We start from the raw sequence: 141,446 nt of genomic DNA, 5'->3' as shown, positions 1-141,446 counted from the left end.
CTCAAAAAAGAAAAAGAGTATGTCTGGCATCTTTTAGCTGTACCTTTTCATCTGCTTCTCCAATAAACATTATTATCTGTCTCAAAAAAATTAAAGTGCATAAATGTTATTTTAAATTCACAGTAACATGGTGTCTTAACACAACCTGTGAGATTGTGTTATCCTGAAATGAGGTGCCTGACTATAATTATCCTACCAGCTTTATTAGAGCAAATGCAAACATAACAGTGGTCAAAAGTCCAGTTCATTCGGCAAGTTGAGCTGCCCTCTGGCGGGTCCCAGGGGAAGTGTTGTGAGAGGCCGTGTGGCTTGGGGTTCTTTAGGACGCACGCCGGTAAGAAAGCCAGCTCTGCTGCCTCAGGCCCAGGGGTTCGGATAAGCGCTGACTGTCTCACAGAGTATTCTGGAAAAAGCGCTGGGGAGAAGTGTGGTGGGCGGAGGGGGGAGCCGGGCCTGCTCTACTCCAGACGCTCCCAGGGAGCCGGTCAAAGCAGGTGTCACAGATCAGTAGGCCTGATCCTGGCCAGGTGAGGTTGAGGGACTCAGCTGGCAGTGGCGCTCTCCCACCCTTCGCCCTATGGAACCAAGGGCGTCTGGGCGGGTCCCCCAGACAGGTGGGAGGTGGAGGTGAGCAGGCAAACTGCCCCTTGCGTTGCAGCTCCCTGGGAGGACAAGTGGGTGCGCTGGGTAGACCTCATTGGAGTACCCCTCATGACTTCTCCCAGGCAGCCCTTCACTTCTCTTTACCTGTCCATTCTCTCCATTTTCCTGATTTGAATGTTCAGCTTTGTTTGCCCTGAGCTCTACACTAGCCCTCAGTAGGTCTATGGCCTGGCTATCCCTGGGTCACCCTTTCCAGTTTGGATTCCCAAGAAAGGGAATTGGATCTGTTGACTCCTTGCCACCAGAGGTGTCTGCTGGGGCTTTGTGGCCCCAGGTCCTCTCCCAGCTTGCAGGCCAGCCCGCCCCATGACTGCTAGCTGGGCGGTCTAGCCAGGGGTGAGAGGGGCCCTGCAGGAACCCATGGAAGGAGGGAGCATGAGGGAGTGCTGTGGCCAGGGCAGTTCCCCTTACACTGACTTGCCCAGTCAGCAAGCACCTACCTCAAGACTGAATTTTCCACTGGAAAACTGTACACTGTTTTTAAAGACACTTAGCTCAGAAAATGTATCATCTTTCATAGTTCAGCAGTTTCCACAAGAGCACTTAATCAAAAAGCTAGGAGTTGGCTGTATCAGATGCAATGTTATACTCTGGCCACTAAGATGAACAATTTCTTTTTTAATCGACTAAAAAGAAACCCTGTGATTCCTCTTCCAACTTTCCTTTTAATTTTGGGGGAAGAACAACTTGGGCGGCGGGGGGCACTTTAAAATTTTCTTGTTGCCAGATTTGGGTGCAGACATGCAGAACTGATAGGATTGCCACATTTCCATGGGCCTGACAAGTCCCCTGGGGGTGGGGTGGGGGTGCAGCAGAGGGGAGAGCACAAGTTTCTCGGATGGCCCTGACTCCTAGGAGGCTTGCTAGGCCACATCATCTTTTCCTCCAGTCGAGAACACCTGTTGCTTTGTTCCAGCCTCTTCTTAGGAGAACAGAAGCCCTACTTCTTTTTGGCCACTGCCCCTCCCTGCACTCCAGTGGAGAGAGGCTGTAGTTACTGCAGGTCTCCTGGACACCAGCTTATTAGTCCAGGGTGGCTCCTGATGCAAGAGGGCGGATCAGAGGCCCTTCCCGGCATTCTTTGAACTGGAACTTGGAAGGAAAGTATGCCCTTCCCATGGCCTGGACATTAAGACACGAAAATTAATGTATGGTGTCAGGTGTGTACTGGAAATATCGGAGGGCACTTTGTAAAGTATATGATTGTCCAACCACTATACTGTACACCTGAAACGAATACAAAATAATGCTGAATGTAAACTGTAATTGAAAAATAAAATTTAAAATATATACAAAAATTCAGAGCTACTGACAACATCATACGGCTATATGGCGGAAGTCAGTGCAGAACGAGAGGTAATAATGCTGATCTACAGAGAGTAGCGGATAGGAGACGCAGAGGCCTGGTGGCGTCACTGTTCCTGACATTTAGCTGTACCCCTGTCCTTTCTGCAGCTTGGCCCTTCAACTCTTACTTCAGTATGTGAAACGCCCCAGTGCCCCCCCTGAAGCACCAGTGTGTCACTTTCCTATCACTGCCAGAATCAATGCACCATTGCCTCCACTTCTTGGCGTCACTTCTCCAGGTGCTAAGCCCAGGGCAGATCCGTGTGATTGGCTGAGATTAGATCATCTCTGCCTGTGCCTTACTTTCAAGGGAGCTAGGAAAGCAAGGCTTTTCAGCTTCTGTTGGGGGGAGGTGGGCCCCGCCTCCCACCAAGGTGGGGGATCTTCAAACACAGGAGAAAGACCATGCTCCAGGCAGCCCCAAATCCTCAGACCATTCCAGGGAGTAAGAAACCAAGGGTACAACACCATTCTGGTAAGAAGTGTGGCGAGGAAAGGAAAGACAGTGATAAACTGTGGGAACAGAAAAACCAAAGGATCCTTTCTTTCCTTTTCGGGAGGATTAAGGGGCCTGAGCAGTTTCACAGATGAGAAACAGGGAAGTCTCATGACAAGACACAAGCAGCTGGCACTCCGTTCCTCCTGCGCAGCAGCAGAACACACTGTCCAAGGATGAGACCACTTGGGACAAAAGGACATCACTTCTGAAATAAAGGAACTAGAAGTGTCACTAATGACTCTTCAAAAGACTCAGATATCTGTTGCCTTTAATTAACGTCTAAATAGATAACATACTCTTCTATAATTATATATGGAAATGTCTATGAACATAATACATTTTTTGGCAAATGCCTAGGAGAGATTGGTCAAGTTCATCCAAGGTTGTAAGCAGCAGTGTCTCTGCAGCCCAGGCGTGGTCAGCGTTTGGGGACAGAGGTAAATATCCGCAATCCGTGCATTCCTTTGATTTCTTCTTTCAGGGCCTAGACACGTAAAAGAGCATCATCATTTCTTTTGTACTGGACACCGACTGTAACAAGCCCCTCTGAGGGCTTCTTCATACAGCCCTGTATCTGTGGAAGACTCTGCACACACGTTTTATTCAAGCAGGTTTTCCTTTTTTGGAAAACAATATATTTACATTTTTTCTTGAATCAGCATCTAACCTGGCTCAAAAATAAAAAAGGCACAAAAAGACACAGCGACACCTCCCCCCACACCTGTCCTCCACCCCCCGTTCTACCTCCATCCCCAGACAGAGAACTGCTGCTAGTTTCTGTGTCTTTGCAAGGGTTTAAAAACGCATATTCAAGCTCATACGAATGCACATTCCACCTCACACTACCTTTTTAAAATAAAAAGGCAGCACTTTAAACATGGTGTTCCACCCTTTGCACCCCCCCGCCCCCCCAGCCACCGGAGACCTTCCTGTATCCAGCATAAAGAACGCCGTCCTCGTTGCGTCAGCATAGTGTTCCATTGTGCGGGTCTATCCTAACCTTTCAGTCCGTCCCCTAATGATGAACTCTGAGGCTGTTTTTTTGTATTTTGCTATTTTGAACAACAAACAGCTATTCTTTAAAACCGGACTATTTAGCACAAATGATCCAATTTTACTTTAAAAAATGATGTTGGAAAATAATTATGAGACTTGTTTAAGGCTACAAACAGGGTCAGGGCACAAACCTGAATGAGCACCACAGTCAGATGGATATCATTTCTCTGCAGCACCAAGGGAGGAGCTACAGGACCCGAGGGAGGCACGGACCACTGGAGTTTGTAATCAGTGCAGAGGGAGAGACTCAAAGCCCTTTATCTTAGGTCCAAATCTGATCATCACAGTGGGGTGGACGTTTTTCTTCTATTCTGTCTGCAATCTCTTTTCTCCTGGGGAACAGTTCCTTTAACTGTGTACTGCTGGTCGGACTACCAACTGGCCGGGTATTGAGGGAGCCTGCACCCTTGGTCCAGCCTGATTGGTTCAGGTGTGGCACATGATCCAAAATGGGCCAATCAGAATCTTCCCTGGGATTTTTTTTAGAATAGCACCTTCTCTCTTGGGTCACTATATTGGAATAATGTCAGTTGGAGGCAGCTGGGGGCCATGTTGCCCACCAAGAAGCAAAAGTCCATCTCCAGTAGGAGAAAACGAGGCTGACACACAGAAGGTGAAAGTTCAGAGAAGATAGGAAAAAGAGCAAGCAAATGAACTTTTTTAAGACTCTGAGTCTAGATATGCTAGAAACCAGATAACAAAGGGGCCAATTCATTCCCTTTGTTTGCTTATGTTAGTTTTAACCTGCTCTCTGTCGCTTACAAATGAAAGAATGCAAATACATGTGGTCAGGTTTATCAAGTAAGGAGAGATAGCCTAGTCCTATCCCCTTCTTAGCTAAAAAAGAAACAGAGCGTTTACCCTTTGTCCAAAGTCAGCAAGTGACTAACAGATAAGACCTGAACCTGGATTTCCTGATGTCCTGGCCACTTGTCTCCTTTGGGTTCCTGTCCAGCCCTGATGCTGGGAGCTGCTGTTGGGTTTGGAGCCAGTGAGCTGCCCCACAATCTCCACCCTCACATTCACATACAAGCCTCCTCAACTCTACAGACAAGCAGAAATGCCTCCAGAGAGAACCTCATGTCATCTCTGGGGGAAAGGCACACAGCCCCCTGGGCCACATGCTCTCTGCTTTCTGCAGGCACAGAATGCTTCCGAGAGGCTGTCCCTGTGTTTATGTCAAGGCTGCAATCCCTAAAGCCTGCATGGCTAGGCGAGGGTGCAGTCACACCTTCACACGAAAGCCTCGACCCCTTGTGCCCTAAGTGGCGCCTTCTCCCAGCTCTCTGGCAGCCCTCTGAGGGCTCCCTAGCACAATTCACAGGTCTTACAGCTACAGCAGGCCCCTGGGTCAGTTTAAAGTTGAGGAAACTGAGGCCCTGGAGGGAAAATGAATCTTCCACAGTTTATAAGATGGAGCTTGGGTAAACATTTTTCAGCATCTGCTATGCCCACGACATTATTCTGGGAGCTGGGGGCACAGATAAAAAGTCTTGGGAAAATGATGAGAAAGGGAAGGGAAGTAATACAAGTGCACCAGAAATGGTGGTGACAGGAGCTGCCAGACCCCCAGCCAGCTCAGGACTGCGGTGGCTGTTCCCAGGAGGGAGTGTCTGCTATTGCACTGGCCATCTGCAGAGGAGGCAGCCCAGGAACTGATAGCTGGGAGTGGAATGGACAGACAGGGACAGGGCATCAGGCCCAGGAGTACAAGGTGAAAAAAGGACAGGAACACACTGCGATTCACCAGGAAAAGCCAGGCTTCAAGTCAGGTGCACGAGGGGGCAGACTAAGACAGGCCACTCAGGGGATTGGGAATCCCAGGTCAGAAGAGTGGGAGTGGACTCTGTGAGTAACCAGAGCGCACACTGAAAAGCTCTGAGCTGGGGAGACACAGACAGAGGCACCCTTGGGGGAGGGAGGGACGTGATGGGCACCAGAAAGGAAAGAGGCCAAGAAGGGGAGAGGGCAACTGCTATTTATCAAGTGCCTTCCACATGCCAGCATGAGGCTGGGCACGTGTGGTCAACACCTCATGCGATCTTTGCCAAAGAGGAAACTGAGGCTCAGGTCCTGCTGGGGAGCAGAGGGCTGAGTCGATGCTCACTCCTCTCCCTATAGCTGCTCCTCAGGGTGGGAATAGGATGGATGGGGAACAAACACTGGCAATCCTGGCATCCCTGGGGCCTGGCGAAAGCAAATGCCAGTGACTATTTCAGAAGAGAAGGCTGATGAACCGTGGGAGCTGGGAGAGGCTGGGCCACAAATCGGCGGGTTCCCAGAGGGACAGTGAGCTCACTACTGAGGGTGGCAGGGCCTGCCCCCGACCCCCGCCCCCCCTCCACAGGCCATCAAGCAGGGACCAGTCTGGAGGAGAGAAGTGGCTGCTGTTCCACCCCAGACCGCCCTGACTACCAGCACACCTTCGGACTGTCAGTGCCCACAGGCGAAGTGAAGGGTTGGGCTCCGCAACGATCCAAACAGAGATCCAGAAGGGGCCATCCCACACAGGGCTGACAGGGCCAAGGGAAGGAAATGTCCAGGATTCGAGGCAGAAAATGCTGGAGTCAGAGGGTGGAAGGCATTTATGCCTGCCGGGCAGGTAGGGAGGCGGCATTTGAGCTGGGCAGAGAAGGAAGGGCACCCTGCAGGAGGTCTGATCTGGGCAAGGACCCAGAGGCACAGAGACCAGCGGGCAGGGGCTGAGGGAGGGTGCGTGCCAAGACAGGCGGGGAAGGCATCAACAGCAATCTGGTACACCTGAACGTGGTGCATAGGGGTCACAGAGGGAATCTCATGACCAAAACTGTGCTTTAAAAAGTTAAACTAGTTCACAATGTTCAAAACCTTCCAGAATGATGTCAAGACTGCTATTAATTCCAAGTAAAATAAGCATAGATAATAAATAAACTTGGCTTTGTGTGGTTAAATCTGATGTTTCCGACCCCTACTGTCTGTCACTGGGTCTGGGGCAGCTGGAACAATTCTCAACTATGCTGTGCCTCAATTTACCCATCTGTAAAGCAGTCCTAAAGAGAGGCTAAAAAAAAATCCTCAAATCTACAAAAATACAACTTTTAGTACTCTTACACTTGTTTTCAATTTTGAATAAAAGTCATGTCATATTTGCCCATGATCAGATTCCAGAGTATGTTTTTCTCGGGTCCTAAGTCCTGCTTGCACGGCTGCGGTACTACGTCATTCTCTCCCAGGACTGCCAGTAAAATGGCACTGCCACTCGCCAGGCCCTTTCGGACGGCGGAGGCAGAGGAGCATTTTTGCCTCTACTGACCTGGTTTACCATCTGGTGCTGCTGGACGGTCCTCTTCTCCTTAAATTCTTCTGACTCAATATGAATTTCATACATTGCCCCACAGCCTCCTGAAATAAACGCAATTTGAAAGCATTTCAATTATTAAGTTAGGGCAGCCACAGCCCCACATGTCCTTGAAGTCCCGTATCACCTCAAGAAGCTCTAAATACTACTGATTAGCAGAAAGTTGTTAGGACTGTTGGGAAAAGGTCATGGCTAACAATCCGGCCACACATTCCCCCTGGCAGGCTGCCTCCATCCAGAGCGTGTTCCCCCTGGTGCAAGGCAGCTGCACCTCCCAGGATTATTACTCGTGAGATAGGAAAGATAAGGCACAAAGTATGGAAAACATAGGAAATGTAGGTTTTCCTAGTATTTCCTTTCATTGAGCCAACAAATGCCATGGAGGAGGGTGGGAGGGACTGAATTTCAGTGTTCCACCTTCAAAAAATACTAGCAATCTTTTAAAGTACAAAAATACATGAGCAATGGCTGGTGTGGTTCAGTGGATTCAGTGCCAGCCTGTGAACCAAAGGGTTGCTGGTTCGATTCCCAGTTAGAGCACATGCCTGGGTTGTGGGCCAGGTCCCTAGTAAGGAGCGCACAAGAGGCAACCACACATTGATGTTTCTCTCCCTCTCTTTCTCCCTCCCTTCCCTTCTCTAAAAATAAGTAAATAAAATCTTTTTTTAAAATACACGAAAACTCGGTCTGAAAATTGTGTAATATTATCAGAAAGCAAAGAAAGAAACAAGGAAGTGTGAGAGAGACGGGGACATAGTGTTACAATAAAAACTGCAGACACGTGGGTCCCGGAGCTGCTGGGATCTCCCAGCACCTCCTGCTCTGTAAGCTGCACTGCATGCTTCATCCAGGGCTTCTGCAGGGAGACAGAGCTTGGGGTGGACTCATCCGCCCCCTGACCAAGCTTTGTCTCCACACGGCGGGAGAGCTGGTGCAGATGACTGATGAGAAAACATGCTGCTCTGGTGTGACACGACCTGGGCTAGAAAGAGAATATCCCCTGTGCTGTTAACCCCAGGCCACTGCTCTGTTATGTTCCTCTTATGAGCTCCAGGGGGCCAAGCTTTGGTTAAACCAGGTTCCCAGCCTCAGTTCCCTTTCTGTACTCAGTCCACGACTGGGAAGAGTCAGACAGGAGGCCAAGTTCCAGCTCTGCCAGACTTGGGCCCAGAGGCAGGTACAGGCTTAGTAACATCAAGGCCTCAGCATTGCTCTGAGTGCTCCCCCCTCCTACCATTCCAAAGGATCTTTAGATTGACTAATTTCTTCTAGTTTTCAGAATAAAAACTTTTTTTTTTAATCCTCATCCAAGGACATTTTTTTCATGGCTTTTTATTTTATTTTAAAATATATTTTATTGATTATGCTTTTAGAGTTGACCCAGTTTTCCCCCTTTTGTCCCCCTCCACCATATACCCCCACTCCCTCCAACAATCCCCACACCCCTTAGTTCATGTCCATGGGTCGTGCATATAAGTTCTTTGGCTTCTCCATTTCCTATACTGTTCTTAACCTCCCCCTGCCTATTTTGTACCTACCATTTATGCTTCTTAATCCCTGCACCTTTTCCCCCATTGTCCTCCTTCCCCTGCCCACATGATAACCCTTTGAAAGATCTCCATGTCTATGCTTCTGTTCCTGTTCTGTTCATTTGCATAGTTTGTTATTTGGATGCAACTGTTGATAGTTGTGAATTTATTGCCATTTTAATGTTCACAGTTTTGATCTTCTTTTTGTTCTATAATTTCCTTTAGCATTCCATATAATAAGGGCTCGGTGATGATGAACTCCTTTAACTTGACTTTGTCTGGGAAACACTTTATCTGCCCCTCCATTCTAAATGATAGCTTTGCTGGATAGAGTAATCTTGGATGTAGGTCTTTGCCTTTCATGACTTGGAATACTTCTTTCCAGCCCCTTCTTGCCTGCAAGGTTTCTTTTGAGAAATCAGCTGGTAGCCTATGGGAAGTCCTTTGTAGGTAACTGTCTCTTCTTGTAGTTTTTAAGATTCTCTTCTTATCTTTAATCTTGCCTAATGTAATTATGATGTGCCTTGGTGTGTTCCTCCTTGGGTCCAACTTCCTTGGGACTCTCTGAGCTTCCTGGACTTCCTGGAAATCTACTTCCTTTGCCAGATTAGGGAAGTTCTCCTTCATTATTTGTTCAAATAAGTTTTCAATTTGTTGCTCTTCTTCTTCTCCTTCTGGTACCCCTATGATTCCGATGTTGGAATGTTTCAAGATGTCCCAGATGTTCCTAAGCCTCTCCTCATTTTTTTCAATTCTTGTTTCTTCATTCTGTTCTGGTTGAATGTTCCTTTCTTCCTTCTGGTCCACACCGTTGATTTGAGTCCCAGTTTCCTTCCCGTCACTGTTGTTTCCATGTACATTTTCCTTTATCTCTCTTTTCATAGCCTTCATTTTTTCATCTAATTTGTGACCATATTCAACCAATTCTGTGAGCATCCTGATTACCAGTGTTTTGAACTGTGCATCTGATAGGTTGGCTATCTCTTCGTCACTTAGTTGTATTTTTTTCTGGAGCTTTGGTCTATTCTTTCATTTGGGCCTTTTTTTTTTTTTTTTTTTTTTTTTGGTCTCAGTGTGCCTGTTATGTAGTAAGGGGCGGAGCCTTAGGTGTTCACCAGGGCAAGGCAACTCACGTGGCTGTGTTGTGATACTATATGTGGGGGAGGGGTCCAAGAGGGAACAGTGCCACTTGCTCAGCTTTCTGCCAGTTTTCAGTCACTTCCCTCACTACCCATAATCAAATTGGACCCTTCTGGTGCTGATTCACAAGTGTGTGGGTTTGTGTACGTTCCAGGACCCTGTAGGTCTCCCCAATGAACTCTTCTGTGAGGCTGGGAGTTTCTCCCACTGCTGCCTCAACTCCCACAGGTGTTTTCAATCCGAGGTTTGAGGCTTTATTTCCCTGCGCTGGAACCCCGGGTTGCTCAGTCTGTCTCATTTCCCCAGTTGTTCTTCCTGGTTTATCTGCACTCATGTGGGACCAACTGGTCCGCAATCCGCCACCTCGCTGGGTCCGCCAGCCTCCACCTTGCCCACCAGCTGCAGCCTTGCCACAAGTCCTCTCCACCTGGCTGCCCGTCTCTGCCCCTCCTACCAGTCTGGATGAATGTTTCTTCTTTAACTCTCTGGTTGTCAGACTTCCATACAGTTCAGTTTTCTGTCAGTTCTGGTTGTTTTTTGTTTTTGAATTTGTTGTTGTCCTTCTCTTGGTTGTGCGAGGAGGCACAGTGTGTCTGCCTACATGTCCACCTTTGCCGGAAGTCAGTAGATCTGCTTTGACTCCCTGTCTTAGTGTAGCCTATTGTAGAAAAGTGCACCTGTAAGTTGTATGGGGCAACTTACCAAAGCCTTAGGTAATCACCAGGGCAAGGCAACATGTGTCACAGCTCTGTGGCTGTGTGGGGGAGGGCTCACAAGGGGACAATGCTGCTGCCTGGCCTCTGGAGTTTCACCCAGGAAGAAGCTGTCTCCCGGCACTTGCCCTGTTGCCAGTCACTTTGCTTTCTCCCCGTATGCCACTGGTGCCCTTCCAGTGGTTGCCCTGGTGCTGAATCCCAGAGAGGGTAGGTCTGCAAGAGTCCTAAGTCCGTTGAGGGCCCTTTAAGAAGAGTCTCTTGAGAATCCACTGCCCAAATCCCACTGGTTTTTACAGCCAGTAGTTATGGGGTCTTATCTTCCTGGCGCTGGAACCCTGGGCTGGGTGGTCTCGTCTAGAGTTGGGATCCCTCACTGTGAGGTATCCCCCCCAATTTTTATCTACCACACGTGGATGGGGGACCACCCGACTATGTCTCTGCACCTCTCTGCGCCACTCCATGTATCCACGCCTCCCCATCTCCACCCCTCCTACCCGTCCGGATGAATGCAGCTTCCTTAATTCCTTGGTTGTCGGACTTCCATACAGCTCAATTTTCTGACAATTCTTGGTGATATTTGTTTTTTAGTCTAGTTGTAATTTCTGCTATAGCTGTGCAAGAAGGCGAGATGTATTTACCTATGCCTCCATCTTGACTGGTTCCGGAAAGCTTTTTTTAAAACATGAAGTACAAAGAACAAAAAGGTAGTGGTGCTAGGGGACCACACCAAAGCGATCCTACTTCATTACTTTTTAGGGAGAGAGGAAAGGAGAAAGGGAGAGAGAGAGACATCGATTCCAGAGAGGAGCACTGAAAGTTGCCTCCCACACGCGCTTAAACCGGGGATGGAATCTGCAACCCAGGTTGTGCCCTGACAGGGAATTGAACCTGCAACCTTTTGGTTATGGGATGACGCTTCAACCAACTGAGCCACACCAACAAGGGTATCCTTTTTTATTATTATTGATTTTTAAGAGAGGAAGAGGGGAAGTGGGGGGAGAGAGAGAGGAAAATCGATTTGTTGTTCCACTTATTTACATGTTCATTGGTTGATTCTTGTTATGTGCCCTGACCAGGGATTGAACCCACGACCTTGGCATATCAGGATATTTAACTGAGCCACCCAGCCAGGGCAAAAAACTACTTTCTTCCAATCCTTATAAATGTTATGTCCTCAGAAAAACCTGTGAGCCGGCATTGTGGCAAAGCAGAGTGGCAAAGCCAAGTCTGGGTGTGGGCAGTCAAGGGCACACCCACTGCCAGGCTGCCCCATGGGTGTGTCTGGAAAAAGGCCCTATCTTCCCCGTCCTGTGGGTACAGAAGGGGTTGCCCAGCCTGCTCCTAACACACAGCCAGCCTGAGCTGCGAGGTGCCAGTGGCCATCTGAGAAAGGCAGGGTCTGGCTGGGGCAGGAAACTGGGCTCAGGCCAGAGTCTGCCCTGGGTCCTGGTTCTGGTTCCCGTTCCAGGTCTGTCGCCTCCTCCATGTGAGGGACCGGGTAGGTTCCTTGGCCTCCCTGGGCTCATCTTGTGGAAAAAGTGAGGCAGTTACTTTTCCCAAAGGGACAAACTCCTCCTGGGGTCCACTCCAGCTCTGACATTCAAGGGTATCAGAAGAATGTGGGGAAATTTTTGCAAAGCCCACGTCACATTCAAATGAAAGACCGTAGACCAGAGCCCAAGGGTGACTGAGAGGGACCTCGTCCCCACAGTTTCCCCCGATGTTTCTGTATCCCCACAGGTGTATCTACATCTGCCTAAAAGCCACACATACCGAGAAGTGATCAAATTCCCTCTGCTAAGCTGCCCCCCCCACCCCGTCCTCTGCCCTTCCAGAGGGCAAAATCCTACCACACTCTGTGAGATGAAAGAAAAGCTTACCTGAAATGTCAGTGACTTTGATAGTTGTAGCTTGAGGAAAGTTTTCTTTGAGAATTTGGGTTACTTTGAGCTCCCCCTCAGTCTGCGAGGCAAACATCCGCTGGGCACAGTGAAGAAGAGGAATCTGCCCCAGAAGAGAGGAGTCATGGCTGAGCAAGATGATGCTGCCCCCGGTGTCATTTTGCCACCTGCTGGGCCGCTGTGCGGGACCCACCTGCCATTTTCCTACTAGGCTGGGCCAGCCCGGCCATGGGCTATGTCAGAGGAGCTGTGTGGTGTCAGAAGCCCCTTTAAGCTCCACAGGATGCAGAATAAACTTTCTTGGGGTGCAGGTAGGAGTGATTGTAAGTAACTCACTATGACTCTAGAGACAAGGCTCCAAACCCAGTTCAATAGATGTTTAACCTGTCATAGTAATGCCGTGAGATACTATCATGATGCCGGTTGTATAGGTGAGGAAACAGGCATTAAGTAGCATGCCCAAGGCCGGATCCATTAGTGAAATGCCGAGCAGGGAGAGGCCAGGCAGCTGTGCCCAGCTAACCCTCGGTGTAACTGGCCATGCATTCACTGATGGGGCCAATACCCCCACGCTTTAGGCCCGATTAACATTCCAGTCTCTGCAGTGGGACATGACCTTGTAACCTACTGCTCAACAAGCCAGCAACCCTTTGCTACATGAACAAATTCTCACTGAGGAGAAGCAGCAGAATTCTACTAAACGACATGAAGGAGAAACATTTTTAGATTGTTTACCATTGGCAAACACTCTGCACACACACACACACACACCCCTAATGGCTACCACAGGGAGCAAATGCTTCTGAGGGGAACGTATCTCAACCCTTAGGGGGTGAAGGGCAGAAATCAGGTCAGCAGCCTCTTGGCTGGGTTGGCACTGAAAAGGGAGACTGAAAAGAGCATGGCAGGCCCTGAAGGTCAGGCTAAAGATTTTGGACATGGGCATCTTGGTGCCAAAGTAACCTGCACCAAGCGGTGCCCTTTGAAGCTAGTGAGGAAAGATGCCTGACTGGGAGTAGCACCAGCTTGGGTCCCTGACTGGAGGAGGATAGCAGGTAGGAAAACACCAGCACTGTTTATCAAGGGCTGGTGCTAAAGGCACCTCCCCTCCATCAGTCCTGCCCATCCTCCAGCCTCGCCTGATGCAGGGTCCTGCGTTTCAGAATCTCAGAGCACCTTCTTTAAAATGACCTGGGCACTGGCTCTTTCACCAGCAGCTCTCAAAGGCCAAGACTGAGGCTGTCCTGTTACTGCTGCCTTCCAGAGCTGCGCCCAGGGCAGGCCCTCAGGGGACGTGGGTGACAAATGGATGGATGGATGGATGAATGAATGAGCAGGGAAAGAGCCACACAATTCAGGACATGCCTACTCGGTGGCCGCAAATAAGCATGGGAGGCAGCTGATTTGGACTCAGACTGTGTGAAAGGAGACAAACTTGATGTTGTAGACCTGGTTAAAAATGGGGTGTGGGGTGCAGTGGAACCTCTTCTGAGGAAAGTGGCTTGAGGGGCTGATGGATAGAATAATCAGGTGGCAGGCAGAGGGGTAGTAACTAAGGAGGGGGGTTAGTTAGCACTGCAGATTTCTTGGGAGAAGCCTTTCCTTCATCTTAGCAGATGTGTGGGCAGCGGCCTCTAATCAGGCAATCCCCAGACGTCGCCGGTCCACTCTAGAAGCCACCTGTTGAACTTCTTCCAGGAGGCAGGTCTAAGACCAGCAGGAGAGAAGGAAGAATAAGAGAGGAAAGGGAAAGAAGTGGATGAAGTGAGCAAAGGGTGAATCAGAAAGGGGAGAGAGAAAGGGAGAGAAAGGGGAGCGCGTAGTGAGTGCCCTCTGCTGGGCTTCCACTCCGGGTGCCTGGGATTTTCAGCGGGCCAAGGTCAACGAGACCGGGGGACAGTTCCCACAGTCCAGACCCCGCCACCATGCCTGGCACCCACGCTGTGACCCTAGGATGGCTAGGATCCCTATGTCTTCGGCTCGAAAGATCACCACTGCCTGCCCATGACAGCTGTATTATGGCTGTTTAGGTGTCTGTTTCCCTTGGCCGACCTCCACCCAGCTCGGGAGGACCCCTAGCGCACCAGGGCCTGACACTTCTCCCAATCCTGTTGCCCGGCCCACTGAATGAACGAACCAACGAAGGAATGAATGACAGAAAGGACTCAGAGCCCTCTGCCCCGGCCGTGCGGGCCCTCAGCAGCTCCCGCCCTGGGGCGTGCTCACCCCGCGAATCCGGTGGAGCAAAAGCGCTGCCGCTGCCGGGCTCCACGCTGCCATGCCCGGCCCACGCGACCCGCTGCCCGAGGTCGCCGTGTCTCCCGAAAGGCGCGGAGCCCGTGACCGAAAGCCGCCGCGGTGGGCAAGGCCGCCCCCTGCTGCCCGGAGGCCGCGGGCCACCGGTCCCACCCCAGCGCTCGGCCAGATCAGTGCCCTGGGGACATGCCACTTGGAACGTGCAGCACCGCTGGCTCGCGGCCCCGCCTTCCCACCCCAGCGCTCGCACCGAGCTTCGACACCCTCCCCCCAGCCTCGTTCCACCAGCGGGTCCCTACCCCTCAGCCTAGAAACACTACTCAGGTGCCCTCGGTTCTAACTTACCTTCGTCCCAGTTCCCTTCGCGCCCCAGGCGGAACTTCACTAACCCCGCCCCCCCATCCCTCCCCCGCTCCGCAACCTGGCTTCTCTATTGAGGAGCCTGGGCTTCTTCCTCCAGAAAAGGGGAGCCGGAGGAGGACTTTAAGCAGGGATGTCGTTTTCAGGTTTGCCTTTAGAAAGGTCACGGTGGCTCCTGCGAGGGACTGTTAGGGGCAGGAATTGGAGCTGAGGACGGAGGCTCTCAATCCAGGTGAGACTTGAGGCTGAACTAGAGTAGCGGCAGCAGGGATGGGAGGAGTGGATTGAGATATTTGAGAGGTGAAGGGAATGCAGTGACTAGGTTGGGGGTGAGGAAGGCGTCTGGGATGACTCCCAAATGTCTGGCTTGAACAACGAAATGGGTAGAGGAGAGACAGGTTGGGCATGCAGGGGGGCGACAAACTCAGCTTTGGACTTGCCTGGGTTTACAGTGCCTGCGCGACACGGCCCACCAGAGACTTAGGCTCCACAGGCCGTGGAGTCCCAAGAATGTAGTGGAAGCTGACGCCAGGAGGTGCGATTGTCAGCAAAAACTGCCCGGCCTCTGGAGTACACTCTTGGCGAAAATTCTACCAAGCCCTTTCTTTCTCTAGCTGTATTTGTTTGCAGCACGTGGTCTGTTATATCTTGTAGCCTTTACCAGCTCTTTTTGCTATTTAATTCCGCCTATCCAAGCAATAACCTTCAGCTTTTCAAATGGATGGTTGCTCAGACCTACAGTTGTTGTGTTAGGTTTTGGGGTTTTTTTTTTTTTAAGATTTTATTTATTTTTAGAGAGGAAGGGAGGGAGTCAAAGAGAGGGACAGACACAAACATCGATGTGCGAGAGAAACATCGGATGGGTTACTTCTCTGGCGCCCCAAACTGAGGACCGACCCACAACCCAGGCATGAGCCCTGACCCGGAATCAACTGGCACCCTTTCGGTTTGCAGGAGGACGCCTAACCCACTGAGCCACACCAGTCAGAGCTACAGTTCTTTGAAGTGCTCGGCTAAATGTACCCATTCATTCCAGTATTGAATGACTCCTTTGAGGAATTAAAGAGGGTTTTTTTTTTTTTCACTGATGTCAATGATATAATTAAAACCGCCAAAAACATTATCCGTTAGTGTAGTGGTGAACCACCCCTTTGCCACTCAAACTGCATGTTTCAGATGAGGAGTGATCACTGGATCCAGGTCAGGCCAGCACGACACAGGGACTGGTGTAGTGTTGGTCCCAATGAGATGGTCTAGGGAATTTTGCAGAACTGAAGAAAGGATCGTTTCCGACTGGATTGCTAAACTGGGAGAAAGCCTGCTGCTGGTGGCAGTCTTTACAACCCCTTGGGCAGAGAGAGCCACTTTGGACATGAAGCAGACCCAGGAGAAAGCAGAGCTGAGAGGAGACAAGTTTCACGTGGCTTGTGCAACTGGAAGCCAGCAGTGCCAGATATGAGTACTAGTCATGTTAGTTGGTTAACTTAAAAATAAAAAAACTTTTCAACGTGAGAGGCAAACAAGTGTTTATTTGAGATCAGTAAGAATAGGTATTCGGGAACCATTAATTTGGGCAGAAGCCTACAAATAATGTTCTGATTAGGCAACAAAGGCAGTGGGTATGAGAAAGGAGAAGAACAATTACATCATTAGAAGGAAAGCACTTCTATTGGTGCAGATATCATAGTGATGTTACTTTTAAAGTGTTTTTAATTTTCAGTCCTGTGGTCATAATAACTTTTGGTTATCTTTGCAAACAGTGCTTTGGGAAACACAGTTGCTTAGGCCCAATCCAAAAGTTATACTCCAAGGTTTGAGTTACAAGCCACCCAAGGCAGTTCCTCTGGTGTGCCAGATCCGGCTCCATTTTAAAGTGTCTCTGTTTATATTACTGTTTACATTTGCTTTGTCACTTGTAACTAAGAGACCCATGTTGAGTTCGCTGATTTGTATTTGCAGAATTCCTCCTTCTTTATTGAAAATCAGCACTTTTACTTATCTCTGATGTTCCTGTTCCCAGTAATTTAGCAATTGCTCCCATTATGTCATCTTGGACTATTGATCCTCTGCCCCAGTATCCTCCCTTGCCCTGTTCCCACACTGCTGTCAGAGCCATCTGAGATGAAAATCTATTCATTATTTGCTTAAAATCCTTCTGACTCCCCATCACCCAGAGGCAAAAACCTACTTCATATGACTTATCCCCTATCCACCTTTCAAACTGAAATCCATCCTTCACTAATGACTTCCCTGTACAAGCTATGCTGCAAGTTTGGTCATGCACTTACCCATCTTTTAAGCCAGCCCAAGCCTTCTCTTCTGAGGGAGCCACCTCCGACTGCCCCTCAGTAAACTAAGGGCCCACAACTTGTGTGGAACTTTTATTGCACATACGGCCCTTTAGTACTGTGTGTGTTTCTCCCACTGGCCCACAGGCTCCATGACAGGATCTCGTTTTATTCATCTACTGTCTGACCAATGGCCCAGGATGGTGTGAGACAGAAAGTGCACGCACTCTAATTACTGAACAGAGCTGATAGTGGTTTAAAGTTCTAGTCCCACTGTGAATCGGAACCTTTTCAGAAAAGGATTTGCAGAACAATCTCACCAATCTTGCTTGGGGTTCCAGATTAATTCCAATTTAACAGTTCAAGTATGTTTTTTTTTTAAATGCCAGAAGTAAATTAAAAGCTATTTTACTCTAACTATGGTGCTTTTAGTCTCAGGTCTATCTCTTCTGGATTTTATTTTGCCCTGAACTTGAGATTCTCTTATCTTTACTTGTGTGGGTCCATGACCTCGTCCAGCTTTCACAGCTACATTCACACCTGAGCTAGCTGCAGAAAACTCCTTAGGTGGGATCTATTTGAATACACCTTTCATACCTTATCAGTAAAAAATTAATTGCAGCCACTTTATAGAGCCTCCTAGCATTCTTGAACACACAGAATTTTTAAAAATGCAACTTAGAGGAACAGACCTACCTTACTATGAACTAGCTATTTGAAGCCTGAGTTTTCGTGACACTGAAAGTCCTAACATACATCTCAATTGCCAACCTCTTCCCCAGGTTGCTGTAAGGATTAAATGAGATAGCCTGCTAAAGAACTCCCCTAAAACAGGTAGGTTGCTTTAAGGAAGGGATATTCAAAGTGCTGGTCAGCCATGAGACAAGGAGCTTGACATGAGAATCTGAATCTATAATCTATGTCCTTCATTTAGCAAACATGCTACAAAAAAACGTCAGCTGAGCTGAACAGTGTGCTTGGATACGTACATTCTGGTGAAAACCCGTTATCTTTTCACAGAACAGGAACAAAAAGCTCACAGAGCAGCAGTCAGTCCTAGCTTTTGGACCATCCAGATCTTTTAAACAATTTTACTATAAACTCTGAACCCTTAAGTAAACCCCAGAAACTTTTCCCTGGTCTCTCTTGCAGCCAGGACTGAGGTATGGGATCTAGGAACTGTCAATCAAAGGCAGCCGTGTTGAAGCAGGGTGCAGCCAAGAGGAGGGCCCCAAGAAGGGATTTGTAATGGGGTCCAGGACTTGGGGTGTCCAGGAAATATTAGAAAATTGTATATAGGATGTCCTCATCCCCACAGGCCTGAGCCAAGGGGGATGGGACACATGGAACAGGGCCATTCAGAGCTGTTTTGGGTAGCAAGAGCTTTGCAGCTAACCCCTGGCACAGTCATTTAACATATCTATAACCTTTAACTGGTTTCATGGATGTGTTAAGTAGCTGTGGCCATGCTTTGAGCCAGGGGGATGGGACCAAATTCCACCCAGGATGGGACTGGGAAGTAACTCCCCCTGGTTACAGGGCCTGTCTCAGAGCGTGGAGATGATTGGCTCCATGCCATGGGGCCACACCTGCCCAGACTTACTATGGCAGCCCAGTAAAGCTGAAAGAATACAGGGATGCTGGCAGGTGTAACTGACTGTAGGAGGAGTCAGAAATGGGGCTGCAAAGGAAGATGGGCGCTGGGATTTAAACCTAGGCCCGGCAGCCATAGAGAAGAAGAGACCACGCAGCTCCAAAGTAAATGGGGAGGACCACAAGGTTTTGGGGGAGAAGGAAGAGACCACGCGGCTCTGAAGTAAATGGGGGAACCACGAGGTTCTGAAGCAAGTAGATAGATAGAGGTCCATGTGGTTCTGAAGTGGGGAAAAGGACCACGCGGTTCTGAGGGAAAGGAAGAGGACCATGAGGTTTTGGAGTGCTTCTTCTTGCCACGCGCCTTAGGCAGCAGGAGAGACTTTGCAGCCATAGAGAAAGGGGAGAGAGGACTCTTGCTGGTGGGCCATGAGAAGGTGCCACATGGCTTTGGATTAACTGGAGATTGCAGCAGCCACACAGCTGATGGTGCCGGGAGCCTGAATCACGGACTTCTACTTCCTTTCCTGAGACACGGTACCCCGGACTGGGCACAGGGAGAGGGAAGGACTGTGCATCTGTGGGTATTCTAAAGGACTTTAGTATCTTATTGAAGACATTAGGCCATTACTCTAAGTCTGTGTAACTTTTAAATAAACAATTCCTTTCCTTTTCACCAGTCTCTGGCATTGAGAGACGTCTTTCCTCTGGCGGCGGGCATTTCAAACCTAGCAGGTGGGCGTGGGGGGAAGGAACCTCCAGAGACAGAAAGGCGGAATCCTTTCTGTAATAATTTATCGTGAACCACCCCCCCCCCCCTGCTCTGTAACAGTGTAAGTTTTTGATTAAGACATACAAAAGAAGGAGCTAGGTAAAATCCTTCATCCTGGTCAGGACTCACATGGAGCTCTTGGGAGGAGCCCACAGACTGACATCTAGTGGTCAGCCATAGGGGTGCAGGCTGTAGTGTCCATAGCAACCAGTCCGCTGCTAGAGGAGGCCCAAGACATGGTTTAGAACATCACTTCTGGTTGTGAAGCTTTGAAGCCCAACTCTGGCCCTTCCAAAGATTATTTGGGTTTCTCTACTACTCATTTATAAAGTCTGAAATAGTGATCAAATTTAGCCATTAGACACCCATACAAACAATATTTTTGTGGTCAATTTTAGGCCTATTATAAAAGAACTATCCCCCAAAATCCAAACCTGACTGTAGCTTACACTCAGTTGTAAGATTGCCTTTAAGATGTAATATTCATCTTAAAGGCAGTGAGTGTTAACCCCTATTATTTAGACACATTAAGTTGTTAATTTTAACTTCACTCAAAAAAGGTCAAAACAATTCTAGCACTACTCTGAATAGACCTAAAATCAGTTCTAATATTTCTCCAATAATGAAAAATGACTCTCTGCGGGGAGGGAGCTATCTTTCCGATAGTGCTGAGTACTCAGTTCCAACGTCCGCAAATGAAGGAGCCCAGTCTCTCCTTCCCTTTTCTCAGTCTCACAGCCAGGGCAGTGCACGGGGTCAAGAGCTGGGAGACTATGTTTCTCCCTGGGATGGGTTTTAGCCACCGCACCCTTTCTTCTAAGAGTTAAGAAAACATTTTACCTACTAAATGAAAAGCAAAGACAACCTTGTAAAGAAGCTGCAAAATTATCAAGTTTCACAAAGAAGCATATTCAGACACATACTTTAGTCATTTCTTTCAATATATTTTATTCTGATGAAGTTACAAAAGTAGATACAAAATACCTTTTTGTAAAGTAGTTAACTGACTTAGAAAAATAGATAAAGCCCCTAAAGGTTTAAAAATACAACATAAATTTTCATGTAAAGAACATTAAAAAATATCTTAGATGGTAACCAAGACTAACTTAAGCAAGCTACTTTTCTATGTAGACCAAACACAGAATGCTCTATAATCATAGCACGCTGGCAATCCATTCGGATTTACAGAATACTTGTTTGGAATAGAATCTGATGAGAGAAAACCCAAGTGAACTTCAATGCAGTTGCTTCAATAAAATTACGGCGATCACATATAATATCCCCCCAAAGTCTTTTAAAAGTCTGAAATATCAAAATAATGCAAAAACACAGGAGACTGAGGGACTACTATTTCCCCAGAATTCTACAATAGTAAATCCACTTAATGAGCAGGTATCAGGAGGCAGTAATGTCCCTGTTGAAGGCGCTCAGTGTGATGGCCCAGCCAGCATTTTTTAGCTACAGACAAGAGGCAGCCTCCTGTAACCAGGCAGGTGTAACACCAGTGCCAAGACTGGGGCTGCTTGGAAACAAATTTCTAGGACTTACATTCTTTGGGCCTGGTTTATTTATGCTTCTGAGGTAATAATGTTAAGTTTAGAAGCTCCACTTCTAGCATAACCTCACTGCTCTGAGAAAAGGCCAACAGTATAATCGGGAAACCTCAGCAATATTTGCAAAGGGTAAAATCACCACCAGACCGGCTCCTCTGGCCTCACTACTAGGCAGTTTCCTGGTGGTGTTACCAGTCACGTGACCATTGATTTGCAGTTCTTGGGCAAGCAGCCACGTGAGCTAGAGCTCTCCAAGTCTATGAAAGGAAATACTGTGTTAGCTTGTGGCCCTCTAAAATCACTTTATCGGTCTGGAGAAGAATAAAAGATACATCTGGAAGTCAATGCAAAAAACTAGTATGCACGTATTGTCCAAAAGTCTTTTTAAAGGCCTGGAAAGAGAAGCACCAAAGGATTGACTACATAATTTACAAAGCACGCTCCGCCCCCTGACTTATCAGGCAGGAGGAGCAGAGCAGACACTGAGAGATGACTAGGGATGAGGAGGGTCAGGGTAGGGTGTGTTGTCAAACAGGCAAACCCTGGGCACAGGGAGATAAATCAGGAGAGAAGTCAAAGACAGGCTGATTTCTTCCAGCTTTCATCCAAAGTCGGCCCTCAAGTCACAAAGGGGCCATCCTCTCCCCATTCCTCCAGCTCTCCTGCCCTTGCCTCTCTGGCCTTGGATGTAAACAAATAATGCTAACACTGAAGTTCAGATGCATTGGTGGTGAAGCCAGATTAGCATGGGAACCTGGCAATGTTTTTATTTTTTTTTTAAAGGACTTTCTGAGTCTCAAATTACCAACAATTTTATTTGTGTTGTTAGTAAGCTGCCTTTATACTATGCTAACGTGACCATCTTTGGTTTATTTGGGGGCTGGGTCATGAAGAGAGGGAGGATTTCTATCAGTGAAAACAAATGGAGAAAAGTGAGAGCCCTTTTGTTTGAGAATATTAGAGATGATAATGAAAGCATTACCCTGGTTGAGAAATCTAACTTCATTCCTTGCAGGCTTAATAATTAAAGCGGATGAGAGAGGAACCTGCTTTCTTGGTCGTAAATGATCCACACAAACATACAGACCACCTGACAGGGACCTTTGAATCAACTTAGAACGTGGACTGTGGAATGTCTCACAGAGGGCTTTTCTCCTTTTTTGTAAGTGATTATCCCACTTTTTAATTCCTGAAACGAAGTATGATTTCAGTCTAATAAGATGAAGTGTTTTGTTTCCTTTAAAATTCTGCATATATTTGATAATTTATTGAAAATGAGTTATTACAAAAGTGGGGTTTCTAAGGAACTCTCTCCTTTATACTCTAGTCTGGAATAATAAAAATAAACAACAAAAACCCTATCAAAACTAACCTTTGCCAAATCCATCGAGACGTTGGTGAGCACTTTGCGAAAGTCACAACTCTGAGACAGGGTGATAAGCTTAAAGTGATGGCACTCCGGTGAGCCTTTAGTGTGCCTGTGCCGCAGGACATTTAAACAGTCAGTGTTCACCAAACCCTACTACCTAACGAACACCCTTATCTGTTCCTCATCACCAGGGAAGATTCTTTGTATCTGAATAGAAATGGAGTGATTTCGAGTTTTGATACAAAAACAATGAACACAGGATAAAACCCCTATGGAGGCTCAATTCATCCTTTGATATTAACAGAATGAAGACTTTTTTACTTATTCCTCCCATGTTGTCTCATCGAAATGCGTGCGCACACACACGCAAGAACACACCAAACTTTAAGCTGTGTTATAAAGTGTGTACACCTTTCAAGGTTTTTTTATTGTGGTTTTCCTTAAATTTAATTCTTATTGGGATAAAGTTGGTGCATTTCTACAGTACTCTTCACTAAGTCTCAAGCCACAATAAAAACATACAAAAGTAATTATTTAAAAAAGGAAACTCCAAACAAAGCAATGGAGTGCTTTCGTCCATTCTCCTAGTCAGATTTTCAAGGCCTCTGAAAGACAACATGAATGAAAATAGTGGTTTGAGACCTAAATTTGTCATAATTTTTTGGAAGTTTGCTTTTTTCGGCCAAAAGATACATTCAAATTAATCTGAATGTTTTTTAAAAATCTACAAGACCACCCTTAGATGCTTTAAAAAATTATTTCTGATACACACTCCTAAACATTTAGATAGGTTCAAGTGAACAAAATCCCCAACACAGATTAAAAAATAAAGTGATTTTAGAAATAACTGTGGTTACTCCCATACGTGTCACAACGATCTAAATCGCAATCACGGACTTTGAGAAAATATACATATATGCATGGTCTAAAAAATGCCAGTATACAGTTTCAAACTACGATGTCATCCAAAGGGACACAAATGTTCTAAATCTTAAGGAAAAATACTTCTATTTGTAAAATAAAAGCAGAATAAAACTGATCTGAGTTTTGAGGAAGTTGTTTGTGGAAACTTGCTAATAAATTACTGGTGGAAATTCTTAGTATCCATTATGCTGTAACCTGAAACAGACTAAATCATTTTCTTTAGCAAAATAATAATAAGTAAACAGATAAACTACAGATTAATCATCACATATTAAAACCAAGTGTGACTACTCAGTGACAATAACAGGAATGACCGGTCACACAGAGCCTCTGGTTTGGCTGTGTCTTGAATTTCTCATTCTGAAGGTATGAGGCCAAGGTACCTTTGGGACGATTTTATCAGTAGACACAGAAATAGGTCTTTTTATCCTGTTTTCGCGCAGTTTGTATCACTAGTCTCTAACAGACAGCAATGAGATAGCTCTAGCAGTAGGTGAAGCAAGAGGGTAACTGTGCTCTAGAAGAAACATTTATCTGTCTTTTGATCCAAGCTTCTCAATTAATTCCTGAAGAGGTGCCAACTCACGCCTATCAATCAGATTAAACTCCTAAAAAGAGAAGAAAAAGAAAAATTTTAAATAGATCCAAAATTAAAACTATGTAAATGTCATTCAGAGAAGATATTCCCAACCCTAGTTTTCTGAAATCCAAGAGAATGATGAGATGGTCTCTGTGAACACTTTAAAATGAAATCATTTTTTACTGCCTTTTCAAATGTAGGGGACTTACTACATAAGCACCTGTACATCACAGCATGGTGTCCCCTGTGTAAAACACTAACGTCAAAACTGAGTATGTCCGCGTTTACACAGAAATTATCCGAAAACTGTACACCGAGCCCCCGGCAGCGGCCACCTCTGGGGCTGCGGCCGCACTGTAGGCCTATGCCCGCAACGCTCTCAGGAGGGAGCAGAGAAGAGCGCACGGGGCAATCTCCGCTGTGTGACTCACAGAATTGTGATACTCGGTATCTACTGTAAAGTTGATGGTTTTTCCACAAAAAATAAAATCTAGACATATTTACAGTTTGCATGTACTGGGTTAGCCAAAAAATCCACTACATTTTTTCCGTATAACGGCTCTAGTAGCCCTCAGCTGTCTTTAACTTCATTCAAAACAGTTGTTAGATTGTATTGTGACAGCTGTCATATCAGGGTACATTAAAAAAAGCAACTTAGCAAAATTGGTGAATTTTTGTTCAGCCATTTAAATATTGAAGATGGAAGAAGATACACATGTTCAGTGTATTACCCTTTATTATTTCAAGAAAGGCAAAAATACAACTGAAACTGAAGAAAAGATTTGTGCAGTGTATGGAAAAGGTGCTGTGACTGATCCAACACGTCAAGAGTGGTTTGCAAAGCTTCTTGGTACTGGTGACATTCTGGCCAAATAATTCTTTGCTGTGGGGCTGTCTTATGCACTGGGAGACTAGTTTAGCAGCACCCTGGCCTCTGCCCACTAGAAGCCAATGGCAGAAGATGGGCAACATACTCAAAACATCCCAATCAATACTGGTGAAAACGAAAAATGTGTCTTTTATTTTACAGAATAAATGTAACAGACTTTTTGGCCAACCCAATAGAATTATATATCTCTAAAGTGAGACTAAAGAAGCACCAATTCTTGATATCTTTTTCAAACAATGTAAATTACAGTGATATTTAAAAAGTTTCAATCCCAACTAAGAGCCGATAAGGAAATGAGCCACATTTCTGAAGGCAGTAGGCTTTTTAAAAGTTTCTAGCTGCTGACTTCCTAAGATGTGGCCTTAGTGGGGACTTTTGAAAACTGAACCCAAGACAGCAGGTAACCAGTTCTTCCAAAAGTTTCTCTTCCAGGCATAAGCATCTCACGAAACAATCCAACTTCAGACACTTTTCATAGTGTGCCTTCACCCAGCAGGGGCGTAAAGAAGGGTATGGACAAGCTTTCCTGAATTTCCGGTGCTCTTTGTCACACCCTCGCCAGAGACCTGAGCAGTCAGAGGCAGAACGCCCAAAGTGGAGGTGATGCTTTCTATGCTGCTATGCACATCAACGAAATAAACAATGTGGCAAAGAGAAAAGAGAACCCTGCTTAAACTTAGCTTTCTATCTGTAAAAAGACTCTATAAACTGCTCTTTATTAAAGTTATCAAGCCAAGTGTGTCCAAGTCAAAGGACACAGAAATCAACACGGTTCAACTTACCTGAACAAAGAAAATAAAGTGCTTAAAGGAGGTGTTGAGGTGGGCCTCCTCTTGCAGCTGCATCACAGAGTCAAAGTGCTGGTGATAAATGTGGGCGTACACCCTGAATAGGCGCTTTAGAATGGTCTTCGCCACAGACATAAAGTTTTTGGGAAATGGGACACCTGCAACAGAAATATATGATGTCAAGCATACGTATATATTCATTAGTGTTCATCTAACTGGACAGCAGAAAGGTTAGATACAGCCATGAGCAACTCCAACAAACATACACACTCACAAATACAAGTCTACTGCCATGTATTTTTTAAAGACAAGGGAAAAAAGAATCCCAAACCTAAGTATAAGATATATATTCATATACCACACTTTTTCTGACTGCCTTAGAATAGCAGGCACAGGCACCGGAAGTCATATATAAGATGCCACTGAATTCAAAGTTAAAATAAAACTAATTTTAGTTTAATACTGTTTAAAAATATTAGTTTTATAATAATAATAATATAATATTAATAATAGTTTTAGTTTAATTTTGTTTAATATTGAAGAGTTTCTTCCTAAGATTAAATGCAAGAATAAGCATTTTGACTGTAAACAGAAAATTTTTACTTTGTGTAACCTGTAACTCTTAAAGAAAGCTTTTTTACACACTCAACCAGGGCCGGAGACTCTCCTAACCAAAAGAAAAAAAAGGCACTCTTCACTTCAAATCATCATAATCTACTGTTCACAGTATTTTATCTTCTGAATTACTCTGAAAAGACAGTTTTCTTAAACTAGAAGTTACAAACTTTTTATTTCATTTTTTAAAGTGCTATTTTCATTTTCCTGTAGTTTAAGGAGGGGACAGACTTCCTGAAAAAGGGAGGAAGAGCATCTCCTTATTTTTCAAAGAAAACAAACCCCTCCTTAGAAAGAGCTGGGTCTGGTAATGTCTCTCCAAGCAGTGCAGGTACCGACGCGACTGGTGACTTCCTGAGAACCTCGGCTGACCAGACCAAAGTCTCTCAGAAGGGAGGGAGAAGAGGAAAACAATACAATTGGCACTAACTACAGTAAACAAACACATAAGAATGTATTTGCCTCCAAAATAACCTAGATTAGCTGCCCTTAAAGGTCATTACTCTCAAAACATTTTCTTTCTTTGACCTTTCAGAGGACAAAAGCTAAAACACTTTCTCTATTCCTGAATTTTACTTTTCAATTAGTCCTTTACAGCTTAAATTTAGTATATTTTGCTTTCATAAACTGATTTTTGTGGGAGATCCCCTCCTCCCCAGTCTTGGTTAACAATTTGCTCTTTCAAACATTATTCTGGAGCTCATGGCATGTTTTTGTGAAATGGGGCTTGTATTTGTGCAGTGAAAAGATGGATTGTTATGTCCAACTCCCTTTCTCTCAGAATTTACAAATGGGCATCTTGCTAATAAAAGGTACAGTAATAACTTGGATATTTAGTTTAAAAATGAACACTAAATTTCATCTAATATGAGTATATAATTGGCATAAATAAGATGTAGACAGCAGCTTAATGAAAGCAGAAAGAATTCTAGAACATGAGGATACGTCATTGATGAATGGGAAGCTGAGAAAAGAGAATTAAGTCAAAAGTACTCTTTATCTTCCATAAGAGAAAAACTTTAATGAATAAGGAAATATAATTTGTTTTAATCTAAGTACCTTCCAAGCTGAATTTAATAGAAAACATTCAATCATAGTAAATATACAACACCGAATCTATGAAAAAGGAAATAAAATGCTTAATAATAGAATGGTGAAACTGACCAACAGCAAACAGACCAAGTGTAACATGATACAACTTTTTCTCCTGAAAAAAATAATCTTTAGTTAGACTTCAAACAGGGAATCTAGTATGGTCTGAATATTTGTGTCAGCAACGGGCGCGCACTGCCCACCGCCCCCGCCCCCAATCCATATGTGGAAGTCCTAACCCCTGTGTGGTGTCATTAGTATGTAGAGCTTTTGAGAGGTGATTAGGTCAAAAAGGGAGACCGCTCATGAATGGGATTAATGCCCTCATAGGAGGTCCCAAAGGGCTACCCTTCCACTATGTGAGGACTAGGTGAGAGGCTGGCAACCTGCAGCCCAGAACCCAAACATGCTGGCACCCCGACTGCAGACTTGCACCCTTTAGAACCTTGAGAAATAAATTCTCTTGTTTATATGCCATCCACGTTGGCATTTTTGTTACAGCACACAAGAGAGAATCCAACAATATGTTGTTCATAAGACACCCTTACACTAAAAATGACCAGGATCAATCCCATCAATAAATACCAATTCCAAAATCTTATTCAAAATATCAGCAAATAAAAAATACTCTTCCAAGGGAACAGAAAAAAAGTAATGGAGAAAACTTTATGGCTATCAACAACACATACCAGAAAAGTATCTCATAAAACTCTACAACCATACACCTGACAAAAAAACTGATACACCTCTAACCCAATGCAAGACTCCTGCTTAGTGCGAAATACTGGAAGCACTCAGGAAAGGAAACAAGAAAAGGATGTCTGCCCTTATCGCCATTAGTCAGCACTGTTCTGGAAGTACTAGTTGGTAAGGACAATTAGGTAAGAGTTACACAAGAAGTATACATCAGCAGAAAGAGGCAAAATTACTATTATCTTAATGCAACGGAAATGTGTATTTTAAAAATGCAAGAAAACCAACCCAAAACAACAGAAACATTCAAAATCTCATGGTCAATCATAAAATTTATATAAAAATCCACAGCTTTTCTATACATTAAACGCTAACCAGCTAGAAACCAAATGTCTATAAAAAAACATTAAATGTGTAGGAATAAACTTAAGAAACTTGAAGGACTAGCATGAAGTATAGAAGTTTTACAAGAGGAAATAAGAGACGTGAAAAAATGAAGACATACACTTTGCTCTTACATAGGCAAATTCACTATTGTCAAGAGAACAAGAATCCCTATATTAATCTACAAATTGAATGATATTGTAATAAAAATCTCACAAAGATTTGGGTTTTCTTTTTTTTCCTTGAACAAATGATTCTAAGTTCTTTGGAAGAACAAATATCCCAAAATAGTCGTGAATGTTCTGAAAAAGAGGAACAAGGAAGAGAGCCCTACCAGATGCTCACAGTTATGTGGCCGTGGCTAATGGACACAGTGTGGCATTTCTGTGGGCACAGATGGAGATTAAAAGACTCCAAAAATGTGACAACTTGATAATCAGGGGAGAAAACACACGTGTTTGATAAACAGCACTCAGCAAACTGACTAGCATTTATAATTGGGAAAAAAATGAAGGGAATAGTGAGAAAAAAAATTCCTTACAGAACAAAGATTTAAATGTGAAAACAAAAACACGAAAGTACTAAATGAAAACACAAATATTTTCGTGTTTTTCCAAACACGAAACCTTTCCAATCATTGATTAAAATCCAGATGTAAAGCCCTGGCTGGTATAGCTCAGTGGATTGAGCATGGGCCTGCGAACCAAAGGGTCATCAGTTCAATTCCTAGTCAGGGCACATGCCTGGGTTGCAGGCCAGGTCCCCAGTAGGGGGCATGTGAGAGACAACCACACATTGATGTTTCCCTCTCTTTCTCCTTCCGTTATCCTCTCTCTAAAATCCAGATGTCATTAAAGAAAAGACCAATAAGACAAAACAAGTTATATATACAATAGCAAAAACTCTTCATGAATACAATAAGACAAAAGGCAACCTGGGGAAAAATACATTTATGATAAAAGCTACTATCATTAACATACAAAGGAATGAAGAAAGGATAGAAAAAGAAAATACACAATGATCAGTAAAACAATAAAATATTCAATCTCATCAATCTTAAAAATGTAGCTCAAAACAAATTTACTTACCCAAATTATAAAAATTTAAAAATGATTAACAATCAGTACTGGTAAAGAGAGGCAGACACAAACATGTCTAGAAGGAATATACATTTATAATCTTTTTAGAGAGAAATGTGGTAGTCCCTGTTACATTTTTTTTTTAAAGTAATGGGAGTGTTCAAAAGCACATATCTATCATTTAAAAAGTAAAATAGTTCTACATTAACTCACCAATCTTAGAAGGAAAAAGTGTTTCATCATCAAGTTGATCTTGAACCCAAGTCATCAAGTAGTCAATGTATTTTGGTGCAGAACATTTGATTGGCTTTTTAATATTAGTACCATCTGCCCAATGATATTCATATCTGAAGAGAAAAAGGTGTTACTGATAAAGTTTTCACATTAACAAATGTACAAATTATAATCAAAGTAGGTTTATACTTTGTCAACAGAAGTTATACATATCTTTTTTTAAAGACTATTTATTTTTAGAGAGAGGGGAAGGGAGGAAGAAAGAGGGGGAGAGAAACATCAATGTGTGGTTGCCTCTTGTGCACCCCCTAGTGGGGACCCGGCCTGCAACCCAGGCATGTGCCCTGACTGGGAATCAAACTAGCGACCTTTTGATTTGCAGGACAGCACTCAACCACTGAGCCACACCCCAGCTAGGGCAGAAGTTATATATATCTTTAGTAAATTACAAAAATTTCTACTGAAGATTATGAGCGTTTCCTATAGAATTATTTTGAAATGTGATGGCTATGACTGGAGAAAAAAGAGAAGTTAATGTGGTAGCTGGCAGTGCCAGAATATAGAACAGCCCTGGGAAAAATACAAGAATTTCATTCCTGTCTGTTAGGCAGAGGGTACTGAGGACTGGGGAAGGAGCTGATGAATCACCACATTCTGAGATCCTTGGCCACCAGGTTATCACCAACAGGTCAAGATTATAAAACCCCGTTTCTTGGAGAGGGTGTTAAAGAAACATCCCTGAGCATGCATTTTTTTGCACCCTCACCTTCGCAGAGCTAGACTGATTAACAAGGCTTACACAAAACTTCACTGTGTAAAGCATTTAAGCCATAGATAAGTTTAATTTTCCTATTTATTTTATTTACATTTCTTTCAAGGAAGTTTGAGAACTAAAACTTAAAACAACACAAAATCAAAACATTCCTCCTAAAATACTGTAATAAAAATACGACTATGAACTCACTGAGGACCTATTTATCCTTTATACCTGTAGCAAATTTAGAAAAGACAATTTTTCCCAAGAGATAAATATCTTGATACCATCTATCATCACTTAAAATCATTTACTATAGTGAAAAAACTGGAAGGGAACACCTAAATCATACACCATCACACCTTGAAACATTATGAGCCACAAAGAGTCCCATCTTTGTCAATATTTCTTGAAATTTATTATAGGTAATTTTAAATCTAGCATCTTTAAGCCAGATAACTAAAGCAGCACAATTTGAAAGTAATTAACACCAAATAAGCACAAGAAAAAAGAATCGAATATGAAAGAGTCAACTAAAAACTTGCTTTTGCCTTGGCTAGTGTGGCTCAGTGGATTGAGCGCTGGCCTGCGTACCAAAGGGTTGCAGGTTCAATTCCCAGTCAAAGCACATGCCTGAGTTGCAGGCCAGGTCCCCAATAGGGGGCATGCGAGAGGCAACCACACATTGATGTTTCTCTTTTCTTTCTCCCTCCCTTCTCTCTTGAAAAATAAATAAAATCTTAAAAAATAAAAATTAAAAACCTGATTTCAAGAAATTAATTTAAAAACCAGAAACAGAACCATAATGTTAATAAAATTCTAATTTTTTTCTTTTATTCCTCCAATTCAACATTCACCTTCCTATAATGCAATTACAAAATCAAACACTAAGTACCAAATGGCAAAGTATTTAATAACAACTAAAAGCTTATAGGTATTTAAGAACTCATAAAACTGAACTGCTTTAACACCAGCAGACAAGAAAAACAAAAAAATATTATTTAATTTCTATCAATTAGGGATTAGCTTTATTTAATAATCCGCACACCTATATAAAAAGGGGTAATATGTACCTTGGACCTGCAGACATGACTGGACAGCTTGCTTCAGTGCAGAATTCCGTGATAGTTCCGTATAACATGTTGATTTGGTTGAAGAAATCCACAGCTGGCAAGATAATAGCACAATTGTGTTAAAATATACATGTAAACACAAAAAAAACATCAGACCTCTCAGTTGAAAAAAATAGACAATGTGCTCCAATTCTTGGGAAATGCAACAATCCAGGGTACTGTAAATTCTCTTTGTAAGTTGTCACATCCAAGTAAACTTTTAACATACATTCATTTTTAATGTACTAAGCTTTTAACCAGCATATGACAGCAAAAAAATAAAAATCAGGCACAATTCTAACTTAATGGTGACTATTAGGTCATCAGCATACACAATTTAATTACATCCAAAAGCCATAGTTTCTATTCATGTGGAGCAGACTATCACTTGTTAGAAGAGTGTTGTGGAATATATTGTGAGGCGGAAGGCACATTGGTTGTTATCAACAAGCATTTAAAAATTCATCATTAAAAAAAACTGAGGCTATGCACATTGAGGACATAAAAAAAGACACAGGATAATGTCTCTTCACCTGGATTCTCCAGCTAACGGAAGGGACAAATTACAAGAGATGAAGAGTACAACATGTAAGAAGGTAGTTATACAAAGGCCAACAACTAAGAGTGCCAGAGTTCAGAGCAAAGGCAACACATTAAACAGGTGAGCTTGTCGGGGAGTACTTTCTAAAGGAGCTTCAGCTACATCTGCAAAATAATGGAAGAGGCATGGGGTGAGCGAAACAGCTTAACTGACTGAAACATACTCTGTACAAGGAGAACCCCATGGGCCTTAAAACCACACGAGTTTTTAAAATGTTTTAGTTCCCTGTCTGAAGGAGTACCTAAAAATCCACTAGGGCTTTTCCAAGTTTCTTAAAAAACATATTAAAGGAACTTTGTACAAAACTCCCTCACAGACATATCTTCCTCCTAATTAGTCATGTTTCTAACAAAGCAATACTTAGGCACTCAATATTCTTTCAAAACAAAGAGCATGCCCAGATGGTATGCCGGTCTAAAGCAGCGACCTTCAGCCAGTGTGTGCCACAAACATTTTTCAAATGTGTAATACTTGACTATTTAGTTGAGGCACTGACCTCTTTTCCCTTAGATTATCATATTAAAAAATGACAACAGCCAACACAACAATAGCCATCTGGTGTGAACCAATCAAAATTACACCAATTCTTTATTTTGTCAGGGCAGCAAGAAATATTTTTGGTGCACTGCAGAATTTTAGTAATTAGTTTGTGTGCCATGAGATGAAAAAGGTTAAAAAAATCACTGATCTAAAGCAGGCACTCTCCAAACGTGGTCCAGGGATTCCCCGTCTCAGGGGGATGTGTGAGGCTGGAACCACTTTAGCTGCCCTTCTCACTCGCACTCTCAGGAGGCCCTAGAGTTACCCAGTGGCGCCACAGCCTGAAGGCAGAAGCAGACTTGAGAATCCAGCTGTCTCCTATTATGCTGGACATTATATAACGCTTGCAAAGATACAAAACAATGCCAGACTTCTCACTAAAATTTATTTTGAAAAATAGTCATTTTTTATTAAAAAATATATATTAACATGCAATGGGTTTACTACTGTTATTTTTACATGAATCTAAAAATGAGCAATATTTAAAATTTCTAACCCAGTATCACTAGCTACAAAATGAAAAGCTTTTTAGGGTTTTCAATAATTTTTTCAAAGATTTTATTTATTTTTAGAGAGATGGGAAGGGAAGGAGAAAGACAGGGAGAAAAATATCAACCAGCTGCCTCTTGCACACCCCCAACTAGGAACTGGGCAGCAACGCAGGCGTGTGAACCCACCCAGTGACTCCTGGGTTGGCAGGCTGGTGTTCAACCCACTGAGCAACAGCAGCCAGGGCTGGGGTTCTCAGTAATTTCTAAAAGAATAAGGGGATCCTGAGACCAAGAGGATTGCAAACAGCTCATCTAGAGCACTGAGGCACAGAGAAAAATCTAAGGCTGAAGAAGGCCAACAAATGCCTTTAAAGTAACAGATGATAATGTGAATAAGGTTTTAAAAAGGGGGGATCTTTTCTAATATGTAATACTTCACATGGCTCACATATCAAAAAATAAAGAAATATACAGTGAAAAATATCTAAGTTCCAACCACTACAAATCCCCCCCCACACAAGGTGACTATATTAATTGTTTTCTGTACCCTGCCCCCTAAGTTTCTTTGTCCTGTCTTACACAAAAAGTAATATATTACACAGTTCTGCACTTTGTGTTTTTCTTAGTGATATGAATAATGGCTTTTTAATGAGTTGAGAAAATAAATTTTCCTTAATGTGGCTACTGGAAAATTTTAAATTACACTTGTACCTTACTTTTTTAAAAAAGATTTTTAAAGATTTTATGTATTTACTTTTAGAAAGAGGGGAAGGGAGGGGGAGAAACATCAGTGTGCGAGAGATACGTTGATCTGTTGCCTCTCACATGCCCCCAACTGGGGACCTGAACCACAACCCAGACATATATCCTGATTGGGAATCAAACCAGCAACCTTTTGGTTTGCAGGCTGGCGCTCAATCCACTGAGCCATACCAGCCAGGGCTTCTTTTTTTAAGATTAAAAAAAAAATTTCTTTATTGGCTTTAGAGAAAGGCAGAAGGAGGGGGTGAGAGAAGGAGGCAATGAGATGAGGAGGGGGACTGAGGGGGGAAGGTAGAGAGAGAGAGAAACATCAATTTGTTTGCTGTTCTGCTTATTTATGCATTCATTGGTTGCTTCTTGTACGTGCCCTACCTGAGACTGAACCACAACCTTGGCGTGTATCTGATGACGATGACGCTCTAAGCAACTGAGCTATTAGGCCAGGCCCAGAAATGATACACTCTGAACATTCAATCTCTAGCCTCGGCATATTCTTCTATGCCTTGCCCTCCTCACTTTCTTGAACTCGAGTGTCTTTCAGCTCACGGTTCCCCCCATTTTCTCCCAATCTCTCAATTTCCCATGACAACTCTTAAATCACAGCAAATAAGTGACTGAAGGTATGACCTGTGGTGTACTTTTCTTTGTACACGGTAGGCAGATTGAGAGCTTCTGGGAGTGGAAGCACAACTATACAGATGGATTCCCTACAAACTCACGTTCCACCACAGGTAGATTCTTTGCATTTATCAATCTTTTATTTGACCTTACTCAGCTCATTCTCCCCAGAAATTACCCCAAAACACTCATTATTTCTCCTCAGGTCTCTCTGCTCAACCACAAAAGCTACGGCCAAGTACTTAGTGTTTCTCTATAGATAATCTATTATATTACAACCCTTACATACCTGCAAAATAAAACTCATTGAGAAAAAGATTTTAGCAAACCCTTCCAATAAATCAGAAAGGTTGAATGTTATTAAAAACTTACTGTTAACGGCAATCCATTCATTGAGATCCTCTCCCTCTGGCAACATAACAGCTTGTCTCAGATTTCCACTTCCTAGAGTTGCTTCTGCATGTTTTAAGAGTTCATACTGATGAGACCCTTCAGGGATATTCTTCTTTGGTTTGAATGTTTTAGAAGAGCGGCTGCTGCTGTTAGGTTAAAAGAAAAAGCATATCGATTTTAGGACTGAAGCAGAATGGCATAATTAATGGCATAATATAAACTGCTCTGTAAAATAAAACATATTCCCTGAAAAGTGCCAGGATTTGGGGGGGAGTGGGGACTGATGATCGCAATAAAAAGAACGCTTTAAATTTCTTTCCTCACGTACAAACAGGATTAGTAGCACAATTTCACACATAAGACAATTTAACTATGCCTCATGAAGCAGTCTGGTGTAATAAAAAGGGCCCTTGAACCAAAAGAAAAAAACCCTAGATTTTAGTCCTTGATCTGCCACTATCTCTGTGATTGCTTGAGAAACCTAACCTTCTGGCCTCAATTTCCACCTACACAAAATGGTGCTGGAAGGCAAGTAGCCCTAAGTAGCCCAAAATAGCTCAAAAAAACAGCTTCTGTATCAAAATATCTAGGATGCTATCAAAGCAAACCACAGCAAAAGTAACACATTTTTTTGAAGTTTTTAGCAGGAAAAATAAATGATACAGAGATAACTGTCTCTGTCTCTTTACAACTGGGGGAAAAAAATCTTCATTCCTGTCTTTATACACCATCCACAAGGAAGGTCTTCTTAACATGTCACAAAACCCAGAAACCTTAAACAGATGGACTTCAAATCATAGCAATTAAAATTTCAGTAACAGCCCTCGCTGGTGTGGCTCAGTGGATTAACTACCAGCCTGCAAACCTAAAGGTCATCGGTTTAATTCCCAGTCAGGGCACGTGCCTGGGTTGCTGGCCAGGTCCCCAGTTGGAGGTGTGCAACAGGCAACCGATTGATGTACCTCTTGCACACTGCTGTTTCTCTCCCTCTCTTTCTCCTTCCCTTCCCCCTCTCTAAAAGTAAAATAAATAAAATCTTTTTTAAAAAAAAGAAACCTTCGGTAACAGAACAAAAAGACAAGTAATGAAAAATGTACTTGCAACATATATTACAGAGGATAAACTGGATAACGATGGGCTTCTATAATCTGTGAAGAAAAACGGGCTAAGGAGATAAATAGGGAATACAGAAGGAAAATACAATGATTAATGAACATCTGAAAAGCTGTTAAATTAAAGTAAGGTTTATTTTTCCTTAAACAGAGTGTCAAAAGTTAAAACAATTGACATTAAGTGTGGTGAAAGAGAAAAGTGTTTCTGGGAGGGCGATATGGTAGTATGTGTTACCACTGAAATGCTCCTCCATCTACCCTCGCCACTTCTAAGCATCTCTCGTAGCTATGGGTAAGGATGTGTTTTCCACGATTATTCTTAATAATGACAAATCCAGAAACAATCCTAAGGCTTATTGGAAGAATGATTAAATAAACTACAACACATCCACACCATGGGGTGGTGTGGTTAAGATGAACAAGATACAAGAACAAGACAGAGCTACAGGTGTTTACATGAAAAGATCTCAAGACATGGTTAAAACAAAACCAAATGGACAGCAGGAGCTCATTTTTGCCTTTTCTTTTTAATTGTACTTTGTTTATGCTATTATAGTTATTTTAATTTTCCCCCCTTTCCCCCACTCCACCCAGTCCCCCCTCCCTCAGGCAATCCCCTCACCCCTCAGTCCATGTCTGTGGGTCGTGCATGTATGTTCTTTGGCTATGCTATTCCCTATGCTTTACATCCCCATGATTATTCTGTAACTACAACTGCACTTCTTAATCCCTTCACCCTTAGGAGCCCATTTTGTGAACACACAAAATATCAGAAAGGATACACATCAAATTGATACTGGTGATTACTTCTAAGAAGGGGGAAAGAATAGAACTGCAGGCTTTTACTTTACCTGAGTAATTTGAATTTTAAATAAGACTGGTTAAAAAGTAAAATCAAATATGGACAGTTTGACATGGCAAATTCCTACATTTAAATGAGAAGTACTAAATAACAAAGAATGGCCCTTTACAGATAGAAAACTGTGAACAACGGGAAGTTAAATATGGAAAAGATGAAATGATGGCTCAATTATTCAAATATGATCTTTGTCTAAATTAAGACTTGTGTTCAAATGACACCACCAAGATTGTGAAAACAATCCACAAAATGGGAGGACATATTTGTAAATCATAGATGTGACAGTGACTTGTATCAGGGATAAAGAATTATTACCACTCAAAAACGTAAAGAGAAATAATCCAAATTAAAAATGGCCAAAGGTTGTCAACTATAATTAAAAACCCATTTTAAGTGGTCAGAAGATTTAAATAGACATTACTCCAAAAAATACATATATACAAATGGCCAATAAGTACCCAAAAGGATGCTCCACCTTCTTAGTTATTAGGGAAATGCAAATGGACATCACAATGAGAAACTACCATTTTACATCCACTTAGGATGGTTACAATCCAAAAGACAACAAGAGCTAGTGAGAGTGTGGGGAAAATGAAATTCATACCACGCTGGTGGCTGGTGGGAAAGCAAAATGGTCCAGTGCTTTGAAAAAGTTTGGCAGTTCCCTCAAAAGATTAAACACGGTTACCATGTAACTGAGCAATTCCACTCCTAGGTATAATACCCAAGAGAAGTGAACACATACATCCAACACAAAAAATCTGTCGTACATAAAAGTTCATAGCAGCATTATTCATAAAACCAAAAAGTGGAAACTCAAATATCCATCAACAAAACAAAGTTCAGAAGAAACACACTGCCTCTCACATTCACCTTCAAAGACCAACTAAGCAACGTGCATACACAAACCGCTAAACAAACATTAACTCATAAAAACACTTTAAGGACGGGAGAGACTGTTCTAGTAAAATAGACATTTGCAATTAAAACATAAATCATACAGACTTTTTGACATGGTAATCATACTTTGGAGCCTATACCCTTAAAAAAAAAGAAAAGGAAGGAAAAAGCGATTTGGACAAAGATGTTCTCAGTAGTACTAATTTGTAAGCAGCGAAAGAATTCAGATTTCTCACAATAAGGAACTAGGTAGATTAACTGTAGTTATGAAACACTATGTAATTTTAAAGTGTAATAAAAATGTCAAGTGTGTGGGTAATGTCCGTAACCAAAAGTTGATATTTAATCACACAACATATATTTAAGTAGTACACTCCGTAGACAGCGCTACCCGAGAATAACAAATAAGGTGCTGGAGCAATGCTTCTCAAATTGCAGCACTCCACGTTTTCCTGGGGCGGCATTTTTCCGCGGGGGTAACAATACTGACGATAATTAAAACTTTTCAAACGGTGGAGTAAAGAGCTAAGTCAGCAGGAATCGTTACTAGAAGGCTCCAGACTGGAGAGAAACTGGGGGCCCCTGGCCGCGCCCCCAGATCGTCTCTGCGCGCTTCGGGGCGTTGGGGCGGAAAGTTTGGAGGCGCTACTGCCCTCGGGGCCTTCTCGCTCCGTTTCCTTTAGGTCGACTTCTCGCTCTATTTCCTTTGCGTCGACTTTCCATCTCCCTCTACCTCCGCCCACGTCCTATCCTCCCCCGTAGCCGCAAACCGGGGCCAGAAAGGAGCCAGCCAATTCAACCCCGGGGCCGGTCCGAGCCTCAGCCGTCGGCTCGCCCCTCCCCGGCAGCCACCCTCAGCGCCGAGCCCAGGACCCCTCGGCCCGACTGCACTCACAAGAGGAAGCTCATCTTGTATCCTTAGACAGGAGGGAAGGGGCCGCTGGCCCCTGCCGCAGTCAGGTTTCGGAGCCCACGCGGGACCTGAGAGGCAGCGCACAGTCCTCAACCTGCCAACAGCCAAAGTACTTGCCGCCGTGGCTCCGAGCCGGGTCGAGCAGCTGTGACCCGATGCAAGTCGCTGAGCCCACCTTGTCCGCCTCCCCCAGCCTAGCAGAACCGAAATGCGGAACCAGCATAATCTCGCGAGAGAAGGGTTAGCTTTGCCCTACCCCGCCCCCAGCCTAAGGATATTCGGCCTACCCCTTTTCGCCCCACCCTCTTTTACAGCTCACCCAATCACCACCCCCCAGGCCGGGACTTCCTTCTTCGGGAGGCGGGGTGGGATTGCGGTTCTAGGCTCCGAGGTGTCTGGCCGAGGGTTTTGTCCCAGCGTGCTGCTTTAGGTGTACGTTTCCTGGGTAGCGTGGGACCCTTATGGATGCTGCAATTTTAAAAAATTTAATTTGATTTTTAAATTGAGACATAATTCATATGGCATAAAAATCACCCTTTTAAAATGTACCCTCCAGTGGTGTTTTTCGTATATTCACAGAGCTGTGCAGCCATCATAACTATTTAATTTTAGAGTATTTTCATTACCACAAAAAGAAAGCGGTACCCTTTAGCAGTCCTCCCTCAACACCTGGTAGCGACTAGTCTACCTTCTTTTTATATGCATTTGCCTAACCTGGGCATTTGATATAAGTGGAATTACATGTAATGTTTCCAAGATTCATCTATGTTGTAGCATATGTCAGTACTTAATGCCTCTTTATAGATGAACAATTTTTCACCGTATGAATATACCTCACTTTGTTTATCCATCCCTCTACTTTTGGACATTTCCTTTCCTACTTTTTAACTATTATGAATAATGCTACTAGGAACATTCCTGTACGAGTTTTTATGTGAACAAATGTGTTCATTTCTCTTGAGTATACTTGTATATCTAAGAGTGGCTAGTTCATGAGGGGAAGCAGAGTTTGCCACCCCAAAATATTTCTTTGGGGATACTGATTTCTTTAGCTGGTTATTTTCAAGAAACAAAAGACTCAGAAAGAACCTTTAACCTTCACCCTAATTGCCCCTAAAAGAATTTAGATAGAGGACCTGCTCCAGAAAGGGAGCTGTTACTGAAACCAGGAAAAAAAAACAAAACAAACCTGTGTTCGTGCTGTCACATGCCAAACCCAATAAGCAGAGACAGGGATTGAATCTTTATGGGCACTTTATTCAGATGGCTGGCGATCTGAGAAGATGGTGGGTTCATACCCTAACGGGCAGCTAAATTCCAATTTAAAATGGCCCTTTTTGTAAGGAGAACAAAGTGTGGGTAAGGAGTTTGGAATTCAGGGAGAAGTTAATTGGGTTAAGAAAACTGCAGTATTCTTGCCCTGGGCAGTGGTCATCGCACCCTGGAGCACAATGACTCAGATACCATCTTGAATTGCTTGCAGTCCTCCTGAGGCACAGAGGTGGAACTGCCTATGGTCTCCTGGAGTCAGGGTGGGTCATACTTTCAGTTTCTGGAACAAATGCTTTAACATATGCATTACCTACTAGGCTTGTAACTATTTACCTTAAACTAAAACTTTCCAACTCGAGTCCCCTATCATTACCATTACCACACATAACTATAGTTTAATATGAATTAAGTATGACAGGGAGGAACGTAGTAAGACCCTCTGATTAAATTCCTCTGTGTCCCATTGTTGCATTTGTTTACCACACATTTGCTTTTTAATCACACCCCCCCCCCTTTATCCTTAGCTCAAGAGGGCCCTAAGTGCCCTATATTCTTTTTTTTAAGATTTTATTTATTCATTACCAGACAGAGGGGAGGGAAAGAGACAGAGAGGGAGAGAAACTTAATGTGTGGTTGCCTTTTGTGCACCCCAGCCAGGGACCCAGCGCGGGCCTGCAACCCAGGCGTGTGCCCTGACTGGGAACTGAACCAACGACCCTTTGGTTCGCAGTCCAGCACTCAACCCACTGAGCCACACCAGCCAGGGCCCAATTCCTAAGGAACCCCCATATGTGCATGTGTAATAAATTTGACCATTTTCTCCTGTTACTGTGTCTCATGTTAATTAGATTATTAGTCCTGTCAGAGAAGAATTTAGAAAGGTAAAAGCAAAATATTTTTCCCTCAACACACTTATATTGTAACTATGGTTAACTTTTTGAGGAACTGTCAGACTATTTTCCAAATCAGCTGTACCATTTTATGTTCCCACTGGCAAATGTCTGAGGATTTTAACGTTTTCACGTTGTCAATAACAGTTGCTATTGTCTATCTTTTTGATTATAGCCATCTTAGTGGGTATGAAGTGGTTTCTCATCGTGATTCCAATTTGCATTTCCTTGTTGACTGATGCTGATAATCTTTGCATGTGTTTATTGGCCATTTGAAACGAGTTTATTTATTTTATCATACTTTCAAGTTAGCTGAGGCCTGCAAAAGAACCATCCAATAAGTCAAAAGGGCTTCTGGTCCAATAACAGGTTTTATTCAGTCTCCATAATATCACTGTTCCTTTGTTCTTCAACACCCGTAAGTCCAGATTCTGCACCCTGCTCACCCTCCCACAAAATCTTTTCTTACCAGCTCTCTAGTCTTAGTTTATAAATCCCATGAGCATTTTTTAGTCATTATCTTACTTACCACTTAGTTCTCTCTGGCCCATCCTACCGGATTCCTCATTTGATCACAGTGATTTTATTTTTTCAAGAGCTTATTGTTACTCCCTGTCATCTGGCTTCTATATGGTGGCAGTGGGGGTACAGAGCAGAGGAGACCCTGGCTGAACCTGTGGTAATAGTCTACTTCAGCTAGATATTTTTGGTGGCAAGTGACAGAAATCTACACTGTTCACATTCCCATCAGACCTATCTTACATTTTCTTTCCCACTAGACTGTAAATGTCTTTGTGGGGCAGAGCTAGAGATTGTTCCTTTGTCATGCCCGGTGCTCAGCACAGTGCCTGGTACACACAGACTACTCAATAAATACTCATTGAATGAATGGCGGTATAGACTGGAGGTCTGAGTCTAACAGAGGAAACTGATACAGAAATAAGTGGTAATTAGTACAGCATTACCAGTACTGATAGGATAAAAGGTGGAGCAATCCTTGACATTTTACGACTTGACCTTTAGTTTGTGGATTTCTAGCTTCGTTGCTCCAGGCAGGATTCTGGCCAAACAACTCCTTGCTGTTTACCCGGACCTTCCTGAGTCCACACTCCGGTTCTTGCAACTCCTTCGGCCTGGAATGCCCCAACGTCCACATCATCTGCTGTCCTTCGAGATCCAGCCAGAAATCCTCTTTCCTTTTTCCTGACCTCCTGTAGCCCCTTTTCTATATCCTTCTTACAATATATAATTATAGTTCATTTTTTTTAAAAAGTAGTACTTATATATTAAACAGCTGTTGTGTTAGGAGATAGGAATTTGAGTGTTTATGTTCTACTTTTCTAAATATTCAATTTTTTCTCTAGTAAGCAAATACTCATATTATTTTCAAACTTTTTTTAAAAGAGAAGCAAGATAGAATAGTGACTAAAAAGCTTATATGTTCGAGGTGACGGTCTGGACTGAACCCTGCTAGTGCTACTCAATATCCATATGACCTCGATTATTTTCATAACCTTTTACTTCAGTTTTCTCCTCTGTGAAGTGGGAGTGGGCAATGTCATAGGGTTGCGAGGATTAAGTGAAAGGTAGAGAACTCACTTAGACAGTTCCTGGAACATAGAGACACTCAATCAACATTTGCTGTTTGAAAAGGAAGACATTTTGGCATGTATGACCACCTCTAGTAGATGACCAACGTCCTGGAAGAAATGACTGTTTATCTCTGTGCGTCACATGTGCCTGCTATGCTGTCTTATATAAGAGCAGGTATTCAGCAAATATTTGCTAAATGATTGCAATTGGATATTTGGCTAAATATTATTTTAGACCAACTTTTTAAACTGGTGCAGTCTCTTAATTTCAGAAGTTTCATGTAGCTTGGGAAGTAGTTGAATCCATTTCCCCAGAGAGTACTTTCCCTCCCTCTCTCTCTCCCCCCCCCCCCGCTCCCCCACCTCTACCCCTTGGGTTTCCATAGGAGAAAACGACCTGTCATCGCAGTGAAATGACCAGACAGAGCAGAACATATTTTCTGGGAGGGACGGAAGTGCCTGGATACTTCCCCAAAGACTTTTACAAGGAAGCCATGTGGGAAAACCATGTGGGAAATATAGAGATATATCACTAGGATACTGCAGTGAGAGCCACAGGGAAAGTCCTATGTTGGTTTGGCACCCTTGGCTTACAAGAAAGAATGTCGCCATTACATGCTAGAGCAGTGGTTTACACTAGAAACCAAATCTATGTGTCTTAGATGCCCAGGTGTTTTCTATGAGAATTTTTTATATGGTGTTTTCAGTTTGTAACACATAATTTCTCTCACACACAATTATTTCAGACTGTGTGGTCTGATAGAAACAGAATGTATAATTGAAATTTTTCTAGTGCATATGTTTTTCAAAAGCAAAAATAAACAAAACCAAAAAATCCCCAATGAAGTTAATCTTGATAATATATTTTATTTAGTCTAATACTGTATATCCAGAATAATGTGATTTTTAACAAGGAATCAGTTTAAAATTTTTAAATGAGATATTTTACTTTTTTCATTCTGAGTCATCAAAATATGACGTGAAGGTATTTTAAATCTACAGCTCAATTTGGACTAGTCACGTTTCGAGTATTCAGTAGCCACAGGCAGCTCGTGGCTCCCCTATTGGAAGGTGCAGCTCTGGATCATCTATCTGTGTGATCTTATAAACACAATTTCAGTGTCATGGGTCCATTAACGAATGCTCTTGTTGGTACCAAAGTGCCAAGTCGTTGCTATCCAATGAAACATTAACAGAAGCATACGATGTAAAAATGATGCAGTATCACCAAGTGGCAGTCACATGACATCATGCTGGAATGCAGAAACCAAAGGAAAAGGAAAATTGTGGGAGAATCAAGTCACAGGTCAGCAAACGGTGATACACGATGCCCAGCACAAAAGAAAATCATGCTGCAAGTGATTTTATTTCATCCAAAAATCACCTGTCTTATTAAATAATGACCTTATTCTGATTTTAACTGTTATAGGTTTGATGGTGTTTAATTTATAACTATGTGTGATTTGATAGTGGTGTAAAAGCTATAAACAAGGATATTAATAGATTTGTACTTTTATAATCATTTATATTACTTAAATAATGTAATTATCATACAAATATTTCCAGACAGCAGGTGGAGAAAGGAACTCATGAGAGTCCCCTCCCTTCTCAATGGCATTGTTCTTCAAGTTGGAGAATCAGCAAGGATATGAAAGTTCGGCTATGTGTTAGGAAAACCTTTCAGGATAGCTAGATTTGGGGAAAATCCTAGGTCAATATCTGAACAAGATATTAATAAAGATAAAATGAGAGAGAGAGAGAGAGGGAGAGAAAGAGAACGCTCGTGATAACTGCTGCAGGGAAATTTGATCCCTCCCAGATGCGGTCTATAGTTTACAAAGACTGGGAAGATTTCACAGCTTGAATCAGATGGTCGGAAAGCTGTCTACGCACCATCTGGTCACAGCACTTGCTTAAAAGCAGAAGCTAAGCAGCAAATTATAAAGCCACCAGTACTGACTTCCCTGAACCACTGCCACCCTCCACCTCGTTCCCCCCACACCCATTCATCACACAGTTCCTCTTTCCAGCTCCCTGAGCAGCATTTGCAACCCTGCATTTTCATTCTGTGTAAGTGACTTATCTCATCGTTTGCAAAGCTCCAACTCTGCCCTAATAACCATGGCCAGGCAGGGCCTCTTCCCTCTGTGGTCACAGAAAGGGTTTTGCCCGTCCCAGCTAGTTAGTTGGTGCTCTCTGGGGCAGCTTGTGTTTTAGACTTTATCACAAGTGGGTGAAAAAAAGATAGTAAAGTTGTTAAACTGTCCTTTCTGTTATCTCAGGACTCAGGTCAAAGATTGTGAAGCAGAAACCCCAATTTATCAGACATTGAAAACTCCCTCAGCGAAGAAGCCATATGAAAGTTTCCACTTTGGTCTAAAGTCAGACCTCTTGTCAGTCATATACGTTGGTGAATAAAATACATGGCCCTCCTGGGGCTTACATTCAGTTGGAGAAGATAGATATTAATCAGTTACACCTAAGTACTAGGAGAAAAAACTCAGAAGGCATTAAGAATATCCAGAGAGTATAACGGGCAGGAGAGACCCAAGAGCCTGGGGAGTCTTAGGAAATGTTATTCAGGCCAAGACCCCCGAAGATGAGTTAACGAATGAAGAAAGAGGGAAGATTTTCTGCTCAGAGTCAACGCCATGTGCAAAGGCTTTGAAGCAGGTAAGAGTTTACTACGATGGAGGAACTGAAAAAAGCCAGTGTGATGAGAATGTGATAGGCCAGGGGAAGGGAAGGGGGCTGAAACCAGCCACCAAGAATCTTGGCGCTTATTTGAAGCAAGGTGGCCAGCCACGGAAAGGTTTTCAGGAGAAGGACGATGCCGTCTACACTCCAAACGCTGAATCAGTTAAGATGCCACTACATCTATTGTAGTCGTCTGGTCAGGAGAAGGAGTTGATCTGGACTAGATCAGTGGAGAGACATGGATGGAATTGCCATCCATTCTGGAAAAAGAATATACAGGTCTCAATGATGAGCTGGATCCTGTGTTTTGGGGGCAATCATCTAACTGGGAGCTGGTTGTTTCCAATTACTGAGACAGAAAAGCAGCTTTGGGGGTAGATCAGTTCTGCTTTAAGTGCATTCGCTCTGAGATGTCAATAATGCAGATATATACAGCTCTGGAGCTCAGAGAAGAGACCAGGACGGGCATAAATTTTAGAGCCATCGGCGTACGGGTATGTGCAGGCATGGCAGTGGATGGAATAGCTGAGGTGAGGGAAGAGAGTAAGAGGTGCCAGGGGAGAGCCTTGATGAGCCCTGATATTTAAAGGCCACATACAGGAGAATATTCTGGCAAAGGAGGTTGAGAAAGAACAGTCAGAGAAGTAGGAGGGGTTGTGACAAAAACAAGAGCAGAGCACTGAAGGGTAAGAGAGACGTCAGCTCTATGGAATGATCTTCAGAGTTCCAGTAAGCTGAGGCCTGAAGGGAAAGTTCCAAGAGTGGTGACATGGGGAAATCTTCCCACAGCTTTCTCATCTTCATCCTCCAACGCAGTGATTCAAAGACAGAAGCCTTGGAAGTGCCTGGGTGTGGGGGAAGGGGTTCAGGCGGGGACGAGATGTACTGATGAAAATCTTTGTCACCCAGGCATGTCATGCGGCCTCCTCTGAAATTGTCCTCTAGAGTGAGACACGGTGACAAAAGATTAGGTCATATTGCCTTCAGCCATGGTGTGACCCCAACAACCTGGGAGTTTTTAATGCCTTTCTCTTCTTCTTCTTTTTTTTTTTTTTTTGCTATTTTCCTTTGCTATCTTACCTCTGTGAACTTACTGTGTACCCAGAACAAGTTATTTAACCTCTTTGTGCCTCAGTCTCCTCATCTGTAAAGCAGGGGTACTAACAGAACAGGTCAGAGGATTGAATAATACATGTAAAACACTCAAAACAGTGCCTGGTATATTTGGCTATTATTTAAGACTCAGAAAATAAAGTTGGTGCTATTGACTTCTTTTCGCTTAAAATTCAAGAACTATTGTGTGTGTGTGTGTGTGTCTTTAAAAAAGGCAGGGGAGAAATGGGTGTGAAAATTAGACCAGCCATTTACCAGCTGTAGGATCTTGAGAAAGTTACTAACCTCTCAAGGCCGCAGGTTCCTCGCCTATGAAATGGGGATGACCGTATGCTGCTTTAAAGGGCTACTGTGAGGTGGAGATGAGTTATCCCGCACACGCATTTAGAACAGTGCCCGGCACGTGGTAAGGGCTGCCTGTCAGCTGTGTTTTTCTCTGCAGCAAATCATTTCTCTCAACATTACTACCATCTTTGATCTTGAATGTATTGATAATAAAAGCAGGTCAAATAGAGAGTGTATAGAAACATTTTCATGATAAAACACAAGTTACCATTTATTTTTAATTACTTATAAGGAGATAGGCAAAAAACACAATGAATTGGCATCTAACTTCTGAAGCTTGGAAGACAAACAATATTTTCAATAACAGTTTTTAACGCTGTGTGAATAATGGGTTTTTTGGGGGGGTTTTTGGACTGGTTTTATTTTTTCCCCTAGATTTTTTAACCATTTGGTAAAACATCATCTCTATTTTTTTTTTAAGATTTTACTTATTTTTAGAGAGAGAGGAAGGGAGGCAGTAAAAGAGGAAGAGCAACATCAATGTGTGGTTGCCGCTCACGCACCCCCGCTGAGGACCTGGCCCACAACCCAGGCATGTGCCCTGACTGGGAATTGAACCAGTGACCCTTTGGTTCACAAGTTGGCACCCAATCCACTGAGCCACACCAGCCAGGGCTCATCTCTATTCTTTTAAAAAATCATACAAAATTTTGTAAATGGTTAAAATTTAATGAGTTGCTTGTAGCAGGCTAAAATTAATAAAATGGAGGAAGAAGAAAGAGGAAGCGAGGAAAGAAGGAAGATAGGAAGAAAAAAGCAAGGAAGGCAGGGAAAGAAAGGAAGGCTTATCAGAGTATAACCTTCAGGAAGAATCATTTCCTTAAATGTGCTGTCATCTTGTCGGGGCTACTTGCCCTCATCCTGCCCCCTGCATGCTGCCGAAGTCCTGTCTCCCATCTGAAGTAACACAGCAGCGATAGGCATGTTTCATGGTAGAGCATGGGTTTGGATGAAGAAAAACCCGTGTTTAGTCCTGGTACTAACAATACCAGCTGGTGACCATGGGCAAAGTACTTTAACCTTGTGAATTTGTCTCTTATTCTACAATACAGAGATAATAATATAATGACCTCAGAGGAAAGCTACAATTATATGAGTAAATGTAGGGAAGTGCCTAGCACAGTTGCTGGCACAGGGTTAATGGTCTATGAATTTAGTTCCTTCTTCCTGATGACTTTCTGTCCCCTTTCCTATCTTGTTAAATAAGTAAGGTCCCCTTACTTCTTGAAATTAGAAGAAAACTAATTTGCATCTCTTCCATAAATACTGCCCCCCACCCCAGATCCGGAGGAGTTTTCTCTGACAAGAAAGAGAAAAATTAAAGAAAGAACCTAAATCCTGAAAATGCTGAGGCTGGTATTCTCCATCCACAGGATCCTTAACCAGTTGCCCCTTCCTGCCCCACCAATGGTTCATAAAGGAGATATGCAAAGGGCCCCTGTAGATCACTGAAGGTTTTTGTACAATCTTCTCCACGAAGTTAGTCGTTTTTTATGAGCTGGGCTGCACTGTGTGAACCTCTAAGTTCCCTTTTCCTTGTCTGCCTTAAGACTCCACCAAAAAGGCTGAACACACCCCTCAGCCTTCTTTCCCAGCCTATACTTTCACGATGGCCGTAAAGGTGATGCAGGCTACGGGCAAGGAGAGGACTTTGCCAGGAATCAGTGGCCCTTCCTGTAAGCTCCCAGAACCCTCTGGGCATACCTCTGTCACCTACCCACTGAACCACTAATGCGGTTTGTCTTCCATCCCGCTAGGCTACAAACCTGATTAAGACAAGTTTGCATCTTATTTAACTTTTTTATGTCCTTACTTCCAAGTACAATGCCATTTATCTAATCCTGGGTGTCTCGGATTGGGGACACAGTGTATGTCGTCTCTGCTTCTTAGTCCTTTTTGTAATTTCCAGTGTGTGTGTGTGTGTGTGTGTGTGTGTGTGTTTTAAACAAAGCACATGAATTGCTTTTACAGTAAGAAAAAGAGGCATGGCCCTCTCTGGCTGGATGGTTTGGAGACTGGGCTGTCCTGCCTTACTGCTGTCTGCTTTAGTGGCATTGAAATAGAAGGCAAGTTGGCCAAGAATTAGACTGTTCTGAGATGAGAGAAGTTCAGGGAATATGGAATGGAGGGGCATGCCTCGGGCAGGCCTGGGTGAAAGCAGGGTCATGGTCCAGGTGTCAATATTAATTTCCCTAGGGAGGGATCCTAGGGTATGATGATGGGGGCTTGGGAGAAGAGGTTTTATCAATCAGAAAAGAAATACTTCAATGTTTTCACAACTATAATGGCTATCTTGTTGCACGAAGACTAATCATAAGCTCCAGGTTATGAGGGGTGAAACTTCAGTGCCAGGCATAATCCTTGCTTCGAAAGTGCTCTGAGATGATAAATGTTCCTAGATTTCTTCAGGTCAGTCAGTTAAAATGGAAGTTTGACCAGTGGTGGAACGGGCTGGAGTTCATAAACTCTGTGGTTCCTCCCAGACATGGAACATTGTCGTAGCTGACCTGCCAACTCTGTGGGTTCCACCACCATTGCCTCTGCTACCCAACTGTTTTTTCTCACCCATTCGTGGAGATTTAAGTGATTTTGTCTATGTGTGGTCTGGATTCCTCCCCATCAGTCTATAAAACAGGCAAGCCCACATCAAGTAGAGGGCTAGAGGCAAGCCTTTCAATTCCCGCCCACCTGGGGGTGGAGCCTGCCTTACCTTGTTGGGTGAGTGACTTCAGGCACTTGGCCAAGTCTCTCTGAGTCTCAGTTCTTTCAACTCAAGTGGGGAACAAGTACCTACCTCACATGGTTGGTGGGATGAAAGAAGACAGTGTTGAACCCAGTGCCTGCAACAGAATAAGTGCTCAATAAATGGTAACTAATATTAAAAGCATGGGCTCAGGAGCCAGCCTGTCTGGGTTCAATCCCTGCTCCTCCCCTTACTAGCTTTGTGACCTCTGAGACGTTTCTTAAACAGCTTGTGCCTCATTTCCCCCATTTGTCAGATGAGTATAATAATAGCATTTACTTCATGGGCTTATTGTGAGAATTAAATAGGATTATATACACAAAGTGCCTAAAAGAATGACACATTGTAAATGTTCAATAAAGCTTAACTATTATTAAAAAGATAATAAATAGAAGTTTGGTCACTCATGCGCTTTGTGCCCGCGTGACTGAAGAGTTACGCAACATGAACTGTGTCGGTTGAATAAGCCCACATCATATTGGGAGAGAGAAACAGCTGCACAAATAATATTAAGACATATTTCTGAGGGCTGAAATAGGAGTATTCCTACATGCTGTGACAGCCCAGAGGCAAGGGCAATTCATTCTGCCTATTCGTATAGTGTTGGGACAAAAATGCCATTTTGCCAGTGTGTGGTCCTGATCCTCCTTTGTGTGTCAATGAAACATTGGGCCAGTTCATGTGGAGGCTGAGAGGCAAAACTTTTAAGTCAGAAAGTCTGCAGGTACAGGTTAAGGGATGAGTAGCAGTGGCTCTGGAGAAAAGAGAGAGGTGGGCGCCCAAGCACTGGGCAGGTACAGGATGGGCTCAGTGGAGGCAGAGTGAGGGAGAGTAGGCGGCAGTCTAGTTGGCCCTGGGCATCTTCACCCTACAGAATTTGCGCTAAAAATTGCACCATAAAGTATTGTTGTTAAACAAATGGTTTTTCAATATAATACTGTGAGAGCATAGAAGCAAATCCTTTTGTTAAGCATATGAAAAATATATATAACAATGTTCTCATGGTTTCATTCTTGAGAGTTCACATGTTGTGAAAACAGAATTTCCAGAATTTTGTGAAGTGGTAAGAGGGTTAGGCTTCTTAAAATCCGATCCGGTCTGGTTGCTTTCCCTCTGTAGGACATGTTCTGACTCTATCCAGCCTTTCATATATGCTTCTTGAGGGTTTCTTTTCCTCAGTTTATTTTCTTGTTCACTGTATGTCTACCTTATTCCCAAGCATCATGAAGGCAGAAATCTTACTGATCTGTTTTTTAAATTTTTGATATAATTTCAGACATACAGAAAAATTACAGGGAAAGGTCAGAGGACGCTTGTATATTCTTCCCTCAACCAGTTGTTAATGTGTTACATTTGCCATATGCTTTATCAGTTTCTCTTTATGTATATACATTGTTATGGATTAAATCATGTCCCCAGTTCATATGTTGAAGCTCTACCTTCGTACCTTAGAATGTGCCCGTATTTGGAAATAGAACCTATAAAGTTAAAATGAGGTCTTAAGAGTGGGTCCTAATCCCACCCACTCTGACTGGTGTCCTTATAAAAGAGCAGATTAAGACATACAGAGAAGGACACCACAGGTGTGCTGTCACAGAGAAAAGGCCAGCAAGAGGGCAGCCATACATAAGTCAAGGAGAGCGGCCTCGAGAGAAACCAAACCTGCTAATACCTTGGTCTGGGGCTTCCAGCCTCCAGAACTTGGAGAAAATAAATTTCTGTTGTGTAAGTCAGCCAACATGTGCTTTTTTGTTATGGCAGCCTTAAGAAAGTAGTAATTATATATATTATATTATATTTTAACGTTAATTATAATGTTGGTTATAACATTTTTTGTTATTTATAACAAAATTATTATAATTTTTGTTAATTATAACATTTGAGAGTAAGTTGCAGATATGATGCCCCTTCATTGCTAAAGGCAAGTACATTTGCTTCTTTAACCAAAATTTGAATAGTTAAATCAGGAAATGGTAACACTCATACCTTGATATTAACTGATCGACAGACCTCATTAATATTTTGCTAATTGTTCTATAATGTCCTTTATACTGAAATAAAGAGGGAGAGGGAAGAATGAAATAAAGAGAGTGAAAAAATTTGGTTCAGAAACCATACGTTACATTTAGTTGTCATGTCTAGACTCCTTTAACCTAGAACAGTTCCTCATTCTTTGTGTTTCAAAAGGACGACTAGATATTTTCCAAAAGTACAGGCTACTTGTCTTGTAGAATGTCTCTGTTTGGGCTTGTCTGATATTTTCTTGTGATTAGATTAACATCTACTAGTATATTCCCAAATTTCAAAATTCAGGGCTTTTTCCTGGACTGTTTTAATGTTTCAGGTCTATCATCTCTCCTCTCAAGGTGCGAATGAAAGATCGGTAACATTTTTTAGGGAACTCAATGAATTAGGAAAATCACTTCATTCAAGAGTTACGAAGTAATGTGTCCTCCTCAATGCATCTTATCTGAGGGCATACAATATGTCTGTCCCCATTACTGGTGGTGTTAACTTTGATCACTTGTTTAAGGTGAAAACTGTAGGTTTATCGACTGTAAATTTACCCTTGCTATTAAAAAGGATTTTATGGAGGAGATAGTTTGAGACTATGCAAATAAGGCTGTCAGATAAAATACGGGAAGCCCAATTTAATTTAAATTTCAGATAACTAACAAATACTTTTTATAGTGTAACTATGACCCTCCTCCCAAATTATTTATCTAAAATTCAAAGTTAATTGGGCATCTTGTTTTTTTTGAGCAATTAAGTTATATTGTATTTTTATTTTATAATTTTATTTTTCAGTTACAGTTTATATTCAATATTAGTTTCAAGAGCATCTTGTGTTGTTATTTGCAGGACCTGGGAAACCTTTATATGATATCTTGTTCCAAATCCAACTTCACCCGTTTTCACATCTATTGACGATTCTGTAACAATGGCTTGCTAAAATAGTTATTTTCTAACTCAATCACTCTACATTTATTAGTTGGCATTTTATCTATCTTTTCATCCACTCTTTACAGCAGGGGTGTCAAACTCATTTTCACCGGGGACCACATCAGCCTCCAGTTGCTTTCAAAGGGCCAAATGTTAAGTACAAAAAAGTAATGTACAAATCCTGTACATTTGGCCCTTGGAAGGCTCCCGTGAGGCTGATGTGGTCCCCGGTGAAAATGAGTTTGACACTCCTGCTTTACAGTGACTAGCGCACAGTAAATGCCAAGATGAACAAAACGCTCGGGTTGGTGGGGCTTTGGGGACCAACTCCTTCTGGCAGGGGGTTGCCTTCCCAGCCAATCACCGCTTGGTCCCGCGGCTTCCGAGCCTTCCAGGGCCTCGCCCGTGCTCTTCTTGCTCCAATCACAAGCAAGGCTTTGCTGGACAGGGACCAATGGGTGCCAGCAGGAGGCGGTACCTGACACGCGCCTGCCGTATAATTGCGCTGCCCGCGCGCGCGCTTCTCTTTGGGCAGTCACCGGTGGTGGCTATGGCTGCTTCCTCCTTCGTTTCTACGTTTGCCACTCGACTGCTCCGGCCCGCACAGAACTGTCGCTTCCTCCAACGTGCCCTTCACTTCTCGGCAGTTCGGTGAGAGAGTCGGGAGCGCGGGCAGTGCCAAATGTCCAGGGGATCCGAGCGCGGGGGGACCGCCTGGGCTCCAGAGGGGCTCCAAGGGAGTTCCTGAGCATCTCCGCCCCGGGCTGTGGTGGCCACCAAGAGGGGTGTGGCGGGGCGACGTGGCAGCATACTCGACCTCGACTAGCGACCCGGGTGCTAGGTCAGCGGGGTGGGCTGCTACCAGGTGCCTACCTTTCGGAGGGTGCTGGTCTCCTACAGGCTCGGGGCATCGTCCTTTCCAGGCGCCAGTCCAGCGGCGGGACGGGGCCCCCGGCGCGGAGCAAAGGCACTGGCGGGTTCTGGAGCGCCTCGATTTACGGGAACGCAAGGAACTTACCGGCCAGAACCTGCCGGTTGCCCTTGGCAGTGATGAGAGATCCGTCCTGGGGAAAGCAGCGAAAACGCTTTGGCGAGCGCGGGGAAGGATTCGGAATGAGCAGCCTTAAGTGACCGTCCTTTCTCGGCACCCTAGTGGCGCAGGGGGTTGGTGCAGTCTGATGAAATCCTTTAGCCGTCTTGCTCCCGGGGTACCCGGACTTCCCCCCGCCTCTTCCAGGAGGTGGGTGTGGCTCGTGCCGCCGCTTTCCCTCCCAAGAGAATGAGTAAATGTGCTGTGGTCACCAGGGCTTTGACTGCCGCCCGCCCAGAGCAGGTCAGTGCCAGGCAGAGTCGACTGAGCTGACAAATACCAGCTCAGAGGAGGAGAAGAGAAGCTCTGTTTGCGTTTCCGTAGAGAGGTAATAGGTTTTTTCCTGATTTTTTCTGGACATTTAACTCACATTTTTAAATCTAGGTTGAAGAGTCTTGGGGAGCGGGGTGCTGTGATTTCTCTCCCCCAATCTGTGCACTGTTCCTCTTCCTTCCATCGTTAGAACCTTTGCATTGCCAGAGACCTAAGCCTTGGCCCAGCAGCCCTTCCTTTCATACAGGCACGGTGCAGTGCTAGGCTGTGGCGAATTCAGAGGTGATAACAACTGTCCCTTCTACAGTGGAACTCGCCTGTCGAGGGGCAGAACACGTGTATAATTTCCTCTGGGTGTACAGTGTCATCAGAGACAGTGCCAGGGTGCTGTAGAACACTCGGGAGGAGACACTCGAAGCTTTTCTTGGTCTGTCCCTGACCTGTCTCTCCAGCCCCACCTCTCATTACTGTCTATTCTCCTTCCACTTCTTCCCTGAGTTATGGCCTCATGGGTCTGTGGCTTTGATGACCGAGTAGAAATTTACTGTAAAGGTCCTCTCATTTATTACCTGAAAAACTGGAATGGTTTGCTTGCTCTCCAATAACAAATGCTTTCCTTCCACTTGTTTTTCTGAATGACTTGCAAAAAAAAAAAGTAGACTTGCCCACCTCCGGAGGCAATATTCTGCTCGGTATTTATGGCTCCATTGTGTTGCTTTGATTACTGCTGGCTGGTAAGACTATTTTTTAAAAATGTATGAGTCTAAATGTATTCCCTCTTTGGGGATTGGGAAGTTGGTGTGAGGGTTTCAGGAGCATAAACCCCTGGTTAGAGAGAGACTACTATAGTCCAGGGTACAGTGGGATATAGGGAAGAATGGACTTTGGAGGCAGAGGTTTGCATTTGTATCTTGTTTGTACAGGCCTCAGTTTCCCCTTCTGTATAACAAGGTTGTTATACTGGCCCCAAGGTAACTGGATAATATATGCAAAACTCTTAGCAAAATATCTAGTGTATAATAGATATTAGTTCCATCCCACTTTGTGTATTTCTTCACTCATTTCTGGTTCCATTAATTAGTGGATACTAATTTCTAAAGCCCTGAGTTAGTATCCATGAAATTTCTTTCTAAAATATCATGAATTGTAAAATTTACCTAGTGATAATTTTTCATGGAAAATTACAGTACTGTAAGCTGTCGAATTAGGAGGAAAGTGAAGATGCAACCGACTTGGATCTTCGTTTTGAATTTTATTTGAATAATCCTCATGACTTCTTTCTAGTTCATAATTTTAATTGGAATTTTTCTAAACACATCTGTGAAAGCACTTAATTGCGAAATAAGTAAGAATAGCTAATGTAGTAAATACATTTTGAATTTCCTGTGGAACTGAGCTCAGTCTCCATTTCTGTGTATTTGGGCATAGCAGTTACTTCACTTGCCCTTTGGCAAAAAAGATGGTGGGAAGTTAGGTAATGACTTCCTTGCAGGAAGTGTTTCACACTTTGCGAAGTGGCGTCTGCAGAGGAGGGCTCGACAGTTACATTGAGAGAGACAGGCGCACTGAGCTGTGGCTTTTTTTGCTGTGGTACTTCTTACTCTTTGCCAGTTTTTTTTTCTTTTTTTAAGCAAATTGGCATAATATCCAGAACCTGCCTTTCAGATTTGGAACTCTAGGTTCTCCTAGAACCCTGTGTCCCTAACTTTAGTGTATCATTCTAAGCCCAAGTGTGCTGTACATTTTCTCTAAGTTTATTGCTTTCAGAAGGAACTTTTTAATGAAGTGAAAGCTAAGTCCTTCTCACTGGATTTTATGTATATATATATCTATATATAACTCCATATATATCCTTATGATTATATAAATAGATAAATATATCTATTGCATAGTAACTATTCATATATATCTATTATATGTTAAGGATACATATGTATGTATGTGAATATAAATCTAACCAATAGAAGAGAATAAGAAGTTGATTTTTACTGAATATATATGCCTGGAAGTTTATATATGTTATTTCATTCAATCTAAATGAGTGTCCTAAGCCCTGTGTAAGTAGCCTTTCTCTCTTATATGTCCTAAAGTTGTGAAAGCATTTCTGGGCTGGGGGGGTATTACTGGTACTAATATAGATCAGGCATGTTGCCAGGTATTTGTATCAGCAAAGCCCTTTCAGTGAAGTCCCCTTCACCTCTAGTTATGAAATGGATTTGCGAATATTGGCATGTTTTCAGTTCCTTCATGTACCGTGGGTATATATGAAATGCTGTCATTGGTTGGTGCTATGCTAGTACTATCACATGAAATCTGGGTAAAAGCATTTGGTTTGCTATCAAATTAGATCTTCTTAACATCCCACAAGATGCAAATACAGATTAATATAAGGTTTTAGTTTCTTAAGATTTTATTTATTTATTTTTAGAGAGGGGGAGGGAGGGAGAAAGAGAGGGAGAGGAACATCAGTGTGTGGTTGCCTCTCACATACCCCCTACTGGGGACCTAGCCCACAAAGTCCAGGCCTGTGCCCTGACTGGGAATGGAACCAGTGACCGTTTGCTTCAAAGGCCAGCACTCAATCCACTGAGCCACATCAGCCAGGGCTAATAATATAAAGTTTAGATATAAAATTACTGCATTGTACCTAAGACATTGAAATTTAAAGCAATAATGCAAATAAAGTAAAATAATGCAAATAAAAAGTAGGCATTGAAGGCTTAAAGACTGTTAAAACTTTAAAATTCTGGTTTAATTAGCAGGCCTTCAGAATTAATCATATCCAACCATACAAGACATCAAGACATTTATATATATATGAATTGCCTATCAATTTGTGAATGATCAGGAGACAGGATGCTGTGGCATTAAGAATCTAGACTCTGGACTCAGACAGAGCTGGATATGAGGCCCAGCTTCACCAAGTACTAGCTGCCAGTTACTTAAACTCTCGAGCTTCAGGTTAATTCTAGTGACTGTTTCAATCAATTTTATTTTGTCATATTTTTATTTTTTATTTTTAAGTATTTTTTGTTGATTATGCTATTATAGTTGTCCCAATTTTTTTATCCCCTTTGTCCCCCTCTGCGCTATACTCCCCCACCCTCCTGCATTCCCTCAATCTTAGTTCTTGTCCATGGGTCATACATATAAGTTCTTTGGCTTCTTCATTTCCTATACTACTCTTAACCTTCCCTTGTCTATCTTGTGCCTACCAATTATGCTTCTTATTCCCTGTACCTGTTTCCCCCATTCTCCCCCTCCCCACTGATAATCCCCTATGTGATCTCCATTTCTGTGATTCTGTTCCTGTTCTAGTTGTTTGCTTAGTTTTTGTTTTTTAGGTTCAGTTGTTGATAGTTGTGAATTTGTTGTCATTTTGGTGTTCATATTTTTGATCATCTTCCTTTACTTAGATAAGTCCCTTTAACATTTCATATGATAATGGCTTGGTGATGATGAACTCCTTTAACTTGACCTTATCTGGGTGTGGGGGAGCTCTGCCCACAGGGCCCTGCCCCAGCCGCCACAGATGAGAATAAGTCTACCAAGACGTGATCTGCTTGGGGAGGAAAGGTGGCTGATCTCTCAAAGGAGAAGGGCCAGGAGCCTACTCCACAATGGGCTTTTATTGGGTTCAGTTTGCACAGGAATACAGGTAAAGCTCATCAATTGTCAGGCAGTAAGGATCAAACAATAGATAACATACAAAGAACTATGAGGGCTTATTCTGAGTCAAGGTCAGATAGCTAAAGGGCCATAAAACTTTGGGGAAACAAACTCATTCTATGCTTGGACCCTTATAATTTAAATTGAGGCTATTAGCAAAGTAGGTTTCACAGGATTTTATGCATTGTTTCTTAGGCCTGATCTCCCTGCGGAACCTGCCCTTTCCAGCACAGGGCCACACCCACCTCTGGAATTGGTTCAGGCTTAAGTCAGACAGAGGAAGTAAGGCAGCCAAGAGATTAGGAGACTTCTTGCAGACCAAATGAGGACTCAGGCTATGTCAAAGCCAAAGGGAGAGGATCCATCACCCCCTTTTTCTATAGCCCCCCCCAAGTCCTCCCCTGAGGGGCCCTTTGCAACCATGCCTGTCTTAGGTCGTCCCTCCCTTGAGGAATCTTACCTGTCATTGACTAACTGGTCATCCCCTCGGGGCCAAGCAGGGTGAAATAAAAGGGGCCAGAGGCAGCGCCCCTGCCAGGGAGATAAGCTTTGTCTCCTTAGTGGCTTAGGGTCCCAAGGTCTCTCACTCAGCCTTAGCCATGGGGGATTACAGCTTCTGAAACCAGGCAGGGTGGTTCCCAACATCTGGGAAGCACTTTATATGCCCTTCCATTCTAAATTATAGCTTTACTGGATAGAGTAATCTTGGATGGAGGTCCTTGACTTTCATGACTTGGAATACTTCTTTGCAGCCCCTTCTTGCCTGCAGGGTTTCTTTGGAGAAATCAGCTCATAGTCTTATGGGAACTCTTTTGTAGGTAACTGTTTCCTTTTCTCTTGCTGCTTTTAAGATTCTCCCCTTATCTTTAATCTCTGGCATTTTAATTATGATGTACCTTGGTGTGTGCTTCCTTGGGTCCAACTTCTTTGGGACTCTCTGAGCTTCCTGGACTTGGATGTCTATTTCCGTCACCAAATTAGGGAAATTTTTTCTCATTATTTTTTCAAGTAAGTTTTCCATTTCTTGCTCTTCCTCTTCTCCTTCTGGCACCCCTATGATTCAGATGTTGGAATGTTTAAAGTTGTCCTAGAGGTTCCTCAGCCTCTTCTCATTTTTTTGAATTCTTGTTTCTTCATTCTGTTCTGTTTATATGTTTATTTCTTCCCTTTGTTCTAAATCTTTGATTTGAGTCTCTGTTTCCTTCCCTTCACTGTTGGTTCCCTGTATATTTTCCTTTATTTCACTTTGTGTATCCTTTATTTCTTCCTTCATTTTGCAACCGAACTCAATCATTTCTGTGAGCATCCTGATTACCAGTGTTTTGAACTCTGCATCTGATAGGTTGTCTATCTCCTCATCACTTAGTTCTTTTTCTGGAGTTTGATCTGTTCTTTCATTTGGACCGTATTTCTTTGTCTTGGTGCACCTCAATCAATGTTATTGTCCTAAACATGTAGCTCGATACAGATTTCCTACTTTGAACTTGTTCTTCAGATTTCACTTGTTCCTCAGATTAGGCACCATGTATTTTAATCTAAACTTTAAGTTTTGGGTATTTTTTCCCAATGCTATTGAGAAGTAGTTGACATAAACCACTGTATAAGTTTAAGGTATACAGCACGATGGTTTAATTTACCCACATTGTGAAGTGGTTACTGCAGTAGGTTTTGTTAATATCCATCATGTCACACAGATACAATAAACGAAAAACATGTTCTCCTGGTGATAAGGGCTCCTACTCTCTTAACAACTTTCCTGTATGGCACACAGCAGTGTTAACTGTAATCATCGCGTTGTGCGTTACGTTCCTGGTACTTATTTATCTTATAACTGGAAGTTTGTACCTTTTGACCACTTCTCCTCCAATTCCTCCTCCTCCTAGCCCTGGAAATTTGGGGTATTTAATAACACTTTTTTTGTAGTCTAATCTTTACTTTTTACAAAAATTCAAGCTAGTATTTGGTTTTGTGACTCTGTTGCCTTCTGCAGGAATGAAGCTGTTGTCATTTCTGGAAGGAAACTTGCCCAGCAGATCAAGCAGGAAGTGCGGCAGGAGGTGGAAGAGTGGGTGGCGTCGGGCAACAAGCGGCCATATCTGAGTGTGGTTCTGGTTGGCGAGAATCCTGCAAGTCATTCCTATGTCCTCAACAAAACCAAGGCCGCTGCAGATGTGGGTACGTGTCACTCTCAGATCCCAACTGCTTTTAACTTGAGGGTTCTCTGAGGCAAACTCCAGTGTAATTTTTCTTTTTTTCTCACTAGAAAGCCAAGCAGAGGAGGCTCATGTGATTGAACTACATACAGCCGAAACTTTGTTGGAAAGAGATCAGGGTGTATCTTTGGGGAGGCGCATAGACTAGGACAGAGCGACTGTGGTTTATCTTATCTTTGCCTGTTTCTTAGTTTTGACACCGGGCAGGTGGCCTTGGACACAGTTATGTCTGCTTCCCTTGAGCAACAATGAGAGCACGGAGGTGTTTGAGCTCTTGCGGATGAAGGCAACAGAGCGCTGGGGAAGACTGAGGAGACCTCAGTGATGTAGCCTAGGACACGGTGTGCAGTTGAAGGAAATAACTGCCTCCTGGGAATAGCTTTTGATTTCTTCACCAGTTGTTGGAGCCAGTTAAACCCTGCAGTTAGAAGTGGTGGGAATTTTGAATGCAGAAGGCATGGGTCTGGGTGATGGGAGATTTGTGTTCTAGGTCTCACAATACCACAGACTGTGTGGGCAGGCCAGATGTGGTGGGCTCACCCGTGGGTCAGTATCTGAGCAGGTGCCCTGTCCTTCTGAAAGCACTGGTGTGGCTGGGCAGTGTTACTGGACGGTGAGCCCTTGGTGTACTCTTATCCATTTTTCTTTTTCAATCGATGTACTCTACTCTTTATTACTGAAGATTGAGACCTCCTGCACTTTTCATTGGAAAACCATTAAAGCCTCTAGAAAATAGCAAGCCGTGGCATTCTGGGACATTGGGAGGTGCCATGCTGCAGTGGGAAAACAGGGACTTCAGAACAGGAAGATTGGCTTTGTCACCAGCTGGCTTGTTTCGGTTCCACTGTGCCTCAGTCTCCTGTCTGTAAAGTGAGGTTAATGAGGATTACATAGAATAATATATAGAACATGTCAAGCCGGCATTCTCTAGTGTATATACTTGTGAAGTTACTGTTTTAGGGTCCTTCTGAGCTGATTCAAGCTTTTCAGCTACCAGGGTGAGTGTGGTAATAGAAAACCTCAGGGGTAGAAGACTGGCAGGCAACATAGCATTGCTCTTCAAATGCCTCAGTGTTTTTTAAGTCTGAAATTTTCTTACAGGAATCAACAGTGAGACAATTGTGAAACCAGCTTCAATTTCAGAGGAAGAATTATTGAATTTAATCAACAAACTAAATAATGATGATAATGTAGATGGCCTCCTTGTTCAGCTGCCCCTTCCAGGTGAGTTTTAGACTCTACCATTTAAAATGATTTCTGAGTGGAGAGGCTTGGTTACTTCACACAGCTGGCTGCTTGTGTGAATTTGACTCAAGGGGGAGGTAAACTCGAATGAATGGTTTATTAGATATGGGGCAGGCCTACTCAGTGAGGGGAAGCAGCATTTGCCACCCTAAAATACAAAAAAAGACTCAGGGAGAAGCTTTGACCCTCCCCCTAACTGCCTAGAAGAATTTAGATAGAGGACCCCCTCCAGGAACGGAGATGGCATCCCAGATAACTATAGTTCAATATGAATGAGGTGTGATAGACGGGAGGAATCTAGTGAGGCCTGTTTGATCAAAGTCTTCTCTGTATCTTGTTGGTAAAGATGGCCCAGCAAACATTCATTTACCAAACTTGTGTTTTCCCATTTATCTCTGTGTGCATTGCCTGCCCGCCCTCTGCAGTCCCCAGCTACAACCCCCCTTCTCCTTAGCTCGAGAGGGCATATAAGCCTTAACTGCCCAATCTGTCCTGGGTTTCATGGAACCCCCATTCTTATGGAGCCCCCATATATACATATGTAATAAATTTGGACATTTTCTCTTGTAAATCTGTCTCATGTTAATTTGATGATTAGTGCAGCCAGAAGACTTTAAAAAGTTAGGAGGAAAAATAATTTTGAGCTGGTAAATCAAGAATACCAATTACTCCTTGATTTGGCATTCAGATTTTGATACAAAAAACAGTGCAGGGAAGCAGTTATACAAGAGAATATTGGCTTTGATATTGGCATTTGGCTTTGCTTGATGTGTTCCTTCTGTGCAGATGGAAGAAGTAAATCACGGAATCAAGTAGAAGCAAGTTGTAGAGGGTGAGCAGATTTGCGCACCAAACCAGATAGGCTGATGTCAAGCAGCACTGGCTAGGCAATGGTGACCGAAGGCCACTGCTCTGCTCTCTTTTTCAGACCACATCGACGAGAGAAGGATCTGCAATGCTGTCTCTCCAGACAAGGATGTGGATGGCTTTCATGTAATTAACGTCGGGCGAATGTGTTTGGACCAGTACTCCATGTTACCGGCTACCCCATGGGGTGTGTGGGAAATAATTAAGCGAACTGGTAGGTACATCCCACGGTTGTCTGTCTGTGTTAATACTATCAAAGCAGTACTTGCAAATGGTAAAAGGGAGGACTCCCACCTATGACCTCATCCTAGTCCCCAGAGCCTTTCTCTGTTAGCAGTTGCCTGTGACTATTTTTGCTATTTAATCCAGAAGCCTCAGTGAAGGAAACTTAAACTTTAATAGTGGTGCTAGTGCACATTCATGTAACACTTTGTAGCTCACAAAAAGTTTTCTTTAAACTGCACTATGTGTAGAAGTGGTAGCGCCAGTCGATTGATGAGGCAATAGGCTTAGACTTCCTTCATTATCACAATTAGATTCACGTCCTAGGCCATTGGCCTTCTTTTCCTTTGGTGCCCTAAGACAGCCTGGCATTGCTTTTAATACACACACGCACGTGTATATATTTATTTACTTACTTATTTATTCATTTATTTATTTTTTAATAGGCATTCCAACCCTTGGGAAGAATGTGGTTGTAGCTGGAAGGTCAAAAAATGTTGGAATGCCCATTGCAATGTTACTGCACACAGATGGGGCGCACGAACGTCCTGGAGGTAAGCAGGCTGCTTTCAGAGGACTGTCTTCTTTTCCCTCATGTGAGAACCTTCAGAGGCTGTCTTGTAGATGTCTGGAAGTGTTAACTTTGTTAAACTTGCAAGGAAACATTGTATTTGTGTTTGCATTTGTTGTAATTTTGTTAACAGATATTTGGGGTGTAATCTCTGTAGGAGAAGCTGCACTCAGTGTCACCTGGGAATTTATTTATACCCACTTATTATGGAACTAGTTCAGAAATAGATATGCCTCGGAAATGAATTTGAGTTTTGAGTATAAGCGTGGTTGTAGGCAATTAGAAATGTTTAGTCACGGCTTTGATAGTTGGTGCTGAGAATTCTTACTCAAAGTTTGTATCCTGTTCTATGTCATTTGATGGAAAAAATCTTAGACCATTGCAAAGGATTAAATTAATATGACTAATGTGTCATTATGTCAAATTTTGTTAATTTGCTTGAGAAAAAGCCTCAAATCAGAGTTATGTGATTATCATACTATGATACTACATGATTATATCAGAAATAATGTTAAAACAAAATATTTCCAGATATCTCTTAGCACACTTAAAAAAAACACACAAAAAAACAGCCCTGGCTGGTATAACTCAGTGGATTGAGCGTGGGCTACAAACCAAAGGGTCACTGGTTCGATTCCTGGTCAGCGCACATGCCTGGGTTGCAGGCCAGGTCCCCAGTGGGGGTCATGTGAGAGGCAAGCACACATTGATATTTCTTTCCCTTTCTTTCTCCCTTCCTTCCCCTCTCTCTAAAAATAAATATATAAATAAAATCTTTTTAAAAAACAAAGAAACCTAGAGTAATTCTAGTGATATTTTATTTAGAAAGTTAAAATCCTTGAAAAACTGTTAAATAGGACAAGGAATAAATCTAGTTATATATGATGCCAAAGAGTAGATCTAGGACTGACAGATAAAAGTTATAAGAAATAGAGTATTAATTTTTTAAAAAGTGATAATTGGCTGTCCAGAAAATATGGCACATGAATTAAGTCAATTATTTTTTCAAAGATGTTGAATTTCTACAGTGATTTGCTTAGTTGATACCTAGTCCCATCTTAGCTTTGATTCAGAAATCAAGACATTTGATTTTTAACTCACAGGTGATGCCACTGTTACAATATCTCATCGATACACTCCCAAAGAGCAGCTGAAGAAACATACAGTTCTTGCAGATATTGTCGTCTCCGCTGCAGGTGAGAGCATCAGGGGGATGGACGCGCATCAGATGACAGACCTCTCCTCTTAGAGTTTGCCCGCCTTGCTGCCATCCCATTCCTTATTGCCCGGGACGGCGATTTTCCACCGAGGGGCTGCAGGAAGTGTTAAAACATGCAAGACCTGACTGTTTAGCCAGGGGCACTGACCTCTTTTCCCTTAGTTTGTCAAATAAAAAAATCACAACAGCCAACATAATAATAGCCACCCAACGTGAATGAATCAAAATTATATCTATTTTTTTTGTCAGATGAGCAAAAAACACATTTTTTGGTGTGCCACAGAATTTCAGTAGTTAGTTTGTGCGCGCCACGAGATGACAAAGGTTAGAAATTGCTGCCCTAGACACTGCGCGTCGCCTACGAAGAAGGGGAAAGCATTGTGGTCAGCGAAGCGGTTTCTGTCATTTCATTATAGACTTCGGATGAAGGTTATTTCTGTAGCCTCGAAAGATTTCTGTTTACTCTATGAAGTTCAAATGTTTCCTTGGTTAATGGTTCTTGTAGGTTTTTTATAAAACAAGCTAATTAGTTCTTCCAGGTCTCTTGAAATTGAAATTACGTAAGAATATGACAGGTGGAAGCTTCTTTTTGGTCCTAAAGAGGTCATTCCTGTCCCCATTTCCAGGCATCCCAAATTTGATCACAGCAGACATGATCAAGGAAGGGGCGGCTGTCATTGATGTGGGAATAAACAGGGTTCTGGACCCCGTCACTGCCAAGCCCAAGTTGGTTGGAGATGTGGACTTTGAAGGTAAAGAGTATAATTTTTAAAAAATATGAAATCAATAAATACTACCTTTAATGGACATTTAGGACTGATCATTTACTTTTTCTTTAACTTTTAAACTTGTGTTACCCTGGGAATACCATTTAAAATGTTTTTCTTAGGAGATTGAGCAAAAAGGACAAAGGACTCATGGACATGGACAGCAGCATGGTGATTGCTGGGAGGATGGGGGGGGTGTAAGGGGACTAAATGGTACTGGAAAAAATATAATAAAGGTTATATATTTTTAAAAAAGGCTTTTCATTTGCTGGGGGTGGTGAACACAGAATACAATATATTGGTGATCTACTATAGAATTGTACACCTGAAAACTATGTAATTTTATTAACCAATGTCACCCCAATAAATTCAATAAAAAAATAAAATTAAAAAACGATAAAAAATACATAGCACTTTCACAGGTCCTCGCCCAGGCGGTGGGGCCAGGGTTTGGTAGCTGGCGCTGAGAGAAAACCTTCGGTGTGCCCTGCCCTGGGGCCGTGCCCGTGGCAGATGTCACTCAGGGGCACAGAGAAAAATAAATACATTTAAAAAAATACTGTAAAGAATCATTGCCTACGCGTGTGCCTAAAAAGATAGTCTAGCCTTTGTTGTAAAGATCAATTTTCTGTGAAAAGGGGAAAAAGTGATTTCCACAAGAATTAAAAGAAATCTTTTTTTAAAAAATATAGACACTCTCAAATTATTTTAGGTGTTTATATCATAAAATAATGGAGAGAGAGTATAAACTTTTCAGGGAATTGTTTTTCCTTAGGGTTATTTCATAATTAAAGCAACTTCAACACTTTTTAACAAGTCTGAAAATAATAAAATGATTTTCCTAAACCATTGAGTCTCCTAAAAAGTGCTACAAATTTCTCAGTTTCACATTGAGAGGGCAGATCCCAGACCTGGAATGTTAAAACAGTCCAGGAAAAAGCCATATTCTTGAAAATCTGGAATTTGCTGGTAGATACCTCCTTTCAGTTCTTAAGGTATTATGTTTATCTGAATTTTATGCTGATAATCCTGTTTCTAGCTTTCTCTTTCTATTAAAGCCATCAGAACCAAGCCTAGGTATCTAAGTATTTTCTCTTTAAAGTTGGGTTAAAAAAAATCTTGCTTCTTACTTTCCAGAAAATTACTTTGCTTGGTACTTTGGGCAAACAGTATAAATAAATGTAGTATATAAATAGAGTAAAGTTAAGATAATGTTGTAGGTAGGTATTAATTGAGGTAATGCTTAATTATTATTATCATTATTATAGGTATACCTCCCATACAGTTAACCTACTGAGACGTTTCTTTTTTGATATGGAGGAAAGTGGGGCTCATAGATTACAGGTTATTTAGATGTATAAGTATTCATCAAACAACTGCTTATTATGCGCATGTTATTCTGTTAATATCTTCAAAAGCCTTTACTCTTGAGTCATTTGATGTGATGTTTTCATGAGTTGGAGGCTTATAAAAGTGCTTGTGAATAGTTTTGCTTTTTCTTTGAATGCTCCTTCCATGATATATTAAAATGCATGCATTTCCTTTGTCATAATTAAAGCAGCCTGCCTCTCTCGTTTCTACATAGGAGTCCGGAAGAAAGCTGGTTACATCACTCCGGTCCCTGGAGGGGTTGGCCCCATGACAGTGGCGATGCTGATGAAAAATACCATTATTGCTGCCAAAAAGGTGCTGAGACTTGAAGAGCAGGAAGTACTGAAGCCCAAAGAGCGAGGCGTGGCAACAAATTAGACAGCGTGTCTTCTGTGTCGCGAACAGTGCACTCTAGGCCAGTTCAGGGGCAAAACAGGCCGACGGAAATGCAGTATGTTTATTTATTCTACTGACGTGGTTTTATACGATGCTTTGTATTTATTGAAAGCCTAAATTAAACGGTGGGTGTTTGCACACAGGGGTCTTCAGGACCTTACCAGGGAGCACCCATCATCATGCTGGGTCTGTGATCTGGCCGTAAGGATCACCGCGGGGACCTGGTCACATTGAGAACGGCTGCCTAACTTGGTCAGGCCATTCAGTTACAATTTGCCTTTCCTAGGATTGCATTTCCCAAGTGCTATTCCAATAAAAGTTGGTACTCACTTTAGGTTCCAAACCTTTTGAGTTCAACTGGTTAAACCAAAGGAAAAATATTGCTAGAGAAAATTAGGGAAGAGGTAAGAAGGAAGAAATGATAGTACTTGAGTAGAAAAAAATTTACCCTAATTTTGTACGCGTTGACTGATAAGCAGAGTAAAAGCTGCATGTTAGTAGCGTCCTGGCATTTTACAGCTTAGCCACCGGGAAGCGTCTGTGGTTGTTCCGTGTGCTGGCAGCCCTCGTTTATGTGCGTGACCATTGATGAGCTCTCCCCATTTTAGTTTTTGGGGATCAAAAGGCTTATTTTATAAATAATTCATGTGTATTGTCCTATTTGATTTTTCCTATATTCTTAAACTTCGTTGTTGAGTGTTTGTACTGTTGGGGTTGTCTGTGTGGGTTTTTTGCTAGATCTTGAAACCTGCTCTTGAAAAATAGACTTGGGCTTGGTGATCATCAGGGCAGCTGGTACAAGTATGCAACTCACTTTCCCACCAAAGAATTGATTGTCAGCAGCTGCCTGCTTTTCTCCGATGCACCTGTTTATTGGCTTTCCCCAACCAGTTTTTGAGACCTTGAGTTAATATTGAATTTAATCAGGCTTTCTGTTTAAAGATTTTTGTTTGTTTGTTTTAATAAAACACTTCTGACTGGTGTGAAATGAGTTTCCGAAATACTGCATCTTCCTGCTAGTCTATCATCTTAGTTGTGACCTAACCATAGTTAAGTTTTCTCACTGGATGTAATCAATGTAGCTGTTTCTATATTTGGTAACACCCACACCTATGCCTTAAACAAGTTGATTTAAAGAGCTGTGGAGAAACCAGCCTAGTCTGTTTAGTCTTATATCACAAGATATAATAGACTTTTCTCTCCCTCTCTTTCTCTCCCTTCCCTCTCCCCCTCCCTCCCTCCCTCTGTGTATGTGTGTGTGTGTGAATAACATTTTTTAAACTATAAGAACAGATGCTACACTTGATCTTAGCCAAAAGGCCGAGAAGCGATACGTTTTTTAAATGTGTGTATTTGTTTGAGGTGACAGATTGGGAGGTATTGACTGCACATTTTGAGGCCAGGATAGGTCCCTGTGTGCTCCCCACCAGGACGGGGTATTTGCCTTTCATGCAGGCAGAAGCAGCTCCTGTTCCACGCAACTGGAGGCAGACAGAGGAAGGAGCACAATGAGGAGCTGACCTGTTTCCCCCTGTGCCTCTGCCAGCTGACTTCATTCATTCTTTTGACAATTTTCTGGAGATGAAGAAGATGATAGTTTGCTGGGGATGTTCCTGGCAGTGAGATGCAGCTGGTGTCCCGAGCCTGCTGACTTAACTAAATTATTAAACATGGAGCAAGATGAGCAGGCAGGATTATATTTTATTGAATTGTAGTTACAAGTGGAAAAAGGTACTGATCTGCACAGAGAAGCAATATGTCAACCTGCTAAAAGCTATCAAAATTAAAATGTTCATGTATATATAAAATCCAAATGACATATAAGGTGAAAATTGTAGTGATCGATTTACAACAAAAAATTTAACTTTGTAGTTTTTCAGCTTGTTTGATTAATCAAGCACATTTACTCCTGAATGCATAACATTTCTACAATTTTATTTGGACAAAGTACTATTGCAAATCAGCCAAGCTTTAAAAGTGAAATGTTAAGGGTAGATTGTCAGCTCTCCCAGATGGGTACAGATGAAGATAAAGCATTTATGCTTCAGCTCAGGCAATGGTTCTGGAGTAGCGAGCAGCTAAGCAGTTCTGTGCTGGAGTTCAGAAGTGGTAGAGGTTTAGGGCTGTACCTCTTGGCAGTATCCCTTGGAAGGGAGCTCTGAGATTTAATTTAATAAACAATTAAAAGCTTTCTATGGACCAGTACTAAGCTTTGGGAATTACAGAGACATTTAACTGTTCTGGTACTGAAGATGTTAACAGTCTAGTGTCATTTGTCTTTTTTAAAAAATAGGGAGAAATAAAGAAAAAGCACCTGCATTTGTCATCTCGAGTAAGTGTAGTAACTAACCAAAGTGATTGACTCAGGGTTCAGATCCTTGGCTTTCTGTCAGATGCATTGTGGCTATGAGGCACACAGCTGCTAAATAAACGTGGTCGATGTTTGTTACACGTGGATTGAAGGTACAGACTGATCTTGTTTAATGAGGAAAGGGTGTATTTCATTCATAACAGGTTTTAATCTATCCAAATTGCTTTCAATCATTCCCTTAAAGTACTAGTCTAATACTACAAAGTTACAATCTTCAAAATTTGACCTCAGCTCTGCCTGCCACGCAATGTTCCTGTGAATGGGAGTTCAGCTTTGGGAATCAGGCCACTGAGAACTTGCAGGAAGGACCTACCCACAGGCCCAGAAATTTGATTTTGCGCATGAAAAACCAGTGATGTTAATACAAAGGATCATTTTGTTGGTCGAACATGGTTTCAGATTTTACTCTAATAAGAACCATTTAAAAAACATGTATCTACTCAAATGTATTGGTTCTTTCTTTAACACCTTTTGGAACTGGCTTTTCAATCTGGGCAAGCCCCAGGCACACGTCCGTGCCGGGGCACGGCCCGGACGCAGACGGTTCAAACTGTCCCTGCGGGCCTCAGCAGCTGGGCTGGGAAGGAAAAGACAGGACGCTGAAGCACTTCCTAACGTGCAAACTTGCTAGACGAATTTTTCCACCTTGCTCTATTGAACTATGAGTATTTTAATTGTTCTTTTAAAAACACCTAGACACTTTAAAATCTAAACACATTCTCAACGGATCATTTATTTTAAATAAAAATGGACTATTGCCCCTTTACCTTAACTATGGTTTTGGGAGGTGAGCATTTTTTTTTTTTTATTTCAAAAGAAAGGTTATAATTCTTACGCTGGACTGTGTTTTAAAATAAGGCAGAACGCTTTCCTTTATTTATTTCTTACCTATGAAGGGAAGGAGAAGCGTTTTGCACCTAAGTAGCACTTTACATCAACAGAGCTCCAGTTTTCTATCAAGCAGAATGACTGTTTGGTAAATAAGGAGACAGGCTCAGAGAAGTTCAGTGTGGTGGCCCAGGCCCTCGCAGTGAAGACCACACCATGCACCTCACGCCCCCATGCGCCGTCTGCGGGTGCTGTGTCCTAGAGGGTGGTCTCGCCGGCGGCCCCTCTTCCATACATGTCCATGTCTGTGAAGTCGTAGTCCGACTCCATCTCTATCTTCACCTGCGGCACTGTGAGCACCGGGCTCTGTGAGTAGTTGAAAGCAGGTGAAGCTGGACAGGAAATTTTGAAGTGTAAGGTGATGCTGAATGAGAAAAAGGAGGGAAGCGTGATTTATCTAGTGTCTGGTGTTTTTTGCACTATCCCCCAGAGCAGGGCCCTACATGCAAGTCGGTCCGTCTTTGCTTATGAAATCTCAACACGTCGCGGGAACTAACATATCTGTCTGCTTGGTCTCGGGCTGCAGTCGTTACTGCTCTTGCCCTGTTTCAGCCTGTTCACATCGCTGCCAAAGTGAACTTTCTGGATCACAAATCTGTCTCTGGTTCCCCTGCTCAAGTTTTCCTGTGGTTTCCCACTGTTCACAAATAGTATCCAAGCTCCTTAGCGTGGCAAGCTCCCACGCTCACGTTCCTTTTAGTGGTAGTGTGACCGCTCCATCCATCCCTGCGTTCTTTGCCCTGAGTGTGTGTGTGTGTGTGTGTGTGTCCACATGGTATTTCCGGCCTGTTCCTGTGTCCCAAAGTGCCCATTTCTCTCTCTCCCAGGAACAGAGCGCCCTCTCCATTCCTAGGTGCTCTAGATAAGGCAAATTGTCCCTTAGATGGCTGTTGTGTCTCTTAGTGTGCTCCATTGTTCTTGTGACAAGGTGCTGGGTGTCCTTGTTCATTCACCTGTCTTTCTGTATCCCCAGGGATTAGGGAGGCATCCTGCCTGGGAGGTCCGGATGCTTAACCTTTGTTAACCTTTGTTAAATTAGGTCACGTCGCTGAGCCTTTTCTCCCCTGAAACGGGACCCTGCTACTCAGTGGTCTCTGCCTCCATCTGCTTTCACAGCCTCGGTCACACACCAGCGCGGTTGGGAGGTGCCCTGCCCGTCGCCAAGTCTGCTACTGTTCTGACCTTGTCGCACGCTGTGTATCATTTCACAGCGTTTTTGAAATGTCTTGTCTTGGTCTAAATGTTCTCTCTACTGACTGAAATTGGTGTAATTAGAGATTCAATTTAGTGCAGGCTATTTCAAAATGAAGATAAATCAGGATAGACAGACTTCTTTTTCTCTTAACACATTTATATATAAAGGCTGCTGACCTTAAGGGTGCAAGAGCCTTGTTTGGGGAGGTGGGATAAGGCAGGCGGAGGCGGAGCAGGGACATGTGACACTCCTGGGCTAGAGCAGCCTGGGCCCGCTGCCTCGGAGGCTTGTACTGGTGATAAGTGTCTTCTCATCCTGGCCTGTGATAACAGCGGCTACTTATAACTCGCAAGACCCCGCACATGTTTCCTAAAATATCCCGGGAGAGTGCCAGAGAGTGCCACGTAAGTGGAGGGTTATCTGCGTCTAGACTTTGGATGGCCTGTGCTGTCACTGTTGGCCCAGCACAGAGTGATTTCTGCCCAGTGTAGGGCCCAGTGGAAGAGGAGGGCCGCCTGCCCCTACCATCTTCCCTCGCAGGGACTGAGGCCAACTTTCTTGCCTCTGAATTGCTTTTCCATTTCTGAGCCCCTCTTGTCTTCAACTATCAAGCAGTCCTACTGTCTTCGTGGGTGGCTTTCCGTCTAGAACGGGCGGGAATCGTACTGTTGGCAGGGACTCCTGGGATCCAGGCCTGGAACCCTTTCTGGACTGTTCTTATCTCCACCTAATCTTTGATATTTTGTTCGCTTTCCTTGATATCTTTTCGGACATTTGCTAATTACCCATGCTGTTATTTTATTCCACAGAGCATCAGATTACCTGATGTTTTGACCCTAACAGTTCTTTTATCCTGGCTCTCAACGATATATATTTGTTTTCCTCTATGTCGCTTTCTATTTTTCAGTATTCACTTTTACTTTTCATTTTACATAATACTTTATAATAATTTCCTTTTCTAAGGTTGAATACCTCTTCGCGTTGTAATTATGTTTTGTTTCGTCAGTAAGATGACAGATTTGTTACCAGACACCAATCAATCAGGTCTGTCGGCCTGTCTCTCTATGGTGGACACAGAGGCCTTTTGCTGAGACACTGGCTTGTCTGGGAGGTTGCTGTCCCTCAACCTTCCCGCCCTTGTTTAGTTTCTTACCCAACACCCGAGGAGTACACTTCACAGCCGTTACCTGCGATCAAGTTCTGAGTCACTGAAGGAAGAATCAAAATGAGTAACTCCAACTGGAAGATCTTTTTCCTGGCAGGAAAATTAAAATGTCAGATGTGGAGCAGGTTTGAGGACGACACTGGAGGATACCCTCCTTTTCCAGCGCTTCCCTCACCCACTTCTTCTCCTTTCTGTCCTATAGCCCCATGGCCCTCGCTGCATAAGAGGAATGGAGGGCCCTCGCAGGGATGAGGGACTTAGTCACTGCTTCATGTAGAAGGCTCAGCCAGGTTAGGCAAGGGGGAGGTGTGGGGAGGGCCAGGGAAGAGTGAGAGAGGGTGACAGAACTATACAAATAGGAAGGAGGGAAGAAGAATGAGAAGCTCCAAGAGGTATCTGATGGAGAGGGATGGGAAGCCCTTGAAGGGCCCTTGAGGGCGCTGGCAGGATCCCTAGTCCGGGTCTTTCAGGAAAGTGACAAGCTCTGTCTTAGGGGCAACGGGGTCTGGACTCAGGTGGGGAACTCCAGCGGTGTTGTCTCAGTGACAGACTGTCTACCCAGAGGAGCTGAGGCTGTGAGGGGCAAAGGCAGCAGCAGAATCCCCCAGGATCCTCCCTCATAAGCAACACCTCATCCATTCCAGGCGGCCTCCCTTTCAGCAGGTGGAAGACACTTGTGATTTGTACAGAATCAAGCCCAACTGCTGGGACCTTCTAAGTTACAATCCAAATGTGATCTACCTGCTTCTCTAAAGGAAAACTCAGCTTGGGTTTGAGCTCTCAATCATCTCAACAGTCACTAGGAAACATGGGGGGCTCAGCGGGTCATGTTCGGATCGGTGTGGCCTGAAACAACGCAGGAGAGGGCTAGGCAGTGCCACAGGCATCTGGGGGCACCGGGGAAAGGAGGGAATAAGAGGTTTGGCCTACAGGGGAGACTGGTGCCTGGGTGGGCAGGGGTGTTTGAGGCTGGGCTCCACCTGGCTGGAGTCCCAACCCTCGTGGTGCAGCTCCTGAGCTCTGCCTAGCCCAGCGGTCCTCTAGCGTCTAAAACCCTTAGATTTCCTGAATTAAAGATGCAAGTTCCCTGAGGAAGAGGCGAAGGGTTAGTAGTAAGGAAGGGAGAGACACCACGTGTTTTACTTACTGGCAATGCAGTGGATACCATTTTGGGGGTCTGTTTGGACACTTTCCATGGGAATCTTTATAACTGAGGGAGGAGGGAACTGGGGCTGGAGAGAAACAGTGGGAAAAGCTGATAAACACCACCAATGAAATAGCTTTGGCTTTCTTGCCAAGACGGAAAATACATACATCCACAAGGTGCAAACTCCCATCTTTGCATTCAGACTAAACAGTAAGGGCACTACAAGCGCTCCCGGGCCTGCCGAGGGGCCCGGCGTGGCCATCCCAGCATGGCTGTCCTGCTGTCCCAGGCAGGACCGAACTCGCCCGGGAGCTCCAGGCAGATGGTTTCACCTGTCGTGGTGACCGGTCACTTGGGCGTGACCTCACATTAGAGCTGTGTAAGGATGTGTGTAAAATGAACTTGTGCAACTTAAATCCCGTTGTTCCATTGATATGTAGTTAGCTTTCCATTGAATATATCATACAATCCAGAGGTATTTTTTCCCAACCTTGCAATAGTTCCGGGCACATGTAGCCACTCAAATATTTATTGAATGAATCAGCGAAAGAAGAAGTATTTGTCTTCACTTAGACTCTCGGTTTCTTTGTTCTCAGAACTTATCTTTGCAAATCATCTAAACCATCCGTGAAAAACATGAATAAATGATGGCCCTTCCCTTCCTGGAAGAGGATAGTTATTAGGGACCCAGGGAGTCTGGGCTTCTCACCATCATCAGAAGATGGGTTGAATCACCACCAATCAGTCAGCAAGGATTCACCTAAGAACAGTTTTGATCTGCAAAAGGCAGCATTGCTAGGAGAACAATCCGAGGATGATGCAGGGATGTGGCTTTAAGTCAAATTGGGAGGAAGGGAGTCAGGCGTGGTGTTGGAAGGGGTCACGGGCAGCTTAGTATACCGGGAACGATCAGATACAGAGTCAGGAATGGTTTTCTTAATTCCCTCTAAGACATTTAGCTGTATGTCCATCTTGGATGAATCACTTCCTTTTGGGGGGACAGTTTCATCATCTGTAATGAGTACTTGAACTAGACAATCTCTTTGCCTAATATTTTGTGATTTACTATAAGTCCTGGACTGGATTCTCATCTATTGACTCCCCGAGTGTTTGGGAGGGGGTTGGGGTGGAGAGAAAATGTGGGAAAGGGGAGGGGTAGTCAGGGCCACTGAGTGTTTTCGGGCATCCGGAGAATGTAGTCACTCCCCTTTCACTGAGGACGTGTGCCTCCTCCCCCACCTCCCTCCCTGACACCCTAGGGGCAGGACCAAGTAAACCTTGTCCCCAGTCCTCCCATCTGTCCAGGAACTCAGGGTGCTAGTGAGCTCCCTTCGGCCCCTCCCCTGAGCCTGCTCCATTCTTTGGAGGTCAGGACTTATAACCTCCATGATGGAGCCAGGCTTGGCCTGTTCCCTCAAGGGACTGCACTGCTGTTGATAAGGGCCCCCAGAGCCCATAGGAACGGGAAAGAGTGGGCTTGGCCAACCAGCATTTCCCTGTGTGGGGCGCAGCTTCTCTCTGGCCCACCCTGAGGATAGTCACATAAACAGACAAGCTCTCAGCACCCCAGACTGGGTTGCTGGCCACCTGAGGAGCCACCCCATCCCTGGGTCCAGCAGAAGTGGAGGGAGGGTCTCTTGATCTCTCCCCTAGGCCCAGGCCTCACATCCTCCCCACCTCCTCGTCACTGTCCTCGTGGGCCCCTTTCCTTCTCTTTTTCTTCTTATCCATCTCCTTTTTCTCCTTCTCTGGGAGGATGTTGTCAATCCAGGCCAGGTCATGCTGGGAGAAGATGAGGTCCAGCAGCCTTCGGACAATGATGAGGCCCAGGATCTGCAGGGAGAGTTCAGAGGAAATCACAGGCTCAAGTTCCCAACCTTGGGCGCAGTTTTTCCTCCTCAGTCAGCCATGTTCAAGGACTTTTTCTGGTCATTGCCTTTGGAGGCATCTCAAGGCTCCCACAAACCATTATTTACCTCCTGTCCACCTTGGATCCTGTTAGGTTGTCCTCAGTGGAGTGACAATGCCTACCAGTGACCCACAGACTCAGAGCCTGCAATGGCCGAGGTGGGGGGCCCGGTGGAGACCGTGGGCTGGAGAACTAGTTATTCTTCAAATCAGTGCTCCTCAAACTTGAGCATCATCGCCGGGCAGGCTGTTAATACCAGACACACCCTGCAGGGTGCTGAGGACCCCACTGAGGAGCCCGGGTCAAAATCACCTACACAGCGCCTCCCAGGAGGGCACGGTTCAAATCCTACCTGTGTGCCCACACTTTGGCCCCAACTCCAGCCCTGCAGGTTTGGGGCCCCTCAGGGGCCCCTCAGGTTCACTGGCTCCAGTCCCCCAGCCGGGGCCTGGGGCCGCTTCCCTCTGGCCGGGTTATTTAGGAGCCTGAGGCAATATGTTTTAGGCTATTTTATTGTTTTTACCTTTTATTTTGGAATACTTTCAGACTTACATAATAAAAGTTGCTAGAATAGTCACAGAACTAAAGCATTTTCCCCGAATGTCATGTGAATGCCCTGCGACTTTGGAGTTCTTGATCTCAGATTCTAGATCGTCCCACTCTCCAACCCATGCCCCTGTCCACCTGTTCCAATTATCTTTTGGAATTCACTTAGTTTGAATGGTGAAAGGATTTGTAGTGAATTTCAGCAGTAGGGACCTTAGCTTCCTATTGTGTTTGCCTAGATGCTCCATCCTGTCCCAGACAGAGCCTGGGAGGCTGGGCGGCTTTTGCATTCTCGCTGGGCATTGCCCCCCGGACTGGGTGCAGGTGGGAGTGTGCACTGTCCCTGCTGGGTCACAGGCCTCCTTCCCCAGCCCTCCTCTCCACTTCCCCCCGTCCTGTCTGGCCTGGACTTACAACCCCGATCTTGTTCTGTGCTTGCCTGAGGAGAGAGTCAGGCCATCTGGGAGGAGAAAGCAGGGGGGACCTCCCCGTGGACACCCGCCCAGGCCGAATCCATGCAAGAGGAGGGGGCGAGGCCCCACCGTACCATGACTGGGAAGACGATGGCAGCCACTGTGGACTTGAGGATCCAGAGCACCGCCAGGCAGAGTATCTGCACCAGGGTGAAGAGGTGGATTCGGCGCAGGGGCACGTGACGCAGGAAGGCATGGTCCGGCTGGTGCTTGGCCGGCATCAGGAAGAGCTTGCAGCGCTCCCAGAACTGGTGAGGACAGCACGAGGCTCAGCCAGCAGTGGGGACCCGGGTGGCTCTGCCTGGGGTTTTGGGCTGTGGGGGAAGGGTTGGTGCAGTGGGGCCTCATAGACAGGAGGCCCTGAGCAGGTGCTAAGGACCCACAGAAAGAGAACTGGAGGTGTAAGGGACATAGAGCAGGAGGTCTCTGAGGAGGGAGCTTGGGCCCTGGGTGAGGGCGACGGCCCTGGAGCTGGCCGCAAATGAGCCTTGTCCACAGTAAAAAAAAAAAAAAAAAAAGCAACTTAATTGCAACATCAATAATTTAAAACATCCTGGTATTTCGTGGTAAATAAAGAACGAAACAAAATGTTTTCTTCTGCCGCAGGGGCCTTAGAGAAGTCAGCGAATGGTGTGAAATGCTTGTTGGAGTCAGCCTGATCTGGGTTTGAAATTCGGAGCCTCAGTTTCCTCATCTACAAAATTGGTGTCAGAGGACGTACTTGTACAGATTTAATTATATAATACCTATAAAGTGCTTGGTATAGTTATTTTACTTGGCAAATGGTCAATGGTAGTCTTATTATTACTGTTGCTGTTTCATTGAACTGGGAAAGTGAGCCCTTGGGGCCTTGGTGACTTGGGCACAGTCTTGGAAGGCTGACGGGAAGGGGAGGGCCTTACCTGGATGCCATTCAGGGAGGCCACGCCCATGTAGAGGAAGACTCCGTACAGCACTGGCATAGGGATGCACTGAAATGAGAGGGCGAGGCAGAGCTTTGGACTGACTGAGCCTCTCCCTGCGGCAAGCTGTCGGTTGCCCCGTTCTGTGTGAGTGTCTCCCAAGTTACAAAGGCGGCTCGCCCGCCTGGGCTGTCCCACGGCAGTGAAGGAGCTGGGTGTTTGGAGAGGCTGATCAGATCTGGAGCCCGTGGGGAGGGAGGTGGTCTCGCAGCCCTTCCACTGCTTTCTCCACCGGGGGTGGCCAGGCCAGTGTGCAGCCGCTCGCCCAGCCTGGTCCCCCTCCGCAGGCCCTGCAGAAGCCGTGTGGTCTGAAGACAAAGCTTCTGGAACACGAGAAAGCTCCACAGAAAGCCCCCTGCTTATTCCTGTCTGTCCCCTCCCACCTCCAGCCCCGGCTGAGGGGTCCCCGAAGCTGTGTGTCTCAGCTGGTGCGGAGGGTACCTTTCTCGAGCTGACCTATATAATACAACAGCAGGGAGCACCTGCTGGTTAACAAAACTCAGGCGTCACACAGGATCACATAAAAATAAAGCAGAAACCACGTGGTTTGGACCCACAGCTGTGAACATCAGTCTCAGACTTTTGAGCTGGAGGAGAGGACAGGTGGGCCGAGGCATCGCTCGTTCATACACGGCTTCTGAGGGTTTTGCCTGATTATGAAACACGGTGAAAATCTAAAGGGACAGCACTGTCCTAATCATTCTCAAAGGGGGAGCAATTGGGAGAGAAATAAAAGCTTAAATAAATGACAGCTACAGTCTGTAAGAGCACAAATTCAAGACAGCTTACAACTTCCCTTTGCTCTGATGACGGTGAAAACTGCATCGGACCGGAGAACTGAACTAAGTCTTCAATCATTTTTAGCTACCAGTGACCGCATCAAACCTAGGAATGGTTTCCAGTCCTGTTATTTGCAGGCTCCAGCAACCTTCCCAGCAAATTCCAGAGGCCCAGGTCCTCACAGTCCCACCAGTGATGGGGCTATGATCCAGAATTCTAGATGAATCGGCACAAATCTTCCTTGGAGCCCTGGGGAAAGGCCCTGTTCCAATGCTAATGACACAGTAAAGTGGCAAAAGGTGCTTCTAAGTGCCAGCCTTACGCCACCTGTCAAAGTGCTCAACAACGATCACGGTCCCACACAAACAAGGACGTCATGGCGTCCCATAGAATTGGAGGCTGAGATCATGAGGACAACATGGAGTTGGGGGGAGGAGGGTTCAGACACCGTCAGGAGTTCCTCTGAGGCAGCATGTAGAAATTCATAGTCCCCGAGAGCCGTGGCAAAGTGCAAGCAAAAAGCAAACAAAGCAAAACTCCAGAGTTTGGGATGGACTGGGAAGCCGCCCGTGTAAGTCATTTATGCTGCCCACCGGACGCATGGGTGCCTCACCCCCCAGTGCCCTCATCTGGCAAGACAACCGAAGACTGCAAATTGGCGCCAGGAGGACTGAAGAGTACTACTGGTCCTCTGACAATAAACGTCACTGTGTCTACGTCAGTGCAACCATCCTCTGAGAGGGAGGGAGAGAGAGAATTTCATTCCTTGCTGCTCAGTGTGTGGTCTCCGGTCCAGCATCACTGGCATCACCTGTGAGCTTGTTAAAAACACCAAATTATGGGTCCCATCCAGACGTACTGAATAGGTATCTTCCATCAACAAGATTCCAGGTGATTTTTTTAGACATTAAAATTTAAGAAGCCCTAGAACAAAACTCCACTGGAGGAATTGGTACAAAGACAGGCATAGTTAATAACTGATATAGAAACATCAAAAGAAACACTAGTAACTGGATCCAGTTGGCACTCTCTGAAATGTGTAGCGTCAGGGGGCCTCTCCTCTGTTGGCTACATGTGCAAGAATTAAAGGTCTCAACGAAAGTGTGGTCTTGTGCAGACCGCTCCCAGGCTAAGTTCTCTGTGATTCTAGTACTCACCTGTTCCCAATCTGAAAGACAGGGGCAAACTTACAGTTGCAAAAAGTTAAATAAGCTCTTTTTTTAACTTTAAAAAAAAGAGGGGGAAAGAGAGGAAGAGAAACATCAATGTGAGAAAGAAACATGGATCGGTTGCCTCTCGCACGTCCCCAACGGGGGACACGGCCCACAACCCCCGGCATGTGCCCTGACCGGAACTCGTTAATAGGCCAGCGCTCAATCCACTGAGCCACACCAACCAGGGGTAAACAAGCTTTATAGGAATATTTCTTGACTGGAAATGAGTGTGGGGGTTAAATCTAAGATGTCAGATCTGGATTAAGTTACTGTATGCTTTTCTTGAACTGGCTATATAAATAATGTCTTCTTTGACCAAAAATTAATCTAGTATTTAACACTGGTGTGAGCTAATGATAATGCTTTAATCACGAAACTAACAGTTTTGAAGCCTATCTTTTTTTAAATTAGAAATTATTTTATTTTGCTTGGTGAAGGTAAAAGAAACTTGAACAGGGCACTTGTTGGGTTGTGATGGGGAAGTTTTGCCTCAAAGACACTCTTGAGATCTCACTCCCAGGGGCAGCCTTGGGTGGAATCCTTCTTGGAAGAAGCATGTGTAAAGCTGTTCACTTGCCCTGAAAACCTGTCTTTATGAAAAGGTATACACCTTCATATAGTCAAATCAGAACCCTAAATCTCACCATCAAGGAAAATCGAGATGGGTTTGAGCTGCTATGAAATTTGTCAAATAGGTTGAGGAAAGAGTGAAGATGGGGAATATGTAAAATGCAATCATTTAACCAAGCTTCTAAAGTTACTAACATTATGAAGGTTGAGGCACGAGAAAAGACTCCATTTTTATTCTAACTAGCCTTGGAACTTAATTTTTTGTAACTTTCCAGTTCTGTGGCAATGCCTGTATATATATCTGAGCCTGCAGGTAACCCTCTGATTACCTCCTGAAGGACCCAGGTATCCAGGCCACCCGATACCCCCCTGAACGACTAGCATATATGTCCACCTGACGTCTGTTATCCAGATTCCTTCATGTGACCAGACCACCTGGCATCCAGCAGCCTGACTGCCCGATCGTCTGTCTGACGACCACCCTGGAACAATCCCAGGACTAAGAATGCAGGGCTGGCCCTGGCTGGTGTGGCTCAGAGGGTTGGGTGTCGCTCTGCAAACTGTAGGGTCACCGGTTCCTGTTCGAGTCCCAGGCAGGGCATATGCCTGGGTTGTGGGCCAGGCCCTTGGTGGGGGGCACGCGAGGTGAAAGCACACATTGATGTTTCCCTCCCCCTCTTTCTCCTTCCCTTCCCCTCTCTAAAACAAAACAAAACAAAAACCTTTAGAAAAAAAGAATGCAGGACTGATAATTCTTAAAAATGTACTGTTTACTATAAGAACTTCTAACTTTCCCTTCTTCTTTGGAACACCTCTGGGTTTTTGCCTAGCCCTGTTCTGATTGTACCAAGACCCTTGAATAAATAACTTTTATTTCTAGCAAAGCCTCCAGATTCTCTTTGAGTTTGTTCAACAGATTATTTGGTGGCTAAACAAAATAGACAGGAGTAGGTTAAGAATAGTATAGGAAATGGAGAAGCCAAAGAACTTATATGTATGACCAATGGACATGAACTAAGGTGGGGGGAATGCTGGAGGGAGGCGGGTGCAGGGCGGAGGGGAATAAAAGGGAGAAAAAAATAGGACAACTGAAATACCATAATCAATAACATATACTTCAAAAGATTGATTCAAGAAAGGAACGTGTTTGGAGGCATTCATCATGTGGAAGGGCCAGTGATAGGTGCTGTGGGCTGAACTGTGTGCCCCCAAGTTTATATGTTGAAGTCCTAAGGCTCAGTGCCTCAGCGCAAGGACGCGCACTCCAAAGGTTCTCCAGTTTGATTTCGTCTCTCTCTTGCAGCTGGTCTGGAGGGCCATGAGCAAGTGGAACTTCAGACTGTGTGGGAAAAAGTCACTTATGTGCCCAAGACATGCCAGGCACAAAAGCAGAAAACAGGCCTCAAGGACACTTACAGAAGGCTCCCCCCTGCATGTTTTAAACTTCAGAAATCGATGAGCAAGGAGGCCTCGAGCCAGCCATGAACACAACAGAGTGGATACACCACCTGGTCGCAAAGCTCCTGGTCTAAGCAAGGATGGAACTCGGCAGAACTTTCTGAGGGAAGAGCGTTTCCCAGAAAGGTGAGGGTGGACCCTGGGAAGGTGGATAGAGCAGTGAGGACTGCCAGCTGCTGATAATAAATGATACAATATTCTAGAAAACAATGATCATGATGAAATATCTCTTTGGCCTAACAGAATCCTGCCTTCTCAGGGTCCATGTGGGAGCCCTCCCCCCACCTCAGGCATCAGGCCAGTGGTCTCCCAGGCAGACGGACCCCTGAGGAGAGTGCAGAGCCTCACCTTCAGGACAGGAGCCAGGAAGACAGAGACCCCAGTCAGGATGAAGACAATGGTGCCGGTGACCCTCTGCTCCCTGGCGGAGAAGAGCAATAGTCAGGTAGACTGGGAGACGCTCCAGCCCTCCGGCCCTCTGTGGGCACATCAAGGTTATGTCCAAGGCCCTGGCCCTGTCCTTTTTCCCCCATTCCAGAGAGTAGGCCCACTGCCCAAAGCCCAGCTGACAGGCACACGAGAAGACAGGGAGCCCCAAAAGAGGCGAGGGCATTTTGAAGGGGTGCTTGGGAGGTTGTCCAGTGTAGTGATTAATACTGGGGGAGCTTGAGCCAGACTGACTTAGGTGGCTTTGCCACTTACTAGTTGTGTGGCATCACCTAAGTAGGAGAGAGGTGGGTTGCTGTGAGGATGAAATGGGACATGAAGTGTTTATTATCCCGGCCATTTGACTGTAATAAGATCCCATGTTTGTAGGCCACGACTAAGGAGGACTTGGGGGAAGGGTGCCCGGCTGCTGGCAGAGCAGGTATGAGGGGTGGGACAACAGCTGGGTTTTCCCATGTGCCCAGGTCCAGACATGATGCAGATGGGAGCTGTAGGTGCTGGGGCAGATTGCTCAGGTCCAGCTATCTGGGGCTCAGGGGTCCGGAAGGGGACCCTGCCCTGACTGGATAAGTCTCGTTCAGGGCCGGCTGGGCAAGTCAGGTCTCCTGAGGCACTGAGGGGAAGCGCTGAGGACAGCCACCTCTGAGAATGCCAGTGTCTGGTGTGGGCTCGCCGAGGAGGCCCTAAGAGGTGGAAGATGTGCTTCTCTGTCTGACACAGATCAAGGACCTGACATGGGGCATGAGAGGAACAGAGGTGACAGGCCACAAGCCACAGCCCAGGAGTGGGAACAGTCCTGGAAGGCTTTCTGGAGGAATGAGGATGGAGCCCACAGGAGGGCTTTGGAGGACAGTGGGGACAGGGCATCTTAAAGGGGAGACAAAGGGACAGGTCAGAAGTGGCCTGTAGGGTTATTGAGTGGCCTCTACACTATAGGTGAGAGCTGAGAGTGTGTATATGGGCCATGGTGGTGTGTTGCTTGGAATCTATTAAAAAAAAAAGCACCACTTAGAACTGAATTGTCACCTCCCTTCTCCCTCCTCCCTCCCTTCAGGGACATCACCCCTATCCAAGTCTCTCCTGGGCTGTCCCAGCAGGGGCCCCTGTCACTCAAATACCTTGATGGTAAGAAAAACCTACTCCCCACCCCCTCAAACTGACCACTCCTGCTCAGGTGGTCCCCAGGCCTGGAGCCCCACCTACCTCACCCCCAGGAATTGGGGCTGCTCCCCTGGGGCACTGGTCTCCGTTTCCATCTTGAGGCTGTCGATGTGGGCGATGGAGATGACCGTGGCCGCCACGTACCAGGGGAGCCCCATGAAGGAGCACAGGGCCATAAGGATGCCCACCCAGAACAGGTCCAGATGGTAGCCAGCTGCCTTCTGCAGGGACAGCAGGAGAGGGGAAGCTGTCTAGGAGCCTGTTGCTGGCCATCTGCTGGGGTGGGGCGGGTCAGACAGAAATCTTCCCAAAGCAGCCGTTTTGGGGAACATGGTTCAAAGCCTCCCCTTGACCTTCTGGAGGGAACTCTGAGGGGCTGCCGTCTTGAAGTGCTCAAGCCTTACCAACCGCAGGGTTTGGTGAGCCAGGGAAGGGACACACGTGAGTGAGGACAGGGGTTCGGACTTGGAATGGACCTTAGGAAGAAGGGCTTCTAAGAGTGGCACAATACTTCTGCAGTTGCAGAACGGGGGCCCGGGCTGGGACAGGCCCTAGACCAGCGATTTGCAACCTTTTTCATCTCATGGCACACATAGCTAATTACTAAAATTCTGTGGCACACCAAAAAACATATTATATTTTTTGCCAATCTGACCCAAAAAACAGGTATAATTTCAATTCATTCATACTGGATAGCTATTATTGTATTGGCTATTGTCATTTTTTAATTTGACAATTTAAGGGAAAAGAGGTCAGTGCCCCTGACTAAATAGTCAGGTACTGCATGTTTTAAAAATTCTTGCAGAACACCTGTTGAAAATCACCCTAAATCCAACCTAGAGTTGGACCCAGAATGGGATGGGGGAGAGGGTAGCCTGAATCTCCTCAGACGCAGAGGTAGGGTGGGGAGGTGCAGGGACGAGGAGAGCTAAGGATGTTCCTCTTCCTCATGGTTCTGGGTCAAAATGCCTGTGTTAGAATCTGCTCAGGCTTCCAAATTCACTGTCAGGAGGCACAGAGCTGGAGGGGCTCTTTGGGAGGAGCAAAGTGCCCAGTGGCCCACCCTAGACTTGATCCTGGTCCTTGGATCAGGTCACCCCGGCCCTGGTGGCCTCCCTGCATCTGGAGGTCACATTTCTCCCCACATACCAGACCTCCTGTCTTCTGGCCTCATATTTTGCTTCACAAGTGGCCCAGAATTTTGATAGACACACCATCTGCCTGCTTCACTCCTTCTGACTTTGTGGGAAGAAAGAGGGCGTGCCCCTGCTCCTAGCACCAGTCTTACTTACCCTCAGCTTATTTTCCTTCCGGTTGACGATGACAGCCGTGATCTGCTGGTCCATGAATATCAGGATGGTCACCAGCAGGGCAGGCAGGATGCTCGCTGGGTACACCCACCACGGGTTCTTCCCAAAGGGGGCCACGAACCAGCCTCGGTCTGGCCGTGTGGGCTGAGTGGAGCAGACAGAGAGCATCCTTCCCTCTCTCCCTTGTCCCAGTGCACCTGCCACCCAGGGCCCCTCTCCCCGCCTTCCTGCCAGTCTTCCACCTGGAGTCCTTTTCCAGTGCAATCTTTTCCCTTACAGACATTGGCACCTGCAACTTGAGAACAAAGAGACCCTGAGGGGGACAGACTTGGGAAGGACCCCGTGTCTGCAGAGCAAAGGGGGTCATCTGTGGCAGGTGCCTGGGACTGGTTAGGAAACAGGAAGGAGCACAGAGGGTGCGGGGAAGGAGCTCGCAGTCACCGTAATTGCAATCGAAAAAGGAGCAGAAATAAGGCGCAACAGGCAAGAGGAAAGACTCAGACGGGCCCAGTGCCTGATGCTGCTGCCTCTCCATGGAGTCACCTGTGTGGGGGGTGTTACGGAATTGTCTGTGAAAACACCGAACTTCAGTTCAGACTTACACATTGAGACATAAGGGATTACCTGTGCAGGAGCTGGGCTGAAGTTTATCTTTTGTTTTACTTAAGAGGTCCTTTCATTTTCTAGGCCAACACCAGTTTTTTGAGATATGTTTAATCTCCTTAGGAGAACCCTGAAGTAATATTGTGAAGGTCAAGGCCTCAAAGGCAGGAAGAGCCAGTTCTAGACCCTGTGCCTCCTAGCCTGGTGTAGATGGGGAGGGGGCTGCTCCTTGTGAGGCAGCAGGACAGGGACCACACTTTGAGAATCACTGTCCTAAGGCATCATTTCCACCAGAACCCAGGTGGCCCAGCTTGCAGGCTGCCAGGAGTCAGGGAATGGTAGACCCTCAAGTGGAAATCAAGGGGCTTCAGCTAGTTTCCAGCACCTTGCCCCCACTCTGGCTACACAGTGAGGGTTCACTGTGAGTATGACCCTAACCTGCCATCTCAGGCTGTTCCACGCAGGAAGAGCGAAGCACGCTCGGAGAACCCGCAGGGTCTCAGGGCTGAGAGCACGTGCCAGTTCGATCAGTGTGGAGGGGGAGGGACCTGCAGCTGGTGGGCCGCAGAGCTAACGCCCAGAGCAAACCTTGATGACACTGGGCACGTGCAGCTTGGGGGTTTCCAGACCGAAGAAGGCATCGATCCCACAGAACAACAGGATGGAGAAGACAATGGAGAAGTCAGCCACTAGGGCCCGGACCTGCGGAAAGATGAGCAAGTGAGCAAACTACCCGCCCATCCGCTGGCGAACCAGGTCCTCGGGCGGCAAAGAGGAGAATGATTAAGAGCACTTTCCGTGGGTTTCCTTCACACTTGCAAGACACGTAATCAAACCTCTCTTTCCAGTAACTTTTGCCAGTATCTCCCCTCCTCCACCACGGGAGGCCGGGCTCGCTGCCGCACCCTCCCCACCACCTTCCTCCTGTCCAACCCCTTCCATCCTGTGCCCGCCGCCTTTCACCTCCACACTGTCAAAGCTGAGAACACTCGTATTCTCTCCTGTAAGCATGGGTCCTTTGTGTTTTATCTAGAAGTTGGTTCTAAAAGTTGAAAATCTATAACTTTATGTTACTATGATCATATAAAGCATTGGTCACACACAGCCAAGCAGTGTGCCAGGTTTACACTTGCTTTCCTACAATATTCTGAGCATCTAGATCAAAAAGTTAAGTTAGACCATATGAATTTGCCATTTTTTTTTGTAGGTCAAAATAGTCAAATACACAGCAGGTCCTCAAATAATGTCATTTCGTCCAACATTGTTTTGTTAAAATGTTGATGAGGGGAAAAAATCCATTCCTGGCCACTGTCTGTGTGGATGTGGCACGGTCTCCCCGAGTCTGGGGGGTTTGTTCCAGGGACTCTGATTTCCTCCACAGCCCACAGACGTGCACGTGAGGTGCACGGGTGCGTCTACACTGCCCCAGTCTGAGTGTGGGGGTGTGAGATGCACCTTGAGATGGAAGGGCGTCCTGTCCAGGGTGGGTCCTGCCTGCACCCTGAGCTGCTGAGATCAGCTCCAGCCACCCGCAACCCTGAACTGGAATAAGCTGGTTGGAGAAGAATTTCTTTCTTGTTTTTATTCATCTTTCTTAAATGTATATATAGTGCACATTTATTTCAATGCTTAATGTTTTATGGACTTTGGGTCTTTATTTAGAAGTTTGGTGATATTTTTGTGACCAGAAGTAAGCCATAGGAACTTAGTTCTTGTTTATAACAATTAGGCTACAGTAAAATTGGTTTTCTTATATGTCATTTTGCTTAAAACCACAGCTTCCAAGAACCACCGATGAATGACACTGAGGCCTTACTGTAGGCAATTTACATGGTCCAACCTAATGTCAGGATGGATATAACAAACAGCTGTGGGCTCCCTCCCACTTTAAGAAATATTAATGTGCCTGCTCAGCCAGCGCCTCCTCCACCACCCAGTGGCATCCCTGCCCCTGCCCCTGCTCTCTAGAGAGATCCATCGGTCTGGGTTTGGGGTTATTATTCCTGTGAATGCCTTCATACTTTGGTTAAACATGTATATAATGCGAAACTAAGTATGGCATTATTTTTAATGTTTTAAAATTTTATATAAATGGTAGCATAGTATCTGTAGCCTGCAGTTACCATATGTTGCCCGGTATGCTGTACTCACATGTATAATGTGCACCCACGTTTTTGGCCCAAACTTTCAGGAAAAAAATCTTTCGTTTTAATTTTTAACTCAATTATTTATTTATATTTAGAAACAAAGCCGATTATTGTATTCTAGGGTATTATTTTACATATGGATATCGTTATTGCTTTCTAGAGTTACACTTTTAATGCGTAAGAATAAATAAAAGAATTAAAAACATTTGTATAGGTACAGAATTAGTACCTCCCACGTATAATGTGCATCCTTATTTTTCCCTCAAGAAGTTGGGCAAAGAAGTGTGCATTGTACACGGCAAAATACAGGTACTTTATTCGCTCCACATTCTGTTTGTGATATTTCTTCTCGTGGACGGACGTAGTCTATGTGGATGCACCTTACTGTTTGTGCAAGTGTTTTCATTTGTTTCTTATTCTCCTGTTAATAGATACATTTAGACTATTTTCATTGTTTTCCTCCCAGAATCAGTGCTTCTGTGAACATTCTCGTACACGTGTGAGATTCTCTGGGGTGTAGACCTGGAGAAGGGCCTGGGTGAAGACCACATCTGTCAGCTCCATCAGAGAGTGCCCGTGGTTCTCCACACCGCATGGACCTGTTTACTCTCCCACCCATTGCTTTTCACTCCAACACTGGGAATCCCGAGCCTCTTACATGTTTACCAATCTGATGGGTGTAAAATGGCCTCATTCTTTGTTGCAACACTGAATTCCAGGAGGCAACAGAGCAATTTGTAAGTAATTTGAGGGGGTGGAGGGAGGTGGTAGTTAAAGAATTTCATGCCACATGAATTATATTTCATCTTTCAGGAAAAAGACATTCTCAGCTGCAGTCAGCGCCCCGGAGTTTCTACGTAAGAGGTGACTTAGGGGTATAATCTGAGCAGAAGTAGGAAAGAAGGAAGAGAATGTGTCTTGAAGATGCATTTGTGGTGCAAGCACACTATTTTTTTACTCAGTTTATATAGTGTGAATCTTCCTAAAGAGCCTTTTATTATTTAATCTTTATGAAATATTGGAAAAAGTCCCATTATTCATACCAAATGATGATGGTGATGATGAGTAGCAGTAATATCTATCTCAGGTGGCTTTAGGGGAGTGCTCATGAGGTTTATGGGGGAAGAGAGTTATTAAAATTTTTCTGAGTGCCCCTCCCCATGGCACAGCTATTGCTCACGTATGCAAATGCTGTTTTGATTAATTGTGTTTTATTATGGTCATAGAACAGAAAATAAAATTAAAACTAGCAGTTAGCATTTCAAAAGCATTAAAAAAATCAAGTATCTAGGGATATATCTAATAAAAAACGTGCAAGACCTCAAGACCAAAACTCGTAAAACATTGTGGAGAGACGGAAGACCTTAATAAATAGTGAGGTACTCCACATTCATTGATCAGGAGACTCAGAACCTGAACGGTGTCAGTTTTTTCCAAATTGACATGTAGAGTCAATATAACCTTTTAAAATTTCCAACAACTCTTTAGTTTGGTGAAATCTAAGGTGATTGTAAAACTTATGTGGAAATGCAAAAGGCCAAGGCATTATTGAAAAAGAAGGACAAAGAGGGAGAAGTTGGTAGATATACAGACTCATTATAAGCCACAGACATGAAGTTGTGATATCAACATACAAATAAACCAATGAAACAGAATAAAGAATCTAGAAATAGACCCCCATTGTTTGTGAAATTTAATATATGGCAAAGCATTGTATAGCAGTGGGAGAAAGAATGGTCTGTGTTTAGAAAAAAAGTTCTGGCCAGCTGGTGTGGCTCAGTGGATTGAGTGCCGGCCTGCAAACCAAAGGGTGGCTGGTTTGATTCCCAGTCAAGTCAGGGCACGTGCTTGGGTTGCAGTTCAGGTCCCCATTAGGGGGTGCGTGAGAGGCAACCACATGTTGATGTTTCTCTCTGTCTCTTACTCCCTCCCTTCCCTTTCTCTAAAAATAAATAAATAAAATCTTTTTTAAAAAAAGTTCTGGAACAACTGACTATACGAAAACAAGGAAATACCATCTCATATTATATGCCAAAAGTAATTTGATAGATTGTAGATCTAACATGAAAGGAAAACAATGAAATTTTTAGAAGATAACATAAGAGAATATCTTCTGTCCAATATTTTCTTTGAGGAAAATTTTGATAGATTACAGCAAAACTAAGAATTTCTAATAATAAAAATATACCATTAAGAAAGTTAAAAAGAGTGGGAGAAGATATTTGTATCACATCAGGAAAATGAAAATTTAAAAAACACAAGGATTTACTACTACACAAAAAGGATAAAAATAAAAGTCTGACAATAGCACTAAGTGTTATCAAGGGTACTGACAACAAAGGGACCCAGGTCCTTCTGACTCCAAGTCCGTGCTCTTAATGTGAAAACCTCAGTGAGCCAGTGCTGATGTGTCTGTCCATACTGTGAGTGGGTCAGAATCCTCTCAGGGAGACCTTGCAAATGATCTGACTATAGGTCCCCTCCTATAACTGCAAAGTGAGCTTACCTTGGTAGGGAAATAGCGGCTGAATTTGAACTTTTTCAGGGTCAGGGTCATGGAGTATGTCCCGAAGAAAAGGATGAAGGACATGAGGGCCAGGTCTGGGATGAACTGGCAGGAATTCCCGAGCAGGCGCCCACCGTAGTTCAGACATTCCTTCTTGCTCAGCAGGGACCAGTCCAGCGCTGTGAGGTTAAGGGGGTTGTACTTGAAGACCAAGCACAGGAGAGAAAGGGTCAGGGCTGTCCTGTTGGGTCAGCTGTGGCCTCCCTTGCAGTGCCCAGGCAGCCCACACACCCGTCCTGCTCTCTGAGAGGCCCCATCCCTCCTGCCCCATGGAGCCCAGCAACAGAATGATGCCCCTGGGGACAGGTTGCTTTAAGGACCAACAGGAGGCTCCTTTGGAAGATCAGAAGCTGGGACGTGTTTTTTCGTTGTGTGCTGGGATGCACTGCTGTGCTGCTAGCACAGAGGAAAAGCACAGCAGGTGGGATGCCCCTCCCTCAAAGGCCTGGCCCTGAGCTCAATGAATCAACCATGGTCCTGTCAGCACCTCCTTCCTGGAGTGTCTCACACTGACTCTCTCCTTCCCTACCCCTACACATACCCTTTCACATATTGGGGTTCAACCCCCGCCCTGTCAGACCCTTCTTGGGTCAGTTGCTTCAGTCACTTCCCCTTATGGTGTCCCAGAAGCCTCAAATCCAGGGCATATACATACACAGGAATATACTCATGTATTATAAATATTCTTATGTATATTCCTGTATGCATATATTCACATACACAGGGTCCAGCACAAATAACGTCTCTTTTTTTTACAAAATCTTCTATTACAAAATCATAAGCATGTAGTTCTGTAATATAACACTATCACACCGAAACACACCATATGACATTTTAGGTGAAATGTCCAAATTAAAACCATAAATTATTACACCCATATTATCACCCTACCAACCACACTCAAGCAGGCCTTACTTCGGCTGGACCCTGTATACACGTACATATGTTCCAAGGTGTATATTCATATACATTCTTATGTTTCTAGGTATAATAAAAGGAGAGTAATTGATCATAAAATTTAATATATATTAAAAATTTAATATGTAAACGTTCAGGAACATACATAATGAAGTAAACAGATGCTTGCACCCATAACGGATGTTTGGATTAGAGAAGTGTGGTGGCTTGCCTTAATGACAGTCCCCAGTGAATCATGCCTCCCTGTGGCCACGCTCCTTTGCAATGTGACACTCAGTTCAGTTCTCCCATCAAAAGGTGAAGTCTATTTCTCCGCCCCTTTAAGTCTGGGCTCCCCTGGGCTGACTGAGACCAACAGAAAGGGGTGGAAGTGGCTTTGAGCAGGTTCTAAGCCGAGGCCTCCAGGAGCCTCGCAGCGTCTGCTCTCACCGTCCTGGAACCCTGAGGCCACACCGTCCTGGAACCCTGAGGCCACCATGCTGTGAGAAAGCTCTGGGCCGGACAAAACCGCAGGAAAGAGAGGCCCAGCCATCTGCTGAAAGTCAAGGTATCCCTCAGTCAGCATAGCGATGAACAATGGCCCCTGCGGGGTACCACGCCTCTACTGCCCCCCTGGTCCTGCCCAACATCTCTCTGCCAGCTTATCTCTGTGGTTTCCCTGTGCAATCCCCACCCTCACACTGTCTCAGCCCGGTGGTCCACTCACTGCCCTGAAACAGCTTTGTGGTTTTCCTCTGCGCCCTTCAGTTTATGCTTGTCCCTCAGTCTGGAATATATTTCTCCATAGAACCAACTTTCCCAATCTTTAAGACCAGACCGCATTCCAGTTTCTCCACAAGGCTGTCCTCTCCAGCTCAGAGTCACACATTTGGCCTAATGACACATGGCATGCTCGGCTTGTGCTGCCCATTACTTTCCAGGTTCATCTCCACAGACTTATTATTATACCAGCAAGTTTGAGAGCAGAGCTATTACAATTGTCCCAATTGTCCCCTTTTGCCCCCCTCCATCCAGTACCCCCATTCCCTCCAGCAATCCCACCCTTAGTTCACGTCTGTGGGTCATGCATGTAAGTTCTTTGGCTTCTCCATTTCCTATACTGTTCTTAACTTATTTTTCCCCTATCTATTCTGAATTTACCAATTTGTACTCCTTAATCCCTGCACCTTTTCCCCACTATCCCCTTCCCCCTCCTAACTGATAAGTCTCCAAATGACCTCCATATCTATGTTTCTGTTTCTGTTCTGTTTGTTTGCTTAGTTTGTTTTTTAAATTCAATTGTTGATAGTTGTGAATGTATCACCATTTTATTGTTCATAGTTTTGATCTTCTTTTTCTTAAATAAGTACCTTTAACATGTCGTATAACGATGGCTTGGTGATGATGAGCTCCTTTAGCTTTTCCTTGTCTGGGAAACTCTTTATCTGCCCTTCGATCATAATGATAGCTTTGCTGGGTAGAGTAATCTAGGTCGTAAGTCCTTGCTTTTCATCACTTTGAGTACTTCTTGCCACTCCTTTCTAGCTTGTAAAGTTTCTTTTGAGAAATCAACTGACAGTCTTATGGGAACTCCTTTGTAGGTAACTCTCTGCTTTTCTCCTGCTACCTTTAAAATTTTCTCTTTATCTTTAAGGTTTGGCAGTTTAATTATGATGTGTCTTGGTGTGCTCCCCCGCATCCATCCTATTTGGGATTCTCTGTGCTTCCTGGACTTGTATGTCTATTTCCTTAACCAAATTAGAGAAGTTTTCATTAATTATTTTTTCAAATAAGTTTTCAGTTTCTTGCTCTTTCTCTTCTCCTTCCAGGACCCCTATAATTTGGATGTTGGTACGTGTAAAGTTGTCCCAGAGGATCCTTAGCCTATCCTTGTTTTTTGGATTCTTTTTCCTTCTTGTTGTTCTGATTGAATGTTTTTTTCTTCCTTATGTTCCAAATCATTGATTTGATTCTTGGCTCCATCCATTCCACTGTTGGTTCCCTATAAATTTTTCTTTATTTCACTTAGTGTAAACTTCATTTCTACCTGGGCCTTTTTTTACGCTGCTGAAGTACACCATGAGTTCCTTGAACACCCTAATAACCAGTGTTTTGAACTCTGCATCTGATAGATTGCTTATCTCCATTTTGTTTAGTTCTTTTTCTGGAGTTTTATTCTGTTCTTTCATTTGGGCCATATTTTTTTTGTCTCTTCATTTTGGCAGCTTCCCTGTGTTTGTTTCTATGGATTAGGTAGAGCTGCTTTGACTCCCTGTCTTAGTAGCATGGCCTTTGGTACAAAAGTGCACTGGTAAGTTGGATAGAACAGAGCCTTAGGTAATTGTCAGGGCGTGGCAATCCATGTGAACCAGGTTGATGAAGATTCCGATATGGTGTCACTGCTCTGTGGCTCTGTGTAGGGGAGGTCTCAGAAAGGGGACTATGCTGCTGCCTGTCTTCTGGAGTTTTGTCCATGAGGAAGCTGTCCTCTGGCACACACCCTGATGCCAGACACTTCTATTTCTACCCTTGTGCCACTGATGCCCTTCCAGCTGCTGCCTTGGTGCTGGGGCCCAGAGGGAGTGAATCTACATAAGTCCTAAGTCTGTTTCAGGCCATTTAAGAGGAGACGCCTGAGAATCCCACAGTTTATTCCATCACCCCAACCTCCACTGGTTTTTACAGCCAGAACTTATGGGGGTACTTAACTTCTGGCACTGGAACCCTGGGCCGGGTGGTCTGGTGTGGTGTTGGGATGCCTCGCTCCCAAGGTATCCCTTCCAATTTTTATCCACTTGTTCAGTGTCTCCACGTCTGCACCCCTTCTACCCATCTGGATGGATGTGACTTGTTTAATTCCTTGGTTGTTAGACTTCCAGTTTTCTGATGATTCTGGGTGACAGTTGTTTCGTATTTTAGTTGTAATTTTTGCTGTAGTTGAGCAAGGAGGAGAGCTGTGTTCACCTAGGCCTCCAATTTGCCTGGAAGCCCCCAAGTCTGTTTCTCACAGGGCGTTGTAGCCCTCGCGGCACGCACAGCACTTGCACACAGCCATTCAGACATAGGTGCTGACGGGTACCATTCTTCCTCCCCAAAACCAGATATTGGAAAACCTTAGGTTAAACTGTCAACTGAGCAGTCAGTTACCTGTGTGGGGGTAACTGAAGGAACCACCTAGGGGACATGAGAGGGTCAAGAATCTCCCCCAGGTCCAACCAGGTGCTGCCCTTCACCTGGCTTTGGACTTCCCACCATTGGAGTCTGAACTTTTACAATTTTTTAAAAAAGTTTTTAAATACAAATTAAATTTTATTATAAATTACTCTCCTTTTATCCCTCCTAGTAATGAGGGCCCCTGCTCATCATCATTAGAAAAAGCAGGCCAGATCTGAGGGCCTGGGGACACAGCAGCACAAAGGACAGATCAGGTTCAGTGAGCGGGGAGCATGAATCAACTTCCTGGGGCTGAGGAGTGGCATTGCTGGGTGGGAGCTGAGATCCTGGGAAGAAAGGCAAGGAAGAAGGTGGAGAGACGGATGGGAAACTTTGTTCACGGCGTCGTTTGTGCAGCCCTACTTATCATTCCTTACATCTGCCTCCCCTCTCTGTGTGCACGTGCGTGTGTGATACTTCTGCACATGGATCTAATGGAAAGAGGCAGGTTATAAAATGGCATTTTGACAGTAGATATGTAAATTAAAATGTGCATCGACAAGGCCGCACAGGTGACTGTGACGGGAAGCTGGGGCTGACTTTGCAACTCTGGGTCACCACAAGATGACCTCAGTTTCCCAACTTTTCTCACTTACCCCCCAAACAAAAGCTACCCAGTGTCTGACATAAGAGGGAAGGACTTACCAGAGAAGTGTTGGCGTTTGGTGGCAGCAGGGCTGAAGCATTGAACCCAGTTGTATTGGTTGTATTCGCTGTGGGTGAGCATAGGACATGGGGAGAGTCAGCAGCTGCTGGGCAGGAAGGTTGCGACCACTGGCTCTGGGCCACCACCCTTCCCCATCTTCCTCCAGGCCCTTAGAGTCAGGGATTGGCTCCACCATGAGGGCAGCACGTTGAACCCCCACCCCGCTTCACTCTCCTCACTTTTCCCAGGGAAGACGGGGTGGTGGGGGAGCCTGGCCACAGCTCGGACAGACCAGCTGAGCCAGTCTAAGACAGCTCCTGTCCAATGCTGAAGGACTGGCTTTAAAGGGACCCACTGCCAGGACACAAATCCATGCATGCTGTGCCCTGTGAATCCCTACCGGCCCCTGGACCATGTCTGTGCTCTTAGACTTAAACATTTCCAAAGAACTATTCGATGCCATGCACCACGCAAAACCCTTACACACAGCATCTGGCTAAGTCCCTACATCTGAAAGAAGTCTCCCCATTTTAAAGATGAAGCAACTGAGGCCCAGAGAAGTTAAGAACATGCCAATAGCCCAAGATCACACAGCTCATACTTGGAGGAGCCATGATCCATCCCAGGTAGCCTGGCCCAGAGCCTACACACCCCCAGCTCCACACAGTGAGCGTCCTTCCCTGCCCCACTCCTATCTGACCACGCTTCCTGCTTCCTTTCTGTCCTGCCCATCCATATGTGAGATATATATATGGATATCTATCTCTATCTATATATATTAGGACAGTGGGGCCTGTAAGAACTCTTTGGCTTTGATATTATCTTCTCTAATCTGCCCCTTGAGTGCAAGCTGAGGAAAATTAAACCCTGGTCCTGGTCCAGGATCCCTAAATCTAAGTGGAGCATATGACCGTTCCCATCAGGGGTCATGAGAAAGTTTGAGAGGAACCGTGACCCTCTCCCTGGGGGATGTGACCATCCATTATAAAGGCAGGCCTTGGCGGGCCACCAACTTCCTTTTCTGTCTCTCCTGCACAGCCTGGGGAGAGGGGAAGGGCCAAGTCCTCCTCGCCTTCCTGCTCCGCCTGAGCAGTACCTCTGTGGCAGGTTTGGGGAGGAAGGAAGCCACCAGCCACTCAGCTGGCGACAAATCTGAAATGCGCTGCAGGCCCCATTCAGCTCCTGCTGGCTGTGGTTAGGGACCCGGAAGGAAGAAGAGGTTATTCTTGGAGCTTCCTTCCGCCCCCAACAAGCCGCCATGGGGTGGATGTGACTGTAGGGCCCCTCTAAGCTGCCCACTTCTGGGGAAATTGGGGCTGGAAGTGGCGAAAGGATTCAGCTTTGACACAGGTCACAGCATACACAGAAGCTCTACAACCCAGAGGTTTGTTCCGATTATTCTGAAGAAAGCTCCATTTCTTAGAAATCAGGGACGTTTGCTGCCTTTCCCCGCACCATGGACGAAGAAAACGTGACGCACAATGAACAATGGGGTAGAAAGCTGGGCAGGAAGGCTGGCTCAGGGCGACCCACGCACATGCTAGAGGGCTCCCAGCTAATGTCTGAGCCTGGGGGGCTGACTCCTGCCCACTGCCAAGGCCGTCAGGAGGGACATTCCTTTGATGTCTTCTTCTTAGGCTTAGCCGTTCATTTACAGCGAGAACTTTGTAGGAGCTACCTGAAAGCCACTATGAGATGAAGGAAGAAACATAACATGGAAAATTCCAGAGAGTATCCACGTATCAGATATTTTAACATTCTAGTGTTTGTAAATGATACTCACTTGGGATCGAAAACAGCCAAGTCAGTGTGGGCAGCATCCGTAAACAGAATACAAACCAGTTACAATGGAAACAGGATTAAATTTAAAGAGTGTCCCCAGAGTGCCAGTGAGTGCCAGTGTGCCAGAGTCCGGCTGGGTTTGCGGTCAAATGAGGAGCGTGGAACAATTAGTAAGGAAGTGGTCCATGGACTGGGAAAGAAACCCTTCTCAGTTAGTGACCCCCGCCCCCTGCCCACTCTCCTAAATGTCTAGAACTTTCTTTTTCATATTATCCTAATCAAAACCAACTAGTCCTGGGTCCAATTCCTTCATTCTCTGTGAAGAAACTAAAAATCCAACTTTACTAGGGTTAATGGTTAATAATGCCTCAGTTATTAATGAATAGGTTAATGGGGCAATAGTTCTCAAACTTAAACATTCATCAGAATCACCCAAAAGGCTTGTTCATACACAGCTGACCCTACCCCAGACTTTCCAATTCAGCAAGTCTGGGAGGTAGGGCCCTGGAACCTGCATTTCTAACAAGTCCTAGACAGTGCTGATGCTGCTGGTGGGGGGCCACACTTGAGAACCATGACAATAGCAGGATCCAAAAGGGTGAGGCCACTGAGGCGCCTGGGCAAGACCGGGGTGGTGGTGGTGGGCACTGTCTGAAGGCAGGTGAATCTCATTAAGCCTACCGTTCGTGCTCCTGTTTCTAGGGCACCCCTAGATTTGTTCTTTTTCTGGAGACATTCTATCCTCAGAATGGATGAAGGTCCACATATGACCCCAGAACTGGGAATGCTTCTCAAAGAGAGCAAGGATGCATACTTCCAAGCAGCACGTCCCAGCTCAGGACAAAGGACAGCTTTACCAATCATTGGATTTTAATGGGATGTTAGAATTAATGATAGGAAGCCCTGGCTGGTGTGGCTCAATGGACTGAGTGCCGCCCTGTGAACCCAAAGGTCGCCAGTTCGATTCCCAGTCAGGGCACGTGCCTGGGTTGTGGGCCAGGTCCCTGCTTAGGGGCATGCCAGAGGCAACTGATTGATGTGTCTCTCACAAGCATAGATGTTTCTCTCTCTTTCTCCCTCCCTTCTCTTTCTAAAAATAAATAAAAATATAAAAAAATTAATGATAGAAAAAATGGAAAAAATAAGTCTAGACTTTGTTACAAAACCAGTGCAGGGACGTAGGGAAAGAGGGTACCACCACAACTACACTCTCAGAGGTCAGGACATCCTTATCTCCATAGGTCCAAAGCAGGGAGCGTAATAATAGTGCAATAAGTATTTGATTGGCTCACATGAATACTTTTAACTGGTAGTGTTATTAAGAGGCTGAACAACACACTATCTCCTTATTTCCTCCGCCCCCACTGGAAAGCCTCGCGAGGGTCCCATGAGACTGGCCGGGGCAGCACTGGTGTTTCACTCATAGCCAGGAGAACTAAGGTTTGATGTGACCTGGGGTGGTCTCTGGACCTTAGTCGCTCTCTGTGTTTATAGCCTGGTGGTGCTCAGAAATATACAGGTGGACGGCCGGCCCCTGCTCTGCAGCATTCTGGGCACTCGGGGCACATCCCTCAGAAGGCTCTCTGGTCCATGATTATGACTGTGAAGGAGGCCAGGGGTCAGACTATGGGAAGACCTAACTTTACAGGTGACAGTTTTTGGTCAGAAAGGAAGCATAAGAGTGGCACCGAGCATTATCAGGTGACCCGTTGGTTGACTTGGCTTCCTGTCCAGTGCAGGGATCCTTTGTTATGACACGTTTGGCAGATGGGCACCTGAGTAGCGCCCAAGTAGCTTGAGATACCCCAAGGGGGCCAACACCTCTCAGGGTGCAGGCTCCACCACTGTAAGCTCTCCCCTGAATTCAGCCAGCAGGTGGCTCCCTGGTACACAGGGTGAATCTGGCCTCCCTGTGACAGGGCAGTCCTTCCCTCACACCTCTCCAACATGCTGAATAACCCCAGGTTGCCAGCCGTTCTTCAGATGAGATGATTGCCAGACCCTCTTGCACCCTGGCTGCCCCTCCACCCGGGAAGTATCCCGGTCTGCAGGCATGTTCATCCCTCTGCTGCGGTCTCACCTTATGTTCTAGGGAGAGCTCACAGTATCATGTGCTCGAGAAGCTGGGAAGCACCCCTGACAGGTATGGCCTTCCTGTCACGCCCGCACTGAGGCAAAGCAGGCCTTCTTCCCTTCCTGGGGCATTCTTGCTCACCCCTGATTGCTACCCTGGGCTCTGGTATCCCGACTCTAATGAGAGCTATTGTACTTTCCCCTTGTTCTTCTTCCAAGCACTGTTTTCAAAACTCTGCATTTGCCCTTCAAAGCAAGCTTACCCTCCTGCACTTGAGTAGAGACATGTGATGGAGGGAAGTGGCAGGTGGGTGGGTGGGGGCCCAGGGCACCACTGGGGTTACCGGTCACCTGTGTCCGGAGCAACACACTCGCATTTGTAGGTGGTGATGGAGTCGGGCTTGAAGTCCATGTTGATGGGGTAGTACGTGAAGGCATGGATCATCTTCTTGATGGCATCGTAGATGAAGATGAAGCTGATGAGGGTGGAGAAGCCTTCCTCAGTGAAGCGGGTGATGTACTTGATAATGAAGCTGGCGTCTGCGGCCACCAAGATAAGGCACTGGACAGCCGAGTGGAGGCCAATCCAGAGGCGGAACTCCATGTAGTCCAGGCCATTGCCTCTGGAAGGCAGAGGAACGTGGGGGGCCTCCAGCCCAGCTCTCTGGGCTGTGCGTGGCTCCCCAGGCACACCCTGAATGGCTCATCTGCCCCTGCTCTGGCACAGATGCCCCCTCCCCACCAAACTGCAGGAGGACTAGAAACAGGGACAATTCCTGGGTGGGGTTGTCTGGTCTTTGAGAATTCTGAAAATGGATCTCATGAGGGTGGCAGGAAGGTGCTAGACACCTCATTTCTCACAATTTGGTAACAAACACCCAGAGTGAGTGAAAAAACAAGGGATTTTAGACAGACAGAGCTGGGGGAGGCCTTAGGAACAGCCTCATGGTACAGATGAGGCAGCTGAGCCTGGAGTGGCGACGGGGCCTGCCTGGGTCAGAAGGCTACTCTTCATACACTGCACTGGCTCCAAGTCACAGCTGCTCAGAAGCAGAGTGGTGTAAGCTCTCTCCTCTCGTCTTGCCTGGGTGTCTCCTTATCTGCTAAGCCCCTATGCACTAAGATGGCTTAAAGGCAGGGAGCCAGAGGGACCCCCTGGCAGTCCTCCGCATAGGTCTGGACAGCTGTGGTGCCCCCTCGCCCCTGCCTCCTTTGGGGTCACTCCCCTGCCCGGGTCTCAGCAGACTGCCCCTACTGTGAGGGGGCCACCAGCGAACACCTACTTGCTGAAGTCAAAGAGGAGCTTCTCGAAGATGAGGATGGGCCCCGTGCTGCTCAGGATGATGAGAGGCTGTCCCGAGAAGAGGCAGAACAGGGAGCCGGCCATGGCAGTGCCCAGGAAGCTCTCCATCACCCCCTGGGGGCACAAGGGGTGTGAGGCTCCAAGGAAGCAGGAGAAGGGGTCTCTCGGCACAAAATAGAACACAGCTATCCCACCAGGGGCCCGGGCCACAGTGCTCATCCTTTATTCCAGGCTCTCTGCTTCCCAAATTCTGCTTCCCATCTCCTACGCCGCAACCTCCCACAATCGCCAGCATCACTCTCTCTAATTCCATTTGGGCGAAGGTCTCATGTGACTCCCTTTTGGCACCCTGAGATCTAGAAAACAGGGTTGCCGATGGCTCTACTTGTCCCTGTGCCCATTCTACTCCCAGAGGACGGCCCATTTATCTATCCAATCATTTAGTCATTGAAGCACCTATTAGGTGCTTTTGGAGGTTAGACTATTCATTAATTCAAAATTCATTAAGTGCCTACTATGTATCAGGCATTGTGCTAGATACTGGGGACCCATGAGCAGACAAGACAAAGCATTTTCAGTCTAGTGGGAGACATAGACAAGTGACCAGGCAATGTCCCTACAGCACTTTCTTAACCTCAGCACTATTGACCTTCCAAGCTAGATCATTCTTTGTTGTGAGGGACTGTGTTGTGCATTGCAGGATGGTTAGCGGCATCCCTGGCCTCTACTCACTAGATGCCAGTAGCAACCCCTCCCAGTTGTGACAACCCAAACTGTCTCTAGATATTGCCCCATGTCTCCAGGGGGGAGAGGTGTTCAAAAGCATCCCTTGCTGAGAATCTGTGCGAAGGAGTGTGATAAGCTGGGGTAAGGTCAGGAAGCACACGGTAGGAGAGAAGCGGTGGTCAGGAAGGCCTCTCCAGAGGTAGCTATGTGGAAGCTGATACTCCCACATTGAGCAGGGAACTGACTAGGAAGAGAGGGCAAGTGCAGTGATGAGAAAGACTCCCAGGAAGAGGGAACGGTGTTTACAAAGGCCGCACATGCAGAGAGCATGGCCTGAAGAACCGAAAGGTGACCAGCATTGGTGGGAAACAGAATGCAGAATGGGTGAGGAGGACAGGAATCTGAGAGAGGGAGTCCTGGGAGGTGAGGTGTGAGTAGGACCATGCATGTCCTAAGGGCTGCTTGGGGCAGCTGGATTTATGAGTCGATACGTGGACAGCTGGGTGAACCATGGCGTCACTCGCTGTGCTGGTGGAACAGCAAGTCTGGAGGGGAGATAACGAAATGCAAAGTGGGCTCTGTGAGTTGGGGGTTCCCGAGGGGCAGCTGTATAGGCATGCCCAGAGGCAGCTGGGCATTGGACCTACACAGCTCAGGAAAGTGGTGTGGGCTGGAGATAGGCATTCATCTCAATTTATCTGGGAAAGGGGTCTTCACCTTAATGTTCTGAGCTTTCTAATGGTTCTCTCTTGAGCGCCCCCTTCAGAGAAGACCCTTACTTGGAGCTCAAGCTAGTGTGTGCTGAGCAGGTGTTTTCCCGGGAAGACTTGTACCACTGTCGCGGTAACAGTTTACCATCTTTCTGAAAATGTCTTAACTCCAAGCTAAGAATTTAAGGGTTTTTTTCTTTTAAAAGTGTAGGGAGGTCACAATTAGAAACTCATTAATTGTACTGATTAATTTCATTCAAGCATCTGTGGGGAAAGTATCGAATAGAGCAGATGATTCTCCTTAAATTTCGCTCCATTTACATCGTCCTTAAATTTGGTCTTTAGTAACATGAGTTAGTCTTACATCTTTTAATAAAGTTGGCTTGTTACTAATTTTTTGAAGGGTAAAGGATTATTAAGAGTGATAGTCCGAGCCTGGATGGTGGTAGATGAAAGCCAGGACTTGCTGCGGGGATTACGGGAAGAGGCTCCTTACCGCCACCCAGTGGCAGCAGGTTTTACTGAGGTTTGCACTCCGGGCCCGTGTCCCCAGCACCCACACACCTGGTAATTGTCGGTGGCATCCCCCAGAAGCCCTCCAAAGGTAATCGCGTTGGTGATGCAGCCCAGGTAGATGAAGAGGATGGCAGAGATGGACTGGATGTGGAAGCCATCGTAGAAGTCACTGAGGAACCAGGGCAGCTTCCTCTTGACATCCAGACACAGGCCACCGAAGAACCTGTTCAAGACAGGGCGGAGCGCTGCTTTCTCGCACGAACCCCAGAGCAGGCGCAGGGCTATTACGAGAGTCGCGGAGTCGGGGCCGAGGAGCGGGACTTGGCGAGGAGTGGATGGGGCAAGGGCCTTTCCGCCAGAACATTTAAGAACGGGGGAGAATTCTCTCCGGACTGCAAGTCTGTCGTCGCGTCATCTCCACCGGGAAGGGTGGGCGTAGACAGCCCGGACGGGAGACGGGGCCTGATGGGAATGTGCCCTGGAGTAGACCTAACATGCCCCCGGGACGGGAATCCTGGGGTCCCCCGACAGCCGTCCACCTCGCGTCTCTACTCATCCGCAGGGCAACTGCGCTCGGCCAACACAGCAGTGTCCGAACAGGAGACAGAGACATCCCAGGTTATAACACTGATTTACTGTGTCCTTCCAAAACACTTACTGAAATCTTAACCTGTGAGTGCGGCCTTATTTGGAAATAGGGCCTTTGTAGATGTAGCGAAATTAAGCTGAGGGCATTAGGGCGGGCCCGAATTCAATATGACTGGTGTCCTCATAAGAAGAGAAAGATGCCACACGAAGATGAAAGCACGGGGAGAACACCATGTGACCACAGAGCAGAGACCGGAGTGGCTCGGCCGCCAGAGGGGGACACCGAGGCCTGACGCCCCCCAGAAGCCGGGGAGACGCAAGGAAGGGCTCCACCTAGAGGCTCAGAGGGAGCACAACCCTGCCGACGTTTGGACTGGGAACCTCTAGCCTTCAGAACTGAGCGAGAACACATTTCTGTTGTTTAAACCACCCTAGTGTGTGGTACTCGGTTACGGCAGCCCCAGAAAACTAATAGAGGTAACAAAGGGTGTCTGGAGAAAAGTATGGGCCCCTCCACTCCCGTGCTGGGTCCCGCTTCCCTCCTACGGGAAGCCTTTCGCTGGGTGCAGGAGGGGCTTTGAGAGTATGGGAAGGAAATGAGTGCATTGAGCAGACCCGGTGGCTCAGTGTGGGCGCTGCAGGGAGAGGTGGGGGAGGTTCCCACAGGTGGGTGGGAGGGAGACACGGCTAAAGGATCCTGGCATCACTGCCAGGCCTGGGGTGGGCACCTTCCTGTCCAGATAAGCTCTTCCCCGATTTCATGCGTAGCCGGCATCTCTCTGTCATCGCCGCTGCTCCCTCCGCCAACCCCACCACCGCCACTGCCACCTCCAGAGCCACCTCCTGCAGTCGCGCCGACTCCCACCACAGAGCCATTCATCTGGCCCAGCTCGGCCAGGGAGAACACGGATTTTCTGGAAGAAGAGGGAAGTGGGTCAGTGTGGTGTCCAATCCTAGGCAGGGCTCAGCCCTCTGGGACTGTCCCCAGAATACCTCTTATTTCTCCCACAAAAATAATAAAATATCTTAAAATACAGAGAAAAATGCAGGAAGTGATGGAACAATACCCACACACAAATCACCCAGATTTCATAGATGTTCAAATGCAGCATATTTGTTTCTGATATTTTTTAGAGAGAAATAAAATGAAACTGGAGGGGGAAAAAGTCTAAGCCCATATATGCTGGCATCTCCCTTTTAAATCTCCCACCCAAAAAGAAAAGAAACGGCCAGACTGGAAGTTTCCTTCGTATCGCTGCTCCGGTTGCCTCCCCTCCCCTCACACACTCACCTCTTGTCTGCAGAGGGCACCTTCTTGGGGGGCTCGATTCGGATATTTGGGTCCCATTCTCCAGGGGGAAGGACGATGACCTCATCCAGAAACTCATCGATCCCGGCGATCAGATCGTCCCGATTGCGGGCTTTGTAGGCCACGCCGCTGAAGAGCTGGCAGCGAGGAGGAAGAGGAAGGTCAGCCCCGGCTGAGGTCCCCTCGTTACCCTCCCCCTGGGAGCACACCACACACCGTTTCAAAAAAGCCACTTTGAACCACTGCTCTTGCTGCCAATTTGCTCTCAGTTTTGGAGAGGAGAGCAATAGCTCACAAGGTGAAACATGGCCCAGTGGAAACAGCAGCCTTGGGGGCAGGAAGCCCCTCTTGGATCTGAAGGCCAGGTCTCCACTTGTCGGACTTGGCTTGAGTGACTTACCGGCTCTGCTTTCAGTTTTGCAGAGCTGCTCATTGGAAAACCTGTGCAGAGCCCAGTCCGAGAAGCTCAGCTATTTCAAGCCTGTTGATAACTTCCTAGCCCTTCGTCATTCCACACTGTCTCCAGTGTTATTCCTGATTTACACATCTGATTGAATTGTGCCCGTGTTTAAAATCTGCTGGGAACAGAGCATGAACTCTCCGCTCCGCGCACAGGCTCCGTATGGTGGGTCTCTGACACACCTCTCTGTGTCCCCCACTGCTCTTGAAGCTGTACCCCTGAGCCGGCATTGAACCACTTCCATCCAGCTTCTCCATCTCTGAACCCAGGCCCCTGTTCCCTTTGTCTGGAAGGCCTGCCTCCTAGGCTTGTGCTGGGTCTACCTACCTCCCACTCATCTGTAGCTTTAAAGCCCCTCGTGTGTGAAGCCTCCCCTGGCTTCCTGGATTATAGGTCTGTCTCCCTGCTTAGCTGATGCTCCTAAAGGGTAGTGACTAATCCCTCATTTTCGCAACCCTCAGCACCCTACACACAGCCTGGCCCACAGTAGGTATTCACACGTGTGGATGAATGAATGAGTGAGGGTACAGCGCCCGATTCAGGAGCCATGGCATTCGGGAGGGCATGTTCCTCGTCACCACTCACATCGTCCACCATGAGCGTGGCAATGGCGCGGCCAATTTCATTGTAGGACTTCGCTCTCCCACAAGGCCCCAGCAGTATGAACAGAAATCTGCGCAGAAGACGAAGGAGGAAGGCGAGAAGGAAAAATGGGGGCAGGTGAAGAGAAGGGTTCTCTGGCTCCAGACAATATCCGTTCTTGATTTATTAACTGGCTATAAGCGTGTCCCTTCCCTCTTCTGACTCCCATGTTTGCTTTGGGGAGACGGTCCCTCTCCACTCCCACCCGCTGCCCTGCGAGCATCCTCCCCGAGCTCCGGTGTCCCAGAGCCCACCCAACAGCACCTCTCCCGCAGCCGGCTCCTGCTTTAGAATGATTATTTTATTTTTATTTTTTTTAAATATATTTTATTGATTATGCTATTACAGTTGTCCCATTTCCCCCCCCTTTATTCCTCTCCACTCTGCACACCCCCTCCCACTCACATTCCCCCCTTTAGTTCATATCCATGGGTCATAGAATGATTATTTTAAATACACTCTCTAAAACTCTTGCCTAGAGACTATATCCCTCCCCAGCCAATCCCCTCACTGTCCTAGGTTTTAGGGGCGTCTCCACCAGCACTGCGTGCTGACTGGGTAAACAGCTAGTCCCTGAGGGCAGGTGTGCTGCGCAGATTTCAGTGGCCCTCACCTGGTGGGGACGGGCACCTCGGTCACTCCTCCCAGCATGGCCGACTGGATGAGACGCACGAAGGCGATGAAGGGCTGGTCCAGGAAGTCCACCTCCCCCACGAGCACGTTGGAGGCTTCTGAGTCCTTGGGGATCTTCTTCATGAATTTGTTTTTCCGCTGGTCAAGGAGAAAAACCGAGGCTCCCGTGGATACTCACAGTCACGGTTTCAGCTCTCACTCCCCCACCCCCCTTCAGATTGCTGGACGCCTAACTTTGAAAACTTCTCCCAGCCTTTCTCAAGAGACTCAAAAAATACCCACTCTCCCCCATTGTGCAGGTGAGGCACTCAAAGCGTGCTAACCCTAGGAACCAACCAAGCCTCTGCAGATGGGGAGGGACGGGCAATGACTTGATCCCTAAGATGTTCTTTGATGGGTAGACAATTGCTCAACTCAAATGTGAGCCGAGGGGTCAGAGAGGAGAGCCCCAGTCTCATCCCCCAGCCTCTGCGGCTCCAGCAGACGGAGTCTTGGCTCTTACACGCCAGCCCCCACCCCTCCCTCTCTGCCTTCACCTTGGGTGGCTGCGGAAGGAATGGGTGCCCTTCTGATGGCCAGGGCAGATGCACTTCGTTTCCCTTTGCCACCTGCTTCCTCGCTGACAGGAACCCCTGGACCACTCCTCAGAGTCTGTGGGAGACTCCCAGACCCCCGAGTCACCCGCAGGGCACCTCCCAGGAAACTCATAGCTTCTGAGACTTTACAGCTGAGACTGTCCAGGTGCCCTCTCGCCTGTCCCTCTGGCTAGTGTCTGTTCAGGGCAGGAAGGTCAAATAGAGCACGGGGTGTCTGATGGGAGAGGCGCTGGAGACAAGCCCTCTTCCCAAGCTTATTCGCACTGTCTGTGTCTATGACCTCATTCCTAGGGTAAGACACTGACTCCCCTTTCACGATGGAGATGCCCCCGGGATGGTTACATACCGCCCACAGCTTAGGATGCACTCATTTCTCAGATCGCTTTCCCCCTGGGCAGCACGGGGATGGGAACAGGACAGAGATAAGTTTGCAGCGAGCTGGCAGAGAGGAAGTGTGTGTGTGGGGGGCAGGGCAGGTGGAAGTCCACAGTGGCCAACAAAGGTGGGAAGGGCCCGGGAGGTGGAGGTGAGAGCTCCAGAGAGACCCCGTGGACGCCAAGAGTCCGCCACCCACTCTCCCAGGGCTCTCTTGTGGGCACAGAAATGTCTGTTTCTTGTAAGCTCAGAGAAGACACACGTTTTTTCTGTCACTCTCTCTACTGAGGGGGGTCAACTGTGGACAGGGGCATGGCCAGCGGGCCCAGAGCGGCCCCCGATTCCCTCACGGTGGGGATGCTACACACTGGGCTGGGCGGCCTGCCAGCGTGAGAAAGGGCACATGAGCAGGGCTACACCCTTATAATCTTTTAAGTCCAATCAAAAATTAAAACTCTGCAACCACCCAGGCAACAGCCTCAAGGACTCAGACGCAGTGAGAACAAGCAAGGGCAGGGGTTAACGGGAAGGCCGGAGTCCTCACAATTCAAAAAAGTCCCTTTGTCCCAGCCGCAGTCAGCTGATTCATAAGCAGCATTCTTCAGAATGGAGGGTTGGTGGGCCGGGGCAGCCACGGCCCCCTGCCCGCTCTGTGCCCACAGCATCAGGCGGGCAGCAGGTCCAGGGGACAAGAGGAGAGGAGGAGCAGCAGGAGTGCCCTGGAGAGCAAGGCTTTGGGGAAGCCCAAGCACACTCATAGTCCAGGAGGGAGAGAAGCTGAGACAGGGCCGTGGTCCTCCCTTGCAGGTGGTGACATGTTTGGTGAGGAGCCTGGTCTGGGCGGTGACACCCCAGAAATGGTCCATGCTGCTGTCCTGGCCGCCCTGGCTTGGACATGGTCTGGACCAGGTCCCTGCTGGCCCTACTTCCGGAACCCATGGGGAGTCTGGTCCAGCTCTGCCGAGTGACTGCGCACGGCTCTGCTGTCTGAATCCCCCCTCTGCTCCCTGGGAACCTGCCCAGGGCGGTCGTGGAGCCGTGACAAAGAGCCTGCAGAGCAACTGCCTCTGGCCTTGAAACTAAAGAGCGCCCACTGGCAGACAAGCTGCTGCTCCCACAAGCCATTGCTGCTGCAAATACTGAGAAGCAGCATGACCTGGTCAGTTAGAAGAGCTGGACCTTGGACGCTGGGCTCCAATCCCTAAATCAAGGCAGCATTGCCTGGGAAAGCAACAGCTAGCATTCTCCTTACTACTTAGACGTTTATTAAAATAGGTTGTGAATGACCTTGACTAGGCAGCGCTTCCTTGTCATGGCTCCACTGCCCGTGTGCTTGGCTGAACTCAGGTGGGGATCTTCTCTAAATAACATCCCAGAATACTCGTTCCTCGGTCACTTCCAACTTAAGAGCTCTGGAGGCAGACTGCCTGGGTCAAACCACCGTTCTGCCGCGCTTCAGCCACATGAACGTGGGCATGTTATTCACCTGCTTTAAGCCTCATGGTCTCCTCAGTAGACTGAGATGATGGTAGTGCCTTCACGACTCTCAGAAAACGCTTGGCCTGGTGTGCTGCATGCAGTGTGTGGGTTTCAAATGTTAGTTGATGCAGTTACTGTTGTTAGTTTATTATTTTGGCCACTGAAGGGCCCTCGGGACCCTGACACGAGGGACTGCTTTTGTTTTGCCTGCCACCAAACTTGGGGTGCCTTGGAGGCCAGGCTGTCACCCAAGCTCCTGAGAAGTCCTCACCAAATTTCTGGTTCTTTCATCACCTTCCTACTCCTGGGGGCCCAAGAAACGGGCCCCTGAGGGCCTCTGCAGGGGCTGGAGTTGAGGGAAGCTCCTCTGAGCTTCCCTTAGTGGCATAGTCACAGGGTCCCGGGCTGTGGGCCTTAGAACACGGACTCAGCCTGTTGGTAGCATTCTGATCTCACCAAGAGGATTGCAGCCAAGCTGGTAGGGGTTGGAACTGCTTCATCCCGGCCTAGCCAAGGTGGAGACATGCGGCCGGGAAGTCCAATCGACTTGCTATCACCACTGTCCCCACAGGGAGGCCCCGTTGCCAATCTCTACCAGCCCAGGCCCCCACTCCATCTTTAAAGGTACTTGTGTATCACACAGGAGGTGAAACTCCATGTGCCGGTCTTCTCTCTCCAACTGACCCCGAGCTCAGAGACAGCTGGCACTTACCTGACCATGCTTCTCTGCGCCTCACGCCTCCCCGGGCCTGGCACAGAGCCAGTACTTGGGGCTCAGTCCATACCCACGTGATGGAGTGGGCAGCATCACCAAGGCAGCCCAGACCCCTCCCCCACCCCATGTCCTTCATGGACACTTCTGCTCCTTCATGAGAGTGGAGTCCTGCCTATAGGGACTCCCTGCCCATGAAACCAAAGGCTCCATCCTCCCTGGCCCTTCACTGCAGCCCAGTACAGGGGCTTCACTACCTGGTCAGTATTTGGGGTGCGAGAAATATCATTCATGCTTCTGCTCTGGGCGTGACCTAGGAGAGAAGGGGAAAAAGGTCCATCAGGGGAAGCCAAGCTCTCACAGGTCTTTTCCCCTTGATGCTTACATGCACCTCTCTCGTCTTCATAACCACAGAGAGAACTCCCCAGTCCTGCAGCCCCCTTGAGCTAGCCTCCGCTCTCTTTTCTTCTCTTCAATGGCAGCTTTCTTTATTTTTTTAACGTGCCTTCTTCTTTTAAAATTCTTTTTTTAATCTTCACCATGAAGGATATTTGTTTATTGATTTTTCAGAGAGAGACACACACACAAATGTGAGAGAGAAACATCTATTGGTTTTCTCTGTACATGACCCGACTGGGGATCAAACCCACAACTTAGGTATGTGCCCTCACCGGGGATTGAACCTGCAACTTTTGGTTGAACAGGACGACGCTCCAACCAATGAAGCCACCTGGCCAGGGCAATGGCAGCTTTCTTAAAAGAGTTGTCAGACCCCAGGTTCTACTTCTTCCCTCTCACTCCTCAGTCTGCTGCGTTCTCGTCTCTACCCTCCACCGCCATCCCTCCGTCCTGGGCAGAGACCACTTTCTGAGCAAAGACCAAGATGTCTGCTCTGTGCCAGGCCCTGGGGGTGGGGACTGGGAACACAGGCACATTATCAGGTGAGGTCCCAGGTGTCACTGAGCTTGGACTCTGTTGGAGAGAGATGAGTTTCACCTCCGTCCTCCATGACCCATGCGAGTCTTTAAAGATGGCTAGGGATTTGGGGTGGCAGAGGGAGGAAAGGTGGGTTTCCCTCGGGAAGAACAGAGGTGGCGGCTTATTTGAACTGCCCAATAGCTCCTCACTTCGGTGAAGGCAGGAGACGGTCAGCCAGGTCCAGGGGCAGCTCACAGGCTTTTGTGTCTTGCTTTTCTGTGGCTCCCCTGCTCTTATTTCCATCCATGACCCCCTCCTGCTGGGCTCTCCTGAGGATCTTGTTTTGCCCTCACTCCCTCCAGAGGCTTTAACTCCCTCCACCCTTGGCCAGTCACACCACCCCTCTCACTCCCACGCCCACACCTCTGTGGAGGATGCCCAAGTGGGGTCTCCAGTCCAGATCTCTCTCCTGAGCTCCAGACTCCTCTGGCACCTCAACTGGGTGCCAACTCATTGTCTCCCACCAAATGACTTCCCCACAGACCCTACTCCACCCAGGGCCCCCTCCCTCCCATCCACGGGCAATCAGAGCAGAAATCAACTCCCCCTTTTTCCTCACTTCCTTCCCCCGTCATCAGCTCCCATCTTGACCTTCCCTCTCCGTTCTTGTTCTCACAGCCCTGAGGCTCAGGCAAGTGACCCATCCTCACTGAGCTTTCCCAAGTGCCGCCTTAGTATGGGGCAGCTGCGCACAGTGCTGTGGCCGCTTATTCATGCCTTTTATCTGGGTCCCCACCACTGCAGCGCAGCACAGGGGCGACCTCACACACTGAATAACGGAGCAGAAGGTTCTCCTGAAGACAGTCGCTGCCTGCTGACTGCTGCCCCCTGGCATCCCTACATGGAATAACCAAGTCCAGCGGGAACTAAGAGGATCCCAGGTCACTGAGAGCAGAAAAAAAGCCCATGGCACACTGCAGCTGAGGCTCAGGCATGGGCCACATCTCCTCCCAAACCATCCCTCAGGCCTGGTAGGAGCACAGTCCTGGGCTGTGCTTGTTCATGTCTTGGCATTTCAGTAAAAGTATTTAAAGGAAAATAGGATTGCTATGTTTACACTGCCTTTCCTTCTTTATTTTCCAAGTTCCCCCTTCTCTTTGCCTCACAGCTCACCTGTCCTGTTCATCCCTGAGGAACTGCCTGAAAATGCTCTGTCTGCAGCCAGGCACCTCACAAGCCCCGCCCCATTCCTGGCACTCAGGGGGCTGTGGCTGCCAGTGTTTCATTGTCTTGGGGGCAAGAGACTATCATCCAGGGATAGGAACATCCTCTGTCCAGGGGGAAAGTAACTCACCTGTTTTTAATTCTGTTCCTAGGAGGGCTTCTTACCAAAACCAGAGCTAATGATCAATTTGATGAAGACAAAGGTAGGACCCTGGCTGGTGTGGCTCAGTTGACTGAGTGCCAGCCTGTTGACTGAAAGGTTGCCAGTTCGATTCCCAGCCAGGGCATATGCCCAGGTTGCAGGCCAGGTCCCCACCCAGTTGGGGGTGCCTGAGAGGCAACCAATCGATGTTTCTCTTACACATAGATGTTTCTCTCCCTCTTTCTTCTTCCCCCCTCTCTAAAAATAAATAAATAAAATATTTTTTAAAAAACAACGGCAGGGAGACTAAGATACAACTGCCTAGCACATGAGATGGGGTATTATGTCGGGACTTGACTTAGAGTTGCATTTTTCAAAATAATTATACAGAAAATTGTGGTTGTATATTGGGCTCTAAGAGCAGACCAGACTTCAGCGGAAAGTTACAGCTTTCCTGGTGTCGTCCTGAGAATTCTAGATGGACCCTGGGCTCTATCCCCTCTGCCTTTGAAAGTATATGAAAGAAACCCCCCACAGCTGCCACAGCCAGGACGAAGCTGTCACGAAAAAGCTGTAGCACAGTGGCGAAGGACACACTCACACAGACGGCCGTAATCCGTGCTTTGCCGCATCCTCAGGTCCTCGGTGGAGCGGCGTAGGCTGGGGCCAGCTGGGGGGCTCCGGGCCGGGCTTCGATCTGGGAGGAGGAACAGAGGCGGTTTGCCTCGGCAGCCTGGCTGGACTGCACTGCCTCTCCCGTTAATGTGGTTCATAATTTATGGTCATTTCACCTAAATAAAGCCAGGCTACAAGACCTGTGTCCTCTCCTTCCAGTAACAAGGCTGTTTTGGTTGTTTTTGGTTTTGTTTTTGTTTTGGGGGCTTTTATTGGAAGCAAGTTAATAGTCTGAACAAGATTAGAGAAAATATTTGTACTGCTGAAAGTGAGGTAGACAACCAATTGCTTAAATGGATACAGGTGTTGCAGATGGCCTGGCTTCGTCCATTTACTGGCTGTGTGACCTCAGGGAAGTAACTTAACCTCTCTGTGCCCCAGGCTCCTCATTTGTAAAATGGGGGATGATACCTATTCACGGGGTTATTGTGAGGATGAAGTGAGTTAACACGCTTCAGTGCTGGGACGAGGTAAGAGCTGAGTATGTGTTTGCCGTTATGATGCGCTAAACACTCCGCCACCTCAAACAGTTCATCTAAAGAGATCCCTCAAGGCTCTTTATTGAGCAACTTTATCGTCCTTGTTCTGCTTACTGCACTTATCTGACAAGTCCGGCAAGGTCAGCGTCTGGGCTTCACGACTCTGGGATGCCAAGGGAGGGCTGCAGGTTTGGGGTGTGTGAAGGGAACAAGCCACGCTCCCTAGTGGGCCCCAGCTCTGCGAGTCAGCATGACAGCAGCTGCCAGCTCACCCGCCCTGGCACCTGGACGTGACCCAGCCCTTCTACCATCCCGATGTGCTTCACTTTCTGCCGGGGCTCCTGGCTCCTCTTGGGGGGCCCAGTGGGAAAAACCAAGCCCTTCCCATAAGCCCCCCATCTCCACAGCATTTTGCCACCCAGACTGCACTGCACGTGAGAATCTCCTGGGGATCTTGCTTAACTCCCCGTTCCCAGGCCACACCCCAGACCAGTCCAACACAACTCTCCAGGGTGGGGCCAAGGCTTTAGGGCACATTTCACATCCCCAGGTGATTGAGAATCAATTCTTCCTAGAAACGGTTCTGCTCTGGTGGTGGGGACAACATTGGGGTGTGGCTGGGGTCCCTGAAGGCCTGATAGAGAAGGAGGCTAAAGAATCCCCAGAAACTCAGAATTTCTCCAGGATTGTGAAGTCCAGGAAGCTTCCAAGGTGCCAAGACTCTCCGGCCACTGATGTGGGCTCACCCAAGCACGGGGCCTGACAGCAGCCCCCGCGGGCCCAAAGCCCAGCAGCCTGTGGCCGGACTCACTGGTGGTGGAGGAGACCGACTTCCCAATGTCGACCAAGGAACGGTGGATGGGCTTTTTGGTCTGGTGACGGTGTTTCCTCAAGAGGACGTAGCTGACCCTCTCCCGGAGCTCCGGCCGCAGGAGGCCATCCTCAATTTGCTTCTCAATGACGTCATCTAAGTGGGAACCAAACACGCCTCATCTGTCCCTCCGCGTGGGACACAGTGACCAGGGGCGTGGGGGTTTTCAGTTTCATCTGTTATTTGTGGGATTAAAAGTGAGCTAAAGTAGGCTGGGGATGTGGAAATAGTCCCGGCTTTGCCACAAACTATTGAAATTTGCGCAAATCACGAACCCCCGGGCTCCTCAGACGTAAAAGGCTGTATGCCTGCGCGCGTCTGTGAATGTTTGCACACTTATGTGGGTGCGTGTGGAGAATTCTCTGCTCCATCAATTCTACTGTCAAAAGTAAATGAAATCATACACATGAAAGTACCCTAAGAAGCACAAAATACTGTGTTAATTGGTTTTAGTCTTAGCATGAATTCTCTTTAGGAAAGTATTTTGGGCAAAACACTTCTGGCAAAATTGAATGTTCTAGAGAGCAAAATTCACAAAAAGTTCTAGGAATAAGGCAAGCCAGCCCCTCCCTTTGCCACCCCACTAATGAGGGCTAATTTCCTAACGATGAATGATGGATGAATCATGCACCCTGACCAGAAGCAGGTTGCCATGGCAACGGGTATCTCCGCCCACACTAAGAAGCCCCTCTCTCTTTTGCTACAGTGCCAGATGGTATTTCCGAGGCTGATCTTTTCCTCCGTTGGAGCTCTACGTGGGACTGAAACTTACAGCGACCGATTTGCTTTGTGAGTCTCAGACCCAAAGCCTGGTCTCTACAGAATGGGGTGGATGCCCGAGGTGAGCATGCCACCTAGCCTGAGGGTGGGCCGGAGGCAGGAGGGGGAAGAGCTGCCCTGCTTTTCTGGGGCCTCACCTATGATCTGTGGTAAGGAGCCGCTGTCCAAATCCAGCAACACCGTTCCCGTCTGCAGGCAGGTCCGCAGCTCGAAGAGGCTGTGCAGGGACAGTGTGGCCACGTGCGGCTTGCTCCAGCGTTCGCCTCCTTCCTCCACCTTTTCTTCAAACTTTATCCACCTGGAAGGGGTAAGGATGGGGCTCAGCACGGCCAGTGTCCTCAGCAGGAGCCCCTGGCTGGGTCCCCTCAGGAGAGGGGTGTTAGCTTGCAAGTTATTCTATGCGCAATGTTGGGGTGTTGGTTCTAGGCTCACAGGCTGAAGATCTCTCAGGGACCCCCTCACTCTGTCCCCCAATCCTCCTGACGCTGTCATGCTCCGGGCAAAGTGGCATCCCGAGAATGCCCATAAATGGGCACGGATCTTTTGGGGGGTGTTGAGAGTGTTCTAAATTTGGATTTGGTGATGGTTGCACAACTTTGTACATTTACTAAATATCATTTAACTCTGCACTTAAGATGAGGGAACTTTATGATATTTTATAACAACCAAGTTGTTTAAAAAAAGTTGCAACTGGAACCTGACAACCTGGGGCTGGTCACATGTGTGCTCAGTGTCTGCTTTACCGGGTATAATTGCTGGGAGCCTGGGAAACATTTACTGACAAAAATACTTCCCCACGGGCTCTACTGAAGGGCCTGAGGTTTCTAAGCATCCGCGCTGGATTTGGCCCTGAAAGTTATGGTTACAATGCAACTGTCGTCTGAGGAAGGAAAGAAATTAAACCAAGGGTGTGCAGGAAGTTGTCCTTTTCTTCACAGGCTGGGTGGAGGGGGCCCAGTGGGAAGGCCCTGTGCAGAGGTAGCACCGGCCTGTCCTCCCCTGCAGAGGGCAGCACCGGACCGCTCAGAGCGGGGTCAGCTAGCTCAGCTTTTTAAGACGTCAGCCCCAAATTAGTGAGGAGCTTCAAGCTAGTCCAATAAAAATCCCAAGGGAGTATTTTTGGGACCATGACTATTCATTCCAAAGTTCCTCTGAAAGAGATAATATCTGAGAATTGTGGGGAAAGTCTAAAAAAAAGGAGAAGAATGGGGATGAGATATGCCCATAGTAGATTAAAAAAAAACAAAGAACTTGCTAAAAGGTTTAAGTCCTTAAAACAACGTGGTTCCAGACGGGATACAGACAAAGGGGTCATGGGATAACAGTCCAGAACCTGGCCCTCACCCCGGTGGAATGTGGGTGTTGATGGAGGAGCTGTTTAAAAGATGACCAACCTAAAAATAAACAAGTGACTTCTCACCAAATACAATATTAAGTTGCACGTGGATGAAAACCTAGACATAAAAACAAATCTATAATGGAACATTACTGAGCTGTAAAAAGGAAGGAAATTCTGACATAGGCCATGGATGTAACTTGAAGATACTGTGATAGCTGAAATAAGCCAGTCATAAAAGGCAAATAATGGACGATCCCATTTATACGCGGGACCGAGAGTAGTCAAGTTCATAGAGCAGAAAGTAGAAGGGTGGGTGCGGGGGCTGGGGGGGAGGGGCAGTTCCTGTGTAAGGGGCCCAGAGTTTCATTTTGTGAGAGGGAAGAGCTCGGGGGGTGGGCGGCCGCGATGGTCACACGACACTGTGAAGGCGCTTCCTGCCACTGCCTGCGCACACCACGGTGGCTACCGTGTTGGCGTGCGGGTGAAGTGTACTGTACTCACTAAAAAAAAGTAGCAGTTCAAAGTCTACAGACGGAAGTGTAAGTATACTGGAAGAGAATACAGGCCAGTATTCTTGTATTCTTGACTGTGGAGAAAGCACGTGCTTTCCTATACAGCACGTAAAACCATAAAGAAAAAAGTGAACAGATGTTGTTACATAAAACTAAACTCAACTAAAACTTCTATGTAACAAAATAAGACAAACAAAGTTCAAAGAAATATAACACACTTGGAAAGTATTGGCAACAAGCAGGGCATCAAAGGACTGGTATTTATAATATAACAAAGCTCCACATTAGTAAGAAAAATTCAAATTATGCAACTGAAAAGTGAACAATTCTGAAAAGAAATAAAAATAGCCAATAAACATGAAAAGATGTTCAAGCTTACGAGTAATTAAGGACATTTAAATTACTGCAAATTAAATTCCATTTTTATCCCTCATGTTGACTAACGACTTCCTGTGCTGCTGAAAATGGGGGGATGAGCACTCAGTTACTGGATGTGTGTATAGCATACGCATACACAGTATATGTATGTATGCCTATACTGTATGTATGTGTACACTCTCTGCGCTATGTTTAAATTTTTATTGATTATAGAGGGAGAGAAAGGAAAAGAGAGAGAGAAACATCAATCTGTTGTTTCACTTATTTATGCTTTCATTGGTTGATTTTTGTTTTGTATGTGCCCTGACTGGGGATTGAACCCACAAGCTTGGTGTATCAGGATGATGCGCTAACACACTGAGCTACTCCACCAGGGCCGCTACATGTAGTACGTTTACACTATACTAGCTGCACAGCCTTCTTGGTGTGGGGAATTGAGCGGTCTCTTTCAACATTGGTGTGGATGTTTTTTGACCCAGTGGTTCCATTTCTGGGAGATGATCACAGGCCTATCGGCACACATCTGCACACAGTAATATGGGCCAGGGTGTTTACTAGAGCTTTGCCCGCGGTGAAGAACTGGCACCACCAGTTTTCAGTAGAGTCCTGGTCACATCCACGCCCTATGTGCATGCTGCCAGATCCCCCTCAGAGGGAGTCTGAGGACAACCATGCATGCTGACAAGACAGACAATGCCATCGCATTTTATGAAGCACACACATGCCTGTGCGTGTGTGCACGTGTCTGAAAATGCTCTGCAGAAATTTTGGAAGGACGCTTGTCAGATGGTTAACAATGGTTACTGCTGCAGATAGGATGGAGACTGCGGGAGGGGGGATTTGAGAGACTGGCACTGTTTGGGTTAATTTGAGCTCAGCCTGTGCAGTTGGGTGGCCAGGGTTCAAATCCCAGCTCCATTATCCACTAGCTGTCGACCACGGGCGAGTTACTTCATCTCTCCTCACCTTTGTTTTCTTCAGTAGATGGCAATGAGAGCAGTGCCCGGCACGTAACGCACACGCCATTAGTGTTAGCGTTGAGCATAAAAATAATGAATATTGCTTGTGTCATTTTAGAAACAATAAAATGATAAGCAGGTAAAGGCATTCAAGGCTCTTCCAACCAGAAAACACCATGTGTGACATTTCAATGACCATCACTGTACATCTCGGTGTGCGCGAACACACACAGGCACACATGTGCACACACATGTACGCACACACAATTTTACATTATTGACACCATAAGGGCATAATATCTGATGGCCACCCTTTCCTGTTTATTAAATTCATATCGGTTTAAAGGCTCTTGAGTGTTCTATTGTAGGAATGGACCATAATTGACACGAATGGTCCTCACTTGGTGGATATTTATTTAGGTTATTTCTAATTATTCTTTATTATAAACAAGGCTGGTTTGAATACCCTCGGCCCCTGCCCAATAGTTGCCTTAGGATAAACTCTTAGAGGTGAAATGGCTACGTCTGCACATTTCTAAGTGTAGGACAGGTATTTCCAGACTGTTCTCCAGGAACGGTGCCGACTCACACTTCCACCGCAGTCTAGGAGCCCTCGCGCTTCTCTGAAGTCCCTCAGAGTCTAGTGTTGCCATTCCTTTCCCCTTTGCTCGGTTGGTAATTGAAAAACCATATTGTATTTGTGCTCTTTTTGTTACTAGTGGGATTGAACATCGTTTCCTTTGCTGGATTCCCTCTGTACGCAGTTGTGGGAGTGCGTACTTTGTATTATCAACGTTTAACATCCTAATTCAGTACTTTCATTGGAGATCGGTCAACCAGGTGCCTGGTGGGGCCTTCGGGGCTTGAATGGACCCAGGAGGGGAGGTCTGATTAGAGGAGACCTGGGAGGTGACCTGAAACAGGGGGGCTGGAGCAGGGAGCACCCAGACACTTGCCTTGGAGACTCCCCCAAGGGCTGCTGTTTTAAATGGGCAGATCTATCTAGGGGAACATCGTTTAAGTTACAGTAGATCCCAGTATGGATGACGCCAATACAAAGTTTTTCTAAAAGTTGTACTAACAAAACCGGGAAGAGCATAACTTCCTTCCTAACATGCAAGGAAGAGCTGAGAGGACAAGCCCAAATGTTTTGATCAAGAGGCCGCTCACCTCTTCCCTGAGAGCCTTTCTTCTATTCAGCAATCACATTTTCCTTTCCACCCACCCCCTCAAAATACACACAACGAATCATCCTGTTAGCTTGTCACCGAAGACCCTATTGTTCTTCCACAGCCTCACTCCCCGCCCCCATTCACCCAAAGGCGATGTGTCCCAGTGCAGGGGCCACTTGAGTGGGTTTCTCCCTATGCTGTCTCCTCAACATCCCGGGGGGCATTCTTGGGCAGCTCTCTCCAAGACATTCCATTCTTCAGCTTTCTGTCTGCACAAATGCACCTCCCCCGGGAAGGAGTGGGGGAGAGCACACCTTCTCTTTCCGACATCCTTTATTAACTCCAGAGAGCAAGGACAGTCGGTCCTCTCCACCTCCCAGGACTTCACTATTTGCGCTGTGTGAGGCCCATGCGGAAACTAGCTCTGTACAGAAACCGACGAGGGCACCCACCCACCCGAGCAGTCTGCAGAGAAACAAAGCTACCTATTCCCGGGTTCAGGGTAATGCCAGAATAGATTTCTGCTACTGGCATTCCTACCTTCATCTCCAAAAATTCACTTGACAACTTCACTAGGACACCTCGCTAGCCCTCCTTGCTACTGTTTTGGGAATCTAGATGTTGAAATAGCGAGCCTGAGACCTGGAGCTTAATTCTGTGCTTTTAATGGCTATAGCTGGAAGCAGAGCTCACTTTCACCTCGAGTGGAGCTTGGAAACATGGAGGACTCAAGAGCTGCAACAGTGGTTTTCAACTTTGGCTGCCTGTTAGAATTTCCTGGGAAGATTTTAAAATTGCTGATGCCTGGATGGTCGCCCCATCAGGAAGTTGGTCTGCCCATGGAAGCCCCTAGGTTATGGGACTGTGCCCTGAGGGTCGGAGTCCTTGCTCTGTCAGTACACAGAACTGTGTGACTAGAGATAGTCGGGCCTGTCTGGGATCCCAGTGCAGGCAATCTGCTCTGCGCACTTGGAGCCCATTCTCCTTCTGCAAGAGGGGGTGTGGTCTCTTTCCCTTAGAATGGCTCTGAGAACCCCGGTGAGAGACTGGAACGGGAAATCCAGAGTGCAACCGGAAATCCTGAGCCTCCTTCCTGGCATGGCCATGCTATGCTTTCGTTCCTTAATGCACAGACAAATCACCTGTGGGGCTTGTTAAAGTGCATATCTGGGTGAGCAGCCCCAGGATGGGGTCCAAGATTTTGACTAACGCCCAGGCGTGCCGATGCTGCTGGTCAGCAGGCAGGCCACCTTCGAGGACCGTAGGCTATACAGTAAAATGTCCTCTTTCTTCTTTGTTTTCAGATCTGATCCCTTCTTTCTCCATTGCCTAGCAAGAGTGCCACTTCCTCTAAAAGCCTCTCCCAGTTATCCTGCTTATTTCTCCGATAACAAACACCTGGGACAGGGGTTTCACCCTGAAGCTGCATCTTATCACCTGAAAGGCTGTGAAAACACAGACGACTGGGCCCCACCCCAGAGTATCTGATGTCATAGGTCTGCGTGGATGGGAGGACATTTCTAACAAGTATTCGTTAGAAACACTAACAAGTATTTGGACATTTCTAACATGTTCCCAGGGGATGCTGACGCTGCTGCCCCAGGGACCACACTTTAAGGACCACTGCCTTGCGGCCCTGGCCAGTGTGGCTCAGTTGGTTTGTGCATCGCCCTGTAACCAAAGGGTTGCAGGTTCGATTCCCTGTCAGGGCACATGCCTGGGCTGCAGGTTGGAGCCCCACTCTGGGCAGGTCCCAGAGGCAACCAACCATCGATGCTTCTCTCACATCAGTGCTACTCTCATTCCCGTCCTCTCTCTCTAAAAGCAATGAAAAAGTGTCCTCAGGTGAGGAAAAAAATACTACCCTGGGACAATGATTCTTAAACTTGTTTGCTCATTAAAAACCTAAAATGCTTTAAAATCTGTAAGTCTGGGTCTCATAGACCAATTTACATGAGAATATTTTAATGGGAACCAGGTGACTGCTATAGGCTGTTGCAGGTACCTTCCTGACCTCTGGCGCTCAGAGGCTAAAATAACAATTAATTGTAGTCAACGTGTTTCCCCGTTGTTTGGTATATACAGATGGTCCCCGACTTACAATGGTTTGACTTTCAATTTTCTGACTTTACAATGGTGTGAAGGTAACAGGCATTCACCAGAAACCATACTTTGAATTTTTAACTTCGATCTGTTCCCAGACCAGTGACACTGACCGGTAACTTACTCTCATGCTTCGGGGCAGCGGCAGCGAGCCTCAGCTGCCAGTGAGCCATGCTGTCACTGGGGAAAATGACCAGGTCACTGTGCATTGTGTTGCCAGCACTTTTTGGACATCAGGTTTTGTGTTTTCACATCCCGTCATGTCCATAAAATGCCCACCAGTGTCCCCTGCTTCTGGTGCGAAGAGGGAGGCACTTACTCTTGAGATGACAACAGCCCGGCTGCAGGTGTGTGCGTGTTCTGAGCAGGTTTACGGTGGGCTGGGCTAAGCCCCGACGTTCTGCAGGTTAGGCGTGTTAAATTCATTTTCGACTTAACAGTATTTCCAACCCACAAGGGATTTATCGGGACTTAACCCCATGGTAGGTAGAGGAACATCTGTGCCTGCCTTCCCAAATAGGCATCAGGTTTCTTGAGAACAGGGGTTCTTTCTTCTCTGGGGTTCCGTATGGTCCCTGGCCCAGAGCAGACCTCATTAAATGCTCGGGCCTTCCTGCTTGAGGGTAACACGGCCACTCTGATCTCTTTGGGGGAAGTCTGGCTATGAGGAAATGACTGAGAAAAAGCAAGCTCAACAACTGTGGGGTTCAAGTGTGTTTGAAATACTCGGTACGATCTCAGTGGTGGTCATCATAGTCTAGCCGTGTCGCAGACAGCCACACAGAGGTCAGCTGGGCAGGAGCTGCCTCCTGAGGGAAGCAGACCCCACCACCTACGAAATTGTCTTGTGAAAACATCAGACAGGACCCAGAAAGGCCTGGGCCCAACTAGCACTTCAGACGGAATACAGGGGCGGGGAATCTGTTGAACACGACCACAGGGACACAACGAACAAGACCCAGGGCATGGAAACCACGCCAGACAAACGATGCAGTTTCCTTAGCAATAACAACAGCTGCAGGGGAAACAGGGGAGGGACAGGCAGATTAAAGACAACGTAGATGTTCTCCCAAATGCAAGGTGTGGACCGCTCATATTTTTGTAAAAAATGAGATACTCTGGGAAAGATGGATAATGCCTGGATAATGCAATAAAAATAAAAAAGTACTGTCTTTTTTTTAAAAAAAGACGTGACAGTGCTGTTGTGATTTGGATAAAAAGAAAGAGGCCTTTACCCAAAAGAATTGAAAACAGGATCTTGAAGGAATATTTGTACGTCCGTGTTCAAAGCAGCGTTATTCATAAGAGCTAAATGTGGACGCAGCCCAAGTGTCCACCAATGGACAAATAGATAAGCAACACGCGGGATGTATGTTCAGTGGATCTTACTGCATCGCAAAAAGAAAGGAAGTTCTTATATATGCTACAGCAGGTGGGAACCTTGGGGACATTATGTAAAGTCACAAAAGACAAATAGCGTATGATTCCACTTACACGAGGCATTCAGAATTCCCAAAATCACAGAGACAGAAAGGTTCCCAGGGGGCGGAGGGAGGGGCGATCGGGGAGTTAGAGTTTTAGGGGCACGGAGGTTCAGCTGCTAAGGTGAGAAGAGCTGTGGAGACGGAAGGCAGAGATGGCTGCGCAACCTGTAACAATACCACTAAAACACCTTTAACGCCACTCAAGTATACACTTAAAATCGTCAAGATGGTCACTTTTATGTTAAGTATATTTTGCTACAGTAAAAATAACTGGCAAAGAAAGAGGCCTTCCTTTGGAGACACACACTAAAATGTGCGCAGCGGGAATGAAACGGGGCCAGGGGCTGCGAGACATCGTTGGTGTTGCGTCTGGGGTGTGGGTGGGGACACACACAGGTTGCCCACGAGTTAGCCGGTACCACTGACGCTGGGTGATGGGTGCACGGGGGTTCCTTCTACCGTATGGTACATTTGTATAAATTTGACCTTTCCATTAAAGTGTTTAACCCCTTTACAGAATCAACAGAGGAATGAGTCTTTAAGAAGTCTCTGACCCAAGCCAGGTTTAAACGCTTAGAAGCCTGAATAAATGCTTCATGTGTAATCCCAAGCACCTCACTGGAAAGTGACCTTTATGACACGGTTGACTTCAAAAAGTGGGGAATTAGAGTGGAGAACCAGGTCAAATGGAAAGAAAACCTCTGGGCTGGAAAAGGACTCTCAGGAATTTGGTCTGGGCCAGGGCGGGCATCAGCCGCTCCTCTCCCAGCTGAGAGGGAGGTACACAGAACCTCCAAGAGTCACATGTCCCAGAAAGCAGTTCTCTGTCACGCAAAGGGGGTCCAGAACTGAGGCCTTTCCTGTGACCAGTAACTCGGTCACAGAAACAATTAGAGGAAGCTGCTGTTCAGTTAATATATTTAATACTAAGAGCGGTAGAGAGTGGGGGCGGGGGCAAGCTACCAGGTACAGCCCAGGCTTCCCCACGCTCAGACCACGGGGTGTGGGAACAAGAGGGCAGGCAGTTCTGCTTAACGGAGGGTCTGGAAAGGGCCGCACACGAGAGACCTGAGAGCTAGGCCCACCCTCAGCTGGAGACTTAAATCACAGCCCGCACTAACCCTGCCCCAACCGGCTTACAGAGCGGCAGCTTGCACCCTGCGCTGCAGGAGGGTCGTCTGGGAACTTTTAACACATTCCGACATCCGGGCTGAACCCCAGGCCAAGGACACCAGAATTTCACGCCTGAGAATCAGACTTCAGTGCTTTATGAAAAGAAGAGCCAGGTCTTTGGGAAGACAAAACAAGGAGTGAGCCATTGCATGAGGTTAGGTAAAAGTAAAATCTGAAGAATATAGAAAAATATTGGGATTGGAGTGAAGGACTTTTCTTTCTGTACTTACTATGCATGTCGTCATCCTTCACTTGTGTCCTGGTTAACTTTGTTTCCAAAAATTCCCCTTAGAGCATCCTAATTTTAAGGATTTTTTAAAAAAATGTAATTGCCTGTAGAATACAACCTTTCACCTTAGGGTTATGTTGCCTCTAAACATTTAAGACTTATGTTTGTGTGAATTTGTTTCTTCGAGAAGTTAAGGTCACTCACCTATAAGTTGTGAAGTGCATGCCCGCACTGCGGTAATTCTCTGTCTTTGCGGCCCCACTGACGCTATTCGGCCCCCTCCCTTCCCCACGCCATCGCCCATCACCCTAAGAGTCGACATCCATGTATTAGTTTCAAAGCGTTAAGTCTTGGTGTTTTCACTCTCTACTTGTTGGTAATAAATTTTGTGACTCTAACAGATTTATTTCTAAAAAGTAATAGGAATGTGAGTTTTCCCCATTATCTAGCAAAGCCATTAGCTTCACATTGAGTCATATCAGGAACCTGACTTTTTCAGCAAAAACCAAAGGTCAGTGTGAATTCTCTTATGTGCCAATGAAGAATTTTCCTAGAGATGCCTGAGGAACCATCAGGTACTTGCGGGTTCAGTCTTTGACAGAGGCACCAAATGATAATTTATGGGAGGAAAGTTTTTCCAAAGGGAACCTTGTAAGCAAGAGCTCATTTCTATAATTTATTTGCCAAATTCTTACTACATAATGCAAGCACATGCATTAAAGTGTGTATGTGAAATAATGCAAAAAGTTGTCTCTTCAACTGATTAAAATGACACATATGGTGTATATGTTCACAAATCAAACTTGACAGTGCATTGGAAACATGGTGAAGAATAAAAGACTGAGTGGACAAGCACAGCTCAAGGGCCAACAGGCACATACAGAAGTTAGAAGGTCCCAGGAGCGGCTGGTGAGCCCCAGAAAGGCCTGGCGGGCCACGTGGGCTGTGCACCCCAGACAAGACCCAGAAATCTGCCTTTTTAGTGTCCCAGAGGTGATTAGGTCCAAGGCTATTGTCTAGCGAACACCAGGTTCACAAGGGCCGATGTAGAAACCCAAAGGCCAATTTATTTAGTTTACAATGAGGTTTACAACAGTTGTAGGAGTTAATGATTCACATCTTCTAGCCTCTGCATTCTCTTTAGAGGCAGACCTACAGGGAAAGTCAAATTATCATCAGAAAGATATAGAATCAGAAGGAGGCACATTAACTAACTAATTAAAATGTTTAAGAGATTCAGAATAAGCTGTCTGGAGTCCTGCAACTCTACAGATGAGATTTGCTGGATACCGGGGCCAGACAGATGGGCACTCTCTCCTAGACTATTTGGAAGTAACCCCACAGGCTTCCGTGGCTGACTAACATCCTGTGATCAAAAGTATTTCCTTCTGCTGGCCTAGGAGTCTCCTCTAAGAGCCTTTGGTTATGCAGTGCAATTGGGTGCTACTGCAGAGCCACTGCTTCCCAGAAGTGCGCCTCGTGGGTGCTCCGCCACAAGTATGCGGCAGAGGTGGGGCATTCCGGGAGCCATGGTGAATGGAATGTGGGGAGGCGGTACCCTGCAAGCTCTTGCGTTTGGGGAGGGTCCGTCAGGTGAAGGGGAGCCCACAGCTATACGAATGCCACCAGACAAAGCTACTGGCAGATTCTGGACTGGCTTCTTTAGGGGAAGGCTTCTGGAGCCAAACTGCTCTGAAGGCTGCTGGTCTGTGTCCAGCCAGTATTTGTAATTAGCCCCACGGGACTGTCATTTACAGACTTGTCCGCCTCCCCCAGAGTCTGCTGGCACCTTCTCCTCATTGCCCCTCAGGAGAGGCCCTCTCTTCCACCTCTGCTGTTCAGGGCCTACTTCAAAGGCCACCTCCTGCATGACAGAGCCTCCCCAGGGGCCCAGCTTGAAGAGACAGCTCCTTTCTCTGGCTCCATTGCACTTTGCATCCTTTGTCACAGTAATACCAACAATGGCTCAAGTTCACTGAGCACTTTTTGCGTGCCAGGTGCTTTGCTAAGACTTTTGGTGTAGTATCTCATTTAACCCTCAAATTGCTCCCACAGGTAGGTCTGTGACTATATTCATTACACAGTTGAGGGGACCAAGATTCTTCAAGGGTAAGGAACCTACCCAAGATCATGCAGCTTATAAGAGACAGGGTTTGAGGACAAGCCTTTTGACCCTAGAGCTGTGTTCTCTCCACTTCTTACACCCTGCCCTGAGGTTCAGTTGTCTGTGTACAAGAGCACACACCTGCCTTTGACTCTAGATCAGGAGTCGGAAAGCCATACCCTAAGGGCTAAAAGCACCCTACAGCCTGTTTTTGTATGAATGGTTTTCACATTTTTAAAGGAGAAGAAAAAGAGGAAGGAATCATGTAGGAGCAAAAAGCTTAAAATATTTATTATCTGGCCCTTAGGAAATGTTTGCTGATGTCTGTGCTAGATCATAAGCATTTTGGGAAGAGATTCACCTCTTACTTGTTAAATTCTCCCACGGGACCTGAAACACAACATCCCCTGAAAGGTTTTTAAAATAAAAGAATAACGGTGTGAATGAGACATTTTCCAAAGGTCTCCCAGAGCCACGGATTGGAGCTTCCACTTTTCCCCAGCCCTGGGGACTGAGGCAACACTGCAGTGACATCAGGGAATGCCCACGTGCCAAGACAGGGCGTGATCTCCGAGGTGCTTGCCCAGGGCAGGGATGGGTTTGCAAAATTCTATCTATCATCTATACTCTCATGGACAACTCGAAGAATTCTGAAAGTTTTGGTTGGCATAACAACTGTAACTGCGGCCGAAGAATAGATTACATAAAAGTGCGTATCTTTACTACTACATATACATAAAGGACATAACTGGGGTGTCCACTCCATTGCCATCCATGGAGCTATGTTTTCCAGGCCATGGCCAGCTCTTCTCACCCCCCATAACTCTGATCTGGGTCACAGTGATGAGACAACCAAAGGTGGGCAAACCAGATTCTCTGTGAAGAATTATGGATTGGGATTGAGGAGCAGCCAGGAGCTCTGGAAGGTCCTTTGAGTAGAGTAGGTGTAAACATGGAGGCTGAAGAACGGCCAAGGGCAGAGACGAGCAGAAAAAGCTTGCCTGGTTTCCCAAGTCCAGCCCTTGAGACATCTGACTGTCCCTGGGCACCAGGAGGTGCTCTCGTGTTCTGTGTTCTGCTGGGCCTTCCTCCTTTTGCATAAGTTAACTTGAGTGTCTTTCTGTTAACATACAGCCTCAAATGTCCTGACAATGACAGTGGCATTTCACTCTACTGGGCATCATACTCAGGGCCGCACAGCTCACACGAGCTTAGGCTGGGGCTGTTGAAGATGGACATACCAGATGGGGGCTCGCTCTTAGCACAAAGGGCTCCTGCCAGACGGTTTCCAGGGGGGACATTCCCTCGGCCCTCTAGTGTCTGACAGTTCCGATCCTAACAAGATAGTTGGCAAAGCCTCTAAAATCAATCTGTAGATCTTGCTTTGATTCTAAGTTGTACACACCAACAGTAAAAAGGTGTTATTAAGATAGTAAGGAAAATTTGAGTCAAGATTGGATGTCTCACTGTATTAAGGAACTGTTCTCAGTTATGCTAGGAGACACAATGGCATTGCAGTTGTATTTACAAGAGAAGTCTAATGGCATAAAGATGTGTGCACACAACAGCTGAGATTTTCTTTGAAGTATTCCAGCAAAAACAAAACAAAATGTGCAAGAGCAAACAAAAAATAGTAGTGGAGATACATAAATATTAATCATTGATGAAAGTGGGTAATGGATACATGGGGGTTTATTACATTATTCTCTCTACTTTTGTGTTTAAAATTTGCCACAATAAAAAGTTTAAAAATATACATTTAGAAATGTAAATTATTATATATAATTTATACTACATTATATATATGGATAAATCAAGTGGGATCTTGGCTTGTAAGGTGGTCTGATGGTGGGGTTTCCCCCTGCAACTGTGGGAGCTGTCCAAGGATGTGCTCCGTTCCAGGGAGGGGTCTCTCTGGATGACCAGCCTCCTGGGCTCTGAGGAGCTTCCAGCAAGTCGTGGGAGAGCCCCTTTCTTCTCACCTCACTTACCTGTCCTTCCTATCATACTCGCTGACCAGCTAATCCAATCTTACCATCGGGGTCTGCTGTCTGATGGCCTTGCATCAATCACTGTGTGACTGTCTCCTTGGCTGCAGGCTGCCGCTTCCCCGTCCTAACTGCAGGCCCTTTGAAGGTGCCCCGCCCCCCGTGGGTTAGGCCTCATGCAGCCCCTTCCTGAGCTGTGCTAACTGTAAGTGGTCACTAAGTCTCTGGGGGGAATGAATGCCCTAACACAGCCCCCATTCTGTGCTCACACAGCTTGAAGATGAGACACTGGCTGGAGCCAGGGCCTCTGAGACCTGGGGAAACCTTCCTCACATCTTCCTGGAACTTGATCCAGGTTCTGATTCATATAAAATGACTTTTTCCTGCTTGGCCAGCATAAACATCAGGTAGGTATTAGTGTTTGACTGGTGGAGGGAGAGGGAAGGACCATGCTAAATATTGGATATGGAAGTAGTTTGATGATGACAAATTGTATGACTATTCAGACCAGTAGATAAGCATCTGGTCAAACAACCTTACAACTTTCCTCTGACCATAAATCTCCATGCGCCCGTCCAAGCAAGGTGGTGGCATAGGTAAACACGGCTTGCCTCCTTGCATAACCACATCAAAATTACAACTATAATGTAGAAAAACCATCACTCAGAACTGTCAGAGATCAAGTTCAATGGAAGTCCAACAACTATGGAACTAAAGAAACCACATCCATCCACACCGGTAGGAGGAACAGATATGTGGAACAGGCTGGTCCCACACCCATGTGTGATAGATACAAATTTGGGAGGGATATCTTGGCAGCGAGGAGTCCCAGCCCCACGCCAGGCTCCCAAGCACAGGGTTCCAGTGCCAGGAAGGTAAGTCTCTGTAACTTCTGGCTACAAGAAACAGTGGGGACTGAGTCAGTGGAAGAAATTTCTGGAGTTCCAAGAAGTTCCTCTTAAAGAACCCACACATGGACTTACTCAGACTCACTCCCTCTGACCCAGCACTGGGTGGCAGCTTGAAGGACACCAGTGACATATAGGGAGGAACTGAAGTGTCTGGCATCAAGGCAAGAGCTGGGGGACAGCTCTCTCTGAGAAAGAAAGGTGGGCAGAGGCCATTGTCCCTTTTCTGAAACTTCCCCCAACAGAACAACAGAGTCTGAAGGCAGGTGCCATAACTGAGACTCCATCAACCTGGCCAACCTGGCTAACACTGTTTGTCCCGCCTGGAGATCCCCTGAGATTCTATCCCACCCCACTGACAGGCCCACCCAAGCTATTAACAGTGGCTTTTCCATATGAATGGCTGGTCTTGGGTCATGCTTCACAACTTCCTGAATCCTCTCAAACAAGCAACAGCTGGCTTCAGTGAGCCCACAGCCCCCTATACCACTTGCTAAGTGGCCACGGGCCTGACACTAGCAACAGCCAGATTTGGATCACATTTTGGCTTCATCTGGGAACCTCCATGCCCTGCACAGGTAGCAGCCTTCTGCAGATTGCTTTATAGTGCATGCAGGGTGGCCCCAGGCAGAATACAGGTAGGGGCTGACCTTGGCCTGCACCATCCAGGAAACCTCAAATCCAGCACACCCAGTGGACAGCTACAGACCACACTGGAGCACCACCACCCTGCCCTCTCACAGCTGGTCCTCCACAGAGGGTGGAGATTGGTGGTCAGTGATCACAGCCAGACCTTGCAGCTGACTGGTCTTGGTAAATCCTGCCCATTTACCTGCCAAGAGCAACCAAGGCTCAACTACAAGAGGAGGGTATACTCAGCCCACACAAAGGGCTCACCTCAAGTACTGAGCTTGGGTGATAGGGGAGGCTGTGCCACTGAACCCTCCAGGACACCTACTACATTAGGCCACACTACCAAGACACAGAGCCAAAGCAGCTCTAGAAACAAACACAGGGAGGCTGCCAAAACAAGGAGACAAACATGGGCCAAATGAAAGAACAGATCAAAACTCCAGAAAAAGACTAAACAAAATGGAAACAAGCGATCTATCAGATGCAGAATTCAAAACACTGGTTATAAGGATGCTCGAGGAACTTAGTGAGGACCTCAGCAGCATAAGAAAGACCCAGTCAGAAACTAAGGATACACTAATTGAAATAAAGAACAATTTACAGGGAAACAACAGTAGAGTGGATGAAGCTGAGAATCAAATAAATGATTTGGAATGCAAGGAAGCAAAAAACAAGCAATCAGAACAAAAAAAAGGAAAAAGAATCTAAAAAAGTGAGGGTAGTGTAAGGATCCTCTGGGACAACTTCAAGCATTCCAATATTCACATCATAGGGGAGCCAAAAGGAGAAGAGAAAGAGCTAGAAATTGGAAATCTATTTGAAAAAATAATGGAAGAAAACTTCCCTAATTTGGTGAAGGAAATAGACATGCAAGTCCAGGAAGAACAGAGAGTCCCAAATAAAATGGATGCAAAGAGGCCCACTCCAAGACACATCATAATTAAAAGGCCAAAGTTAAAGATAGAGAATCTTAAAAGCACCAAGAGAAAAGCAGTTAGTTAACCACAGGGGAGTTTCCTTAAGACTGTCAGCTGATTTCTCAAAACAAACTTTGCAGGCTAGAAGGGATTGGCAAGAAATATTCACAGTCATGAAAAGCAGGGACCTACAGCCAAGATTGCTCTACCCAGCAAAGCTACCATTTAGAATCAAAGGGCAGATAAAGAGCTTCCCAGACAAGAAAAAACTAAAGGAGTTCATCATCACCAAACCATTATTATATGAAATGTTAAAGGGATTTATTTAAGAAGTAGAATAAGATCAAAACTATGAACAATAAAATAGCAAAAAATACAAATCTATCAACAATTGAATCTTAAAAAAAAACTAAGCAAACAAGAAGAACAAAGACAGAGTCATGGTTATGGAGAGTATTTTGATGGTTGCCAGAGAGGAGGGTGTGTCAGGGAAGGGGTGAAGAGGTGAGGGGAGTAAGAAGTACAAATAGGTAGTTACAGAATAGCCATGGGGATGTAAAGTACAGTACAGGAAAGGAAGTAGCCAAAGAACTTATAGGCATGACCCATGGACATGAACAATGGTGGGGAGACAATGCCTGAGGGGGTGGGGGTGCTGGGTGGAGTGGGGGCAAAGGGGAAAAATCTGTACAACTGTAATAGCATAATCAATACAATATAATTTAAAAAATAAATAAAATATAATTTAAATAAAATCTCCATGTGTGGCTCCACCGGAATAAACGAGGATGGCCTCAGGCCCTCTCCTGCTCACCTGCCTCAGGGCGCATGGCAATCTGCAACTGCTCCATCAATGCTCCAGCCTCCTCTCTCCAACAGAAGACCAGTCTGGAGGCCCAGAACTCTCTCAACTCTGCTAGGAGCTCCCACCCTCGCTGCAGGTGCCCTACCCCCTTCTCCTTTGGTCCTGTCATCAGGGAGAGATGTGGGCCTTCTTGGCTGGAGGAGCCCCACAACCTGTACCCAGGGCCCTGAACCCTCCACCCAGCAGTCCCACTCTGCTTCTTGCATCTCTAAAGGGGCTCTTTCATGTGGCTCCTTTCTGCCAGGCTTCAATATGCTCACATCTCTTTCATCCTCAAAAACAAGAAACGGAAGCCTCCTTTGGCCCCATGTTCCCCTTAAAAGACATCCCAAACTCCTGCCCTCCGCAGACAAGCATCTTGGAACAACAGTTCAACTGAACCCACCTTCATCCTTCTTCACCCTCTCTCCCCATTCCTCCCTGGAGACTGTTCCGGTCTCTCCATCCTATGGATACTCATCAGTTCTTCCCCCATTTGGGGGCCCCTCCCTCCAACTTAGCGTCCCCCTGCCCTGGTTTCCAGGACACAACACTCTCCTTGCCCCCCTCTCTCTCCAGCGGCTCTTGCTCAGTCTCCAGCGTGGGTTCAGCTTCCTCTGCCCAGCCCTTAAATGTCAGTGTTCCCAGGGGCGCTGTCCTGGGCACTCTCCTCACTTCACAGAAAGGCAACTGTATCCTTTCCTATGGGTCTGATTTCCATCTAGATGCTGACTCCGGACCTCTTCGTCTGTCTACATGGTGACCGTCGCCACTTGGTGACCGTCGCCACTTGGAGTATCCTCAGGCACAACATGTCCAAAGTGGAGCTCCTTATCAACCTACCTCCCCAAGACAAAACGAAGCAACATTCCCAACACAACAAAACCTACTATTGCTCTTGTGCTTCCTTAACTGCTACCCACTCGCTCAGCCTGGAAAGCTGGGCATCTCCCTGACTGTCCTTCTCCTCCATGTGCCACGAGGCCTGAAATCCTGAGAGCTCTACCTTCTAAGACACCTCTCAGATTCAGTGAAACAAGGCAGGGGTCAGGGAGGAGACAGGAATGAACAGGCAGAGCACGGACGATTTTCAGGGCAGTGAAACTACTCTATACGATACTACAGTGGTGGAGACATGTCACTGTATGCCCCACCCACAGAAGGTGCAACACCAAGAGTAACCCTATGTGGGCCGTGGACCTCGGGCGACAATGATGTGTCAGTGGAGGACGACCGATAGTAACAAACGTGCCCTCTCATGGGGGATGTTGATGATGCAGGATGCTATGCACGCATAGGGGTGGGAGGCGTATGGGAACTCTGTACCTTCTGCACAATTTTGCTGCTAAAACTGCTCTAAAAAAATAAAGTATATTTAAAAGGATGTATATGTATCATTATATTATATGCTCAAAAAATATGTCTACAAGTCTTTATTCGCACTGCCGACCTATGGTGTCAGGGGCTTGTCATCTCTCACCTGGACCAGCTCCCTAACTGGCTGGGTCTTGCTCCAGCGCTCTCTTTCAAACAGACAATCCTGCCTCTTTCCTCCCCCACTCCCTCAGTGGCCCTCTGAAGCCTCAGCACCCAGTTCAGCCTCCACAGCAAGGCCTACACAGGGCCTGCCACTGCCACTCCCAGCCCCGTGCTCTACCTTCCAGCCACAGTGCACTCCTGCCCCTTCCTCTGTATGTCTGCTTCCCCTGGTGCAGGGCCTCTTCCCCCTCCCGTTCCCTCTCCTGGCTAACCTTGACCCATCCTTCAGGTTTCAGGGTGGACACCTCTTTCTCCTGGACATCTTTGACCCCTCCTGTCTAATCAGGTGCCACTTCGCAGTGCTTTCACAGCACCCTATCACCAAATGCCCGGCTGTCCACCTCTGTGCCTCATCAGACTCAAGCAGGGGTGGCATCTGCTGTTCATTTTTGTCTTGCCAGCACCTGGCTCAGGGCCTACAGGTAACAAACCCTTAGTAAATATTGGCTGAATGAATGGATGAGGTTTGTTGACTTCCGTACTTAGAGCTCTCAGCTTCCTAGTCTTCTTTGTGCATGGAGTGGTCAGCCCTGGTCTCAAAAGGGTGACCCCAGGTGAGTGGCGAGAGCAGAGGGCTGGGGTGCATTCTGTGCCAGACTGAGAGCAGAAACGCTGCTAGCAGGGCAACCTACAAGAGCTTGAGCTGGGGCAGCTTTAGGGTTGAGACAAAGTTCAGGCTCCAATCCCTGCCGTCCCCCCTCCCACTCCACCCCACCCCACCCACGTGCAGAATGAGGAAGCATCCTCACCTGCATGCTGAGAACCATTCAGGGCTTTTGAAAATGTCCTGATCTGGTTTGACCCAATTAAGCTGACCCACTTCTCCTGCCCCTCTTCCCGTCCTTTCCTGGTCGTTGCAAGAAGGTTCTCAGGGCATATGTGTCTCTTAAGAACTTTCTGGCAAGTTCATGCTTTTGGTCCTGTCTGAGATCAGAGGCAGCTTGGATTTGAAATGTGCTTTCAGAGCTCTTGAAAGGCTCTAAGCTCTGGGTATTTCTGAGTAACCCTGAAGGGCCCTCCACATTTGGGTGGGTTCCAGCTCAGGCTGTTCTCCTTCCCTTCGCACCCAGGCTGGGGGGGGGGGGGGGGCGGGCTTGAGAGAGGACGGAATTCTGGGTGAAGTGTTTGCCAGCAGTGAGGGGCTTGCCTGCCCCCACCCCACCTGACCAGGCCCTCCCTTCAGGCAAGGTCAGTGTCAGCAGCCAGCCGCACTTCCCTCCCGGGAAAGCTAAAGAGACAGAGTTAGTAAAAATCTATCTCATGAACAGCCTGGCCTACCAGCATTGATCCCATTAGACATGATGCCCGCACACACAGTCCCCATTATGTGCAGAGGGGCAAGGCTCAGAGGAGCTCAAAAAGCCGTTTAATTCCGGCCAGGGGTGACTGCTTCCCCCCGGGGCCCGAAACATCCCTCAAACTAATAACCCCTGACAAAGCGGGCCAGGGAAAATTCCTTGCGGATTTGAGATTTTCACTCTGTTAATCTCCTAACTCAATAAAGTCAACACTCCTGTAGCAAGTAAAGTACTTTTATTAAAGGGTCCCCTCCCCCATTCTCTTTGATGTGATATAGACCTTTGACCCTCCCAGGGTCTGAGTGTCTCTGTAAGGGGTCGGCCCCCCTCTCCACCATTTTCTCCTGTCATTCCAAGGAGGCCCAGAACCCACTAGAATTTGCTAATTTGGGGGTTCTGGAACTTCTGAGAGCTCTGACTTCCATGAGGAGATCCTACAGCCCATCAGGTGAGGGAAATGCCTCCCATTCTTTTGTGAGGGGTAACAGGTCTCCAACAGGCCTGGCCCCAAGCACCTCTACTGTCTAGTTTGCCTGAAGGAGTGCCCAGCATAACTGTCCAGGCTGAGGTGGACTTGCGGGCCAGGGGCTGCCCTTCCTCTGACCTCTCTGGAAGCTTGCTGGTCATACCTCCAACAGTTAGCTGGAATCTGGGTGGGGTGAGCTGGAGACGAGGTTGAAGGCGGCTGGGGCAGAGAAAGGAGACTCGCGGTAAGGAAGCCCGGAGCTCCTCTCCTCCCACTGCTTGGTGCCCCAGGTTGCCCCTCAATCTGCTCCTCCCTCAGATCTGCCTGGAACCGGGTTCAACCATTTTAACTTATAGTCCCCACTTTCCTCTCTCTATCAGTTTGAGGTTACGGCGAGGCCCTGCCTGGGTTGCCGTGGATGCTGTGTTGCTCAGAGAGTCCGCCTGGTGGGAGCCCACCAGCTCACCGGTGCTGACTGTCCAGAACCTTCATGTTTCAGGAGGAGCCTCCTTCTGGAAACATCATCACCTACAGTTTACCCATTTCGTTGAGGGGTTTGTAGTATGGACACTAGATTCTAGAAAGTGGGTATTTTATCTATGGGGACAGACAATCAGGTCTCAGGAAGACTAGAAAGTGGGTATTTTATCTATGGGGATGGACACTCTGGTCCCTGGCGGCCCTGAGGCCTACCCAGCAAGGGTTCTGGGTGTGTGCAACGGGGTCCCCTGGCGGGTCTGGCTCTGGGAGCTATTGCCAGGGGTTCTGGATGCTGACCTTGCCCAGTGGGGAGAAGGCACGCTCTCCCTACTGGGCCTCTGAGAAGGCCCTTCTCAACTTTCCTTCTATTTGTCCCCTCGACAAGAAAGGCACCTGCTCAGGGAGGCACTAGCCCCTCACAGCCATTAAGCCACGATAGATCAGACTGGACCCTGGTCATTTGAAATGTCCTCCCTTCTCATCAGTCCTGGACAGATGTCCCATGCTCTGTGGCTATCCCCATTTATCACCCACCCCAGTGGGATTGCCTCCAGATTAGAAATCAAAACAGAATCCCTGGAAGCTGGAGGAAGGAGAGGGAGGTGACCGACCGCATGAGGAAAGCGTGACCGAGTGCCTAAGTCCTCAGGCTGGGGAGTCAGACAGGCGGGGGCTAGAATCCAGACTCAGTTACCAGCACCCTCTGACCCTTGCAAGCTATTTGCCGCCCTGAACCTCAGTTTCTCCATCTGTAAAATGGGGATATAACAGTTCCCTCCTTCTCGGTGTTACTATGCAGCTTGAAGCAGATGAGTCTGTGAATTGTTTAGCACATAGTAAGGGCTCACTGAATGGGCCGAAGGGAAGAGGCTCAGTGGCTTCCAGACTGGGACTGCACCCAGCCTGAGCCCAGGAATTCATTCCCTCCCTGAGGCCTGCAAGGATCTAGTCCTCCTGATGGCCTTTCTTCCAGGAGAGGTTGGGGCTTGGGGAGGTGAAAACCTGCTCCTCTGGGCTCTGCAGAGCCACTACGCAGGTGAATGAGGTTGCTGGGGGAGGGAAGGACCCAGGTCATGGTTGGGGCAGCTGCCAGGCTCACACGGTGGCCCCCTGGCAGAACCAGTGCTGGGCACAGGTGGTCCGTGCACTCTCAGCCCGGGTGATATCAGCCCCAACGGGGCAAAAACTGGTTCTTAGAGGAGCAGAAATAGTTTTAGATATGACAGTGGTTTGTGGCTCTCCAAAGCTCAACCCTACCTGACAAAATCTGATTTCTTAGTAGTATTTATTTATATTTATATATTTCAATATATTGGAGTGACATTGGTTAATAAATTTATATAGGTTGCAGGGGTACAATACTATAATTTATTTTTTTTTAAATCCTCACCTGAGGTTTATTGATTTTAGAGAGAGAGGAAGGAAGAAAGAGAAACATTGATGTGAGAATCATCTTAGTAGTATTTAATTTCTCTCATTAGAAATAAATTCTAATTTAACAAAGTTATCTTAAATTAAAATTTCCTTGGGGTGGGGGATGCTAATCAATTAGGTTGAGAAACTTTGGTATGGTTCATCTTCCAGACTCTCTCAACTTTCTGCCCAGGGTCCCCCTCCTCTCACCAGCCCCTCCTGCTACCTCCTACCATATCTTTCTTCCCCTTGGGCTCTTGGCAGCATTTGGCACTGCTGACCAGTCCAGTTCAGAGGTCACTCTGTCCCAGGGTACGACCTTCCCTCGGTTCCCATGACTTCACCCCCGTGGTTCCTCCCTCCAGCCTCTGGCTCTTCTCTTCCTTTGCCCCATGGACACAGCTCTCTGCTCCCAGCACCTGCTTCCATAGCTCCTTTCTGCTTTCCCCGCCCCAAACCCCAGCAGCCCACTGGCGCACACTGTCTGGATGCTCTCCCTCCCTGTCCACCCCAGCCGGTTTGATGCTTCCCCTTCTCCTACAGTATTTACTTTGGACCATTTGACACAAAAGAATATAAGCCCTTGTATTATTCTCTCAGGGTTGTATGGGTATCTGGTCTATCTTCTGACTTGGATTTTAATTTCTTAGAGGATAAAGAAAAAGTTGTAAGTTTCTGTGTGCTCCTTAGTGTCCAGCCCAGTTCTGGATACCAAGGAAGGCAGATGGGAAGGTCTTTAGGGGACACAAGGTGGCCTGCAGAACTCCAGTTGCCAGGTGCCACTGGTCGATGGCCTTCCCAATAGCACAGCCAGTGCAGCCTGGGCCCTGGGCAGAGCATAATGGGAAGCTCCCCTCTGCCTCCCACTTGGGGCCCCGCCTCACCTGGCTGACTCCTTCCACTCCATCTGGTCTCCATCGTGCTGCAGCGTGTCCATCTCTGTGAAGAGGGTGGGGTTGGGAGCCTCATCTTCCTCCCCCAGGATGTCCTGGAGCTGCTCAGCAGCTGGAGACCCTGCAAAGAGAGGGCAGCAGGAGTGCCTTGTGGGAGACAGAGGCCTGCGAGGCCAATTGAAATGGACCGGGAGCCAAGAGCAAAGGAAAGGCATTTCCTAATTCAGTAAAACTAAGTCCACCTTCTGGGTGAAGCTGGATTCAAGTCTCTGTGGGTTGGATGTGGATGAGATATTCTTTGGGATAACAGAGATGAAAGGATTTAGTCTGCATTCAGAATCCAGGGTCCTGGAGCTGACAATGACGAAGGGTGGAAAATGTCCAATGCCAGGGCAGCAGCAAGGACAGGGGACACAAACACGAAGTGAGAAGAATTCTGACCCAACTTAAGCATAAAAATCCCAGCGGGATCCCTTTTTCACTGGGCCCCAAACCAGTCAACTCCCAACATTGGCCTTGAAGGGGCAGTCAGCCACGTGAAAGGCTTGTGCCAGGGAGCCACACGGGCTGACTTTTTACATGGGCAAGAAGACAGCCCGTTCCTGGGCTCCGGGGCTGCTTTCTAACTGCCCACTGGATGTCACCTGCCAGATGTGTCTCCAGGACCTCAAAAGTCAGCATCTCGACACTGAACATGTACCCTTCCCCAGACATGCTCCTCCTCTTTTCCTTCTTCCCTTTCTTCTTTCCTTCCATCTTTCCTTCCTTTCTCTCAATATTTAATAAACACCGACTATGTGCCAGGCGTCGTTGCAGGTGTTGGAAAACAAAGCTGTGAAACAGGCCCGTATGTCCTTGCTTTCTTAAACTTCTGTTCTAGTGACAGAGACAGGCGTTGCACAGGTAGCAAATCCATAAATGATTATTTCAGGTAGTGATAAGTGTTCTGGATAAAAGAAAAGAAAATGACTATGGAGCTACATTAGAGAGCACGGTCAAGAGAGGCCTCTCCACGGAGGGTTTACTTGAGCTGAGATGGGAAAGGTGGGCGGAATCACTGTGTGTGTCCATCCGGAAGAAGGGTGCTCCTGGGTTTCAAAGACCCTGAGGTGGGAAAGCGCTGGTCAGTGTGTCTCCGGCATGGTGTGCAAGAGAGTGGGGCATGGTGTGCAAAGAGTGTGACGTGATGTGGAATGTCTCCATTAAAGGCACAACTGTCCACCCAACTGCACAGGCCAGACACCCAGGAGTCATCCTCACCTCTCTCTCTCACCTCCACTCTCTTATTGAAAGTCTTCAAGGACACATTCCCTCCTCACTGATCCCGCCGTCTCTGCCCTGGTTCAGTCGCTCACTGACCATCTCCTGGGCTTCCTCAAGTCTTCCCTTCCTCTCAACCTCCTCCATCCCCTCAGATCACCCTCCCCTTCGGCCTGCACTTATTTCCTCATGGGCTCCCAGTGGTCAATAATTTCAACTGCGCTTTCACCACACCTTCCACTCCTACTCCTTAATTTCCCAGTACAAGCAGCCAGCCAATTCCCAGACCAGAATTCACTGGCCCAGGCTTCCTCCCTGCAGGTGTGCCCTGGGGTGCGGGGAGATGCACTGGGGTACAGTGGCACAGTGCAAGCAGGGTGCTTTCAATCCAGCTAGCCGTGGGTATGAATCTCAGAGTTGCCACTTACTCATGAGTGAATTCTGAGTGAGCCGAGGTGTTGAGAGGAACAAACCAGAGAGGGAGAGGGAGACGTATGACATGGGGCCTGGAATGTAACAGGTGCTAATCCCCCTCACCAACTCCGCACCCAGACTCCTGAGCTCTGCTGAAGAAAACCACCCCACTATGAGAATGGAGGGTTTCCTCTCTAGTAGGTTCCGGAAGTGCGGCCGCCTTCTACTCATCCTTGTCGGCACCCTTCCCAACATCCCCCAGTGACATTCCTAACCTTTGCTCCTCATTTCAAGCCCCCTGAACCATCTCCTACTCCATTTCACCAAGAAAACACAGGCCTCCAGGCATGAAATCCACCAGCTTCTTCCCCTCTGGTCCTTCTGTTCATTACCACTGTCGCATTCCACGTTTGAACAAAGGAGCCCTACCTCCAACTTAATCTCTGGCCCCACCCATTCTGTTCTGCCACATCCTTATTTCCTCAACTAGCTTTTCCTTACCTGGGTCTTCAACTGCCCCTCTCCACCCCTTTCTCTAGCCTGTAAAATAGCTCTTTCTACCTTAGAACATCTTCCCTTAATCCTGAAGGCCTTCCAAACTCTCTTGATCTCCTTTTCCCCTGCTTTCCCCCAACTTCCTGAAGGAGCGTCTACATTTGCTGTCTGCACTTCCTCCCTACCCAGCCGCTACCCAGCCTGCTACAACTGGCTCAGCCCCACCACACTAAGGACCCTGACTAAGGCAGAGATTTCAAAATGGCAGCTCAAAGACATGTTTAATTCAGATCTCATGGAGTATAAACATTTTGAAATTGTTGTTAACATAAAAAAAAAAAAACCTGTGAGATCTCATTTAAAATCCATTTTCTGACTTTTCTTGAAAATGTAGATGCTCTGACGACTGTGCCAGCATTCCTATTTGGCAACAATCAATTAGAGCTGAGTAGTGGCTGCCTCCTTTAGTTGGGCCTATGCATTTTAGTTTGCCACAGTCCCCACTGCTCCCTACTACCCTGCTAATCTCATTTATGTTATGTACCAGAGTTTACAACACCACCCTCAGACCTCTCTTTTTATCTTATCCTTAAACCGATACATTAATAAAATCAATAAACTATGGACTGGCTTATTTCTGGGGCATCAGTGCTCCCTCTGAACTGAAATGCTACTCTTGGCTCTCACAACACAGCACTTTCTTGATATTTTTCCCTATCTCTTTGAGGGCTCCTTCTCAATATCCTTCCCCGGTCTCTCTTGCCATCTCACTTAAATCTTGATTTCCCCCCAGCCACCCATGTCCCCAGGCCCTGCCTGCATTGAGCACTTCCAGCTGCCGACTGGACTGCTCCATCTGGGAGTTCTGCAGCCTTCCCAAGTCAACCTCACCACATTCAAAACAGTTCTGCATCCCTTCTTCCAACACCCCAGCCCCGCCCTCTTCTGTTTTGATCGATAGCACCCCTAACTGGCCAGTCATCCAGCCAAGAAATGTTGGACTCACTCTAGAAGCCTCCTTCTCTTTCTCTAGCCAGGTCCAATCAGACACTGACTTCTTTCATTTGCTTCCTAAATATTTCTTTAAAAAAAAGATTTTAAAATTTAATTTTAGAGAAAGGGGAAGGGAGGGAGAAAGAAAGGAAGAGAAAGGCCAGTGTGTGGTTGCCTCTGACATTCCCCCCACTGGGGACCTGCCTGCAACCCAGGCATGTGCCCTGACTGGGAATCGAACCAGTGACCCTTTGGTTCCCAGGCTGGCACTCAGTCCGCTGAACCACACCAGCCAAGGCTGCTTCCTAAATATTTCTTATCTCTCTCCTTTCCCCTCGCCCATCGCCACCTTCTTGGTTCAGGTTCTCGTGGTCTCCTGTCCCTGTCACTGCAACAGGCACCCACTGCTCCCCCAGCTTCTGGTTGCCCCGTCCATTCCCATCCCCTGTGAGACAGCAGAGTTGGCTTGTAGAACATGTCAAACATGTTCACATGGCAGACTCCTGAGAGTCACCATAAAATATTTTGTGTATGAGTTAGAAATAATTTTACTAGCAGAAAATACTATTAATTTACCTGTACATGGCTCAATGGAGCTCATTTATTTAAACAGATTTTATTTCTTAATTTTTTATTACTTTCAACTTACATCTTTGTCATTAGCTTATTAGTAGCTGACACTTGGTAGCAGACACCAGAGATTTAAAGAAATTTTATAGGAGAAAAACCAACAATTGAACAAATAATGTTACTTTTTCTTTAAATTGGGAGAAGACTGACTGCTTGACTCGGAGAGGGCGCGCTAATTCCCCATGTGATCAGAGTTCAAGGACTATTGTTCCAAAGTGTAGCTTTGATCACGCTACTCTCCAGGTGGTGAACCTTCACTGGCTCTCGATTACCTAAAGCCTGGGGTCCATGACATGGCTCACAACGTCCCTTGTGATTCAGACCTAACTTGCCTTCCTAGGTTCTGTCCTGTCCCTCAACCAAATGCCCTGGACCCCAGCTACCCTCAACTCCAGCCACCCTTGACCCCAGCCATTCTTGATCCCAGACACCACAGACCCCAGCCACACTTGAACCCAGATACCCTAGACCCCAGCCATCCTTGACCCCACACGCCCTGGACCCCAGTCACATCAGACCACACACAGTTCTCTGAAAAGGAGGGCACCTCTCACTCCTTGGACCTTTGTGCCTGCCATTCCCTGAGTCTGGAGTCCCCTTCCCCCTTTCAGGCCAGATAAGAAGGCAAATAAATGGAGAGATGAGGCAGGGCAGAGAGCAGGACCCCCGAGTGAGCCTTGTCTGGGGCATTACCTGCTCCCCGGAATAGCTGAGGGCTGGGGTCTCCAGCTGTGGGCACTGCCTCTGGCCCCAGCCTGTCTCTGCTGCTGCCACCCTGGCCGCCGGCCACTGCCTCCACACGTCTGCTTCCTGGCACAGCACAACAAACTCACTTTTGTTTCCAGTTAAGCACCAGGGGAGGTGTGGGGTGAGGCAGGTGGGGTGAGGGTGATGGGGAGAGAGAGAGAAAGAGAGAAGGAAACGTAGAATGACTGGGAAGGGGGAGAGTGAGGACTCTATGTGAGAGTGAGAGTGAGTACTCTAAGTGTGAGAGAGAAAAACTGCATTGAAAGGGAAGTAAAGCTACTGCGAGTATGAGAGGGGTGTGTGTGTGAGAGAGAGGGAGTGGGGAGAGAGAGAGAAAGAGAGAGAGAGAGAGAGAGAGAGAGAGATTCTCAGGTGCACTGGAAGAGGAGGGCTCAGTGGCTGCAGCAGAACCTCAAGCAGGCAGCCAGGTCCCCACAGCCGGAGGCCATGGAGGGCACTGGCAGAACTGCCCCTTCCCCGCCCCCACAGCCCTTCCCACAGTGCCAGGGAGCTCCGAGAGTGCCAAGGCACCTCTCTTCTGGCCCCTTTATAAAGGCAGAGGTAGGATTTGCCTTGACACTCCCCGGGGCCTTCTTAAGAGCCTTGGCCGGCAGGTGAGCTGGCTGGAGTGGCCTGGCAGGGCAGGCCTCTCAGCCACACAGCGCTGGTGTGGAGGTGGGGTTGCTGGGGGAAAGGTCGCTGTGGGGTCTCACATTCCACAGCAACCACGTCTAAAGCTGGTTTCTCTCCCCCCAGCTTTAAACCCAAACTCCTGATTCTTTCCTTCTTCACCCACTTCTAAGACGGAGTCTCAAATGTCATCACCCAGTGGGCATTTTCGGGGACAGTGAGAACTGGCCACTTCAGGGCGTGTGGTGAACCCCCCCAGGGAATTATTTGCTCTGCCGAGAGAAACTCCTAATCTGCTGGGTTCAGTTCCACAAGTGCTTACTGAGTACTTAGAATGTGCCAAGGTTGATTAGAGGTCACTGAGCGCTGCTGCTCCAAGGAGCTCTGAACCCTGAATGCACTAAGGCTTAGAGCTGGAAGGCAGCTTAGCAATCGTCCGGTCAAACCCTTCACTTCACGGATGAGAAAACTGGGACCCAGTTCACACCACAGAGGCCCCAGCAGGCCCCGGTTAGGGAAGCCTGGAGTACAATCCACGCCAACACCAGTGGCAAGGAGTTCCTGGCTCCGTGGG

General features: G+C 46.4%; 4 protein-coding genes and 1 pseudogene across 11 annotated transcripts; 1 reads left to right on the top strand and 4 right to left on the bottom strand.

Moving 5' to 3' along the window:
• Positions 1–2,760: 2,760 nt before the first annotated feature.
• Positions 2,761–14,703, bottom strand: BOLA3 (bolA family member 3). 3 transcript variants are annotated; one of them, XM_053925818.1, is made up of 4 exons: positions 14,415–14,648; positions 12,168–12,291; positions 6,858–6,946; positions 2,761–2,993 (listed from the first exon to the last, which is right to left on the bottom strand). In XM_053925818.1, exons 1-4 carry the CDS (start codon positions 14,466–14,468, stop codon positions 2,928–2,930), a joined length of 333 nt encoding a protein of 110 aa, XP_053781793.1. In that variant the 5' UTR covers positions 14,469–14,648; the 3' UTR covers positions 2,761–2,927. The 3 variants fall into 3 exon arrangements, with proteins under 3 accessions (XP_053781793.1, XP_053781795.1, XP_053781794.1); XM_053925820.2 differs by lacking the exon at positions 6,858–6,946 and having other exon boundaries at positions 14,415–14,698; XM_053925819.2 differs by lacking the exons at positions 2,761–2,993; positions 6,858–6,946 and adding an exon at positions 11,235–11,813 and having other exon boundaries at positions 14,415–14,703.
• Positions 14,704–20,388: 5,685 nt separating this feature from the next.
• MOB1A (MOB kinase activator 1A) lies at positions 20,389–38,945 on the bottom strand. 2 transcript variants are annotated; one of them, XM_045193826.3, is made up of 6 exons: positions 38,695–38,945; positions 34,908–35,071; positions 31,485–31,578; positions 29,637–29,770; positions 25,555–25,718; positions 20,389–23,911 (listed from the first exon to the last, which is right to left on the bottom strand). In XM_045193826.3, exons 1-6 carry the CDS (start codon positions 38,706–38,708, stop codon positions 23,834–23,836), a joined length of 648 nt encoding a protein of 215 aa, XP_045049761.1. In that variant the 5' UTR covers positions 38,709–38,945; the 3' UTR covers positions 20,389–23,833. The 2 variants fall into 2 exon arrangements, with proteins under 2 accessions (XP_045049761.1, XP_024414292.1); XM_024558524.3 differs by having other exon boundaries at positions 34,908–35,074; positions 38,695–38,940.
• A 13,892-nt stretch (positions 38,946–52,837) lies between these two features.
• Positions 52,838–67,198, top strand: MTHFD2 (methylenetetrahydrofolate dehydrogenase (NADP+ dependent) 2, methenyltetrahydrofolate cyclohydrolase). Of its 2 annotated transcripts, none has more exons than XM_024558537.3 (8): positions 52,838–52,958; positions 59,330–59,514; positions 60,654–60,776; positions 61,726–61,878; positions 62,333–62,440; positions 63,561–63,653; positions 64,303–64,428; positions 66,029–67,198. In XM_024558537.3, the coding sequence occupies exons 1-8, from the start codon at positions 52,858–52,860 to the stop codon at positions 66,190–66,192; spliced, it is 1,053 nt and encodes a 350-aa protein (XP_024414305.2). In that variant the 5' UTR covers positions 52,838–52,857; the 3' UTR covers positions 66,193–67,198. The 2 variants fall into 2 exon arrangements, with proteins under 2 accessions (XP_024414305.2, XP_024414304.1); XM_024558536.2 differs by lacking the exon at positions 52,838–52,958 and adding an exon at positions 53,580–53,725.
• A 100-nt stretch (positions 67,199–67,298) lies between these two features.
• Positions 67,299–67,542, bottom strand: LOC112303131 (U2 spliceosomal RNA; annotated as a pseudogene).
• A 965-nt stretch (positions 67,543–68,507) lies between these two features.
• SLC4A5 (solute carrier family 4 member 5) lies at positions 68,508–140,681 on the bottom strand. 4 transcript variants are annotated; one of them, XM_045193789.2, is made up of 25 exons: positions 140,189–140,680; positions 135,695–135,824; positions 113,009–113,169; positions 112,032–112,187; positions 110,668–110,763; positions 108,040–108,095; positions 104,601–104,758; positions 103,931–104,018; positions 102,868–103,022; positions 102,305–102,490; positions 101,037–101,211; positions 99,017–99,150; positions 98,085–98,356; positions 93,878–93,945; positions 89,063–89,263; positions 84,998–85,111; positions 83,789–83,950; positions 82,539–82,717; positions 81,237–81,309; positions 76,807–76,875; positions 75,979–76,152; positions 74,654–74,809; positions 72,977–73,061; positions 71,852–71,919; positions 69,701–69,833 (listed from the first exon to the last, which is right to left on the bottom strand). In XM_045193789.2, the coding sequence occupies exons 2-24, from the start codon at positions 135,745–135,747 to the stop codon at positions 71,885–71,887; spliced, it is 3,006 nt and encodes a 1,001-aa protein (XP_045049724.2). In that variant the 5' UTR covers positions 135,748–135,824; positions 140,189–140,680; the 3' UTR covers positions 69,701–69,833; positions 71,852–71,884. The 4 variants fall into 4 exon arrangements, with proteins under 4 accessions (XP_045049722.2, XP_045049723.2, XP_045049725.2 ...); XM_045193787.3 differs by lacking the exon at positions 72,977–73,061 and having other exon boundaries at positions 68,508–69,833; XM_045193788.3 differs by lacking the exons at positions 72,977–73,061; positions 93,878–93,945 and having other exon boundaries at positions 68,508–69,833; positions 89,063–89,241; positions 140,189–140,681.
• Positions 140,682–141,446: the final 765 nt, after the last annotated feature.

This window comes from Desmodus rotundus, chromosome 5 (genome assembly GCF_022682495.2).
Source record: "Desmodus rotundus isolate HL8 chromosome 5, HLdesRot8A.1, whole genome shotgun sequence".
Classification (NCBI taxonomy): domain Eukaryota; kingdom Metazoa; phylum Chordata; class Mammalia; order Chiroptera; family Phyllostomidae; genus Desmodus; species Desmodus rotundus.
The sequence above is the reverse complement of the archived record's forward strand: the minus strand, read 5'-3'. Positions and strand labels throughout refer to the sequence as shown.

Bases quoted from the DNA above. Each gene is read 5' to 3' on its own strand.
- MTHFD2 (XM_024558536.2), top strand. From the start codon at position 53,595: ATGTGCTGTGGTCACCAGGGCTTTGACTGCCGCCCGCCCAGAGCAGGT. The intron at 63,654-64,302 runs GTGAGAGCATCA...CCCCATTTCCAG, and splicing joins TATTGTCGTCTCCGCTGCAG to GCATCCCAAATTTGATCACA. The intron at 64,429-66,028 runs GTAAAGAGTATA...GTTTCTACATAG, and splicing joins TGGAGATGTGGACTTTGAAG to GAGTCCGGAAGAAAGCTGGT.
- BOLA3 (XM_053925818.1), bottom strand. From the start codon at position 14,468: ATGGCAGCGTGGAGCCCGGCAGCGGCAGCGCTTTTGCTCCACCGGATT. The intron at 12,292-14,414 runs GTGAGCACGCCC...CTTCTGGGGCAG, and splicing joins TGCTCCACCGGATTCGCGGG to ATTCCTCTTCTTCACTGTGC. The intron at 2,994-6,857 runs GTCAGTAGAGGC...TTACGTGTCTAG, and splicing joins AGCACCAGATGGTAAACCAG to GCCCTGAAAGAAGAAATCAA.
- SLC4A5 (XM_045193787.3), bottom strand. From the start codon at position 135,747: ATGGACACGCTGCAGCACGATGGAGACCAGATGGAGTGGAAGGAGTCA. The intron at 112,188-113,008 runs GTGAGGCCCCAG...GTTCCCACTTAG, and splicing joins CTCCTTACCACAGATCATAG to ATGACGTCATTGAGAAGCAA. The intron at 103,023-103,930 runs GTGAGTGGTGAC...CCTCGCTGCCAG, and splicing joins CCACGCTCATGGTGGACGAT to CTCTTCAGCGGCGTGGCCTA.
- MOB1A (XM_024558524.3), bottom strand. The intron at 31,579-34,907 runs GTAAGTTTTTAA...TTATCTTGCCAG, and splicing joins TGAATGGATTGCCGTTAACA to CTGTGGATTTCTTCAACCAA. The intron at 25,719-29,636 runs GTGAGTTAATGT...TTTCTGTTGCAG, and splicing joins ACTTTTTCCTTCTAAGATTG to GTGTCCCATTTCCCAAAAAC.